Source organism: Pleurodeles waltl, chromosome 4_1, assembly GCF_031143425.1.
Source record: "Pleurodeles waltl isolate 20211129_DDA chromosome 4_1, aPleWal1.hap1.20221129, whole genome shotgun sequence".
Classification (NCBI taxonomy): domain Eukaryota; kingdom Metazoa; phylum Chordata; class Amphibia; order Caudata; family Salamandridae; genus Pleurodeles; species Pleurodeles waltl.
In genome coordinates this window covers 762,575,666-762,719,844 of record NC_090442.1, presented here as the reverse complement: position 1 = coordinate 762,719,844, position 144,179 = coordinate 762,575,666, and the positions used below count along the sequence as shown (strand labels likewise).

Here is a 144,179-nt window from a genome sequence, read left to right as displayed (position 1 = left end):
AGGGTGGGGGTGGAAGATTCCCATTAATCTAAAGGGTCAGGGTCGGGTTAGGCCATTTTGTACAATCTAGAAGCAGGTGTGACAGTGACCTCTGCCTCCTTCACTTCCACCCAGCAACTCCTTTTGGTCATCTTCGAATAGGTGGGCTGGGGCCTGGAGGAAGAATCCAGTAGCTTCCTTAAGTTTAAACGATAGGGTTCACACGTGTGCTGGAGCAGTCCGGTCCCCAGGAAGAATATGTCAGGTGAGCATGGATGTTAATTAAGGGTCGCCAGGGGTTGCAGCTGTGACCCCTTGCTTGCCCCTTGCAATACCTGGCACTGCCTTTGCGACCCCTGGCCTCAGAGGTGGAAAAATCAGTTCCAGGAACACATAGGCAGCTTGTGCTTATGGACTTCTGTTGAAGCTCTAATTTCCCTGATTTTTGTCAGTTTTTTATTGCACTAATAGTAAATAATGCTACATTATTCACTATTAGTGTAATAAAGAATTGAGTACAATTAGCTGGAATAGGACCATCCTTGGCAGCTGAGGTGAGTAAAAACATGCTTTTAAATGAATGTTATGTACGTGCTTGCGGGTGAAAGTGTGACCCACAGTAAGTGCACACATCCCAAAAATGGTGCAAACTCCTATATTTTGTATATAAATATAGAGTTCGTTTTGCACCAAATTTGCATTTTAAAAAATGACGCAAATTCAGTGCAAACAGAGTATAAATATGAAATGCACAGCCTGACCGAGAAACTTCACAGGCCCCAGGATTGTGTCTGCCTATCAGACCAATCCTGGTGCTTTTTTAGTGCCAGGATTGCTGGGGAGCCTCTTCTGGTGTCTCAGTGAGTGCTGAGACACCAGAACAGGAAAGGAGGACGAGCAAGGTGGCAGAAAAGGACGGCGGCGGCGACCAGTGGTAAGTTTTTTATTTTGTAATTTAATTCATCCCCACACCTCCCCTCCCATTGATATCCGCAGCAGCCTCTGATGCTGAACACCCGTGCACCCTCCCCTTGTTGTGCAAATATTGGTGACCCATTCCATTGCTGAACATTCCGTTTTGCAGCAGAACACATTTGGATGTGTTTTAAAACCAGGGACAAACAGTCTGGTTTCCATAATTAATGATTTATTTTCATATTCTGTGTAATTGTCACTAGTGTGCTATCCTCAGGCGAAATAAACGGAACATTGCGGCATTTCACTCTTTCACGCTGCACCTACACTTCTCACCCAGTGCGCAGGCTTTAGGACACAACACCTTGGTGAGTGCCTACAGTTCGAAACACCCAGGAGCTAAAGGCATCTGCAGCAGAATTCCTTATGCTCCCAGCCAATAATACAAATGTCAAGATAGCGCTGGCGATTAATGTATCTGCTGGAGAGATCCGGGTTTTGTTTAGTAGGAGTTTTGACTTCACCTAATGTGGTGTGTAGGGCTAATATGCCTCTTGCAAAGCACAACGCATAACATGCAGCTCACAAACTGGATAGCTCAGTGGGTCACTGATTTTGCCGCAGAGATCCTTTTGTTACTTGCAGCTCATAAGTTACAATCCTTATATAGCACAGTAAGCTATGAGATAGCATTAAAATGCTGCATTCAAACTGCAAGGCATAAGTTTAGAATATTTTAATTTTCTTCTGCTACTTTAGTTAGAATAAAGTAAAAAAAAGTGTTGGTCATGATCCTAATGAATTCTTATTAGTAAAGCTAACCCCAGTCACTGTGTTATGTTTTAAATTGAATGCCTACCTGAATGAATGATATGTGACTGATACACCCTGTAGCCCTCACTTTCTTATGTAACGTTTCCTATATATTGAGTTACACACTTACTTGATTAATTTTCTCTATAATTTGTGCATAATGTAAAGCTCTGACATCCTACATTAGCGCTTTAAAATAAATTAAATACATGTGAGAGAGGGGCTATGGAGTGGTGAAGGGCACTGTTGAAGGGTGTAAGTGAGGAAATGCATGGAGAAGGTGCCCAGGAGGGGGTTGATGTCAACGGAGATTGGTGTATTGGGCGCCTCTAGTACTAAAGCGGGCCCTGAGTACAGGTATTTTTCTGATTAGTCCACACTCACCACTGCTGAGGGCTGAGGCAGACTGCAGTCCACTTAGTTCTAAGTGGACATGGTACCGACTGCACACCCTTTCATATTTAAATGTCTTATTTACTTCTAGGCACTGTAAAAATAATGACAAAACCAAAGCTGTACGTAGCACAGACTTCAGGCCACTAAAATCTTTTGATCGCACTTTTAATATTTCTAGTTTAAGTCTCACTGTTTTTGAAGCAAGACATGAAGGCTGCTTCAGGCGCAATACTATTTCCTCCGTATTCACAGAGGCACCACTGTGTGAACAAAAGGGCTCCATGCTTTAATTCTCTATTATCAGCAGTAGCATAGCCCTAAAGCAAACGTAGGCCCTCTTGCTCAAGTTAGGTGGGGAAAAACATCCACAATTGGAATGTACAGAGACCCCTCACAAATGTAGGCCTTGGTGTCACTGCACCTGCTGCACCTTTGAAGGGCAGGTCACCATATAGGTTGCATCAAAACCGTCCAACAGTGGGAAGAGGGAACTATGACATTTATTGAGTGCTTCCTCTGTATAGGAAGAATGATGAAGACCATAGGTTTACATTACATTGTATTATGCCTTGGGTTGCAGTCGGCCCTTCTTTGGTCTCTATCGTAGTCAACATTTGTCAGTATGGTTCAGATTTGTTCACCTACTGTGTGCCTGAGTTGGTCCTAAATGATGTATGGATTGTAATGATTACTGGGGCTATGGGGTGGCGGGTGGGGAGAAGGACAGGAAGTGGCCTCAATTGGATTTTCATCTCATTACCACTTGGCTCTTTAGACTGTTGAACAGCTGTGTTTTGTCAGCACATTTACCGCCTTCTTATGAGACTTGTTCATGTTCAGGTCTCTTTCTGTCACTCCCTTGGAAGTAGTTTCTGATTATCAAAGTGGGTAAAAATTGTCTGTGATTGTTGGTAATCTATGAGAGACGTTCAACAAGTCTGGCAGGCAAACATAGTTAAGGTCAAGCTGTTTGATTACATTCTGAGCTTATTATTGGCATTATAATTGGTGCCCTCCACTAAAAATAGCATTTTCACAGCCTTGATTACTGACTGAAATGCAAAAATGGGGTGCTTTGAATATCACAAGAAAGGCATTGTGTCTAATGGGTGAAAAATTTGAATATTTCCTATTTGTTCAGGAGTACCTTTGGGGAAAATTGCCTACAGTATCAGAATCAGTAAGAATTTCAGCCTCTCCATGAGACTACATGATGTCCATAGAGACTTTGATTGTCCAAAGCTTTAGGAGGTGGAACTGTTCGAAGTGGTAGACAAATTGGGTGAGAGCTTCTGTGAGCTCAGCAATTTCTACATATCTTGTTTTACATGTCCTGTGTTTGTTTCCTGCAGTCTCTTCACAAAAAATGAATTATTGTCCTCCTTGCAGCCTCTTGGTATCATTGACACCCTGGGGCTCTCTGTTCTGCATTAGGGCTTAAAAGATCTCCGATGCTCTGCTCTGTCATCTTTTCATCCCTTAGATACATTCAAGATGCAAATAGCTAGCATCTCCATATCTTCCCCATGCCCACTAAAAGGCCAAGCTGCACATCATCACTTGGTTAAAAGGAAAGAACAAGTACACCCCACTCCCTTGCAAGTCTGCATCGTCTTCTAGCCAACTGCATCACCTTCAAGGCCGTAATACCCAACACACCAACTTTGCAGAAAATCTCACCATCATAAGAAGACATTGTACTCCAGGCTACGATTTGGTCAGACTAAAGGTGTAAAAATCTAAAGGCCAGAATATAGTCATTCTCACCAAACCTGTTTGGTGCTCTCTGGTGGTATTTATGTATTTTCCACCACAAATAGCCGTGTGTGTACATCAGACAGTGTTTTGTGGAAGTAGTGGTCAGCCTGTAAGGTTCATATTTTTTATTTTTCAAGTTTTATTTGGGTCCTCTGTATTTGATCTCTCTCTTTTGTGCCTCCATTCTATGATTAGCAGCAGCTTCCCTATTTCTGCATGATATCTGCGTTTGGTGCTTGGAATTTTAAAAATGATGTATATTTCCTTTTTCAGAAGAAACAAATTTGCAAGAGCAGATCTATACCTGCTGGTCACTGTTTTATCTTCATATTTATAGCAATCCTGCAGCAAGCAAGACTGCTCATGATTTATTTATATCATATGCATGTATATGTTTGTGCCAGACACTTTCACAAATGGGCTGTGGGTGATTTTCTGATAGCCAATTGGTGCGTGGTGAATAGAGATAAAAAAAATCGGAGCTCAGTATAGCGTAAGTGACTAGTAAGATTCTAAAGTAGATAAGACTTCAGAACGCATTACCTTTTCAGTTTGCACGTTCACTTCATTATATATGTGTGTCCAACATAGGTCCGAAAGGGCATGATTAGGCTATACTTTCAGGAAATCAGAAGAAAAAAGGGATACACATTCAATTTAAGTGCAAGTCATTCACCTTGTCAGTGGTTATCCTGAAATTATGGCATGGAGTCCCCTCACCCTGGAACTTAGTTGGACTCTATGTGCTTGAAATGGTGACTGAATCCACTGTATTTCAATCCAGAAATTGGTAACAGCAAACATTCATTATCTGCAAACAGTGCCAACAGACTTTCTTGGGTCTGAACTTTGAGCTTGGAAATGTGACTTAAACTGGCCTCAGTGGCGCTAATGACTACCTAGCCTCAGCAGCAGACAAGGCTGTCCAGCGCTCTGACATCATGTGTCCTATACACTGCAGTCTCCTTAAACCTAGCACAAAAACCTAGCATGAACTATCTTGGTGTTAAGTCTTTAGTTGATGAATAGGAGATTTCAGGTGGATTACAACCCCCCTTTAAAGCTTGTGCTATGCTCCAGTATTTGGCCACTGGCCGGGATGATCATAAGAGGACTTTGGATAAAACCCACATCAAGAAACTTCATTCAATCACTTACCCCATTTCCATTGTCTAGATGTGGAAGCTGTCAGACCTTAAGCGTTGAGATGCAAACACCAAGTTTTGTTGTTTTATGGACAAACTCCCTTACCTACCTACCAGTTCTATGCAGTGTATACACTGCTTATACAATTCAACTGTCAGATGTAAGCTGTTATGTGGCTACACCTGTGACCAAACTTGCCATCAGCTTCCCATCTTGAGCTGCCAGTCAGGGTCTTTAATCTGTTCCCATGTATGTCAGCAAACTGCAGTTAATCAAGTCTCTGGCTGTCTGATTGTTTTCGTGGTATTATGATTTATTTGCGTTTAAAACAAACAATGTCTCTGGACTGGAGGACTTGTTTAATGATATTCAAATAATAAACAAAGTAGGTGCTTTCTTTAAATTGGTTTGTTGCTGAGGGCCTAGGAAGCAGCATGAAAGGAAGTTTATGACACTCTCTGGATGGGGTAGGGCATCAATAGCAATTTACTAAATGGTTAATTAGCTATAGCTAGGAATATAAGACCTCTTCTGCTTCAGGTCATTTTGTCAAATGCCATGCATGGTCTGTTTACAGGAGGAATCCTACTCTTCAATGGTTATTTGTGTCATCACTGTTTGAAGTTTTCTGGTGGCTATTGTTTGCATCCAGCACGGTCATTGTGAGCGTCGTAGCAGGGCTGCTAGGAATGCATTAAAGCAGACATTATGGACCTAATTATGACTTCAGTGGACTGAAAAGAAGTCCCGCAGTCAGGTTACTGCCAGTGCGGACCCCTTCCCTCGGCCCCTATTACGAGTTTCCCACTAGCCCAGCAGGAAACAGCCCACAACATTGAACCGGCTCATAGTAGAGCCAACGGCAGTGTTGCAGTGCATAGGGTGCACCAGTCCAACCGCCAGGGTCGTAATGAGGCCCTATGTGTGACAAATGTAAACAGTGATCAGAGTCCTAGTCTAAAATGTCACTGTTACATCTGGGGAGGCAGATGCTGCCAGTGTGTTACTCTGATTAATTATTCCAATCAAACCATCATCTTAGGATGGACCTGTTCTTACTTTTAAAGTGTATTTCATTAACATAAAACACATCTAATTCAAGAAAGGGGTAACTGTTTAATGTGTAACTTGCAGCATTTAAATAACGTCTGTAAAGCGCTGTCTGACATATTTGGATCCCATTTTTATAACAAATTTTGCATCAAATATATTGTGTAAAATATACCTTTTGAATTGTTTTTTTCATATTTATCTTGCGGGGGAGAACCCCCTGCACCCCTTTTTTACAATTCAGACATGTCGCTTAGCTTGCTCTGTTATTATACTTAGGTGTACAATTTACACCCACCACTTTTAAAATCCACCAGCCGCCCCTGTCCATATTGTAACATTTTTATCATTGATTTTTTAAGCACATGTAGGAGGGTGATATCCCTCTTATTGGTTCACTTATAACATCTTCGCACACTACCAACAATTCAGTGTTGTTGCCATCTTCATCCTCGTCTGAGTAGTCATTGCGACTGTCACACACCACATATACAACTTTTTCTCCCCCACTTCGACCTTCAGACTTGCACATACGGGAGAAGTGTCCTAATTGTTTCCACTTAAACATTTTGCTTTTGTAGCTGGGCACACATCTACATCTGCAGTGCATTTCATGCTCCCACATTTGTAACACACTTGGGGCCAGATGTAGCAAGAAGGCAAATTGCGAGTTGCAATTTGCGAGTCCTTCCGACTCGCAAATTGCAACTCGCAATTTGCTATGCAGAACGGTGTCTCAGACACCGTCTGCGAGTCGCTATGGGGTCGCAAAGGCCCACCTCATTAATATTAATGAGGTGGGTTGCAATTTGCGACCCCATAGCGATTCAGGGCACTCACGGGGATGGAGGCCTGCTGGGAACAGCAGACCTCCACGTCCATGACTGTTTTTAACCGCTTCACACACCCTCCCTGGTGCGGGTCACGACCAGTGGCCGACACCAGGAAGGGTATCAATAAATCCTCGGGTGCGTCGCACCCGAGGATTTTTTAATTTTTTTAAACCCCCCCCGGGAGACACGGAAGCTTCCGTGTCCCCCCCCGCCCCCCCACCCGCCCCTTTGTGACGTCAGCGCGCCTCGCGGCGCGCTGACGTTGCAAAGGTGTTTTCCCCATCAAAGCAGGAAGCAGCCTTGCGGCCGCTTCCTGCTTTCATGGGGAAAACGGCCTTTCTCACGTTCGGGAAGGCCTCGTAAGAAAGGGGAGTGTCTCCCCTTTCTTACGAGGCCTTCCTGAAAGTGTTTCCTGGCCCCCGGTCGCAGCTGTGCTGCGATCGGGGGCCAGGAAACACTTTCAGGTTTCCTGGCCCCCCGATCGCAGCACAGCTGCGATCGGGGGGCCAGGAAACACTTTGAAAAGGCCTCGTAAGAAAGGGGAGACTCTCCCCTTTCTTACGAGGCCTTCTCAAAGTGTTTCTGGCCCGGGGGCCAGGAAACACCACTAGACGCCAGGGATTTCACTTTGGGGGGGCGGCCCCCTCGGAAAACGGGCCGCCCCCCCCCAGGGGCATAATTAATAAAAAAAAAAAAGGTAGGTGCCCCCAAGGAAACCATACAACAACTAAAAAAAATAGATCTATATATAGATCTATATTTATATATCTATGTAGATAGATATATCTATGTACATGGATATATCTATAGATATATCTATGTACATAGATATATATATATATATAGAGGTAGATCTATATATACCAAAGAGATTTATAAAGTGTGCTACTCACCTGTGAGGGTCTCAAGGCGCTTGGGGGGGGGGGCGGGGGGAGGGAAAGGGGCTGGGAGGTTCACTGTTCGAAAAGCCAGGTTTTGAGGCTCTTCCTGAAAAGAAGTAGGTTTTGGGTCTTGCGAAGGTGGGTTGTGAGGGCGTTCCAGGTTTTGGGTGCAAGGTAGGAGAAGGATCTGCCCCCGGTGGTGGTGTGTTTGATGCGGGGGACAGAGGCGAGAGAGAGGTCAGCTGAGCGGACGTTTCGTGTGGGGGTGTGGAAGGTGACTCTCGTTGAGGTAGGCAGGGCCTGTGTTGTGGAGTGATTTGTGTGCGAGGATGAGGATCTTGAAGGTGATCCTTTTGTCAATGGGGAGCCAGTGGAGGGATTTGAGGTGTGGAGAGATGTGTTCGTGTCGGCGGAGGTCGAGGATGAGTCGTGCTGCTGAGTTCTAGATGCGTGTAGTTTGCGCTTGAGTTTTAGAGTGGTGCCGGCGTAGAGGGCGTTTCCGTAATCAAGCCTGCTGCTGATGTGTGCGTGAGTGACAGTTTTTCTGGTCTCTGTGGGGATCCATTTGAATGTTTTTCAGTATACGGAGTGTGTTGAAGCATGAGGAGGTGAGAGCGTTGATTTGTTGGGTCATCGAGAGGGAGGAGTCTAGGATGATGCTGAGGTTGCGTGCGTGGTTGGCGGGGGTGGGTGCAGGGCCTAGCGTGGTGGGCCACCATGAGGGGTCCCAGGTGTTTTTGTGTGGGCCAAAGAGGATTATTTCGGTTTTGCTTGAGTTGAGTTTCAGGTGATTGGCTGTCATATATATATCACTTTTGTCAATATGTGTGTGGTTTCCCTGGGGGGAAAAGGGTCCGACTTGTCTAGTGGCAGTTTTAGTGCCATAAAGAAGCGCAGAAGGTTTATATGCCTACTGCAAAGAGCAAATCTGTATTTTATGTAAATAGCTGAGTACATTAGCAAAGTCTATGGAGAGATGAAGGGCACTTTTGCTGGGTGGTAATGAGGGAATCCGAGGAGGAGGGAGTGGGAGCACCAATAATGATTGTTGGACTGGGCGCAGGAGGTGCTAAAGACTGTGACGAATGGTATGTGACAAGGTGTTTTTTGAGTGTCTTGAAAGTACGTGCTGATTGAGGGAAGAAGCGCAGGTAAGGTGGCCTCTACTGTTGCACGTATCTCACACACCATCGATTTTGTGACTGTCTACGTAGGCTAGTGTTTTAGAGCAACAGTTTAGCCAATAGCAGAGATGGCATCTTGATGGATGACTGCTGCCTACACTTGGGTTATAGACGACCGCTCTGACATAGGATCAGAGACTGAGACATCAGATACTGAGACAGCATCTGAGGGATAGGACAATGGCGCAGACACTGGGAGTGATTTTTCAGTCAGAGGAGTCCCATTCGATAACTCCTCTTCCAGTACATTATGAGGGAGGTGATGAGGACAGTCCTGCTGTCCCTTCGCAAGCTGTTTGTGCAACTGGGTAATAGTGGGTTAGGCCAACCCAGAGAGCAGGTGAATGCGGCGGCAAGCAGAGAGAGAGTGCTCTCTTGGGAGCTCCCCAATTTAGTTCAGCCCCAAATTCCACCACCCAAATCATATTGTGGAGACATCAAAATTATCCATGGCAAAACAAACTGGTTTTGTAAGGCAGGCACCTGTGTTTTTGGTCCTGGATTCGGCGGCCATATAGAGAGGGGGAGTCCACAGAGGTGTGACTTGTGTGGCTTCCCCAAACTTTTCTTACCCAGAATACCCTGCAAAGCTGAAATGTTGAAAAAAAACTCAATTTTTCTCGCATTTCTGTCACACAAACTACAGGAATATGCTGGGATCCACAATATTCCTACCACCCAGTGACTCCTCACCTGTCCTGATAAAAACACTACCCCACTTGAGTGCCTACACCTAGTGTCTGTGTCAGGAATGGATCACCCCAGGGTCAACAGCTGCCTCACGTAAGGACCAACATTGACCGTTGTGTGATCTATTCCTGTCGCAGGCACCAGGCCTAACCACACAAGTGAGGTATCATTTTTATCGGGAGGCTTGGGGGAACGCTGGGTGGAAGGAAATTTGTGGCTCCTCTCAGATTCCAGAACTTTCTGTCACCGAAATGTGAGGAAAACTTGTTTTTTTAGCCACTTTTTGAGGTTTGCAAAGGATTCTGGGTAACAGAACCTGGTCCGAGCCCCGCAAGTCACCCCTCCTTGGATTCCCCTAGGTCTCTAGTTTTCAAAAATGTACAGGTTTGGTAGGTTTCCCTAGGTGCCGGCTGAGCTAGAGGCCAAAATCTACAGGTAGGCACTTTGCAAAAAACAGCTCTGTTTTCTGTGATGTGTCCACGTTGTGTTTTGGGGCATTTCCTGTCGCGGGCGCTAGGCCTACCCACACAAGTGAGGTATCATTTTTATCGGGAGACTTGGGGGGACGCTGGGTGGAAGGAAATTTGAGGCTCCTCTCCGATTCCAGAACTTTCTGTCACCGAAATGTGAGGAAAACTTGTTTTTTTAGCCACTTTTTGAGGTTTGCAAAGGATTCTGGGTAACAGAACCTGGTCAGAGCCCCGCGAGTCACCCCATCTTGGATTCCCCTAGGTCTCTAGTTTTCAAAAACGTACAGGTTTGGTAGGTTTCCCTAGGTGCCGGCTGAGCTAGAGGCCAAAATCTACAGGTAGGCACTTTGCAAAAAACAGCTCTGTTTTCTGTGATGTGTCCACGTTGTGTTTTGGGGCATTTCCTGTTGCGGGCGCTAGGCCTACCCACACAAGTGAGGTATCATTTTTATCGGGAGACTTGGTGGGACGCTGGGTGGATGGAAATTTGAGGCTCCTCTCAGATTCCAGAACTTTCTGTCACCGAAATGTGAGGAAAACTTGTTTTTTTAGCCACTTTTTGAGGTTTGCAAAGGATTCTGGGTAACAGAACCTGGTCAGAGCCCCGCGAGTCACCCCATCTTGGATTCCCCTAGGTCTCTAGTTTTAAAAAATGTACAGGTTTGGTAGGTTTCCCTAGGTGCCGGCTGAGCTAGAGGCCAAAATCTACAGGTAGGCACTTTGCAAAAAACAGCTCTGTTTTCTGTGATGTGTCCACGTTGTGTTTTGGGGCATTTCCTGTCGCGGGCGCTAGGCCTACCCACACAAGTGAGGTATCATTTTTATCGGGAGACTTGGGGGGACGCTGGGTGGAAGGAAATTTGAGGCTCCTCTCCGATTCCAGAACTTTCTGTCACCGAAATGTGAGGAAAACTTGTTTTTTTAGCCACTTTTTGAGGTTTGCAAAGGATTCTGGGTAACAGAACCTGGTCAGAGCCCCGCGAGTCACCCCATCTTGGATTCCCCTAGGTCTCTAGTTTTCAAAAATGTACAGGTTTGGTAGGTTTCCCTAGGTGCCGGCTGAGCTAGAGGCCAAAATCTACAGGTAGGCACTTTGCAAAAAACAGCTCTGTTTTCTGTGATGTGTCCACGTTGTGTTTTGGGGCATTTCCTGTCGCGGGCGCTAGGCCTACCCACACAAGTGAGGTATCATTTTTATCGGGAGACTTGGGGGGACGCTGGGTGGAAGGAAATTTGAGGCTCCTCTCAGATTCCAGAACTTTCTGTCACCGAAATGTGAGGAAAACTTGTTTTTTTAGCCGCTTTTTGAGGTTTGCAAAGGATTCTGGGTAACAGAACCTGGTCAGAGCCCCGCGAGTCCCCCCATCTTGGATTCCCTTAGGTCTCTAGTTTTCAAAAATGTACAGGTTTGGTAGGTTTCCCTAGGTGCCGGCTGAGCTAGAGGCCAAAATCTACAGGTAGGCACTTTGCAAAAAACAGCTCTGTTTTCTGTGATGTGTCCACGTTGTGTTTTGGGGAATTTCCTGTCGCGGGCGCTAGGCCTACCCACACAAGTGAGGTATCATTTTTATCGGGAGACTTGGGGGGACGCTGGGTGGAAGGAAATTTGAGGCTCCTCTCAGATTCCAGAACTTTCTGTCACCGAAATGTGAGGAAAACTTGTTTTTTTAGCCACTTTTTGAGGTTTGCAAAGGATTCTGGGTAACAGAACCTGGTCAGAGCCCCGCGAGTCACCCCATCTTGGATTCCCCTAGGTCTCTAGTTTTAAAAAATGTACAGGTTTGGTAGGTTTCCCTAAGTGCTGGCTGAGCTAGAGGCCAAAATCTACAGGTAGGCACTTTGCAAAAAACAGCTCTGTTTTCTGTGATGTGTCCACGTTGTGTTTTGGGGCATTTCCTGTCGCGGGCGCTAGGCCTACCCACACAAGTGAGGTATCATTTTTATCGGGAGACTTGGGGGGACACTGGGTGGAAGGAAATTTGAGGCTCCTCTCAGATTCCAGAACTTTCTGTCACCGAAATGTGAGGAAAACTTGTTTTTTTAGCCACTTTTTGAGGTTTGCAAAGGATTCTGGGTAACAGAACCTGGTCAGAGCCCCGCGAATCACCCCATCTTGGATTCCCCTAGGTCTCTAGTTTTCAAAAATGTACAGGTTTGGTAGGTTTCCCTATGTGCCGGCTGAGCTAGAGGCCATAATCTACAGGTAGGCACTTTGCAAAAAAACAGCTCTGTATTTTGTGAAAAAATGGGATGTGTCCACGTTGTGTTTTGGGGCATTTCCTGTCGCGGGCGCTAGGCCTACCCACACAAGTGAGGTATCATTTTTATCGGGAGACTTGGGGGAACATAGAATAGCAAAACAAGTGTTTTTGCCCCTTATCTTTCTCTACATTTTTTCCTTCCAAATATAAGAGAGTGTGTAAAAAAGACGTCTATTTGAGAAATGCCCTGCAATTCACATGCTAGTATGGGCACCTCGGAATTCAAAGATGTGCAAATAACCACTGCTCCTCAAAACCTTATCTTGATCCCATTTTGGAAATGCAAAGGTTTTCTTCATACCTCTTTTTCACTCCTCATATTTCAGCAAATGAATTGCTGTATACCCAGTATAGAATGAAAACCAACTGCAGGGTGCACCTCATTTATTGGCTCTGGGTACCTAGGGTTCTTGATGAACCTATAAGCCCTTTATATCCCCGCAACCAGAAGAGTCCAGCAGACAAAACGGTATATTGCTTTCAGAAATCTGACATCGCAGGAAAAAGTTACAGAGTAAAACATAAAGAAAAATGGCTGTTGTTTTCAGCTCAATTTCAATATTTTTTTATTTCAGCTGTTATTTTCTGTAGGAAAACCTTGTAGGATCTACACAAATGACCCCTTGCTGAATTCAGAATTTTGTCTAGTTTTCAGAAATGTTTAGCTTTCCGGGATCCAGCATTGGTTTCACACCCATTCCTGTCACTAACTGGAAGGAGGTTGAAAGCACCAAAAATAGTAAAAATGGGGTATGTCCCAGTAAAATGCCAAATTTGTGTTGGAAAATGTGGTTTTCTGATTCAAGTCTGCCCGTTCCTGAAAGGTGGGAAGATAGTGATTTCAGCACCAGAAACCCTTTGTTGATGGCATTTTCAGGGAAAAAACCACAAGCCTTCTTTGCCGTTTGCGACTCGCTAAAGCTTTGCTACATCTGGCCCTTGTTTCTCTCTATTTGCACATGCCTAGCCCAATCCCCCAAAGGTTTTCTTCACTTTTTGTACCAAATTCAGTTAGTTACACTCACCCTTCTCCTTGTGTAGATCCTCATTAAGTTCTCTCACATATCTTGAAGTGCTTTCTAAACGTCTCACTGTGTTTATGACTTTTTTGCAAGGAGGGATCTTTTAAATTCAGTTCTCCTAGATCTTAATATAGTTGGTTTGATTTATAAACAGGTCCCTTATATTTTTTATGCAGATCCTTAAATTTACATGTAGCAGCTAATGCTCTATACACAGACACATACTATTCTGCATTTTACCCTGGTAATTGTGATCTAGAAACAACGTATTACTTTCCACTACTTTGCTCATTGTTTGCCATAATTGTCATCCAAGGCCTTCACAGGATCTATGTACTCATTACTAACCACCTCCTCCGAATATGATGCTTTCCCCCATCCCCATCATGGTTTGTTAATGCAGTACGTGTACTTTTAGGCAATGTTTTCAAGAATTTTCTCCCCTCAATGCCTAAACTGTGCTTCAGTAATGCTAACTTACGCATGGCTGCACATGCTTCCCCACCTATAGCTTCAAGATACGTTTCGAAGGATTCTCTTCAGTCTTCCCACACTATGATTACAGGACCTGGATTCTGCAACAAATTATGAGGCGCTACAGTAGAATAGGCATTCGTGACCAGTCCGAGATGCTGGCTGTTGGATGCTCAAATATAAAAGAGTACAGTAATTAGTTCTGTTATAATGTGAAACTGATAGTCCTACTACTTAACAACTTTTTCAAAACAACAGACGAAAATAAACAAAGTTGTCACCATTGTCCAGCCCAATTAAAACAACTGGTTAAAATAGCAAAAGTAGACAACTTTGTCGGCATCCTGCACCAGACAATCCACCTTTATAATGGAACATGGGTAAATCACGTTTTTTTCATTTTTTTGTAATCTTTTGTTACACCTCTAAAATATGATGTGCAACTCTCACTTAACCCCTTGGGTGCGGCGTCGTGCGGGTCACGACCAGTGGCCGACACCAGGGAGGGGGTTAATAAATCCTCGGGTGCGTTGCACCCGAGGATTTTTTTTCTTTTTCGCTCCTCGGGAGACACAGAAGCTTTTCCGTGTCTCCCCCCACCCTCCACCAGCCCCTTTGTGACGTCAGCGCGACGCGAGGTGCGCTGACGCCACTTTGTGGATTTCCCCATCGGAGCAGGAAGCGGCCTTGCGGCTACTTCCTGCTCCAATGGGGAAAACGGCCACAAAGGACCTTCCCCACGTTCGGGAAGGCCTCGTAAGAAAGGGGAGACTCTCCCCTTTCTTAGGAGGCCTTCCTGAAAGTTTTCCTGGCCCCCGATCGCAGCTGTGCTGCGATCGGGGGCCAGGAAACACCACTAGACACCAGGGATTTCACTTGGGGGAGGGGTCGGCCCCTCGGAAAACGTGCCGGCCTTCTCCCCACGGGGGCATATTTTTTTTTTAAAAAGGTAGGTGTCCCCGGGGGGTTGGGGGTGCAATCGCTCGCGATCGCGCCCCCCCCAGGGCTAAATTTTATTTAAAAAAAAAAGAAAAAGAAATGGACAGGGGGTCGCCTATCGATATATCTATGTATATATATATATATATATATCAATCACTTTTGTCAACATGTGTGTGGTTTCCCTGGGGGCTGCGATCGGCCCCCAGGAAAACCAGACCCACATATAAAAGTGATCTATATATATATATATATATATATATATATATATATATATATATATATATAGCAAAAAACACCTCTGTTTTCTGTCAAAAAATTGGATGTGTCCACGTTGTGTTTTGGGGCATTTCCTATCGCGGGCGCTAGGCCTACCCACACAAGTGAGGAATCAATTTTATCGGGAGACTTGGGGGAAAGCTGGGTGGAAGGAAATTTGTGGCTCCTCTCAGATTCCGGAACTTTCTGTCACCGAAATGTGAGGAAAATGTGTTTTTTTAGCCAAATTGTGAGGTTTGCAAAGGATTCTGGGTAACAGAACCTGGTCAGAGCCCCACAAGTCACCCCATCTTGGATTCCCCTAGGTCTCTAGTTTTCAAAAATGAACAAGTTTGGTAGGTTTTCCTAGGTGCCGGCTGAGCTAGAGGCCAAAATCTACAGGTAGGCACTTTGCAAAAAACACCTCTGTTTTCTGTCAAAAAATGGGATGTGTCCACGTTGTGTTTTGGGGCATTTCCTGTTGCGGGCGCTAGGCCTACCCACAATAGTGAGGTACCAATTCTATCGGGAGACTTCGGGGAATGCTGGGTGGAAGGAAATTTGTGGCTCCTCTCAGATTCCAGAACTTTCTGTCACCGAAATGTGAGGACAATGTGTTTTTTTAGCCAAATTGTGAGGTTTGCAAATGATTCTGGGTAACAGAACCTGGTCAGAGCCCCACAAGTCACCCCATCTTGGATTCCCCTAGGTGTCTAGTTTTCAAAAATGCCAAGGTTTGCTAGGTTTCCTTAGGTGCCGGCTGAGCTAGAGGCCCAAATCTACAGCTAGGCACTTTGCAAAAAACACATCAGATTTCAATGTAAAAACGTGATGTGTCCACGTTGCGTTTCCTGTCGCGAGCATTAGGCCTACCCACGCAAGTGAGGTACTATTTTTATCGGGAGACTTGGGGGAACACAGAATAGCAAAACAAGTGTTATTGCCCCTTGTCTTTCTCTACATTTTTTCCTTCCAAATGTAAGACAGTGTGTAATAAAGACGTCTATTTGAGTAATGGCCTGTAATTCACATGCTAGTATGGGCACCCCGGAATTCAGGGATGTACAAATAACCACTGCTTCTCAACACCTTTTCTTATGCCCATTTTTGAAATACAAAGGTTTTCTTGATACCTATTTTTCACTCTTTATATTTCAGCAAATGAATTGCTGTATACCCGGTATAGAATGAAAACCCATTGCAAGGTGCACCTCATTTATTGGCTCTGGGTACCTAGCGATCTTGATGGACCTACAAGCCCTATATATCCTCGCAACCGGAAGAGTCCAGCACACGTAACGGTATATTGCTTTAAAAAATCTGACATTGAAAGAAAAAGTTATAGAGTAAAACGTGGAGATAAATGGCAGTTTTTTTCAGCTCACTTTCAATATTTTTTTATTTCAGCTGTTATTTTCTGTAGGAAAACCTTGTAGGATCTACACAAATGACCCCTTGCTGAATTCGGAATTGTGTCTAATTTTCAGAAATGTTTAGCTTTCCGGGATCTAGCATTGGTTTCACACCCATTCCTTTCACTAACTGGAAGAAGGCTGAAAGCAAAAATAGTAAAAATGGGGTATGTCCCAGTAAAATGCCAAAATTGTGTTGAAAAATGTGGTTTTCTGATCCAAGTCTGCCCGTTCCTGCAAGGTGGGAAGATGGTGATTTTAGCACCAGAAACCCTTTGTTGATGCCATTTTCAGGGAAAAAAACACAAGCCTTCTTCAGCAGCCCTTTTTTCCATTTTTTTTAAAAAAAACTAAATTTTCACTGTATTTTGGCTAATTTCTTGGTCTCCTCCTGGGGAAACCACAAACTCTGCGGACCATTAGAATCCCTGGGATGTTGGAAAAAAGGATGCAAATTTGGCGTGGATAGCTTATGTGGACAAAAAGTTATTAAGGCCTAAGCGCGAACTACCCCAAATAGCCAAAAAAGGGCTCAGCACGGGGGGGGCTAAGAGGTTAATGAGTTTTGAGGCTCGATTATGCCTCATACGAGATTCAAACTGGTTGCAATGCTGCACATATGCTGCCTTTGTATCCTCACCGACAGCGATGTTTTACTCAAATTAAAATGGTGAGTCTTGCAGTTTTCCTATTGCCGAACCAACATGAAATGAAATACATAGCTAAAATGTGGTGCATTAGATGACGCAGTGCATGCTACCAGCAGTGAATGCCTTCAGTTGCGCATATATAACAGTACTGTTATTGGATATTATTTATCTTCTTGGCACCCAGGATGCAGAGCAACACAGAGTTCAGGTTACATTGTGAATGCGGATGGGTTTCTCACCAATCACTAAAAACCCTTAAGGTAATCCATGTCAGCAACACAGTCCCTGTTTACATGTACCATTTCTCTTTGTTTTATATTCTCTTAGAGTATTTGCTTTTCCATTGAGTTTATGAAGTTTATTTCTATGCAACATGACTCTTGTATAGTTCATACTGTGAACTGTGTTGTCTCTAAGTGTGTGGGTTAGTTTAGGTTATGAGTGGGTGTTTGTAACTCAGCCTGCTTAGGAGCTCTGGAGTTGAGGATGAATGCAGTGTGAGTTTCTGACAGAGCCAGTCGGTGGGTGTTGATGATATTTAGACTACATGCTCATCCAGTCCTTGGTCTCTGCTGAGCGGACAGAGCAATTGTATTGTCACAAGTGCTACTTGCAATTACCACTTTATGTGAAAGTGGCTGAAGGATGTGTGGGAGCAGATTTTATAAATCATGGAAACAATTCATTTCACTTTTATAAAGTGCAGAATTAACATGCAGGCCTCATAGAAAAGCAAACGTTTTAAACTGCAGAAAAAAACAGAATGTATAAGGCAGCCATAGTTGCATGTACTTAGTATGAATAGTTGAAACTGCATTTTATTTTTTTACTGAGAACTGACCTAGTTTAAGAAAGTGAAACGTAATGAGTCCTGACCTTCTACTAGGCATGTGTGTCATAAAATGCATTAACTTGAAGAAAACGCTGATATTAACCTTGCTAATGTTTCAGAATTAAACAATAAGTATTATGGAATAATGAATAAGAACAGTGTATATTGCTGAAGTATGTAGAAGCTAAAACATGAAAATGCAAACTCCTGAAGCAAATGAATGGTGTGAAGTAGATGCAAAGTTATACAGTGTGTGGAAAGAATGTGTACCTTTCTAACAGAAATTAACAGTTGATGATAAAATTAACAAGAATAGTTATTTAGAAGATTAGACGTGAGTGTTCTCATAGGCAAATGTATTTTTCTGAATATAGGGTCGAATCATACAACGTGGAAAATAAGGACACTTAGTGATGGCTGTGGTTACTTAAAGTTGCCATCTACAGTACTGAATCACGGAGAAGGGGCGAATGACTGTTCCTTTCTAATTAAGTCATCAGAAGCTGATTGACTGTCTGAAGAAAAAAGAAAAAACATGTTGCAAAAGCTTAAGATAGTACTGTCTATAATAATGTGTGTTCCTAGAGTAGGTCAGGATTAGAAGATGGCTCACCTGCCACTTTCCCTGCCTGGATCTATGCTGCCCAGGCTGAGACTCTGCTGATTTTCTTGAACCTCTCTTTATGGCAAGTTTTCTCTTGATTTATTCTGATATTTGAATTTGAAGCTTTATGCTTTGAACTCTTGATTTTGAACTATTTATGGATTCTGAATGACAGCTCTGGACTGTTGTAATCTCTCTGTGGGCTTTTAACCACACCCACTCTTGCTATTCATTTTTTGTTGTGCTTGTCTTAAATGCTTCATTTTTATTGGTGCATTTTGTGAAATGTCCCTCTTTTGTGTGCTGAGTTCCCTCCCAGGTGATCTCACTAAGTGAACATTTTTGTTGCCCATCACACTACATCACGCTTTCTCCTGTTACAGCGTGTGATGGCCCCTCCCTTGGTTTTGGTTTCCTTTCATCCCAGCCGCAATCCTTTCTAGACATTCACGCAGGGAGCCAATAACTCTCGCTCTCATGCTTATGGCGGTCATTGTACTTTGAACTGACTTGCTTCTGTCAACTGTTTTACTTTTCATTTACAATGTATGTGGCAAGAAAAGTCCAGTTAGGAATTTACAACGCTAAAAGCTCTAACTTGAGCAAACACAAGACAAATGTTTGGTTATATGTCCTATTACTCCAAATACTTTAACCATCCTCATTCTTAGAATAGGGATTCTTTCACTCATGGAATGTGTTTTATGCATTGTTTATGAATTATTGATTGCCTGTTCTACTCACTGATCAACTAATGAGCTACATTGATGAAATTAATAATGACTTAATAAATATGAGCATATAAAGAGACTTATTAATAAACCTTTAAAACTCATACCAAACTCTCATTATTGACTGAGAAAAAAAACGAAAACAATAATGATCAATTAATTTATATACAGTTCCTGGTTAATGCCATCTAACGTCAAAGATCCATTTAGTAAGTCAAATCTTAACTATTACATCCCCCACCCTACCTGCATGCTATCACATACCCCCACCCCGCCCCCACCCCTATCGCTCCAACTCCTCACAAATGTACCAATATCACAAACCACACATCCCAACACCAAGCCCTGCATGCAACAACAAAGCATGGACACCCATCACCAAAGCATGCACACTGCACATAGCCATACACCCCCCTAAACCATCATCACACAAGCTCCCACACAGGAATGCCAGCACTGGGGTACACGTTCACCCACCCATTGCACACCATTCCACACACAGATGCAATAATCATGCCTTTCCACCCCTGCAGGACCCCTACCCAAAGTCACCAGACAGGAGGGTCCAGACATGTCCACTCCAACCACAGAAGAGGCCCACAGTGATGACAGCACCTCTGTCCAACTGGATCTAGATGACCAGCCTGACCATCGGGGGCCTCTGGGCAGTCGGTTCCCCTCACACAGGCACAGGCCACCACAGACCTTCCCCCCTCTGGAAACACCAGCACAGCACCCACCCAGCGGGCCCATACCTCCGTCCCCAGGACACGTCAATCAACTGTGTGTCCACCACTACAGGGAACCCAGGATAACCCACCACCCCAACAACAACAGGGACCTGGTGGCAATGGGCACACGGTCCAGGGGACGGAGGCCCAGGAACAACAGGGGAACTGGGAGGGCTGCTGTGCGACAGGGGCGGACAGGTCAAGGGAACCCACTCTCCACGAAGCCCTCTCCTCCATCATGGGAGCATACCACCACTCCCAGGAGACGATGGCAACGGTACTGGCCAAGTTTCAGGAGACCCAGCGCACGCAGGAGGAACAGTATATGGGCTTCAGGGAGGAACTCAGAACCATCAGCTCCACCCTGGGCATCATCGTAGGGGTGCTGAAGGAACTACTTAACACCAGGAGGGACACTGTGGCACTCCAAGGGGCCTCTGATACTAGCATGGACGATGAACTGCCCACTACCTCCGCTGGCGCTAGTGGACAGAATGCCCCGCCACAGGAATACAACACCAGCACCCCAGCCCCTGCAGAGGGAGAACCACCCCGCAAACGGTCCCTGAGATCCAGGAACAAGACAGAGCACAATGAGACCACCCTGATTGTCATCCCACTGTCCCACTTTGTCACCCTGTCCATAATTAAACTGCCCCAGCTCCACTTCCTATACCCATATGGGCAATGCACCTGTGAGACTAATAGATTGGAATCTGCCATGGACACTCCCCCGCCATCACCCCTCAGCATTTAACTTCCCCCTCCAATATTTTGCATTTAAATAAACACACCTAAACCACAAAATGATCTGGAGTCTGTCTGTGATTTCGAAATAGTGTATTTGCAATTACAGTGACCAAATGTTCTTGAAATAGTAATGTCAGCATACCTATGTCACACAGCTCTAGTCCATGAGGAATCTAAGCAGATGACACACGTTGGGACCCACATCTGTGAAACCGTAAGGGAAAGTGACAACTCAGTGACCATACACTGGGTGAAAATGACAGACAGTAGAGAGGTAGTAGTGTAAAAGTACATGTAGTAGGCAGGAATGTATTCTCACCTGTGTTTCACTGGAATTATTGCTGGATCACTGAGTCTCTGTTCTGCATGTCTTCTTCCTCTGCTTCATCCTCATCACTGTCCACAGGCTCCACAGCTGCCACAACACCGCCATCTGGACCATCCTCCTGCAGAAAAGGCACCTGTCATCACAAAGCCAAGTTGTGAAGCATACAGCAGGCCACAATGATCTGGCACACCTTCTTTGGTGAGTAGAATAGGGATCCACCTGTCATGTGGAGGCAGCTGAACCTGGCCTTCAGGAGGCCGAAGGTCCGCTCGATCACCCTCCTAGTTCGCCCATGGGCCTCATTATAGCGTTCCTCTGCCCTGGTCCTGGGATTCCTCACTGGGGTCAGTAGCCATGACAGGTTGGGGTACCCAGAGTCACCTGCAAATGGCGAGGGACAACTGTTAGACACACACTAACCTGGAGGGATAACCACAGACAACCATTCCCACTGTCTTGCTTCCAGGGTCTCACCTAATAGCCACACACGGTGCCTCTGGAGTTGACCCATCACATAAGGGATGCTGCTATTCCGCAGGATGTAGGCGTCATGCACTGACCCAGGGAACATGGCATTCACATGGGAGATGTACTGGTCGGCCAAACATACCATCTGTAGATTCATGGAATTATAACTCTTCCGGTTTCTATACACCTGTTCACTCCTGTGGGGGGGGGGAACCAAAGCCACATGGGTCCCATCAATGGCACCTATGATGTTGGGGATATCTCCAAGGGCATAGAAGTCACCTTTCACTGTAGGCAAATCCTCCACCTGAGGAAAAACGATGTAGCTCCGCATGTGTTTCAGCAGGTCAGACAACACTCTGGACAATACGTTGGAAAACATAGGCTGGTACATCCCTGATGCCATGGCCACAGTTGTTTGAAATGACCCACTTGCAAGGAAATGGAGCACTGATAGCACCTGCACTTGAGGGGGGATTCCTGTGAGATGGCGGATTGCTGACATCAGGTCTGGCTCCAACTGGGTACACAGTTCCTGGATTGTGGCACGGTCAAACCTGTAGGTGATTATCAAATGTCTTTCCTCCATTGTCGACAGGTCCACCAGCGGTCTGTACACCAGAGGATGCCGCCATCTCCTCACATGTTCCAGCGGACGGTGCCTATGAAGGACAACAGCGAGCACAGAGTCAAACAACTCAGCGGTACATACCCACAGTTTACCCAGAACATCAATCATACACAAAAGGTGGCCTGTATGTGTGTTGAGACTAGGCCTAGGTATGTGTGACGCAGTTGGAAATTAGGCCATGTGGGCCCCTCAAATGGCAGCTGCCTGACCTCTAAAGTGGGACAATGGGATGTGAGGTAACTGCGCTGGCATTGTACACCGTCGCGGTAGGCGGTCGGAGACCGCGGCGCAATGCTGCACTGGTTAACATTGGACCCTATGGGTCCCAGGAGCCATTGACGATGTACGCCGCCGGTGATGGTACGCACCGCCGCGGACGTGACTGCCATTTTATATCTGTTGAATCATTCGATACCTGATCTTCGACAGGAGAGGACCTACACTGCAAGTGCTGCTGTGACCTCGGTCTGGAAGAGACAATAGCTCGTGCGTCTGGGGAAAGGGCCCCTGCCTTCACATCGGAGGAGTTGGAGAAGCTCGTTGATGGGGTCCTACCCCAGTACACACTACTCTACGGTCCTCCAGACAAACAGGTAAGTACACAGGGAGCATGTTGTATGGGCTATGCCTGTTTGGAGAGGGCTGGATGTAAGAAGGAAGGGGGCAGAGGTCTGCGTGCATGAAAGACAGTGGGTGCATGTGCCACATGGCAAGGGTAGGGATGGGGGCCACTCACTTTGAGGGTGCAGTTGGTAAGGACTTCTCTTCTTCCCCTGTACATTTCATGTAGGTCAGCACCCACCAGAAGAAAGTTATTTGGCGTGCCATCGCCAAGGACGTCCGGACTCTGGGGGTCTACCACAGACAGAGGACCCACTGACGGAAAAGATGGGAGGACATTCGCCGCTGGAGCAAGAAGACGGCGGAGGCTCAGCTGGAGATGGCCTCCCAACGTGGGAGGGGTGCCTGTCGAACCATGACCCCCCTGATGTTCAGGATCCTGGCGGTGGCCTACCCGGAGTTGGATGGGCGCTTGAGGGCATCACAGCAGACACAAGGAGGGGTGAGTACACTCTCATTCAGCTGACTTTGCGCGCAGTGGAGTTGTCTGGGTGGGGGAGGAGGGCTGTGGGTTTCCCTAGGCCAGGGCGAGTTCCGTAGGCTAGGCCCCTCTGTAAGGCATGGCCCTGTGGCCCCCACCCCACCTCTATAGAGTGCCAAGTACAGCTATTCATGCCCCTGTGTCATCTATGTGTGCAGATGTCGTCCATAGCCTTGTAGGCCATTTCCCAGGAATTGCACTGTAGAGCCCAAGAGCGCGGCATAGTGCAGGGGGCTTCTGTGTCTGTCTTGTCCGCCAGCGGTAGCGGTAATCCATGCACTCAACATGTATTTATTCTGTTTCCCCCCCTTTTTGTGGTCTCCCTGTTCTTGCATGCATTAGCATCATCAGGCGGAGGAGCAGTGGCACCGGAGCACAAGGGAGCTGCATCCCACATGGCCATGGAGGGCCACACTACGGACTCTGAATTCACCAGTGGGACGGAGGGTGATGGGAGCTCCACGGCGGGGACAGGAGCTGAGACCAGAGACACAGACTCGTCCTCTGATGGGAGCTCCTTTGTGGTGGCCGCAACATCTGTGCCCCCCGCATCAACAGGTACAGCCGCCACCCCCCCTACCAGCACCGCCCTCCCAGCAGCCCCTCAGCCTTTGCCCCGTGCCCGCTCACCCAGGAGGGTGGGCATCACCTTCGCCCCAGGCACCTCAGGCCCTGCCCCAGTCACCCCTGCTGCCCTCAGTGAGGAGGCCATTGACCTCCTCAGGTCCCTCACTGTTGGGCAGTCTACCGTTTTGAATGCCATCCAGAGTGTAGAAAGGCAGTTGCAACAAACTAATGCATTCCTGGAGGGCATTCATTCTGGTCAGGCGGCCATTCACCAAGCCTTTTAAGCTCTGGCCTCAGCACTGATGGCAGCCATTGTCCCTGTGTCTAGCCTCCCCCCTCCAACTTCCTCCACCCAGACCCAATCCCCTGTACCTCTGCCTATCCCAAGCACACCATCAGTCCAGCCTGCCCACACCTCACCACACAAGGGAAGCTCAGGGAAACATAAGCACCACACATCCCACAGGCACTCACGCAAGCGTCAGACACATGCAGACACACCAACATCCACTGCCTCCATTGTGTCCCCCTCCTCGTCATCTCCCTCCTCCCTCCCAGTCTCGCCTACACACACACCTGCATGCACTACCTCTACAGCCACTACGTCCCTCACCAGCACACCCACCAGCACACCCCGCTCACGGGAAGTCAGCACCCCCATTACTATTCACACGTCCCCTGTGTCCTCTCCCAGTGTGTCTGTTACGCCCCCTCGCAAGATACACAAACGCAGCCACACACCGACCCAACAGCCATCCACCTCACAACAGCCTCCAGCGCATGCACCTGCACCCAAAGTCACCAAACGTACACCTCCTACTACCACCACCTCTTCCTCCACTCCCAAACCCCCTCCAGCTACCCGTCCCAGTGTGTCCAAAAAACTTTTCCTGTCCAGCCTTGACCTTTTTCCCTCACCTCCCCGACCCCGTCCATCTCATAGGTCCCGAAGTAGCATCTCAGCCACAACATCTCCGGGACCAGTGGTGCCTGTAGTCACAGGTATGTGGAGTGCACCGGACACCAGGACAGCCAGTGTGGCACGGAGCCACAGCACAGCCAGTCCCCCCCCGTGAAGCATCAGAAGTTGGCCAGTGCCCGGCGGGAGAGGGGGAAGACACCAGCCACCAAAGCCGCTCCCAGAGGTCCCGGTGGGAGTGTGGACTCAGCTGTGACACCTCCCAAGGTGGGGAAGGGCCACAAGAAACCCGGCAAGTCTGGGAAGAGCAGCACGGCGGAGAAGACCGCCATCATCCCCGCTGCCCAGTAGGCCACCGCCAGCCCCAGCCCAGCTTCCCAGTAGGCCACCGCCAGCCCCAGCCCAGCTGCCCAGGAGGGCCCTGCCAGTCCCAGCCCAGCTGCCCAGGAGGCCACCGCCAGCCCCAGCCCAGCTGCCCAGGAGGCCACTGCCAGCCCCATCCCAGCTGCCCAGGAGGGCCCCGCCAGCCCCAGCCCAGCTGCCCAGGAGGGCCCACCAGCCCCATCCCAGCTGCCCAGGAGGGCCCCACCAGCCCCAGCCCAGCTGCCCAGGAGGCCACCGCCAGCCCCATCCCAGCTGCCCAGGAGGGCACCACCAGTACAAGCCCCGCTTTGCCATAAAGGACCGCCAGCACAGGTCCCGCTGGGCCATGAAGGACCGCCAACTCAAGCACCGCTGAACAGGACACCGCCAAATCAAGCACCGCTGAACAGGGCACCGCCAAATCAAGCACCGCTGAACAGGCACCGCCAAATCAAGCACCACTGAACAGGGCACCGCCAAATCAAGCACCGCTGAACAGGGCACCGCCAAATCAAGCACCGCTGAACAGGGCACCGCCAAATCAAGCACCGCTGAACAGGGCACCGCCAACTCAAACACCACTGAACAGGGCACCGCCAACTCAAACACCGCTGAACAGGGCACCGCCAAATCAAGAACCGCTGAACAGGGCACCGCCAAATCAAGCACTGCTAGCCCATGAGTGGCAGGGGCACTGACGCAACTGGGTCCGTCACGGGGTGAGTGATGCACTCTGGGCACCAGTCCCCCTCCAGAACCAGTGGAGAGATCCATCCACTACCTCTGTCCTTCACAGGATGAAGCACTCTGGGCACCAGTCCCCCTCCAGAACCAGTGGAGACATCCATCCACTACCTCTGTCCTTCACAGGATGAATCACTCTGGGCACCACTCCCCCTCCAGAACCAGTGGAGACTGTTATCAACTTGGGAGACTGTGGCTTTGCACTCCCTAGGATTGAACAGTGGGCAAACCACCCACTGGGGAGACTTGAGAGACTGTGGCTTTGCACTCCCCAGGATTGAAAAGTGGGCAAACCACCCACTGGAGAGACTTGAGAGACTGTGGCTTTGCACTCCCCAGGATTGAACAGTGGGCAAACCACCCACTGTATAGACTTGAGAGACTGTGGCTTTGCACTCCCCAGGATTGAACAGTGGGCAAACCCCCCACTGTAGAGACTTGAGAGACTGTGGCTTTGCACTCCCCAGGATTGAACAGTTGGCAAACCATCCAGTGAAGAGACTTGAGAGACTGTGGCTTTGCACTCCCCAGGATTGAACAGTGGGCATTGAGCCCCCTCATGGATCTGGCGTTGTGCACTCATCCGGCTGAGGTGACCCACCTTCCCTTCCCCCTGAGGTGCCTGTTGTATTTCTATCTGATGCCCCTGCAGTGTTCTCTCTGTTTTGATCTGGTATCGAGTGTGGGCCTCGCCCATGTATTTTGGGCCCAGTGGTTCACGGACTATAAATGGTGCAATACCTGGACTTGTATTATTGGTGTATATATTTGTTTATAGTGTATATATATTTTATAGTACTGTATTTTAATAGATTACAATGGTTACAATAATTTCCTTTGGTCTTTGCATTCTTCCAGGGGTTTTGGGGGGTGTAATTATAATATATAGATATGTATTAGTGTGTGTGTTGTAGTGGGTGAGGGTGGGGGTGTTGCGTGTGTGTGTCCCTGTATTTTGCCTCCCCCTCCCCTGTGTCGTAGGTGCAGTACTCACTGTGGTCTTCGCCGCTGGCGTTCGTGCTCCTGGTACAGGAGCAGGAAGACTATCGCAGGTAGAATTTGGAGTTCCGGGTCCATGGTGTCCTCGTTCCTCGTGGAGTGTGTAGAGGTGAGCTTTTTCCCTTCGAAATTCCTGTTTCCGCCGTGTTTTTATCCGCGGTGAATCCGCCCCGGAAAAGGTGGCGGATTGGCCTGTCATAATAGTGTGGGCGGTACATTGTCTTCCGCCTGTCTGTTGGCGGTGACCGCCGCGCTGTTTGTTTGTACCGCTGTGGCGATCGGAGTTTTAAAGTGTCTGTCTTTGTTGCCGGTTTCCGCCACGGTCGTAATTGCAGATTTTTTACCGCTGGCCTGTTGGCGGTCTTACCGCCGCTTTAACACCATCCGCCAGGGTTGTAATGAGGGCAATAGACTTCAAGAAAAAGCACAAATTAATCCAGTGACCTACAAACTGCAGTTGCCCTAGTCACTGCGTATTTATCCAGTGTTCCATACTTCCCTCCTGAAAAAAGCAGTCCAGAAGATACGTTCCCAACCAGCTCCAGTTCTAGTACAGGGGGGAAATGGAATATGAGGTTAAACAGGTGTTGGACTCTAAACTCCGAGGTCGTAACCTGTGGTATCTGATCTCTTGGAAAGGTTACAGGCCTGAAAGTAACTCATGGGTCTCTGCATCTAATGTCCATGCTCCACAACTAGTGAGACGCTTCCATCGTCTTAACCCAGACAAACCAGGCCCTAGAGTGCGTCTGGGAGAGGGGAGTACTGTCAACATCAGGACAGTGCGCGCTCTACGGGCAACAAAAATGCAAAAACTCAGCTTTTATGCAAGAGCATAATTCATGCATTGTGTTTATATGCAGTTTGTTAATCTTTTGCATTGCAGACTTTAACCTTGAAAAACACTATTAATGATGTTTGCAATAACTGTTCAATTGCAAGGTATTGCTGCAGACTTATTGAGTGTGTTAGGGTGTGGTTCCTTTCTAGGACCTTCTAGAAGTTTTCTCTGCAGTATGACTGGGTGTGGTCTGTGGGGTGGGCCAGACTCTATATAAGGGAGCCAGCCCAGCTCCACGTACTCACTATTCAGAGGTCCCGGTACAGAGCAGCAATTACCTGAGCTCCTGTTCCGGAGGCCCACTTTGAAGTTCCAGGCCTGCACAGCATTATCTTGGTGATCCTAGAGCAGGGTGGTAAGACGGTGGTCGGGCTGGGCCCCCGACCCCGCTCTAAAAAGACTCTTGAATTCTTGGGCCTATTCTTGAAAACTTTCAGAGTACGTGAAGCATTGCTTTGATGTTAATCTTGGTGTTTGGATCAGCAAAGGTTTTGCGCAATCGTTTCATGGCATTTGCATACTTTGTTCGAATCGGCTGAGCGTGCGATTCATTTCTTGCATGACAACCCTGGTGTTTGGATCGGCAAAGGTTTGCGCAATCGTTTCATGACATTTGCATACTTTGTTCGAATCGGCTGAGCGTGCGATTCATTTCTTGCATGACAACCCTGGTGCACCGATCGGCAAAGGTTTTGCATGGTCGTTTCATGGTATTTGCATACTTTGTTTGAATCAGCTGTGTGCGCGTTTCCTTTCGTGCATGACAACCTTGGTGTTTGGATCGGCAAAGGCTTGCGGGATCACTTCATGGCATTTACATATCCTGGTTAGAATCGGCAGTGTACACGATTCATTTCTTGCCTGACAACCTTGGTGTTCGGATCGGCAAATACTTGTGCGATAATTTCATGGCATTAACATATTCTGGTTAGAATCGGCTGTGTGCGCGATTCATTCCTTGCATGACAAACTGGTTGCGCGATCATTTCAAGACATTTACATATTCCTGTTAGAATCGGCAGAGTGCACGATTCATTTCCCTAAAATAAAACTTGATTCCCAGATCAGAAACAGTGTGTACAATCAGTTCATGGCTATACAAAAAAAACTCTGAAGTGTAATGTTATTTAATGTGCTGTGATGCTATTAATTGTGTTTGACCATTGACTTTGTGTTTCACCACTGCGCATATTAGTTGCTCAATGTTCACCAGTAGCACATTACATTTTGTATTCAGTTTAGCCGCCTATTGGCTTTGACATGGCATTAGCCATTACAGGCCATATGTATGAAAACTGGGGTTTGCGAATCGCTATTTCCGAGTCGCAAGTGGCCATGTAACAAACTTGCGATTCGGAATTAGCGATTTCTTAAAAATCGCTATTTGTGGTTTGCGAGGCCCATTTACCGAATCGCAAATTGCATTCTCGCAATTTGCGATTTTTTAGCAATTCGGTAAAAAATCGCAAATTGCGAGAAAGTTCGAGAATGCACACCTGGAGGAGCCTGATGACATCACCAGCAGGAAATGAGTCATCCCAGGCAGTTTCAGGTGCCACACCCAAACCAGCATCCTGAGAGAGAGCAGCCCAGCCACATAGAGCAGCAATCAGCAGGAGCAGAAACACCTGAGCCAGGATGGAGACCCCAGGAACATCACAGGAGAAGCAGGAGAGGAAGCGCAAGCTCAGGTTCAGTGAACAGGAGCTGGAGGTACTGACTGAAGAGGTTGTGAGGAGCCATGACCGCCTGTTTGGGAAATCTTCACTCCAGGTTCCTGAGAGCGAAAAAAGAAGGTTATGGCTGGACATCCAGGGAAAAATCTGCGCAATTGGAGTGGCACAGCGCTCCATAGAGGAGATTAAGAAAAGGTGGTACGACCTGCGCTCCCGGGCAAAGGAGAGGGTGGAAAGGAGACTTGCGGAGGCCAGGGGTACAGGTGGTGGACCACCAACAGAAACAGCATCCACACCACTGGAGGACCTGGTGGAATCCACACTCCTCCCTGAAGCTGTGACAGGGGTCATATATATCGACACCTCCTGTCAACCGAGTACCAGCCAAGGTAAGTGCAATGTTGTTTGTGAACCCAGTATGTGTATGCACAAAAGCCCCCTAGGAAGTGCATGTAATGTGAAGTAGTGTGTGAAGTAGTCCAGTCCACATCTTAGAAGCAGCACAACAATGCATTATGGGAGTTGCGGTCCACAAACTAGTACAGACAGTAGCATAACAATGTAATGAAGCATAGTGACACCCAAGGTAACACAACACACACAACACCATGTAGAGCAGTGCCTGATCTTTATTGCCATTTTCAGACAGATAATGTAACATACAGAACTGACATGATGCATATTGTTGTTGCAGGTGGGCCAGGCCCAGCAGCCACACACAGTTCATGTGTAGGGGAGACGGACACCCAGCAGCCCTCTGACACCAACACCAGTGGGTCCCCCCACATCTCCACTGTGGGCCGCAGGCCAAGGGTGCTACCACTGCCAGACTTCAGCGGCGACTCGGATGTGCAGCAGGAGGGGCCAAGCACACCGTCTGCACCAGACAGGCGCAGCCAGATACTGCAGGGCAGGGGTCAGCCAGCACAACGCAAGGGTTCCACAGTGTCCCAGCAGCAACCTCATGAGGCAGGTGAGGGTCCGTCTTTGTTCGGGGGCCTTGAGGCTACTATGTTGCAGCAACAGCGCCTGCAAAACAAGCGCATACTTAGTTTGGACCGCAACCTGCGAGTCCACAATAGACACATGATGGGCCTGCATCGGCAACAGGACACACTGAACAGCAACATCACACAGCTGCATGAGGGACAGGTGCAGGCTTCTGAGGACACTAGGAACCTTACTAGTGCAGTGCCTGACCTCTGCCAGGAGCTGCGCCATGAAAGGGTTAGCCGGCGCAGATAGGAACACCGATTTAGGACAATGTTTGGCAGCTACTGCAGGTCCTCCAACAGGACGGCGAACTCCACAGCACTCATCGCCTGTCGCGCTGTGGCGGCGCAAGTGGAGGCTGCACACACCAGCAGGAACGTGGTCCAGGGCCTTGTGCACATCACTAATGCGATAGAACATGTCATGGGACAGAGATCTGCCACTCCCAGTGAGGTAGCCTTGGGGGACATTGAGGACAGTTCTAGCCTCAGTAGTGTGGCCATACCTGCAGCAGACACCAGATGGCGCAGTACCAGGTGCAGCTCTGCCACTGAAGGAGACATTCAAGGTGCCAGTGAGTTAACTGGGCACCCGAGTGGTGTGCGTGGGAGGAGGAAGTGACTCTTGCCGCAATTACACTGGTGTTGCCACTATGACGTAATAGTGCGTGACTCAGTTCTTTTTTTAATTTTAGTTTTTTACATCACCTGTTTACTTTATTTATCACTCATTCATTACCTGAAGTAAGGTAATACATTTCTATCACTACAGGTACAGTTGTCAGTGGATTTTTGTCATTCATACTCACGTCTGAAATGGTTGTGTGTGATGTCGGCACGCCTTTGCCTTCCCTCTGCTGCACTGGTCCTGTCTGCTGGCTGTAGAGGTGTTATGGGATCGTCATCCTCATCTGATTCAGTGTCACTGATTTCTATAGGTATGCCCCTGGGTGTAGCTATATTGTGCAAGATTGCACAAGTAGCCACTATTCTACATGTGGTCTCTGGACTGTACTGTAGTGCCCCTCCACTTTTGTGGAGGCAACGGAAGCGACTCTTCAGCAGGTCAAATGTGCGCTCCACAACATTGCGGGTTGCCCTGTGTGCTGCATTGTATCTCCGTTCTGCTGGTGTTGCGGGATTGAGGTAGGGCGTCATCATGTAGGTGCGCACTGCGTAGGCACTGTCTCCTGGAAGGGACAGAAGGTGTGATGAGTAACTCAGCCATCTGACATGGGTTTGTCATCTATGTGCCAGTGTACAGAATGACATTACCTAGTAGATATCCTTCACCAAACTCCCCAGCTAGCAGTCTTGTGTGAATGCTGCTGTGGCAAAAGATGTAAGAATCATGTGTGCTCCCTGGGTACCTGGCCACGAGATCAGTTATGATATAGGAGGCATTGCATATCACCTGTATATTCATGGAATGTTGGTATTTACGGTTGCAGAACACATACTCTGTGACTGCTGGTGGACATATTGCCACATGTGTGCCATCTATGGCACCTAGGACGTGGGGGAACTGTGCTATCTGGTAGAAATCAATTTTTGTCTGCTGTATTTCCTGTGGGGTGTGGGGGAATCTGATGTACTGTTGGAGTTTGCTTAGCATGGCGTTGATAAATGCATTGAAAAATCTGGAGAGGGTACTCTGTGACACCCCCCAGCCGCTGCTATGACCCCTTGATAGCTCCCAGAGGCGAGTAGGTGTAGGGAGCATAATACCTGCACATGGGTGGGTATGCTGTGAGTCCTTATTGTTGTGCGCTGCAGTATGGGTTGTAGCTCAGCTATCAGATCAAGTATCATGGCTGAGTTCAACCTATGCCTCTCAAATATTTCCTCCTCTGTCAGGTCAAACAGTGTAATGCGCACTCTGAAAATGCACTCCTGTCTCCTCCTCCCTCTCCTCAAACCTGCCAAGATCCTCATCCTCCTCGCCATGACGTAGAGTGCAGCCATTGTGGAAAAGAGTCTGAGGCATTCTGGGCCTCTTTATATAGGTTGCACCTGGTTACCACCTGGTTTCACTTAGTGGTATTTTGCATGTGGAAAATGCCATTCTGCGAAAAATCGCTAATTGCGATTTTTTGATGCATCTATTTGCGATTCGCATTTTGCGCCTCGCAATTTCCTACAGGAAATACCGAATCGCAAAATGCGACTCGCAAAACCAGGTCGCACCGCAAAAAATCACAAATTCTGCGATTTCTTATTTTTGGTCTGCGAATGCCTTTCATGCATCGCAGACCACATTTTTGCACTCGCAAACGGCAGATTTTTGCGATTCGCATCGTGCAAAAACTTTTCATACATATGGCCCTACATTCTGTATTCAGTTTAGCTGCCTATTGGCTTTGACATGGCATTAGCTGTATTTAGTTTAGCTGCCTATTTACTTTGACATGGCATTAGCCATTACATTTTGTATTCAGTTCAGCTGCCTATTGGCTTTGACATGACATTTGATATTTAGGTTAGCTGCCTATTGGCTTTGACATGACATTAGCCTATTGGCTTTGACATGACATTAGACATTACATTTGATATTTAGGTTAGCTTTTGAGACATTACAGATGTCTGTGTTTTTCCAAGCTGTTTTCTTCACACCAGACCTTAGCTGATAAGAGCACGTAGATTTTGTGTGTACCTCGCAATCCAGTCTGAGAGCGAGTGAGCTCAGGAGAATTGGCCGCTCTCCAAGGTTCTTTGGCTCTCACACTGAGTTTGCTTTTAAGGATGACTCTGGGCTACAGAGAGTTAGATTTGAATCTGCTTGACTTCAGACTGGAACTAGACGTCAGTTGCCCGTCTCCTGTTTGGGTAGAGAATCTCTTTCTCACAATTGACCGGAGTCATCAACTTGCAGACCCCAGAAAGATGAAGCTGAATATAGGCCCTACTTGCCCATACGATGATGAATTTTGACTTTTATGCTTTGCTGTGCAGTTATGCTATAAATGTCTTCACCTGTATTTGCTATGTACATTGCAACTGAGAAGTACTTTGATATATTTTGCTTTCATTGCTGCGTCTACTTTTGAACGTGTGCTTCCAATCTACTAATTTCGTCTCTCAGGAACATGTGGGTGGGGAATTAATAACAATAAATGTCTTCTTTAAACTCAGAAGTGCATTCCAGAGAGGTTCTGTGAGCTCGGTTATGAGATAAGTGGGAAAGCAGAACATGTGCACACATTTCTTTTTGTGAAAAGGACAAAACCAAAATGTGAGGTCCTAGCACATATTAAGTTCCTAGCATAATTCCAATTGTTTTCCAGAGATGGTTTTCAGACAGCCTTTAGTCCTCATGTTACAAAAAAGGCAGTGTTTGTTCTGAAGCTATATTCTAGAAGGTTCTTGTATTTCTAGACATTACGTGACATGTTATGAAAAAACCTTTATGAAACATTGCATTAATCATTCTTAATTTTATTCCAGGTATCCAGAGGTCTTTAGGCCTAGTTAAAATCACTCCTTAGAGTATTCATGGTAACAGTAAGACAATACTAAGAATCATAATCTAGTTACAGTCAATGTGATTTTATTCTGATGTTGTGTTGTTTAACCTTTTGCTTCCTACAGGTCTCCTTCGCAGCTGTTCCCTACCTAATCCCCTTTTCCCCACTTGGACTCTCTTAGACTCTGTGACATTCTAATCCGAGTATTGGACCTGTCTTGTGGTGGACATGTTGGGAACGTGCGCAGACCCCGAGGATCTGGGCAATCTCACAGCTTTGATTTACTGATGAAAAATTGTTGCTCTTTTGGCAGTAGAATGTCACTCATACCCATACTGAAACCACAGAAAGGCCACCCAAAAGCAATCTGAAAACATAGTAGTAATGCATGTAATTTTAGTAAAATCAAAAAATCTTGGATAACGCCAGACATAAATATGTTTTTTATCGGCAGAGAAACTTTATTTCAGTCCACAGCTGTCTGGTTTGTTAAAGACATATTAGGGACTTTCAGAAAGTTGACCTAGGAATCCATTCTGCTCCTTCATTACCTTTGGCTTTGTGGTTTATAACTCACACTTTTCGGGGTTCCATTTGCTGTCTTTATTTGATTTAGGCTCTCCAGGTTCAGTTTGTCCCTCCTGTTACCTAAGCCGTGTTTTCTGTATCCTTCCACAAACTTGCTTTCTGTTAACAGGCCTTTAAATCTTGTCTTATTTTGTCACATTTTCTGTGCATTCAAGGACCGAGGTCAAATGTCAGGTGCTGTCTTTCAAGGGAGCTTGTTTACTTTTCTTTCTCTGACTTCAAAGTGAGAGGATTTATGTGGCAATCTTGCTGGACACTGAGGGATAGGAAAGATTTTTTTATTTGGCACACAACAGTGTTTAAATGAACTGTGTAAGTATTTCAGAATGTATCAGAATTATGAGCGCACAAATGAAGCACACTTTTGTTATTTCTAAGGTGTGTTGGAAATAAATACTTTAATATGATCAAAACTAATCATTCAAGTTGGTGGTGCAATTCCACACATTCTTGTCTGTGCACTGTATAGTTTTATTAGTAAAACTGTGTCTGTGCAAATGTAATGGTCATTTCAATTGAAAATGTGTTGTCTGTAATGGCAGTATTCTACCACACCTTCAATACTTCACTCTGCGCCACTCCACTCTACTCTGCACCACTCCACACTAAGAAATTCTACTCTGCCTAGCTCAACTTTACATCACTCCATGCCATTGCACGCTGCACCACTCCACTCTATACCACTGCACTCTATGCCACTTCACCCTACGCCGCTCTACTCTACTCTGTACCACTGTATTCTATGCCAATGCACTCTTCGCCACTCTACACCATGGCCCTCTTTACCACTGCACTCTACACCACTCCAGTCTAGGCCACACCAATTTACTCTTCACAACTCCGCTCTACGCCACTGTACTCTCTGCCACTCTGCGCCACTACACTCTATGCCAATACACTGTAAGCCAATGCACTTCACTTTGTAACACTCAATTATGTGCCCCTGCACTCTACACCAATCTACTGTATGCCACTCTAATCTACTCTGCACCACTTCATTCTATGCCATAGCACTCTACACCCGATTTATTCTATGCCACTACACTCTATGCCACTCTATGCAACTACACTCCACCCTGCACCACTCCACACTACCCTGAAACAATCTACTGTTAACCACTGCCCTCTACGCGAATGCACTCTACACCACTGCACTCTACTCTGCTTCACTGTACTCTATGCCACTGCTGTCTACGCTACTTGACACCACTGCACTCTGACACTCTACTTTGCAACACGGCACTCTCTGCCACTGCACTCTATACCACTCTACACTACTGCATTCTATGCTACTATACTCTGCACCACTCCATGCTTCCCTACTCTGCACCACTCCATCCCACTGCACTCTATGCCACTTGACTGTTCTCTGCACTCTATGCCACTCCACTCTACTATGTTTAGAGAAGCAATCCAAGCTCTCCCAGACTTTGTAGCAACTGTAGGTCAAAGGGGGTTGGGCAACTGGGGAAATAATAAAAGGGAGAGCCGTTGACCCCGGTGGAAGTTCTCCACAGAAGCATTACTGGTGTCTGTGCGGTCTTTGACAGTGTTCCTTGGCGGCACCCCAGTCACCCTCTACATTGGTGACGAGGATGGGGTAACCACTTGCTGTCGTGCTGTGCCCCATAGCCCAGGGGCCTCGGCGTGCCACTTACCTCGGTGCTCCGCTCCCCGGGTAGCATGTGCTGGCTGTGGCACAGGGGTGTGTGCGCCCAGTGTTTTTCGTTGCCCCTCTGGCCGGTGTGCTGCTGAGAGAAGGTGCCTCCGGTCATCGAGGTGGGCCAGCCGCTGCTGCCGGATCGTGGGAAGGAGGCGACTCTTTGTGGTCGGGCTGACCCAGGGACACGCTGCCAGCTGGTGAGCGGCCCCACCCCGCTGCTGCCCCGATGAGAAGATGTGGCAGCGTCATTCGGGGAATCTCCATCCAGCGCTGGAGACCTGAACGTGGCCACACGCAGTGGCAGGACACAGTTTTAAAAGAAGGCAAGGAAACAAAAGAAAAAAAAAAAGACACGAACACGATGAACCATTATGGAAGGTGGCTAACAAAAGGAGGACTGCAACCAGCAGGTCAAGTATGAGCTGTGGCACACCTCATCCAGGGTGTCCAGTGGGCTAGTGCAAAAAAAAAAAAGAAAGAAGACAAGCCACAGGGGAGGTCTGACATTTTCTCGCCTCTAGGGGAGGGTACTTCTGCAGCATGGACACTGGCCAGCAGGACCACGAAAGGAGTGCATTCGTGGCACCAGCGGTGACAGATAATCATGCTGAGCTCGTCGCAGCAGAACCGGGACCAGCCGCCTCCATCACCCACTGTGGGAGTCCACTCGTCGGTGGCAGCCTTGCCCCCTTCAGCCAGCTGGCCCATCCTGCCACGGCGGCGCCCCGATGGTGCCATTGGCTAGGCCGGCTAGACAATTACTTATGTGCCACAAGAGAGACAGATGGTGCAGTGCGTAGATCCCTGATGTTACACATGGGTGGGCATGAACTATATGAGCTCTTCAGCACCCTCCCAAACACGGGTGTGGCCAATGACTTTGATGCAGCAGTCCCTGCATGAATCTGTACTTTGACCCCCAATTGAACCCGGACTATGAAAGGTTCAAGCTACGCCAAGCATAGCAAACCGACGGTGGAGTTGGTGGATATGTTCTATGCCAGATTGAGGAAATTAGCAACTATCTGTGTTGGCCTGAACCAGCACAAAGAAATCCGTGCACAGATTATTCAGGGATGTTGTTCCAACTTGCTACGGAAACTAATACTATGGCAGCCGGGTATCACGTTGGATGAGATACTGATCCTCGCCCGCTCAATGAGCTCTCAGTCACATGGGCAGATGCGATGGCCGCCGCGAGAGGGCAGGCCTCGGTCACGTCGAGTGCTGTCAAGAACCCTGTGGTGAAGGTGGAGCAAGTAGACGCTCTACAAACACATCCAGTCAGACTGAAATCACCACATGCCCAAAAACAGAGAGAAAGAGAGTGCAGGAGCTGCGGCTACGACCACAAAATGCCTGGCATGTGTCCCACGAGGGGAAAGACCTGCAACAAGCGCGGGAAGGTGAATCACTTTGCCAGAGAGTGTCGAGCCGGCCGGTTTAGACAAAAGACCACACCGGAAAAGACTGCTATGGTGAGACAACTGACACCTGTGGACGGCACAGATGGTGGCGCAGGAAGGTCAGGAAGTGGAAGATATGAAGACGAAGAAGAGGAAGACATTTTTGTCATTTCATTTAGAGGAGGGAGGCAGCAGAACCGACGCCTGCCCCCCATGTGCAACGTGGACATACATGGCACTAGGGCGACCGTGTTGATTGACACTGGGGTGTCGGTCAATGTGATGGACAATATGCTGTGCGACCAGCTGTCTCCGAAACCACCACTAGTGCCCTGCAACACAAAGGTGCCATTGAGGTGGAGGTAGTTAACCAGGGTCATTCGACAACAACCAAGTTTTACGTGGCTAGAGAGAACGGGGTACCCTCCTCGGATGAGACACAGCCGAGGACCTGGAACTTGTCTTCTTTGCACGTCAGGTTCACGACACGCATGCAGAGGACATACTTGATGACTTTCCACAACTATTTGTGGGTCTCGGAAAGCTCAAGGGGAAGCAATACGAGCTACACATTGACCCCGCAGTGGCCCCCACTGTGCTGCGGCATCACTGTGTTCCTTTTCATCTCAGACCGGCAGTAGAGAGAGAGCTGCAAGCTCTGGAGGATCAAGGGGTGATCGAGAAGGTTATGGGGCCTACCCCCTGGGTATCACCATTGGTGATCGCACCGAAACCCAAGCAACCTGGGGCCATCCGCCTATGTGTCGACATGTGGCTGCCGAATGGACGAAATTTTCACATACTTGAACGGTGCCCAATGGTTCTCTAAACTTTACCTAAATTCCGGCTATCACCAGCTGGAATTAGCCCCGGACAGCAGGAACATCACGACCTTCTCCATGCACGTGGGACTCCGGCGTTTTAAACGACTCTATTTTGGCGTGTTGTCGGCTGCTGAAGGTTTCAGAATGCCATTAGAGAGACACTGTCCAGTCTGGAGGGATTGCTGAACTTAAGTGATGACATTCTGATCTTCTCTGAGACGCTGGAAGATCATCACTGCTGATTAAGGGCCACGCTGAAGCGTTTGTCTGGCACAGGTCTTACACTCCACAGAAAGAAATGCGCTTTTTACCAGAACTCTGTTGAGTTTTTCGGTTACATTTTCTCCTGCGAAGGGTTGAGAGTGGACACCTAGAAGGTGAAAGCCGTTCGCAGTGCACCAATTCCGCGAAATGCCACCAATGTCAGGAGATTACTGGGTATGGCGACATACTGTGGCTGTATCATACCCCATTTGACTACAATGGCTGAACCCCTGCGACGGCTAACAAAAGGGGATTCCAAATGGGACTGAAGTCCGGATGCGACCAAGACGTTTCAGCATGTGAAGGGGGCACTGCAGGTTAAGATGACAATGGCCTATTGCCACCCTAGGAAAAGGACTGAGTTGGTTGTGGATACTAGTCCGGTTGGGTTAGGGGCGATGCTACTGCAGGAGCAGCGGGACCAGGAGTGGGCACATGTGGCGTATGCAAGCCGAGCCCTGTCAGAGGTGGAGGCTCGTTATGCACAAATCGAGAGAGAGGCACTGGCAATCCGCTGGGTCTGTCAGCATTTTCTCCAATACCTGTACAGCCAGGGATTCCATGTGATAACGGACCACAAACCCCTTGTGTTGCTGTTTGTGGGATCCACGCGGCTGGCTCCCCCGAGAATTGAATGTTGGGCTGTTTTGCTTCAGCAGTATAGGTCCAAGGTTGCCTACAGGCCGGGAGTAAACAACCCGGCTGATTACTTGTCGCGGCATCTCCCCGTGTATCAATCTGATGAGGGGTCTGAAGATGAAGGAGAAAGAATGGAAAGCTTTGTGAAGATGGTGGTTCAGGGGGCCTGTCCTGTGGTCCTCACACTCGAAGAGATAGCTGAGGCGTCTATGAAAGACCCAGCAATTGGCCGAGTCAAGGATGCTTTGAAGCAGCAAGGGTGGAAGCGTTTTCTAGAAGGCATAAGGTCACTTGAGCAAGACCAACGTGTGGCCATGCAAGGACTCTGGTGAATAAGAGATGAACTGTCACTCGGGAGTGACAGGCTTTTGTTGCGGGCCTGAAAATAGTGCTTCCATGGTGCCTGTGGGACACAGTGGTTGACCTGGCTCACCAAGGACATCAAGGAGCCGCTAAGACTAAAGCTTGCCTAAGGGCCAATGTATGGTTCCCACACAGGGATGCCATGGTAGATACTCTTGTTGCAAGGTTTCACTCCTGTGCCATCACTGCAATTGATCAACCCACCGCCCCTGTGATTACGGAGCAGCCGAGCTCAAGGCCATCGTCAAAGGTCAGTATGGATTTTGGACGTTTTCCTGATGGGAGGCTGACGGTGGTTATGATGGACTCATACACCTGATTCCCTGTGGAGGAGTTAGTGGCATCAACTGCTTTTGAAAATATCAAACCCATCCTGGAGAAAACTTTGCATTGTTTGGCCTGACTGATGAGATTCACACCAATATCAGTCCGCCGTTCCAGGGTCAAGAGTTTAGAGATTACTTGGGCTTCCTGGCAATCCGTCACCGAAAGATCACGCCCTATTGGCCACAAGCCAATGGCAATGTAGAGCCATTCATGTGGACTCTGAATAGAGTGCTTCGGATTGGAGTGGAACAAGGAGAGGATATTGAGTGGTATATGCATAAGTTTTTGCGGGCATATAGGCAGACACCTCACAGCACCACTGGCTGTGCCCCAGCAGTTTTGATGTTTAGACAGCCTCCGAGAGACTGTATTCCAGCTGCGCTACACTGGGAACCGACCGATTTCAATATGGAAGCAGGCCAGCAGAGACAGAGATTGACCAATCAAAAAGCCAGTAAGCGGAGAAGAACTCAGTGTTCGGATCTTCAGGTGGATGATGTTGTGGTGGTGAGAAACCGTCGTCCAAGTGGAAAGTTTCAGACTCCATATAAGTTAGGGTGGTGGAAAGTGATCCGAATAAAAGGGACCATGGTGACTGCCCGAAGCGCCAGAAGAGATGGGCGATCAGCCGGCTCAGGGGTCCGAGCCTGTGTCAACAACAGATGATGTTGTTGTGTAGCCATTTTAAATATAGCTCCATGCCCGTTAGTTTATCACACTAGGCTGCTGTGCACTTTGCCCTAGATATATTTTATTCAGCTTCACACTGTTATTTTACAATAACCAGTTTTTAGGGTTTTGTTTTAATTTCTTCTATCAAACTGTTTAGCTTAGTTCAGCACTGTGTTCTCAATCAATGCATTCTTGATCGCCCTGTGCTTCAGTCAAGGCTACAGTCTGGTACATTGCCGGTAAACGTGGTAGAAGTTTAGTCTCCAACATTCGTAGAAGATACACATCCTTACGTAGGGACATTTTCTTAGAACATCTGCTGTGTTAGTTATAAAAACACTTTCTAGTCCTAGTACACGTCAAAAGGGAGATTCCAGCCAGGGAACCACTACTGTATGCTGAATGCCCCGTTGTAGATGCTGACGCAGATTACAGGCCTTTTTCTCAGGTACTAGGGTTGATGTCCTCCTGGGGAAACCTGAAAGGCAGGCTTAAGAGCTTAACATACTGTGCTCGAAATATAACTTAGAGAGAGAATAGTCCATAGATCCTTGCGGCACTATGAAAGCCTTATTCTTGTGTTTCACTCTCATAGTTACTATTTTAATATTACTGTGTTGTGTAGTTCTGTTTATTGCCGCTCACGCTTTGCTATCCAAAATGCAGTCATTTTATTAAACCAATCTTTAAAACTTATACTGCCTATATCGTCATTTATATATGAGACCGCACTGTGTATGAGAGAACCGGTTGTGACCTGAGTGACCACAACTTCCCTGAGAAGTACCGATATGTCATGCGCTCGGCTGCCCAATTGTCTCTACCTTTTGGGAGAGATGAGGCACTGCTAGTTAGCCGGAGCAAAACCCAGATTTGGAGCGACAAGTGTCATCCATTGTGGGTCAGGCTCAGTCCCCCACCCTGTGGACGATCCTGCTGCTCAAAATGCAGTAGTCTCTTTAGGATAATGAGAGCCTACGCGACATGGCGCCACCAACGTTTGGTCAGGCTCTAATTTTCGGGTCCACCGGAACCTCTCAGTCTCATTTTATATAATGACACCTCAGTTCCCTATACAGAGACGTCCGTGGTACTGAGGATTTCCACCACAGCTGTATAGGTAATCCTATTTCAGCTGGCGGTTGTTCAAGCTTGATCTTTAAAAGGAAAAAAACCCATCTTGGTGTACCTTCTCTGAACTCTTAGTGCTTTTATGATGGCGAATCCCCAGGTTATACAAATAGCTGTTAACATGAGACAACCTCTCACAGCACACTTACTGGCCAGTGGCCTCACGGCCCAGGGAGGTCCAGTCACGTTTGTGGTGGACGCCCACACAGCTTATAGAACAGAGCTTTTTTACTCTTGGGTCACATTTCCAGCAGTTGATGGAAACACAAATACATTTCACACATATACAGTTGCAAACGCACCTGGACAATACAGGGTGTACGCATACTTAGAGATACATTTATCTTATCAATAACATAATAATTGGCTTGATGGCGCCCTACCCCATACAATATTACCAGTTAGGTTAGGTCCACTAAGTAATGACGGTCCTACCTGGCCTTTATTGGCCACAAATACACCACATCCTGCAGTTGCAAATTTAGCGGTAGCTGAGGTTTGACGCTTATATATTGAATTAATAGCAATATACAGACGATTAGTGCAATTTGTGATGCAAACGTTAAATACAAACCCAGCGCGTGCTGCTCCAGCACAACCACATGCAGTAACACCAGGTATAAGTCCGGTGACTGTACATTAAATTATGGGTAAGGTCCCGGCCAAACGAGAGGAGACTCAGTTTTGGCTACCACAAAAAATTAATACGCTGGAAGCAGTATTTCCCCATACGGGACCTCAAGATAAACATAGAATATTAACTATGTGCTTGCCCTTTGGGATGGTCCGTACAGTTGAAAACTGTAATACATGGGGCACGGTATTTGCTGTGCTCTATACAACTGCACACGGTACACCGACACTTGCCAACTTACTGGAAGTGCTTAAACAAATTCAAGATGAATACGGGGCTGCCCTGGCCCTAGATTTGGGAATGCAACTGATGGGCAATTTTGCCACAGTTTCTTCAATAATCCTAAGTAATCTTAAAGGGGAAGCAGTTGTACTTCCAGTGCGCACGCGGCTCTGTGACGTTCCACAACGAGATCAGGAACAAGAGTTGCCTAAAATAATAGCGGAAACATATTCGAGTATCGGTCGAGATAGCCTTGGGGCTAGACCACAAAAACCTCAATTTCAGGGTAAAATTAATAAAGATAATACTAAACAAGAACCTGAGGGCAATAAGAAACGCTGGGATAAAAAGCAACAAACGCCTAAAAAAGAAAGGGGAGAATCTCCACGTACGGAGACCCCACAGAATAGGTATAATCTCAGGAATAGAGATAATATAAAAACGCCTGATAAATATCAATATACTGATACACGCCAATCTCGTTCCTTTCAGGACTCATCGGAAAAAAGAAATGAGAGAGGTGGGCGATCAGAGCAAAGAACAGAGTACGTGAAACCGAGACAGGAATCACAACTCTCTTCTGAGGTTTCTGTTAAAAAGGAAGAGAAACCTGAACAACAAAAACAACAATTTAAAAAGAAAAAAGTGGCAGCAGTATCAGTTCGACATGCCACACAGGCAGAGGGTCCTCTTGAAGAACAAGAACTGGGCTCTAGCATTGCTAGACAGCGCGGCAGAGGTCACAATAGTTCACCGCAATCTTCTAGAGCATCTGGAGGTGAAAGCAATTGATGACTTTATACAAGTAGAAACAGCGGACATGTGTGTCTCCGAGCCTGAAAGGGTATACAAAGTAACACTACAATTAGAAGGAGATATTGAACACGCAGTCTTTTGGGACCGTGTAGTCAAAGTGTATGACATCTTGTTGGCTGAACAAGATTGGCCGCCTGACTTTGTCCGCACCTGCCCATATGGAGAGGAGGTAATTAAACCTTCTTTCTCGCCCCTTGTTCCGGAGGAACTCGCTGAGTCCTATTCTATAGAATGGGCTCTAGCACAGGCACCAGTGTTATATAGAAATCACGTGGGGTGGGATAGGGACTCTCCCTACCATGTTATTCCCATTAAAAGTGAACCTCAGCCACAACCACAGTATCCCATAAAACATGAAGCAAGGGCACCGGTGAGAAAGATACTTACACAATTAGAATACCATGGTGTGATTGAACCCTGTGTCTCACCGATGAACAACCCTTTATTTCCTGTAGCTAAGCCGGACCATTCATACAGAATAGTCTTAGACTACAGACACTTAAACTGACATACACGTGCATATGCTATACAAAATTCACATAGCACTGCGCTAATGAGCAACATAGTGTGGAAAAAATACAAAACAACTTTAGACATCTCGAATGGGTTCTGCTGCCAGAATATAGCACCTGAAACAGGGACTTAACAAGCTTTAGCGCATTAGGCTCACAGAAAAAATTCTGTAATTTGCCTCAGGGGTATAAGAACAGCCCAGGACTGTTTGCGGCTCGTGTGACTGCCATTTTACACGAGATTGACCCTGAAGCATTGTCATATGTAGATGATATATATCTCACGGATGATGAGTTGCTACAACATTTAAGACGAGTAGCCCGCATTGTTGTAGGCTTTGCCAAACTTGGCTACAAATTTAACTTTAAAAAATCAAAAATTGCCTTCCTCAGGGTCCTGTTCCTGGGATATGAGCTGTCGAGTGAAGGGAAGAGCCTGGTGCCACAATTGTTTTTAAAATGGGCGCAATTGCAACCACCGAATACGATTAAAAAACTTCAATCGTTGTTGGGTTTCCTAAATTTTGGCAGAACATACATTCCTGATTATGCAACGCGCATAAAACCTTTATATGAATTAATACGTCTTGATTTTTCAAGTAAATTCTGGACAATTGAACATACACACACTCTTCGAGAATTGCAGACAGACATGTTGGCAGCAAAACATTTACACACAAGGGACAACAAAACACATTTGGTCATCAGGGTAATAGCTGGGGCCATCGGTTTCACCTATGTGACATTTAATGAAGGTGAGACAGTCCCGATTGCATACAAATCACATTTGTATTCAGCAGCTGAATAACACTTTGCACCCACAGAAACAATTATCACTGCTGTACAGGATGGCTGTTATTAAAGAAAGACCTCTTGCCCAAGGGAAACGCATTATCCTTGTGTCTCCGATTCCAGCCCTAGAGTCTGTTACAAAAGCTAGCACTCCGAACGCAAAAGCACTACATCCACGTTGGATACAATGGGCTACGTCTTTAACAGCCACTGATGTAGACTACATTTTTTATCCAAAATTACAAACCCAAGAATTTCTATAATATGAAGTAGAATATCCAGTTCCAGCGAACACCTTGTCTATCGATCAATATCACAGAGTCATGTACACCGATGGCTCTGCGCACCCAGCGATTGGAACTAAACATCAACACTCTGCTGCTTGCGCAGTCGTAAGCGGCTATATGGAGGGGGAGAAATTCTGTCCCCTACATACCTATACACAAACCTTAGGGGATTGTACAGCACAACTGGCTGAGCTAAAAGCTCTACAGATGGCACTAGAACATGTGAATCCAACGCAGCCTACACTGATTGTTTGTGATTCATAATATTGTGTCCAGTACTTTAATGAATATCTGCATTACTGGCGCCAGAATGCGTTCAGAGATTCCAAAGGCAACACCATAAAACACAGGCTCCTGTGGGGGAAGGTAGCAGACCTGAAAGAGATGCTACCAAAAGTCCATGTTGCGCATACACTTGGACACCAGTGCGTTGGAATACACGTCGCTAGAAATTCTTTGGCAGATGAAGCCGCAAAGTCAGCAGTGGCAGTAGCCACTGTACCTGCAGTAACCCGTTTGAGTTCCAAACCAGACTTTGGCTGCCATAAAAGCTATGGTTGATGGTACGCCCTATCCTAAAGGATTCTCTAATAAATATCAATATTATATGGGAAGTATGCCGAACGCTGAAGTCAAAATTCCAGGCGTAGGCGTACGTGACATCCCCAACAAAGATATAAGACCACAATTGATCAAAGCAGCGCATGAGGGGGTGGCATCTGCACATGCTGGTGTGGCGGCTACAATTTCACTCTTGAAGGACCGTTATTGGTGGCCCGGTCTCTACAAAGAGACTAAGCAGTATGTCCTTTGCTGTGACATCTGTCAACAAATTAAAGTTTCCACAGTCAAGCGCCCACCACAGACACCCCTCCTAATTTCCAACAGACCATTACAGTGTGTGTACTTGAACCACTGCGGTCCACTAACTCCTGATAGTGCATACAAATACATATTAGTCGCTGTTGATTCATGCTCCAGATTTGTATGGGTGTGGCCACAAAGCTCTTCTGACGCTCGGACAGTTATTAAAGATTTGCGAGTCTTTATCGGTACATATGCAGTTGCGGCATTCCATTTGGACAGGGGCCCTGCTTTCGCCTCAAGGGCATTCAGGGACACCATGGCTTTGTTGGGGGTCCAACTGCAGTACTCGTCTCCATTTCATCCCGATGAAAATAGTGTAGTGGAGCGATTAAACCACGATTTAAAGCAATCCTTAACAGCCAGAGTCTTAGCTCCGGGTCGTAGTTGGCTAACCCACCTGTATGGAGTTCAGAGAGCACTAAATAACCTGCCTATAAGGTCCCTGGGGGGGTCGTACTTTATAGGAGTGCCTGTTCGGAACTCAAATGTTTGTTCTGGATCTTGATGGTCCTGGCGTGGAGGCAGCAGAAACACCTTTTGACATAAATGACGTGTCACTGTTTTACAGGAATTACAACAGTTCCTTGAAGATAACTCTTCTAACATTGCTGCCTCCACAGGAATTAAGGATGTACCTGTAACATCTACCGGCTGGATTCCCAGGATTGGGGATCTTGTACGTGAGAAGGTCGCAGTGAAAAAAGAATTTGGCCCTTCTTATCGGGCACCAGTCCCTGTACTGGGGATACACAGTACCAGAACTGTTATTCTACTACCGTTGCCAGGTGCCAAAGAAAATCGTTTTGTTTCAATTGACAATGTCAAATTACAGCATGTGGCCGATTCTGCACAGCCGACCAAGAGGAACATCCAGGAGTTCCCAAATCCCTCTCACTACTGGAGAATAAGTACCACTACAAGTTATTTATACTAACACTGATACCTCTCCGAGCTTGGGGAGGGTGGATAATGATGATCCACTAACAACAAGCAATGTAGAAACATTTGATCAAGTCACCTCGACTACAAGCCAGACGGATGGTGCTGTCTACAGTGTGCCACCACAGGAAACACCAACTCCACCATTGACCACGGCTACGCCATTTGCACGAACTGCCTCTGGTTACTTTGCCGACTTTAACGACGGTCTATCGGACTCGTTCGCCCTTTCGACAGATGACCTGTCAGGTGCACGTAAACTAATACATTCGCTTAAAGAAACATATTTCATTTTTCCATGGAACTATGTATGGCTTTTCTTGACTGTCCTAGCCTTTCTGCTTTGAAATTGGTTTTGTTATAACTTTTTTCTTGTTAATACATGGTCATTTCCTTCCCGAAAGATTAGCAGTTGAACAGGTGGAGGAGGTTTTGAAACCACATTTTTCATCACATAAGATTCGAAGAGACTTGTCCTTTGTGAACATTTCCGCAGTACCAATTGCTGATGGGATTGTTTGGGACAAAGTAATGTTTGATATATATGGTCCCACTGAAATTATTCAAATACCGTATTTGTTAAAATTATCTATGAATGATATAGTCATACCAGGCATTGTGTCTGAAGATTGGGATGTGAAAACAGTAGATTCTATGATGACAGAATTGCAATATTATACTGTCTATGAAAACGAAGATGTTTACCAATTTAAAGAAAATTATGGTGATATGTTTTGCTATAATTATTATGGGCACCACTTCATACATAGAGCGAGTAGTCCCAAAACGATATTTAATTACAGGCAATGGGAACATTGTCCAACTTCACCGCAAGGGAGTTCAAAAACTTATACTGAAAAGTTTGCGTATTTTTATGGGCATCGTCAAAGAAATGCTGGGTCATATTATTTTAAAGTAACTCCTACCAAGAATATAGATATGTTATTGACCAACACGAAACTTTAATATTCGGAATCCTTTGTTTCTCGGTTATCAATAGAAGGGTATGAATATTGGTCCAAGTATATTGATTTGAAAAGTGTTTGGGGAACAAAAAATTGGCAGACCAAGGAGACAGAAACATTGTTTAGAGCATGTCTCATCCCTGTTCAAATGATCTTTTTGAATGAAACAGTACAACAAACGAGTTGTTTAGGCTTAGCAACAATCAGAAAATTAAATATGCCCAGTATACCTGCCCCTGCAAAATTTGACAACTGGCAAAAATACACGAATGCAACTATAAATGAGCTCAATGAGTGGCTCCAGAATGGTACGTTTAATGCTTCACTGACACGTCCAGGTGGGTGGTTATTGTGGCCCATAGATACCAACTTGTGTCATCAACGTTTTGTCACCTCCTCGGGGGGTTTAGGACGAATAGGCCGGACCCTCGCTATATATCACCAGAACATGCTGACATAATCACAACATATAGGGCCTGATTACAACTTTGGAGGAGGTGTTAATCCGTCCCAAATGTGACGGATATACCACCAGCCATGTTACGAGTTCCATAGGATATAACGGACTCGTAACACGGCTGGTGGTATATCCGTCACATTTCCTCCAAAGTTGTAATCAGGCCCTTAGTGTAGGAAAATTGTGCCAACAGCGGCTAAAATCATCCTCACTAGATGCGGTTAAGGCACACCTCAATCTCCTGTCTAACAATACTGACTTACAAGATTTTTTGTCAGGCCCCAAGTTACCACGTAGGAAGCATTTCTTGTATGAATTATACAATGAAATAAGGAAACTTTCTCAACAAGAGGCTGCAGCCCGATTAAGGCAAATAGACCAGGAAAATTTGAAAAAGGCATTAGCTGTTGTGGATAATGGGATTCACACCTTGTCCGACGGGATATATACGATTAACAACATTGTTTCTTCTGCTATAGATATTATACGATCTGATATGTCTTCTTTATACCATGGACAGAGTCAGACCAGGTCCATTATGCAGTTGGGCTGGACACTTCAAACATTGAAGGCGGGTCGCGTTCTGTGGCAGCACATCAGTGCCAGGGAAATATTTTTTTCCTTTAATTTAACGCGACAACAACAACTAATGGCTAAAAAAGAAGCTACTTATGTCATGCTGAACATTGAAAAAATAGAAAGTCTGCCTTTTACCGTGGCCGAGATTCCTTCGGCAGAGTGGTTAATACACGGGGTTATTAATCTGCCTATTTCAACATTACAATTCACTTCTTGTTTGAAACACGTTCCGATAGGCAGATATGAAAAGTTGGGAGATGGTTACATCCATGAGGTGTGGGAGCTTCCCTTCTCGTACAAATGCCTCAATGGCATGAAAGAGGTATTTCTTAGCGGTAGTGAATGCGAGACTTCAGTCAGCCATTCGATGATTTGTAAGCAGCTGTCCTTGCAAGGGGCGTGCTATGCCTCGGTTGCAAACTTGGCTTGCTATCTGAAGGGAGTTCCAGTCCCCTTGATTAAACGCACGTTCCAGGTGCTTTCAAACGGCAGCTATGTCCTTCTCAATAGTGAAGACTGTTGTGTCATGCAGGTCGGAATAGTTTACGTTGTTTCGGTCTCTAAGGTCGTTACATGCTGCCGGAATGTGTTGTTTCCCCCCACTAAATTAAGGGAGGTGGCTGATATTTGGCCTCATATTGCTACTTCCAAGGTGAATTTTGACAAGTTGAGTAGACTCAAGGCTTTATTGTTTCAGAAGCATGTGGCCCTTACATTTGCACGCAAGACCTACGCACTTCAAGTGGCAAGGTTTTCGGCAGAAATAACGTCCCTATTGAATTCGAACTTTCCGAGACACTTTGGTGAACTTGTGGGACGTATATTTAATGCGTCCAGCATGGCTGGATTAGCACACTTTTTTAAAACTGTTGGTATTGGTTTTGTTCACACCTTCTCCTCTATATTCGGGTTGATACCTTCAGCTATTCACTCAATTTTCGGAAGTATTTTTGGGGGATTTCCAATAACTTTGGCTTTATTAGCCGGCATTTTGTTGTTGCTGTAGTTTTTCCACAATGGCTGTCCCGCCGCAACGGACGAATGAAGGTGCTCCCATCAGCACAGCTGTGTCGTGAATGCATGATGCAGCAATTTGGAGCAACACTCCTGGAACATTTGGAGTGTGACTGGTCTTTGTCATTCAGACCGGTTTTGGATTGTGTGCAGCCCGTGTTTCGGTGCCGTTGGTGCTCTTTTGAACATGCACTGGAAATTTGTCTTTCACAGCAACGCCCCTCAGTGATTGATGCTGACCTGTTGATGTTCTCATTGAGGGTTCATTACCAGGCATGCACGCTGCGGTTGCGTTTGCTAAAAGAAGCTGATTACGAGCTACCCTTCCTGGAAGGGGTTACCACCTACTCATCAATGGGCACTGCACAGGATGCCGCCTTGGTTGATACTGGGGCTATGGAACACACCTGCTCCTTAGTCGTTTTTGGCGTGTATTTACTGGTTTTGTCATCTGCCGAAGTGGAAGATTTCTTGCTTTCCATGACTTTTTGCTTTGAATTCGGCTCTAAGCGGCATGCTCATTTCTAAATTGTCAAGTAATATGCTTGTGTGGTATCTTAACTTGTCGAAATTAAGTAGGGTTTTAAATATATTTTAGGTTAGGGTATTTTAGCTTTGGCTTGACCCACCTTCTACCGACAAGGGGAGGGTGTGGTGTAGCCATTTTAAGTATAGCTCCATGCACGTTAGTTTATCACACTAGGCCGCTATGCACTTTGCCCTAGATATATTTTATTCAGCTTCACACTGTTATTTTACAATAATTAGTTTTTACGGTGTCGTTTTAATTTCTTCTATCAAACTGTTTAGCTTAGTTCAGCACTGTGTTCTCAAACAATGCATTCTTGATCGCCCTGTGCTTCAGTCAAGGCTACAGTCTGGTACATTGCCGGTAAACGTGGTAGAAGTTTAGTCTCCAACATTCGTAGAAAATACACATTCTTACATAGGGACATTTTCTTAGAACATCTGCTGTGTTAGTTATAAAAACACTTTCTAGTCCTAGTACACATCAAGAGGGAGATTCCAGCCAGGGAACTACTACTGTATGCTGAATGCCCCGTTGCAGATGCTGACGCAGATTACAGGCCTTTGCTCAGGTCTGAGGGTTGATGTCCTCTTAGGGAAACCTGAAAGGCAGGCTTAAGAGCTTAACATGCTGTGCTCGAAATATAACTTAGAGAGAGAATAGTCCATAGATCCTAGCGGCACTATGATAGCCTTATTCTTGTGTTTCACTCTCATTGTTACTATTTTAATATTACTGTGTTATGTGGTTCTGGTTACTGCAGCTCACGCTTTGCTATCCAAAATGCAGTTGTTTTATTAAACCAATCTTTAAAACTTATACTGCCTATATCGTCATTTATATATGAGATCGCACTGTGTATGAGAGAACCGGTTGTGACCTGAGTGACCACGACTTCCCTGAGAAGTACCGATATGTCATGCGCTCGACTGCCCAATTGTCTCTACCATTTGGGAGAGATGAGGCACTGCTAGTTAGCCCGAGAAAAAACCCAGATTTGGAGCGACAAGTGTCATCCATTCTGGGTCAGACACAGTCCCCCACACTGTGGACGATCTTGCTGCTCAAAATCCAGTAGTCTCATTAGGATAATGAGAGCCTACGCGACAATGTGGGTTGCAAGGAGGCCACCGGTCGGAGTGAGAGGTATCATTTGCGACCTAATCCTGCACCCAGCCAGAGACTGAAGGACTGTGCCTGTTGATGTGTTTTTTTTTGTACGTTTTCTGTGAATGAATAATAATGTAGCAGGAGTCTACATGCTTAATTTATTTTCAAGGGTCTACATTTTCCTTTTCTGTTCCTCTTATCTCTCTTTCTTGTTTAGGGGTTTTCTTTCCTCTGTCGTTTGTTTCGTTTGATCACTAAAACCTGGGAAGGATGTAGAGAGCTATCCAGGCTCTCCCAGACTTTGTAGCAACTGTGGGTCAAAGGGGGTTGGGCAACTGGGGAAATAATAAAAGGGAGAGCCGTTGACCCAGGCGGAAGTTCTCCACAGAAGCATTACTGGTGTCTGTGTGGTCCTTTGCGGCACCCTCCCAAGTCAAAAAGGAAGGAAGGAAGGAAGATCATCCTGGAGTGATTCTGAAGTCATCTGATGACTTCAGCTGGGCTATTCCTGTAATTATCTGGGGAAGTCATCCCAATCCTTCCTGAAGTATGCATATAGGGCGAAATATTTAAATGAGATGGCTCTAGAGTCATCACAGAAACTACTCCAGGATGGATTCCTGATTACTTCAGTAAAAAACATGAGAGGATCATTTACTACTGCAGGATGACCCCAGGATGATTTCTGGATTAGGCCGAATTACTCAAGGATGGGTTCCTGATTACTTCAGTGGAAAACATGTGATTATCATTTACTACTGCAGGATGATTTCAGGATTAGGCTGGATTAGTCCAGGGTGATCCTAGGAGTATTCGAGGATGGGGCTGTATTATTATAGAATGATGTTGTGATGACATAACAATGAGGCTGCATTACTCAAGGATGGCGCCAGGATAACTTTAGAATGAGGCCATATGATTACTTAATGATGGAGATGTATTACCCCAAAATAGCATCTGGCTGTATTACTCCAAGATGATTTCAAGATGGGGATGTATTACTCTACGACAGTGGTTCTCAACCTTTTGACTCTGTGGACCCCCTTTTAATCATTACTGGAACTTGGGTAACCCACTGCATTATTGCTGGAATCTGGGGCCCCGCAGATGAGTCATCACTGGAAACCAGCCAAGCATTTACGATTTGAACAGCAAAACAATGCATAGCAAATACAGAAAAAGGCATTTATCAGACAAACACACAAATGATAAAATGTTTTATTCATTCACAAATAAACAAAATCAACATTTTAATAGGAATGTTGGTGCTTTTCCAAATTAATTTAGGTCATCCATCATCCATACAATACTATATTCTATTTGATGCACTTGCAATGCTCCCACAAATAAATCGGAGGATTTACAGTTGTACATTTTGCTTCTTTATTTTAATAAATTTTATTAGTCTGTTAATATTATTTTATTTTTTTAAAGTAGCCCCCCCCACCCTGACCACAGGTTAAGAACCACTGCTCTAAGATGATCATGAATATTAATGGGTAAACCTTGTCTGACATACTGTGGAAGTTAAGAATTCCATATTTTTATTAATTTTATCTGCAAAGCAGATCATGGTTACAAAAAATACAAGTATCTGCTTCGTGGCAGCGGTGACTGGCTACTGGAGAAGTGTGTAGTGAAAGTGGTTTTGTCAAGGGATACGAACATCATAGTGTGGTGAGTGGTGAAGGTTAGTGGCAGAGATCAGATAGTTGTTGGGGTCATTACTCTGTATTTGGGTCATAGTCTAACTGATTGCTGCTGAAAGTGCTGTTGCAACTGCCTAGCGTGAAGTGAATGGAGTGAGTGACTGATGTAGGAAGCGGTGCCAGAAACACGTGTCAGTGGTGTTCTGAAAGGATAAATGGTGTTAGGTGCAACATAATGTGTGTTGTGAGGGGTCGGTGAAAGGGGGATGAAGGAAGGTGCTTTTGCATCTTGTATGTGTTTAGTGTCTCAAACTTGTGTATGTAGATGATGCGGAGTCAATGGTGTAAATCAGTACTGTGAGTGGGTTATCAGTTTTGCTGATGTTGCTGCATAGTATTCAATGTGATTGGTGCTTTGTGAGAATGTCGTGGTGAGATGAGCGATTAGTGTTGTGAGACAGTTATATGAGTAGTGTTATAAGTGAGTGGAATGTGCTGTTAGCACGTGAATGACTGAGATTTTAGCACATGGCTATATAACGTTAGGGTTGAATGCTTTGAACAGGTGATTGTGTGTACAGTTATAATGGAGGGTTGTTGTAGAAGACGGATAAGTGAATTTTGTAAGAAATTAATTTTGCAAGAGGTGGGCGCTGGCAGAAGTGTGGGAACAGTGAGCAGTGTCAAGGGTGAACAAATATTGAGTTAGTAGTGTGCGCAAGTGAAGTCTAATAGCATCAGTGATGGTGAGTGAGGGATCATGAAAGTGGGTTACTTTACGTAAGTACTGTTTCAAGTGAATGTGGGTGAACAGGGGTGTTGTGTAGAATTGTGAGCATGTACTAAGTGAACTGTGGATTGAGTAGGTTAAAAGGCTGTGGTTCTTCACATGACATGGTAAGCACTGCATGGTTAGTTATAGCATTTTGATTGTGTGGTGTGAGTGGTTGCACTTCAGTCTGTGAGGGGTGTTGTAACTACTGGGAATGTGTGTGGATAAATGAGGTAGTGGGTGAGAGGCTATGAATTATGATATGCCGTTTCACACTCTTCTTGCAATGGGCGCTGATAGTTTTGTGTTTTGAAAGTTGACTCATTAGGAGTGAGAAATAAAATTGACTGTGGAGTGTAAGTGGTGGGTGTAAATGATGTGCAAACGATGCAGGGAGTAGGCTGGAAGAGAACCAGGGAGATAGAGGAGTGTGGCAAGAGGATAAGGGCTTGCTACGAAAGGACAATGTATTGCTTTGTGTAGGTATGAGTGATGGAGGTGTTTAGAGCAAGGTGTATACACCAAGGATGTTGCAGGACTGATACACTGCTGATGCAATACTTTTTGGGAAAACAAAAACTGTTTTTCCATCACTGGACTGTACAGTGGTTGCATAGCCAATTTAAAGTAGACTTTAGAACAATAGGTAGGGGGTAGACACTACATGCCTCTGCAACAAATCACCACATGAACTACCTATGTGCATACTTGCAAAACCTAGAACATGGCTCAAAAACATTGGCAAAACCAATAGCTCTTGCAAAGGCAATACCTATTGTTTTTTGCCAATGTTTGCTTAAAAAAGGCAGTCACAGACATGGTAGCCTCCTGACTGCAGAAGGCCACCATCCCAGTGATGGTCTCTAATCGGAGTAAGCCACAATTTGCAACCTCATGAATATTGAAGTAACAGATCAGATTGCGCCCCACTCTGAATCTAAATTTTTAAACCAACTTATTTGTGCATAGATCAGTCCCAATAATTATTTACTGGTCTCAAAAATACTAGCTGAAATTTGCAACCAGTATTCAACGAGCAGCAAATAGTACATCTTATTATCCAATCAGCTACTAAATCAGTGTGTCCAGCCACGGAAGAGTTGGCAACTGTCACCACCTTCTCCTGAGTCCTGAGATAGACACAAAATCTGGCTACTGGGACTGGTGAGTGAACCCATGCAATAGATCCTTTGCAAGGGAGCTTCTTCATGTGTGGTGGAACCTTACAGAGGTTATCATAAGGAAATTCAATAACAATGCATGTCTTAAGGCTACAGAACAAAGTATGGTGGCACTCTGCGGTGTTTGTTCTCACACAAGTCCCAGCTAAGGGTTCCCTTACCACATACTATGTTAATGACAAGGGACTGGTATGTCCAGTAGCCACCTGTTAACTTGCACTCTTTGATAGCCACCAACTCCCAGATTCTTCAGTAACACACTTCAGCTCTCGGTCTTTGAATGTTGCAATAGAAGGATCCATTGATCTGGCAATGTTGCTTCAACTTTGTATTGAAAAGTGTGGAAGGTGGAAAATAGTTTGATAACAGATGGAAACTGGACTTATTTTCCTGCAAATTAACAGAAGACCCTCCAAAAGTTGTCATGACTTCACATATGGATTCATGTCAAACACCCCTTTTTCAACCATCCCCTATGCCTGTTTACCATACCTTTTAGCCATCCCACCATCAATTACTGCTGTCTGAATTCAAAGCCCTTCATCGCAAACTCATTCTTCTGAGATTGGTAAATGGATTAAGATGCAGCAGTGTATTAGTAACAGTATTTAAAAGATGAAGTAGAATTGCATTTTTAAAAATGCCATCGCCTGCTTCCCCGTCACCACCTGAGGTCTTCAGTCACTTTCCTGTGCTAACTCTGGCCCCCATCATCACCCACAGTAATCAAATGTTACTCAATTATAGCACTTGCCTCAACACATAGGGGGTCATTCCGACCCTGGCGGTAAAATCCGCCAGGGCCGGGGACCGCGGATGCACCGCCAACAGGCTGGCGGTGCATCCCTGGGCATTCTGACTGCCGCGGTACAGCCGCGGTCAGAAACGGGAAACCGGCGGTGTACCGCCGGTTTCCCGCTGCCCTGGGGAATCCTCCACGGCAGCGCAGCTTGCTGCGCCGCCATGGGGATTCCGACCCCCATTACCGCCATCCTGTTCCTGGCGGTTTTGGCCGCCAGGAACAGGATGGCGGTAAGGGGTGTCGTGGGGCCCCCCTAACAGGGCCCCACCAAGATTTTCAGTGTCTGCCATGCAGACACTGAAAATCGCGACGGGTGCAACTGCACCCATCGCACCCTTCCCACTCCGCCGGCTCCATTCGGAGCCGGCTTCCTCGTGGGAAAGGGTTTCCCGCTGGGCGGGCGGGCGGCCTTCTGGCGGTCGCCGGCCCGCCCAGCGGGAAACTCAGAATAACCGCAGCGGTCTTTTGACCGCGCAGCGGTATTCTGGAGGTTCCAGCCAGGCCGGCGGCTTCCACCGCCGGCCGGGGTCAGAATGACCCCCATAATGTTATCTGGATCAAGATCCACACTACCATTTTTCATCTCAATCCCACTTTGTGATTTCTTGTTACGTTATTGTGGAACCAAAGCCATTGTTTCAAATTATGTAAACAGACTGCTATTTTAAGGGTTTGAAAACCTACAATCCCTCGAAAAACGGCTCATATATTTGAGGAAAAGGCTTTGGAAAACCTTAATACACAGCCACCTACCCGAAAGTACTCCAACCTGTTGATTTTACTAAATTTCTATGTATATTACACCTACCTATAGTGGCTTTCAGCCAGACTGCTTCATCCATTGCGTCATTAATATTTTTCACCCACTCACTGTAGCACAAAGCACAGGGAGTAGGTGAGCCTACTGCAGCCATTAGCTAATTTCCCTGTGAATGACAGCATTCTTACTTTTCACTATAAGCACATAACCAAAGTAGTTCATTTAAGAGCTAACGACTACCATGGATGGCAAATTGTGCTTTTTGAAACCAAAAATACTTTTGTTTGTAGCCGATTACCTTTTAGATTGATGCGAGACTAGCAGGTTATTTTGCAAAAAACAAGACAAAATGAAAACAATGACAAAGTCAAAGGGATGGCAGTCAGCCTTACTGTTGCTGTTTCATATTTTAGAACATCCAAACCCAGTCAGGAACACTAATTTCACTCAAAAAGTTAGATATACATTAATATTTAATGATCAAAATGAGGGTGATACTAGAAATACTGTCACTAGGTCACAGAGTTAAGGCTAAGCTGAACAGATATAGCAGGTCTCCCACAGGATTTTTGTAAATTTCAGGACAGGGCAAGACCACGTGAGATTCCGCCCGACCTGTCACTTCATGGCCCAGTTGTGACCATTGTAAAGCAATAGCTTTATCCTTTGATCATTGCACTCACAGATCAGGCCTGGATTACAATGTGCAAACACGTTCTCAGGTGAAGGAGTATGGAAGAACTGTGGATATAGAAGAAATTAAACAGAAAGAGATGGAAACCATCAAGTATAGGTGAGAATGAAAGACAGATAAAAAGAGAGGATGAGGAGGGGGAAGAGACTGGAGGGTAAGCCAGAGAAAATGACAAGAGGAGAGCAAACTGGGGAAAGCAGAGACTGGAGTGGAAGAAAGGAACACAATGAGAATGAAAAGAGGGGAAAGGAGAGGGGGTAAGGGAAAGGAAGAAAAGGGGACCTAGAAAGGAGAGCATTAATGGAGACAGAAAGGAGAGTGGAAGGGAAAGATTGAAAAGTGAAAAGCAGTTAGTGAGGGGAGATCAAAAGCAGAGCTTGAAAGGAGAATGGATAGTAGTAAAGGAGTGAGGTGAGAAGCAGAGGAAAAAAAGGAGCTAGTGAGGGAAGAGCGAGAAAGTGTGTATACCGCTGCTTCGTAATACAAACAGTAATAAAATATGTAAAGCTGAAGAATGACAGGGCTGTATCATTCCCAGGCCTTCCTCGCCTAATGTGTAGCTCTGCTTTACAAGGCACGCAATAGTGATTCTTAGGTGATTCCTAGGCTGCTAGGGTTTTCTGTCATCAAAGGACGTTTTCCTGGCATTAGTATAGGTATTCTGATTAAAGTGTCAGTGTTCCCATCAGACTTTTTTGGTGGAGAATTACGACGATGCTTTCAGAGACCAAATCCCACTGCTACGTCTTTTGAAATGAAGTCCTACTTTCAGATAGACTCCCACACAGGCATACTTTTGCATGAACAAAGCATGAAATTTAACTAAGTCTGCAAACTGGTGTTCAGAGGCAAGCTCATTTGCGCCCTTAATAGTGGTGGGAGAGTCACTGACAGCTCGAGGCGGGCTCATGTTAGACGCTTGCTCTGGCTCAGATCAAAATCCTCGCGAAACCTTGAGCCAAAAAGGAGCAGTGCCAGTGTGCCATGGGCCCGAGTGCAAGGAAGGAAGTGCCCCCATCGCTGCTGTTTGAATTGGAAAATACAGCAATAATCAAGGGTCAGTGGGCCCACGGTACCATTGTACCTGCTGCAACAATTAAAGAGACGCCCTTTGTGACAAGGTCCTGATCTGAGTCTTGGCTTGACATCCTGTGTGTACAGCCTACTGTCCCTGTGCTGACAAAAAAAAGTGTACCAGTCTGTGTTGTTGGCCATGATTCCCGCTATATAAAGAAGCCAAAATAGTGGTTTCTGGCAGTCACCAACGCTCTGTTCTCGTATGGCAACAATTAAAGTCAATGTATTACTTTTGATGGGAAAAGATATACCCATCTAGTGGCTGAATTGCTCTGTGTGAAATCATGTAACTAGGATTAATCCCAGTCCCTTAACTGTGACTAAACTGTGATCCTTTGAAAATTTGTGTTATGCATTATCACATACGTCAGAAAGCAGCTTCAAATACTGGATCTGCGCTGCACAAAAACCTCTCTTGTTTGATTTAACTATAATGTTGCCCTATGTATTATAAGAATCGATGCCACATGTAGGGTACACATGTCAACGGACTTGCCTCACCTCACTAACTAGCACTGTTATCGGGGCAGAGGCTGTACTGTCTGTTTCTCAGTCCATGTCACTTCTAATAAATACTCATGAATGCAGCGATATAAAATGATGTTGTAATGGGAAACACTTTTGCATGTTAAATAGATATACTTATCTTGGTTTAAAAACGTTATCACACTGCAGCACAATTGCTGCATGATTTACATACACCTTTTTTCAGTGCTCGGCTCATGCGTGAGTTCTAACAGCCAGCCCCTCCTTTCTCTCAGCCTTGGTTCTCCCTTTGTTAGCTTCCCCGAGTCTAACCCTCAATGGAAGTGCCTCGTTCAAAAGTCCGTGCGGGGCTCCAAACAAAGTCACAGTCTTGCAAGCCCACGGGTTTTGGAGTCCTATTGCCATGTCTTAAAAATACTTGAAAACATGCTTGTTGAAGATCACAACAGAGAGGTGGACCTGAACATAATACACCCTGCGTCCAACTCTCCCAAATAAAACAATACATTCAATGGCTGCATATAAATGGTGGTTTCCGCCTTTCAAACAAAGAGCCGGGCTTGCCAAAAACCCCAGAGGGTGGAAAAGAGGAGGGAAATCACACCTGCCTCTCCCCGGTTTCCACCCCCCTAAAAAATACCGAACAAAATGGAACAATGTCTTCTCCTTCCCATCTCTAGTAATAAGGGCTCTGGATCCACAGACTGGCACAGCTCAACACTTCTGCACTTTCTCTCTCCCCTCACCCTCGGTCCCACTCGAGCTACACTTCCGCTTCCGTTCCGATGCAAAACAAGTAGGTACGAGAAACAGAAAAGGGGCAACAACAAATGTACGGTGCAATAATTACACTGTCGGCCATCAAGCATTGGCAAAGACAACCTGTTCCTAGCTTATACCTACAACATCTTTGCAGATGTGCACACCATCTTTAGTAGCCTTTATTTTTCTTGTTTGTGCTAACTATTGTGAAAGCAGGCGAGACACTTCACAAATTATTATTTGTGTTGAAAGTACAGCAGTTTTATGTAGTGAAAACTTGACCAAAAAACTTAAACGCGCTTTACGTGAGAACAAGATATTTTTACATCTGAGAACCAGGCGTTACAATTTTGGGGGGGAACAAGGAAGTTACGTGATTTACTCAAACGATGTTGAGTAGAGATCGGGATTTGAACCATAAAGTTGATGCAATGCTTCACTTGGAACCATAATCTTTTAATATAACTGCCACACAAATCGTTGTGGATCTGTGTATTCCTTTACTATAACAGCTATACTAGGATTTTTTTAAGAGTACCTAAAATGATTAGTTTTAAAAAAAGATACACAAAAAGTTTGTAAAGTTCTGCTACTTTATTACTTTGTAGAAGTTACATAATTTTGGGATTAGCAATAAATGTAAGGGTCCAATAATTAAAATCAATCTAATAACGTAGTAACGAAAATATATACATGTGTATGTGTGTAAACACAACACAGATATATATATATATATATATATATATATATATATATATATATATATATATATATATATAAGAAAGAAGTGACTCAAACAGATGATCTCACTAAAGAACAAAAATATATTTCTACTACAACGTTGTAGTAGAAATATATTTTTGTTCTTTAGTGAGATCATCTGTTTGAGTCACTTCTTTCTTGGATATTACATTTTCTTGTGGCTCTTTGTATCCTTTGGGATCCAGATTTTTGCCCTGGCTGGCTGTTGTTTTCTTGTGATCCTGCATCTTCCAGTATATATATATATATATATATATATATAAATATATATATATATATATATATACACACACACACCTACTAGGCAGTAGATGGAATTATATGCAAAATAATAATTTACACATATATAAACCATTTTCAAAATGTTTACCCTTAGAGATGCAAAATAAAAGCACTCTCAGTATAGCAAACTGTGATGTAAAATTACTCCCAATGTAGTCACCTCGGTGTAATGGCTCCAGATGTAGTGCACTGCAAAATAACTACTCATTCCTATTTGCATGTATTCGCAAACTTGTGTAATCAGATACTTATCCTCAAATCATCAGGAACAATCTTATTTTGTGAAGTAATCAGAAAGTCATTTTCCAATCATCATCAAATCCTTCAGATCAATCCTACCTAGTGAGGTAATCAGGTAGTCATTTGCAAATCATCCTCAAATCATGAAGCCTAGTTTCTACAGTTTTGCTGATGACTTCAAGAGCTGAATGATGCCTGATGACATGAAAATGACTTCTGGAGTAGTTGGATGATCATCCAATGACTCTGGGATGGCTTCTAAAGTAATCCTGTTTGACCTGGGCCGTCACACTATGTCACTACATTCTATTACACTGAATTGTACGCTGCTGAATTCAATGCCACTGCCCTCCACGCCATTATACTCTGCAACACTCTACGCCATTGCAGTCTACACCAGCCCACTCTACTCCATGCCACTCCAATGTATGCCACTCTATGCGACTGCACAGTATGCCATCCAATACATGACACTCACTGTCACTCTACTTTATAACACTCTACTCCACTCTTTGTCATTCCACTCTATGGCACTTCACGCCACTCTCCTATATGCCAACTAACTTTTAGCCGTTCTGCACAGCAGCCACACTGGTGAACAACATAGTTAAAACACATTGGCTTTGCCAATAGCTCTTGCATGGGCGAGACCTATTGGCTTTGCCAATGCTTGATATTTCAACGAACATTTGTAAATGGGCTTGAGCCGAACCAGGACTAAAACATCCAAAATGCAATTAGTTGTAAAATTAAGTGAAAGCACAGTACGACGACCTTTGTAACAAGGAGCCATCTTAACCTGGTAGCGACATACAACGTGATCGAAAGGTATGAGCATCAGCTTAACTTTCCAAAATTCGAAACGTTTGCTTTTCTATGAAATGCGAGCAAAACCATGTTTCCAGTGTACTATCTTATAAAAAGTCTTTAAGGAGCGTCAGGGAAGGAAATCAGTATGTTTTAAACAAAAAATGTGAGAAAATGAGTTGTTATTAACGTGACTCGTTGAGTGGAACTGTGTCCAATTTCTCCTTCTTCGTATTTGGAACGTATTTCAGACCGAATACGATTCCCGCCTACTTCCGTAGCTACTTTAGACGTTGATTCCTTATTACACGCCTCACCATTCTAAAATGGCATCTGTGCTACCTTTCAGTACTTTCCATTTCTTGCACTTCCGCCTTTTCCAAAATGGTCGAGTCCTGACTTCCGCTTTGCCAAGATGGCAGCTCCCATGTGTTAGGCTCGCGTGTAGTGTATGGGTGAGGGATTAGATTATTGGGTATTCTTTTTCTCTTCACCATGGCTGGCCTGACTTTGTTTGTGCGTGGCTTGCCAGATTCTGCTAGCGGCGAAAAGCTTGAACAGCTATTCAGTGAGGTGGGGCCGGTCAAACAGTGCTTCGTAGTGCGCGAGAAAGGTATGTCCTGACTGACGATGGTAGTAGTGGGGATGTCCGGAAAAGTGGGGGGACGGAGTAAGCAGAGCTAGGCTTGAGTACCGAAAAATAATCCATAGTATAATCAGTCTAGTGACTTTACGTGAACATTGCCATTGCATGCTTGCCAACTTTCGATCACGTAGATAAGACAATGTTTTATTTTTCGATTCCACAAATACCATAATCGTAGTATCACTGGAGCTAATATCACATTGAGGGTCTCGTCGCATTACAACATGAGATCAAGCTCAACCTGTGCAGTGGAACAGATCTCAGTAACTATTGCTGCAGCTGAGAGGTGTGTATTTCACATCACACTGCGGCTCAGATATTTTTCATACGTCCTTTGCTGTTAGAGGAAGCGAGTTTGATCTCTAACCAGCTAAAACTGTACCCATTAGCAGTGCTGCGGAAAAATGATTTGCCACCTGACTGAATTATTACGGTTCACAAACACGTAACCCCTAACTTGCACGACTGTATATTTTGTAGTCGAAGTTGAGGTACAAATGTTGCTATAGTACTTTGCAGGTGGCTGTTACGTGATTGTTATTGCTCGTTTTGTATTTTTAGCTTGCATGTTTATTGTGACGCATTTATTATGAAAACAGTGGTTTTACCCAGACACAGGAAATGTTTACTGTAAGCAGTAAATCAAATGTTGGAGCATAATGTTTGTAGTAAAACGAAGAGCAAATGAGTTATGTAAATAAGAACAAAGGTTTAGAAAAAATTTACATTTGCCTTTGTTAAAAAATAATTTCTGCCTCTAGACCAGGCGCGGCTCCTACGTATGAGCGGAGGAGCGTCGTGCAAATCCTTTTACATGTTTATTATCCTTTCCATGTAAAAGGGGCAGGGCATTAAGGGTGGCGAGCTGAGGGGAGTGCACTGTGCACTCCCCTCAGAGCGTATGTGTGTTTGGCCGGCCGTCTCGCGCTGCCTCGTGCCTGGGAGTGCCCGGGCTGGGCGCTCCCAGCCAATCCTGATGCTGCTGGCGCAGGGCAGGCTGGGAGCCTGTCTCTGCAGCAGCGACGGGAGAGGAGCAAAGCAGGTAAGTGTTATTTTTTTAAATTATTTTTTAATTAATTTTCTCCTGCGCCCTCCACGCACCCCTGCCCCTCCCTGAGCCGCTCCTGCTGTAGATGTCCTCAAATTTTCAGGCTTCTGCTATCAAGGTGGAACCAGTTTAGAAAATTAGGGAAACTTTATCTAAATCAAACAAGACAAAATTCCAACATACACAAGTCAAAATACGAATTATCAAAAGAATAAGAGTCTTAGTCCGTAGAAAACAATGGAAATGTTGATTTTACACAAAGTACCTGGTTTGCATCAAAAATAAATCTGCATGGGCGAGTGTGCTTTTGAAAAGTCAGCGATGCGTTGATTCCTTACTCGCCAGTGAGGACGTGCGTTGTTTCTTCTCTGGTTGGGTAGGTGATGCGTCGTTTTTCTCCCTCACAAGAGAGCGATGTGTCGATTTCCAGATAGGGCACCTCGGCTCCACACCGGTTCACAATGACTTTTATGCCCAGGGACGATGCATGAGAAATACGGTCACACATTGTTAGAAAACCGCGCTGCATGGGGTTGCGTCGTTATCAGCAGCTACAAGCGAGTGTTGCGTCTTTTCTCCAGCCGGGATCCGTCAACTTCCCAGCCACGGGGCAGGTGGAGCGTTGATTTAAGCTGCGAAGCGGGTGGCACGTCATTTATCAGCTGCTTTGCAGTTGATGGTGAAAATTTCCCCTCACAGCATTATGTGCGTGGATTTCAGCTCTTGTTCTTCCAACTTCACCTTTCAAGGGCGCCCTGGGACTGGATAGGGCACCACTTGGCAGGGTAGGAGTCTCAGCAGAGAGTCCAGGTGCTGGCAGAGGAAGTCTTTGATGTCCTTGAGACTTCAAAACAGGAGGCAAGCTCAGTTCAAGCCATTGGAGATTCTTCTCAAGCAGGAATGTACAACAAAGTCCAGGCTTTGTCCCCTTTCACAAACAGAAGCAGCAACTGCAGGATAGCCCAACAAAGCACAGGCAGGGGGAGCACTTCTCATCTCTTCAGCTCTTCTCCTTGGCAGAGGTTCCTCTTGGTTCCAGAATTGATATAAAGTCTGGGGTTTTGGATCCAATACTTATACCCCTTTCTGCTTTTAAAGCAGGCAAACTTCAAAGGTAAGTCTCTGTTGTTTACAGCATCCTGTCTTGGCCAGGCCCCAGACACACACCAGGTGGCTGGAGACTGCATTGTGTGAGGGTTGGCACAGTCCTTTTCAGGTGTAAGTGACCACGTCACCCTTCATTCCTGCTCAGGTGACTCATCAGGATATGAAGGCTACACCCCAACTCCCTTTGTGTCACTGTCTAGAGGAGAATCACAAACAGCCCAACTGTCAGTCTGACCCGGACAGGGAATCCACAGACAGACAGACTCACAGAATGGTTAAAGCAAGAAAGTGCCTACTTTCTAAAAGTGCCATTTCCAAACTAACAATCTAAAAGCCAACTTCACTAACATATGTATTTTTATATTGTGAGTTCAGAGACCACACTCTCCATATTTCTCTCTGCTCTCAAAGGGAAACTGCACTTTAAGGATATTTAAAGGCAGCCCCCATGTTACCTATGAGAACGTTATGCCTTGCAACAGTGGAAACTAAATTTAGCAGTATTTCACTGTTGGGACATGTAAAAACGCACCCTGCCCTTGGGGCTACCTAGGGCCTACCTTAGGGGTGCCTTAGATGCATGAAAAGGAAAGGTTTAAACCTGGCAAGTGGGTACACTTTTTTTCAGTTGTTGTAAAATGTATTGCAGTAGTAGTAAATGTTCCATCTTGAGTGGTCACAGGGTACCTGCATCAGGTCATAGTGTGTACTTTTGTGTACGTCTTTGTCCCTTGGAGTAGAGATATGCTTTATTCAGGATTGTGTGCCTTAAAGATGGTTACCCATAATTTATTGTTTTTTTTAGTCCAGTTATGTGTAGCTGTGAGGATTGCTATGATTTTTAGATGCAAGGCAAATTGTGTGGTCTAATATTTTTTTCTTAATGTATTTTAGTGTTTTTGTGAAGATCATAGTATAAATATGTGTAATTGTGTGTGCTGCATGCAATGTATTTTTTTTTGTAACAAACTTTATTGGTTTTACGTGGATAACTGCCTCCGGTTATGCTACACAGTAGGATTTCTTCAAGGACTTCACATTCCAAATTCAGCATAACAGGTGCTCAGATTTATTCCCATTGTAACACAGATCTCCCCCCTCCCACTGCCTTGACTGGGCTGCTCATAACATAATTAAATTCTCGACTTTCGGCTTAACTGTTGTTATGCAGAGTATCTTTTAAGTGTCAGTACATAATATCATATAATCCATTCTAGTTCAGCAGTTCGACTCCTAGAGACCCTTGTTCTGGGCGATGTAACAAAGTATCTCCAGTAACTTTCTAAGGGGGTCCTTCTGATGCCTCGGAAGGCGATGGCTCTGGGTGCTTCATACTGTCTGTCAACGTCTCCCAAACTCTGGCAATGTCAAGCGAACCTCGACCCTGCTGTGCTTCCCAGAGCAGCACTGCACCCTCATAGCCCACCCATTGTTCCAATTCTCTTCACCAGCCTGCCTCCTTAGGATTGCCCCTTGTCTTCTAGTTTCGTGTAATTTCCCGCTTTGCTAATATGAAGGCTAGGTCTTCAAAACAACTTGTAGCTTTAGCTTTGGCAGTGTGAGGAAACCAATGCAATAAACAATGTCCCGTGGTGCAGCGGACCTTACTTTCCACCACCTTAGAGAAGAGTGCACCAGTGATCTTATTCCAGTACGCGGTGAGTGATGGGCAATACCAAAACATGCATGAATTCAGTCCTCTTTTGCCCACATCTCAGGCATTTCGCAGTGGCTGTGTGAAAATGTAAATTTGAACGTCCTGGGGTAAGATATGCCCTATGCAAGACATAAAAGTTTATCCTCTTAAAGCTGACATTTTTCTGTGTTTTAGGGATCCCCCTCAAATATAGTCTCCCAGTCCTTCTCGGGGATCTGGTTCCTAAGATCTTCCTCCCAGCGAGTTCGGAGGGTATTGAGTGGGCACAAGGTGTCCTCTCTGGTCACCCGATATAGGCAAGTAACCACTTTGAACGTGCCTGATGATGTTAGGAGATAGGGACAGCATTTATGTGTGGGAGATTCAGATAGGCACACCCTCCAATGTTTACGCACCGCTGCTGTGACCCACCGTGTAGCTGGAAGGGGCCTCGGGCGGGGCATATCTCGAATTAAATGGGAGGAGTGCTTCCTCACTTAACTTAGTCATTCCTTCTTATTTCTACTTTACTACTCCTCGTCCATCCCCTCCATGAGGTAGGATCTCCAGCGATGTTATAAGGAAATCAGGCAAGTACAGTACTTTCACATGCGTTTTCCTCCAACAAGTCCAGCAGCGGCACAATACTCTAAATTCCATAGTGTCATCCTCAGTGGGGCATCTGAGTTGTATAAGGATTTTCAGCAACCACCCATGATCGTGGACAAAGGGGCCTGGCCCACCACCTTCCCCAGTATTAGCCTGCCCGCTACTCACTGGGTCAGCTACTGAATCTGCTCCAATAGGTAATGCCTTTCAAAGTCAGAGAATGCGAGGCCTTTGTCTTCCACAAGTCGCTGCAGTGTTGTCAGGGCTACTCACCTATAGCCTGTTCCCCAAGTGATTGCATTAAGAAGGGAATCAAGTTCTGTAAATATCGCTTGAGGAATCCAGACCTTCAACACGGTAAAGAAAAATAATCGTTGAGTAGTGCAACCATTTTCAACAAAGCCACCCGGCCTGCCACGGAGAGAGGGAGCGTGGGCCAGAAGTCCATAGTTGTCTTGAGACAACATTACCCTCAAGTTTGTCAAATTGGTCATGGAATATCTGCACCCCTAGGTACTGTAAGCAACGGGGCTCTCACTGTAAAAGAGCCAAGTCATGGGGAGGGTCACGGTGTCCACTGTGGGGCATAAACACAACTTTTTCCAGTTCACTTGTAACCCTGCGAGTGCTCCATATTTCTCCAGCAACCTACGTGCTCTCTCAAATGCCACAGGCTTGTTCCTCAAAAAGATCAGATCACCGTCTGCATATAACACCATATAATGGATGTGGCCTATGATCTCTATCCCCTCGTAAATATTCCCAGTTTGTGTGTGGCATGCCAGTGGCACCATTACCACAGTGAACAGCAGGGGTGACAAAGGGCGCCCTTATCGAGTTCTCCAGCCCGCCTGATAGCTGTTGGATATGGTGACTTCTGCCCGGACTCTTGGCTGTTGGGTTTGTATATAATAGCTTAGCCCACTTCACAAACCCTTGACTCAATCCAAAATGCTTCATAAATGCATACAGGAACGCCCACTTCAAGCTATCAATATCCTTCTCTATATCTACTGCAACAACTTCTGCTGCTTCTTGGTCATAAGTGTCCACCACTAGGAATATATGGAGCTTCCGTATATTAATTGCTGTGTTACAGCTTGTTATGAATCCATCTTAGTAGCCAGAATTCGCCTAAGTATTTTATAATCTATATTTAACATTGACAACAGGCAATAAGCTTTTTTAAATATTTTTTTTAGCATGGGCAGGTTTGCCAGGTTTGTGCAGTGGCACTACCAGGGCTTTGCGGGTGGATGATGGCATCAGTCCCGTCTCGCAAGCCTAATTATACAGGTTGACTACTTTAGGGGCTAGGACATTGCCAAATGTGGCATAGAACTCCACCGTAAATCCATCGGTACCCAGTGTTTTGCCAGTGTCATACCCTTTATGGCCTGCCTGACCTCTTGTAGTGTGATCTCGCTCTGTGATCCCTTCTCCAATCGCCTCTGCCACTGCATGGGATAAGGTTTGGAGTGTTAGTGGTACCTGAAAAACATCAGCGGGACAGTGTGTAGTGCTTCTATATAGATCTGAATAATGGGTATAGAACTTGCGCTTAGAAGGCAAACAAAAGACGTATTTTTTTTAGGTCAAAGTCACTGTATAATAATGCCCATTAAAGAAAAAATAACATTGGAGTATTTTTATTAGAAGAAACAGGTTTGCAAAAACAGAATATATTCATATGCTTAACAAAAGAATTGAAGTAATAAGTGATTTTTCAAGAAAAGGATTTGATGCTTATAAATCCGATAATGATCAAATCTGTTGTAAACAACCTTTGTGGGCCACATTTAGATTACATCGCTGATCTCTAAAGTAACGACCAACACGTGTTTCATGACTAAAGTTGCTACATCAGGACCGTAAGCATAATCACCAAGAAGTAGTGAAGGCATAAATATAATTTGAAGAATGGAGCCAATAATTGATACGCAACATTGGAGCGGTATTTAATGAAGCTAATTAGGCGTGTAATTATTAAGACCCACATCTTCTGCCAATCATAATTGTAAGTCACAACTACAGAGTATGTATTCAAGGTGAAGATCGATCAAATTCTATTTGAGATGATAACCTGCACGTTCAAATTACATGAGTGAAAACGTCAGCTTGTCAACAAACCTTAAGACCGCGGTCTGTCTCAGTCTCCACTACCACTGAGCCCTCTTAGTGGCATTTGCCAGCCAAGCCAGCAGTGATCCCATAGGGACTTGTTCCTTGTGCGCCTTAGTCGTGTAGGCATTATGATCACAGCACCACAAATCTTCTACCTGCATGGCAACTGCTTCCTTGGCCTCCGGAAGTTCTGGATGGGCTTCCGGAGCATCCTGGTTTGTGCCGTTCAGCATGTCTCAGCTGACCCTACCTCCACCAGCATTGTGCGGTGTTCCCCTATGGCTGCTGCAGTGCACTTCCCCCGAACCACTACTTTAAAGGAATCCCACTCCCCCTGTGGGGACGAACTTGTGCTAGTATTTTCTTCAAAGCATTGTTGTATGCTTTCTCCCACAAGGCCCGAAAGGTCTGATCTTCCAGGTACTCTAGTTCTAGTTTCCATGTCTTTATAGTGGGTAAAGTCCTACCTGATCCCAGAGTGAGTGAAACCGGGTTATGATCTGACGCAGTTCTACAAAGATATTCATCAATGTGTACTCAGTTGTGTACATCTAGGATACAGAGAAACGTGACCAGTCATGTGTAAGTCGTGTAATGATGAGAAAAAAGATAAGTCTTGTTCGTGTGGGTGATGCAAACACCAGGAGTCCATTCATTCCCATTCCGTCTTCCAGTCGGGGAACACTTGGGCCACTATAATAGTGGTAGAGTCTTACAGTGGGGGGTGAGACGATCCAGCGTAAGGTCTGCTACACAGTTATAGTCCCCTCCCATAAGTAGTGATCCTGTTAAGTAAGGGGTCAAAGCCGTTGAGAGGGCCGAAAACAAATAACTCTAGGTCTGTGTTTGGTGCATCTAGGTTGGCCAGCTACCACCACAAATCTGCCAAAAGAATCAATAAGTGTTCCTGTGCATGGAAGGGAACCCCTGGAGCAATCCACACTAATGCTTTCCTTGGGTATTGCCAAGTAGGATGTATAGTATGCCTGCCACTTCAATTTATGCTCTAATGCTGCCCCTTCTTTTGCTATTAAGTGTTTTTCCTGGAGGAGGGCTATTTTCCCCCCTCCCTCTGCCTCCTTTTTGATATTTTGTATCTTTTGGTCATGGTGTGAATCGAATTAAGTTCTAGGATAAAACCTTGTAGATCACAGAGGTCACCATATGTTGCAGTGAGGGATGAACTGTTGACTCCACTCGTTGCCTCAGTCACCCTCATAAGTGGCTGTCAAGCTCTGAGGCGACTGTTAATTTGTCAAGGGGCACAGCTTCGACTATTCCCAGTAACATTCGAACATCAAACCACCCAACTCCCATTTCCCAGGTAAACTGCTCCCATCCAAACTCACAGGTGTACCCACAAAAACACTACAAGAAAAGGAGGGGGGGGAGCAACCTAGAACCCCGGTCCTTGGTATCCCGCCCCCACTCATCAGGTAATCAATAAATTGTATTAGAGGCTGTGCCCGAAGCAGTGCAGTGTGTCCACAGTTTACATCTTATACTCTCCAGTTACATCTGGCCCGCCAACCAAATAAAAAGCCCCAACCATACATCTCTGTGTCTGATTCAGGTTGATTCATCTGCAATGCCTAACATCACCACTGGCATCCCGATATCTGAATCGCCAGAGGAGCGTGAGTTTTGTTCCGGCTCTGAATCTCGGATCTCGTCACTGTCCATCGACACAGCTAGACTTGTTTTCTCACCACTCAGTGCTGCTCCCACCTCCACTGTTTGCTGCTTCTCTCGCTGAATCTCTTCCTCTGAAGGAGCCAGTCTCTGAGGGCCCCTTTCCTTGCATTTCTTTCTCTACCTCCTGGGTAAGTGCTTGAGAGACCCCTGACTGGGTCGTGCTGTTGTATGGTGATCAATCCATTCCCATACTTCCTGGGGAGGATTGGTGGGGGGAAGGGGAGCAGAAGAATTGCACTCCATCAAGTGTCACAACACCCAGCTAAGCTGGGAATAACATGGCATCTGCAATGCCCATCTGACAGAGACGTAATTTTGTGTCAAGGAATGTTGAGGGTTTTCAGCACCTCCTTTGTGAAGTCAAGAAAAATCATGACTTGACTGTTCTTCACCTTGATGTTGCCCTTCTTTCTGGCTTGCTCCAGTATATAGTCCCTGTCTCTGTAGTAAAGGAGTCAGGCCACTCTCGGTCTTGGAGGTGTGCCCGGCAGCCAGGGCCACGCTGGAACTCTGTGCTCTTTCCAAGCCATAGAAGAAAGACAGCCCCTCCGGGGCTATTTCTTCTCTCAACCACATCTTCAGGTATTCCAGCATATTGTTTCCGTGCGATTTCTCCAAAATAAATATTACTTGAATATTATTCTCCGTGATCGAATTTGTGTGTCTTCCGCCTGTTGCTTTAACATGTGAACATTTCCTTCCATAAGTGTAAGTCATTCATGGAGTACCAGTAAATCCAGGGGAATCTCTGCTAGCGTTCTTTTTTTGTACTGACCCTCTTGGCCAGCCAATGGTGGTTGTTTTTGAGAATGCCCAGGTCTGCTCCTAATGTTTCTATTTTCGTCTCAAGGGCTTCTCTGGTAGCAGTAATGGCTTGTAAGATATCTTGCAGTGTTGGGCTTGTGGGTGGCGTTTTCAGCATGGGAGCCAGGTCATCCTCCAGCAGTAAACTCCTGCAGCTAGGTCTTTCTTCCTTGTTGCATTGCCCATGGTGGCTGTTAAATGGGGAAAAAGGAAGCACTGCCAGCCAATAGTTTAGTGTGGTGTATAGTAGCCCACCTTAGGGGGTGGTACTAGATTGGAGGTGGCACGCCTACCTGACTAGGTTGTCCAGGTGCCAAGTGGGCGCTTGACAGGGTGGGTTGCTTCCTCACCTGTGAGGGAAGTCAGATTTGCATTTCAAAGATGACAGCCCTTTAGGCTTGCCTCCTTAGGAAGGATAATGAGTCATCCTGTTGTAGGGGGTGTTACACCCACTTCCCGGACAGGGTTTTGTTCTGGGCCTCCTGAGAGAGAAGGCTCTCACCGTAGGGGCCAAGAACCATGTCTCAAGGGGGCAGGCTGGCAGAAACCAGTCAGCAAGCACACAAGAGGCTAGTAGGGTTTCAGAGGGCACCTCTAAATTGCCCTCTGGTTGTATGTATTGGTAAATCCAACACTGACACCAGTGTGGGTTCACCAATATGAGATGTTTGATACTAAACATCCCTATCTTCAGTGAAGCCGTCCGGCAGCTGGGGAACTCATATTGACCAGTGTCAGAAAATCGACAGACATAGCAGGGGTGTATCTGCTTGTGCATATATGTCCTCACATGTAATTTAAAGCAACCTGCCTTAAGGCTTTCAGGTGTGCTAGATGGGTGACTTACATATATTGCATGCAGTGTTAGGTGACATGGCACACACGCTGTGTGCCATGTCGTATTTCCACTTTTGTCTGCACCAAGGCATGCATCCTGCAATGGCATCTGTCGTGCTTGGTGAGGGGTCCCTTAGGGTGGCAAAATTCGTTCTGCAGCCCTTAGAGACCCTCTTAAGCACCTCAGGTCCTAGGTACCAGGGGTGCAATTTACAAGGTACTTAGAGAGTGCTAAAGGTTTGCCTATTGTATGGTTTTGAGGGAAAGAACACTGGCAGTGGGGACCTGGTTGGCAGGGACCCAGTGCACGTCAGTCGAAGCTGCATTAAATACCAGGCAAAACTTTTGTGGGGGGTGGGTAGTGCAACAAAAACCCAGTTCCCTGCACTAGCCCCCGCCTCAGCCCACAGGCCGGGAGACTCAGCCAAACCTAGGAAAGTCTTCATAGTCTGTCGGGAAAGGAGAATAAGGGGAGAGGATGGATTTATGCAGGGCCTGCTCTGCTTTTCATCCTTCGGTCTAGGTCATTCCCTCTGGGGAACTTACCTACTTCAACAGTGATATGCCCCAATTCAAAATGCCCTTTGTCTGCTTCTTTAGTGTCTTCACCCATTCTTTTTGTCGTGTGGTCAGAGGTGTCCACCTTTGCTAACCCTATCTTAGCTGGGGCAGCCCCCAGCTCACTCAAAGCTTGACTAACCCCACCATGACCAACAGAGGTCAGGGGGCCTAACTTGCTGTTTGACATAGGGTCAGACCACCACGCCAGGGGCAGTGCAGCCAGAAAGGCTAACGCCCAGCAAAAGTCCCTGACAACTCTCAGTGCCCAGACCACAACTTTATCTCTTCACTTACAGGTGAAGGTACTAACGTACAGGTTTCACTGGGTTCAGGTTGCCTGTCTGCTGTTTTAGAGAGGGGGTTACTACATCCTGTAGCAAGCACCCTCCTTTCACTCCCTTCTGTAAGCTGAGTAGCCAACATCTTGTGCTTAACAGTTGCCTGACTAGCCAGGACTTCTTGTGGGTCAGGTAGGGCTACACCAGTGGCAACTGTGGGGTTCTTCCCTACTGGAGCAGAATCTCCTTGGCTTACTGGATCGTTGGCTAAAAGTTGCCCAACTTTCCTACGCTTTGCCTTTTTCTTCTTCTTCTGGGGCTTACTTGCACTGACTGCAGGGGCCGCTCTTATAGAGTCCTTGGGTAAGGACTGGCACTGGACCACTACCTCACTTTGGCTCAGACCAATCTGTGGGTGGTCATTTTCAAGGAGACAGTCAAGAGGGAAATCTGTACTGACTACCGGCCTTCTCCAAGTGTGGAACCCAATTACTTCCAGGAGTACTAAAGCCCCGGGCCTAACAGTAACCTCCCTTGGGCTAGCCCTTACTCTGGCAGCCTTGTCTGGGATATACTGGTTTCAGAGTACCAGCCTTTCATGCATAATGTGTGACAGGCACAGGTATCTCTCAGGGCAGTGGCTGGGATTCGAGTCACCAGTAGGTGGTGGAAGTATTTACTCGTCTCTGGAATCTCCAACTCAACTGTTGGGCCCACTTTCCAGGTAAAGGCTATGAGGACCTCCTCATCTGAGGAGTCATCCTCTAAGGCTATACTGGCAACCCATAGGGGCACATTAGTGGGTTTGTTTTTAGGACAGGCAGTGTCCTTGGTTCTGTGCCTGTTTGCTTACAGTTAAATATCAAGCCTTTGTGGCATTCCAACTTTTACCCTTCTACCCCCTTTGTTTGGTGAGGTGTCTCGGGCCCATCTTCCTGTGCAGAATGTTGGGAGCCTGCAGGGGACTCCTTACTTTTGTCTTTACCTCCTGAGTTCTTGGGAAGAGGTGGGGCCTTTCTAGCCTCTTTCTTTTGGTGACCCTCTCCATGTCTAGTGTTGGACACTCAGGGTTTCACCCAGTAATCCGCCGCCTTCCCCAACTCCTAGGGAGAGACTGACCCCCAAGTCCACGAGGTACTGATGCAACTTTTCTGAAGTACAGTTAATTAATAGATGTTCCTTCATAAGCAAATTATAAAGCCCATCCTAATCATGCGCCTTACTTACCTTAAACCAACCACCTAATACTTTTACTGAAAAATCTACAAAATCTATCCAGGACTGTGGGTTTTCTGAGTCTTCCTGAACCTGATTCCATAGTCTTTAGTGGTGAGTCCAAAGCCCTCAACCAGGTTATCCTTTATGAGGTCATAGGACTCAGCATCTGCCTTTCCAAGTGTCGGGACTCTATCACGGCACAAAAGTGTGAGCCCCAATACTTCTGGTTGACCTTGCTGGCTCTACAGGCTCTCTCAAATACTGTGAACCCTTTGGAGATATCATCAGCTTCTGAGTATTTTGGGACAATCCATTTGGGGATTTTAAGCTCACTAGTTTCTTCCCTTGTTCTGATTTCTCTGACACCAGAGCTAGGCTCTAAGCCCAACTCGATTCTTTCTACTTTTTTTTAGGAGTTTAGCTTCTAATTCTATCCTCCTAGCTAGTTTTCGGAGTTCAGCATCTCCACTATCTCGGTCCCCTAGGGTACTGTCAGAAGTGCTTCCAGTGGTGGTATTATCAGAGGGAGTGCTGATGGAATCATGGTTCTCCTCAGCCTCCTCCTCTTCCCAAATGGGTGCTTCTCTTTCTGCCTATGCCCTAACAATTTCTGCTAGTTTCTGCTGCAGATGGGCTTATGTGGGTTTAGAACCCCTTGTGTTGGGGTACCTTAAGGGGTTGATAGGTTGCCAGGTTGAGTTCCTGGGAAGGCCCTTGCTCAGACATGGTGTTTAAAGTAGTTGGGAACTACTTTTCTAAAAGAACTAAGTACTTTTCTAAAAGAACTAACTTACTTTACTATTTAAAATTCTGAACAGTTTTGCAAAGAGTCTTAACGAAGGCCCTACAGCTATTTTGAAACAATTCAGAAAAATTGAAAACTGGGAAAAAAATATTTTTACTACCCAGAGAGGGTGTGAGCCCTGGTCAATCAGCAACCACAATCCTAGTCAGGATAATGTACAAGCAATCCCCAAATTAACCTGTGCTAAACCCTCTGGTAGCTTGGCACAGCGTAGTCGGGCTTAACCTGGAGGCAATGTGTACAGTTTTTGTGCAACACTTCAAATAGTAAAACCGGGAAATACCACACCAAAAAGGATCCCACACCAAGTTTGAAAAATAGAACTTGTTTATTAAATAAATCAAAACCAAAATAAAGAAAGATCTATTAAGCAAAACTTGAGTTATGCATTTTTACAAATGACACTGTAAAATAGTGCTTACAAGCAAGAAGCACCAACCAGGGTGATCTGGTTGCACCGGATAGGGACAATGTCAAAAGTTCAGACCACCTGAAATAGAACACGGGCCGGATACAGGGACTCAGTTAGGCCAGTTGAACTGAAGTACCTTAAATCTGTGTTGTGGAGCGATACGTAGGTTCCGAATCACGTAGAAGAGGGGATGTATTACTTTTCTTCACACAGCAGTGGTGGTGCTTTGATTCCGATATACTGTGAGGCTGCACTGTGAGTTCCTGATGCATTGAGGATACGTTGGGCAGTCAAGGAGATGTGTTGGTTCTGATGCAGAGTTGCGTCATAGTCCTTGAGGTTGTCGTTTGCGGGGTTGCGAGAAGAATTTCAGTCTCATTTCCAAAGATGATGCCCTGGTTTTGAGATGTGGGGTACTGCGACTGTGTAATTCTGTATGCGCGGGTTCCGACCCACCCAGTAGAAGGGATGTCGTTTCTGCGCTATCAACTGGAGTAAAGCCCTTCAGGGTCACTTCCATGTATCCAGGACTGGAGGGGCACCACTTGGCAGGGCAGACTCGCAGATGGCAGAGTTCAGGTGCAGGAGCAGGGTTACTGGAAGTCTTTTCTCTAACTGTGACTTCAGATCAGGAGGCCAGCCAACTAGCCCTTGGAGTCACTCTGGTTTCTTGAATGGAGAGATGCAGGCCCAGACCTTCTCACTCCCAAGCAAGAGGGCAGAAGGCACAGGTCAGCAAAATCTCAGATGTTTCCATGTGTTACAAAGACTGGAGCGGAGTGAAGGTAAAAAAACTGAGTGACTTCTGGATACTACAGGTGAAGAGTAAACTATGTATCTCTGGGTTCATTCCTTATTATTTTGCATCTTCCCCTGTCTTTAGTCTGTACTAAATAGGAGAGTGGATACAGGATGAATAAAAGAAATATAGGGCCTGATTACAACTTTGGCGGAAGAGGTTAATCCGTCCCAAATGTGACGGATATCCTTCCTGCCGTATTACGAGTTCCATAGGATATAATGGGCTTGTATTACAGCGGGTGGGATGTCCGTCACATTTGGGGCGGATTAACCCCCTCCGCCAAAGCTATAATCAGGCCCATACTCCTTTAAGATGTCTTTTCAACTTAAGTTTGATTTTTTTAGCTGAATAGTTTAGAAAGTATTCATGTTTATAAAGATGGCAGTCTGAGTTATTGGGGGGGAGGTGAGTCTGTTTGCATTTTCCATGTAGTGGTGATTAATTTTACGTGGCAAAAGAGCAGAATATCAATGAGTTGGAGTTGATGTTTAGATGGGTGATTATCAGATGTTATTGAGAGAGAATTATTAATGTACCAATCAAAGCAGAATAGCATGAGCTGCAGTGACTTGTCCTCCACATGGTCAAATTGACATATTCCAATGGTACATTTAACTCACATATAGGTCCCTAGTATATAGTACAGAATGTACAGAGGTCCTGTAAGTCAAACGTCACTAGTGCATCTGCTGCACCTATGACAGTGTAAAACCTGTCTTCATGCCTACCATTGTAGCCTGAATGTGGCAGTTTAAACACTGCAATTCAACCTGTCAAAATAAACACATATGATAGGTCAAAACCTCCCTTTTCAAATGAGTAAGTCACTCTTATGTAGGATATGTAGAAATGTAAAGAAAGTCGCAAATGTGCACCCATGGTATATGTCTTTGAATTAGTGGCTGGTGAAAATCCTTAAAACATGCAAGTTTGTAGGCTTGCCCAGTCTCAAATGTATTCTAGCCCTGGAACTATTGCTTACTGCTTCCTCTATCCCCAGTATGTAAATCTGCGGAAAGGTTGCAAAATAAGGAAATTGCTATAGTAGGGCTTGAAATTGCTAATATGCAAGCCCTACTATAGTATTAGCCCTGGCATCATCAGAGAGGCTATTATTGGAGCTCTTAGGTAAAGCAATTCCTGCCATAATCTGTTGCTGCACATGACACCAAAGGGACGAGTAGATTTTTTTTTTTTTTTTTTTAATAGGACAAGTAAATTAAGAAGCAACCTGTCCCATGGACCAGTTATTAAATTCCACACCCCTGAAGGGGCATATTTGATTTATTAATAAGTCCCTTAAAAAGTGGTATGCCATATACCCATGGCCTGAAAATTAAATGTTACTTGTGAGCCTGCAGCATTGATTGTGCCACCCACTTCAGTAGCCCTTATTCATGTCTCATGCTTGCTATTGCAGAGCCTGTGTGTTTAGTTTCACTGCCACTTCAAATTATCATATAAAACCTGTTGCCAAGCCTTAAACTCCACTTTTTTGCATATGTCGTCCATAAGGTAGGCCGTAGGTAGCCCATAGGGATGGGTGCCATATAAGTAATGGCAGAACAAGTCTTTCATGTCCTTGTAGTGAAAAACTCTGTGAGGCCTACTCCTCTCATAGGCCAGCATTGGGAATCCCCCAATATACTTTTAAGGTGTAATTCCTGATCAGAAAGGAGTATCTACATCATGTTTCATAACATTGAAATAGTAATGATAAATCTTGTTTACCAATAAAGCCAGGTTCAACACTACTGTTTTAGAAATGCCACTTTTAAAAAGTGGGCATTTCTCTGCTCTGTGTGCCTTGCAGCCTGGCTCTAATACATGTCTGGGCCAGGTGACAACTACACTTTGTGCATTCCATTTGGACAGCCACAAACACAGGAAGGTTGGGTGTGACAAAGGACTCTTCTGCATTCTGATGGGCCTTCCTGGGCTGGAAGGATAGAGGGGAGCTAACACTGGCACTTCAATAAGGGAAGTGCCTCTCCCCACACAAAGGACTGAATACCCCCTACGGATAGGCCCAAACCAGGACTGGGATGAAAGGGGGACCAGTTCACTAAAAGGAGCTGCTTTTAAGTCATCCCCACTTCAAAAGCACATTTGGGTATAAGTACTGGGGCTCTGACCTAGCAAATCAGTGCACGTCTGGAATTGAGAAGAACTCTGCTGGAGTAAAGATTGCTGTGCTGTAAAAATTGCTGCTTTGTCTTGACTGACTGTTCCAGGGAACTGCTTCTCTACTTTGCTGTGCTGCCCTGATGATCTCTGCCCTGTTTAGGACAAGGACTCAACCCATCTTGCTGAGCCAGAGTGACTCCAAGGGCTTGCTGGCTTCACCCTGTTCTTCTTCAGTCTCCGGGACATCAAAGACTACCTGCAACTCTCCTGGTGTTGTTGGACTCGGCCATGTGTGAGTCCCACCCTTGCCTGAGGTGCCTCCTCCATTCCTGGGCCTCAGAAGTGGGTTCTGCAGCTGATTTCTACAAAAGCTGACACATTTCCGTGAGTGTGTGGGAAATTCTTCCCTACCTCTCCTTCAACACAGAGGCTGTTAGACAGCAGAATCACAGCCTTCTCTGCCCGATTACGACGAGGCTGTTCGTGGCTCAACAACGGCGCATCGCATTCCGTTTAGCGGAGCATGATGACCACGCAGTGACCGGACTGCATGGAAAATATGGTCGTATCGTGCCTTCGACATCGGCACTTTCTTCCATCAACGGTACTATTTCAGCTGACCCTACATGAGTTCTGTAGCTGGCCTGTCCTCCTGGGCTGTCGGCGTGTACTTTGGATTTGGACCAGTCCCTTGCAACCTCACATAGCCTTTTGACCACTATTGACTTGTAAGCACTATTTCTGATTTAATATTTAAAAATTTGTATCTCAACTTCTACTGATTAGAGTTTTCTCGGTTTGGTCTTGTTTTACTCATATAAATATTCTTTATGTTTCTAAACCTGTGTGGGGTCTTTTGTGGTGTTTTTCATTGTATTAATTTGTGTGTATGTTGCACAAATACTTTACACATTGCCTCTTAAGTTAAGCCTGCCTGCTCTGTGCGAAGCTACCAGAGAGTGAGCTGGTCCTTACTTGGACTGGGTGTATACCACTGCCAACTAGAGACTCAATTTCTAACCAGGACTCGCAAATTTTTTTATGAAATAACTATTTTTAATAGTTATTAAAAATCCAATTCAATGTTGAAATCGGATTTCTAGTAAATATTACAGTAAAGTAATTTAAAGAAATTTGCAGTTTACCTACCTGAAGATCTTTGAGGCTATATCTATATTTAATTTCCCAATTGCTAGCCGGTATATACCATTTGGATAGGTGTTAAAGGGTTGTTAAATGCTCCCAGGACCAAATAATCACTGACCTAAATTGGCAGATAGGATTCCTCTGAACCTCCCAGAATATGCAGGATGGGGACTGAGGACATCCCTTTTGACATTACATGGTCAAAGCCTGCTTGACAGGTCTGCTGGATTTACATATAACACTGGGCGTGTGCTTGCAAGGAAGGGAAACATGAAACTAAAAATATCCAAAGGGTTTAGGGAATTTTTACCACATTTGTAAAGGCATTCCCTAGTGTTAATCAAACCCACTAGCTCGTTCAAGGCATAAGTATGGCATCTCCAGGCACCTACTTCAGAAGGAGACTGAACTTGTGTCCTGCAGTCTTGAGCCCTGGAGGACTGTACCTGCTCTCTTTCTTGTAGCCAGGACAAAGACGTAGACTCCAAGGGTCATAAGACTGACCTGCTGTTCAAGTTACAGGGATACAACCAGCTACAAGAGGTCTTTCCTGCACTGGGCCTGTTTTACACTCTTTGAGTCTCTAAGTGCCCCCTTGAGGTCCTGAAGGGCTTCAGAAGTGTACTCCTTTGTTTGGAATCTTTGACCAGACCAGACCTGCATTCCATCGCACTCTGCATCAAACTGCGCCAAGGTCCTGGACTGCAGCAACCAATATAATTGGCACTTTGTGTCTTGGCGATATTCCTACTTAAAATTTAAAAAATTCATTTCACTGTTTCCATGTACTGGTTATTTGTAATTTTGGTGTAATTTTGTTTATTAAATTTTACTCTTTTTAATTAGGTTTCAGTTCTTTAATAACGTCAGAATTCAAAACAGTAGTGTTTTTGTACTGCATACATTGTTTGCACATTGCCTTAAGTTAAGCCTGTCTGTTCTGTGCCATAGCTACCAGTCGGTTGAACCAAGGATAATTTAGTGACTCAGGATCCATCCTAACAAGGGTTGTGAATATTCCTTTCGATGGGTTATAGTAATTCCATTTCTTACACGTTCACCATAGAGTAAGGTGAACGCCACATCCTATGAATGTACTGCTAGTTTGTTCTCATTATTGACTGGATGCTTTGGCTGGATGCTCTGCAGCAGGAATACCTTAACTTTAAAAGTCTGAGCTTAATCCTTGTATTGACAGTGTCCACCTGTTAGTTTTGAGGCACCATTTCATGTTCCTGAGTGGGATGCTCCAATGGAGCCCTTAGAAGTAAGGCTTGTAAGAGACACGTTAATCTTCGTCCACCCACTTTGTCTCAAGGGAAGTGCAGAATTACTTTTGTTTTTTTATAGCCATTTTGCAAAAATGTTCTGTTGTCCTCTAAGTTGCACATAATGTCAGACTTTACCTTAGGTTCTGGGGAGCAGATCTGGTTTACATAGCAGTTTCATTCAAAGTACTTTACTTCACGTCCTCCGTAATGGATACAGTTAAAGCATTGGTTGTACTGCACTCTGTAGCTTCCTTGACTCGTGAAGTGTCAAGCTCCTAGTTTACAGGAGGGGGTGTGAAAATGCATATCCAATATAGTTTAACACGCGTATTACCAAGGTTAATGGTTTTCATGTCAAACCTATTAACTTTTCAGAATCAATATCTGTTTTATTACCTAAAGTTAGGCAGTTGAAACAATAAGCACTTCAACCTAACCATTTCAGAGTTATAGCTCCAAACATTTTGTACACAAAAGGGGCCACCGAACCGGAGAAGCAGGCTTCTCATCAGGCTTGCTTTTCCCCATAGTTGCCACTTTCCTATTGGCAGGGCTTCATCTGGACTCAGCAACATGTCCTAACAAGAACCAGGTAACTTGAAATGTAACATGATGTGAGGTGTTTGTATTTTGACATTCACTCAGAATTTACAATCAGGCGTAAATAAGAATTCAACACAGGAACACATGTGGAGATATGAGATTGTAAGAAGGTTATGTTTTTGTTACTTGCATAGATAGATAGTTCAGCTTACAGCCATGAGTGTAATCTTGGAAGGTTGTCTTCCCTTCTTTTAGTGCCTGACCACAGGTTTTGGTTTCCCCACTGCAAGAACTTCAGGGCCAGTGTTGTTCTAGGCAACCAGGACAAACAGTTACATTCCTATACTATGTAGTGGTGACTATGGGATGTTATGGACTAGGACTATCAAAATGTATTAAAATTTTATTACTGGATACCAAAATGCCTTTTTGCTTCTTTTTTTTTATTTTTTTAATACCTATGTCAGTCTAAATAGCCAACCTCGTTGACCTGGTTTGCTTACTAGATCCTTGAAAGCAGGTTCAGGGTTTTGATACTGAAATAATTGTGACTTAGTTGGATTTTGTAGGTGAACACAGCCAAGCTTCATGCATGTTTATAGCAAAGATTTAAAATGTTGGAGCGAAAACAAAACATCTGCAGGGATGCCATCAATCGATTGATCAATCAATTATGGATTTGTAGAGCGTGGCTAATCACCCATAGGGTCTCAAGGTGCTGAATGTGGGTGTGCTGCTCAGTCGTAGAGCCAGGTCTTAAGGTCCTTTTTAGTGATGCAGTCTGCCTGAGCTTGAGAGGAAGTGCATTCCATGTCCGGGCTGCCAGGTTGGAGAAGGATCTTCCTCCTGCTGTACTTTTCCGGATCTTGGGGACGGCTGCAAGGGTGAGCAGGGAGTAACGGAGACGTCTGTTTGGTACATAGGGGAAGCAGTGGTTGAGGTATGCCGGTCCTATGTTGTGCAGTGCCTTGAAGGTGTGAATCAGGAGTTTGTATGTGATGCGCTTGTTGACTGGGAGAAAGTGTAGGTCTCTGAGGTGGGAAGAGATGCGGCTGTGTCGGGAGATGTCCTGGGTGAGTCTGGCTGCTGCATTCTGCACTCTTTGTAGTCTTGATTGAAGTTCCTTGGTGATGCCAGCAAAGAGTACATTGCCTTAGTCCAGTTTGCTGGTGATAAGTGCATGGGTGACTCTTCCTCGTGTCTGGGGGAATCCATTTGAAAATCTTCTGCAGCAGTCGGAGGGTGTGGAAGCATGATGAAGAGACGACGTTAACTTGGCTGGTCATTGATAGAGAGGAGTCAAGAATGATGCCCAGGTTGCGCGCATGGTCAGTGGGGGCATTACCAAAGCTGTGGGCCACCAGGGATCATTTCAGGCAGAAGGGGCAGAGCCGATCATGAGGATCTGTGTCTTGTCTGAGTTGAACTTGAGGCAGCTGGCCTCCATCCAGGCGGCGGCTGCTCTCATCCTGTTGTGGAAATTCCTCTTGGCTTGAGCAGAGTCCTCGGACAGGGAGCGTGTCAGTTGGTTGTCATTGGCATAGGATACTATGTTTAGCTCATGTTGTTTGGTGATCTTGACATGTGGGAACATGTAGATGTTGAAAAGTGTCGGGCTGAGTGAGGATCCTTGGGCACTCCGCAGTAAGTGTCTTTGGGTTCTGATGTGAATGGCGGTAGTCTGACACTCTGTGTTCTTCCGGTGAAGAAGGACCTGATCCAGTTCAGGGCTTTGTCTCGGATGCCGGTGTTGTGCAGCCTGTCGCAGAGGGTGAAGTGGGAGACTGTGTCAGATGGGGCAGAGAGGTTGAGGGGTGGGGATGAGTGTGGCTATGTCTCTGTGGTCCAGTATGCTGTGTATGTCGTCGGTGGCTGCTAAGAGTGCGGTTTCGGTGATGTGGTTGCTTCTGAATCTGAACTGGGATGGGTCTCAATTTGGTGTGTCTCGAGTAATTTGGTGAGTTGCTGGTTGACTGCTTTCTCCGTAACCTTGGCTGGGAAAAGGGAACAGAGAGATGGGTCTGTTGTTCTTCAGCTCCCTAGGGTCGGCGGTGGGTTTCTTGAGTAGCGTGCTGATTTCGGCGTGCTTCCAGTCTGGGAGGTCTCAAAGGATAGGTTGATGGTTCGGCAGAGCTCCAGTGGCGCTGGCCAGGCTGAGGATGTGATGAGGGCATGGATCCGAGAGTGCTCCAGAGTGGATGGAGTTCATCAGTCTTTGGGTGTCCTCTATGGTTATAGGGGTCCAGGAGTTCAGTATCTGGTGAGGTGCTAGGTCCATAACGGTGAGCGGTCCTGGCGGGATTTGGTTCTTGAAGCCTTCGTAGATGTCCTGGATCTTACAGTGAAAGAAGGTGACGAGGTTGTTGCAGAGGTCTTGGGAGGGAGGAATGGATGAGGTGTCTGCCCTGGGTTTGTGAACTGGCGTTGAGGCGTGCTTGAAAGGTGGCTTTTTTGGTAGATTTGCTCACCCTCCGTTTACGTTCCAGTTGTCTACAGGAGCGCTTGGATTGTTTTTTGCTCTGTCGATTCCCGGCTGTTTTCCTTAGAGGGGCTACGGTGTCAGCGCAGTTTAAGAGACAGTGGTATAGGTTGCTTGCAGCTTAAATTGCGTCCGCTGCGAGGGAGTGGTTGAGATTGTTGGTGAGCTGTGCTTCTGTGACTTTGCCACAGCGTCTGCCAGGGAGACTAGGTAGGGTGGGGTGGTGGTGTGAGGTGTCCTTTGTGTAGGTATAAGTGGATGCACTTGTTGGTTAAATGGGGATCGGATGTGGGGGATATTGATGTTTTCCCCTGCTGAGAAAATGGGGTCTAGAATGTGTCCGGCTCTGTGGGTGGGGACGTTGATGAGTTGTTTGAGGCAGAGAGTTGTGTGGTTGTCCAGGAGGTTTGAGGTGTTGGGGTCATCGTTAGTATCGAGGTGGAAGTTGGTCGCTGAGTAAGATGTAGTAGGAGGAGGTGAGTGCTTGGGGGGGCGACGAGGTCGGCGATGTCTTCGCAGAACTGGGGTCGGGGGCCGGGTGGCCAGTAGATGAGGGTGCCACTTAGGGAGCTGTTTGGGTTGGTCTGGATCTGGGGATGTAGGTGCTCGTGAGTTTACTGGGACTGCGACTCGATGGTGGTAGTCAGGCGGAGGTTTTTCTTGTAGATTATCGCAGTGCCGCCACCAGGCTGGTGGGCTCTATCCTTGTGGATGATTTTGTGGTTGTCCAGGATAGCCGTGGAGATGTCTGGGGCAGCGTTTGGGATGAACCAAGTCTCTGAAGAAAGCAGCGTCTGGGGCTGTTGAGTCAAGGAGGTCCCAGACTTTTACTGCATGCTTGACAAGGGAGCACATGTTGAGTATGCACTTGAGGTGGCTGTCAGAGGTTGGTGCGGAATCATGGGGTGGTACTTGGAGGGTGCTGGAGCAGGCGCAACAAGAAAAAGGTCCATGGGTGTTCCTGGGGTCGGCTTGGTGTCGGGCTGATGATCTTCCTGAATTGAGGGCACGTAGAGTGTTGGCATTGAACTGGCGGAAGGGGTTAGAACCAGGGTACGTGGCACTGGGTGCGGTCCAAGTGTGGACGGGTGCAGACGGGCTTGCCTTTGGTGCACCTTCGGCGCGCCAGCGCCCGCCATTAAGAAAGGAAGGGACGCAGGGGTCCAGTCAGCTTGGAGGCGGGAGGGCGGGGAAAGTGCTTCGTGGGAGGGAGGTTGTGGCAGGGCCGCAGGGTCAGCAGTGGCGCGGGGAAAACTCAAGAGGGAGAATAAGAGAAAGAGAGAGAAAAAGGCACAAGTGAAAACTAGAAGGCAGGAATAAAGAGAGACAGAAAATACTTACCCGCAGATGGCCACTAGGCCACCACGGATGAGGCTCAAGCAGGAGCCTGGGGGTGGAGGTGGGCGTTGAACCGAGAGTCAAGCAGGCTCTCAGTTTGTCCCAAGCAGAGGCAGCAGCAGCCAGAGGAGCTGCACTGCGGAGGGAAACAGGTGCTGACCAGTAGGTCAGAGGAGTCGCTCTATCATAGCTCTGTGGCCACCATTTGGAAGGGACGCGGGGGGTCCGGTCAGGCGGGAGAGTGGGAAAAGCGATTCACAGAGAATGTGGGGGGCACGGGGTAGCAGCGATATTGGGAAAACGTAAGAGGGAGAAAAAGAGGTAGAAAAAGAAAAATAAGTGAAAAATAAAAGTAAAGGCAGGATTAACTAGAGACAGAAGATACTTGCAGATGGCCACTAGGCCACCAGGGATGAGGTGCAGGCAGGAGCCAGCGGGTGGAGGTGGGCCTTTAACTGAGAGTCAGGTAGGCTCTCTGTTCGTCCCATGCAGAGGCAGCAGCTGGAGGAGCTGCACTGGGGAGGGCAACAGACGCTGATCGGAAGGTCAGAGGAGTAACCTTCTTACAACATTGCGGGCGCCGTTATGAGGGGGAGGGAGGCGGGGGTATGGTCAGCTGGGAGGGCGGGAAAGCGATTTGCGGGGGGTGCTGGGCAACAGCGGCACAGGGAAAACGCAAGAGGGAGAAAAAGAGAAAGAAAAGAAACAGAAGTGAAAAATGGAAATAAAGGCAGAAGTAAAAGGCAGGAGTAAAAAAAGAGAGAATATATTTACCCGCAGATGGCCACTAGGCCACTACGGATGAGGTGCAGGCAGGAACCTGCCAGTGGAGGTGGGCCTCAAACTGAGAGTCAGGTAGGCTCTCTGTTCGTTCCATGAAGAGGCAACAGTGGCAGCAGCTGGGAGGGGGGCAACAGATGCTGACCTGGAGGTCAGAGTCGCCACCATCAATTCCTTGGCTGGGCTGGGATTGATGTTGGTGAGTTCAACCAACATGTCTCAAACTCAGCAGTTTTTTCCCAGGGCTTGGGTGCAACATAGGTGGGCAGGAGTCTATGATTTACAAGAGGGTGTTTCAGAATTACTGCAGTGGGTTGATCATGACTTAACTTCGGTATTTTATACATCCCAGGCTGGCATGTAGGGATGTATTGGTTGACAATGGCTGGTAATTTTATCCAGAATACTTTAGGCATATGTATTTTTATATAGTGCAACGGTTCTTAACCTGTGCTCTGGGCACACTTCGGGGGTGGGGGGATGTTCGCGACACCTACTCCGGTGCTCTGCGACTGCTTAGAAAATGAAATAATAGATGATTGCAGTGTATTGAATTTAATTAGCAAAATGTAAAAATGAAAATGTTAAAATTGTCCTTTTTAATGTGAAGAAATTTGAAATTGGAGGCTAAAAATTAAGTTGGTATCCTCAGATCTATTTGTAGGAGCATAGCAAGTGCATTGAATATAGCGATGCAAGTGTATCGAATGTGGAATATAGTATAGATGATGAGTGGCCTGAATTGAATTTAGAAATGCTCCAATCTTCCCATTAAATATACAGTTTTGATGTATTTATTTTGTTTGCTTGTGAATTCATCCCTTCACTGCCAGCCCTTTCACCCCTCCTGTGCCAAGCCTGTTTTTTGGCTATTTGGGGTAGTTCGCGCTTAGGCCCCCCATAACTTTTCATTCACATAAGCTATCCACGCCTAATTTGCGTCCTTCTTTCCAACAGCCTGAGGGTTCTAAAGGTACCAAGAGTTTGTGGGCTCCCCTGGAGGAGACCATAAAATTAGCCAAAATATAGCCAAAATCTGTTTTTGTTTTTTTTGTTTTTTTTTGTAGCGAAAAATTGAGAAAAAAAGTGCTGCAGAAGAAAGCAACTGGTTCTTTCCTGCAAATGGCATCAACAAAGGGTTTGCGGCATTAAAACCACCATCTTCCCAGCTTTCAGTAATAGGTAGACTTGAACCAGAAAAACAAATCTTTCAGCACAGTTTTGGCATTTTACTGGGACATATCATCTTTTTACTACTTTTTTGTGCTTACAGCCTCCTCCCAGTTACTGCCAGAAATGAGTGTGAAACCAATGGGGCAGCTAAACATTTCAGAAAAGTAGACACAATCCTGAATTCAGCAAGGGCTCATTTGTTTAGATCCTTCAGGGTTTTCTTTAAGAAATTAACAGTTGAAATAAAAAAGAAATTGAAATTGAGTTGAAAAAAAAACTACCCATTTTTGTCTACGTTTTCTTCTGTAGCGTTTCCCACCTATGGCATATTTTTTAATGCAATATTCCATTACGTCTGCTGGACCCTTCTGATTGCGGATGCAGATTGTTGGTTCCTGGAGGGCTCAGTCGCAGTTCCATTGACTAGAAGTCAAAGTAGAGTTTGCAGAGGAGTCCTGTTGGAATCTTGCAAGCCGAATCTGAAGACCCACCAAAAAGAGAGGCCCTAAATAGCCCTGAAAGGGGGATTGGTCACCTAGCCAGGTGACCACCTATCAGGAGGGGGCTCTGTCTCCTCTGACCTGGCCACTCAGGTGCTCCCAGAGGTCCCTGCCAACCTTGGATTCAAGATGGCTGCACCCAGGGACTCTCTGAAGGAGCTCTCGGCACCACCCCTGGGGTGGTGATAGACAGGGGAGTGGTCACTCCCCTTTCCATTATCCAGTTTCGCATCAGAGCAGGGGCTTGTCCCTAAACTGCTTTAGACTGGTTTATGCACGGAGGGCACCAAATATGCCCTTCAAAGCATACCAGTGGCTTGGGGAGGCTACCCCTCCCAAGCCATGTAACACCTATTTGCAGAGGTAGAGGGTGTTACCCCCCCCCCCTCCCAAAAGAAATCCTTTGTTCTGCCTTACTGGGCTTGAGCTGGTCAAGCAGTAGGATGGTAGAAACCTATCTGAGGTGTGGCAGCAGCACGGGCTGCCCGGAAAACCGCAGGAGGCTGGTAGGAGCAATACTGGGGGTCCGCTAAGGAGCCCCCAGAGTGCACGGAGTCATACTTCCAATACTAGCAACAGTATTGGGGTATGATTCTGACGTGTTTGATAGCAAACATGCCTAGGTTCGGAGTTAACATTATGTAGCTGGACATGGATAGTGACCTATGTCCAGTACACGCGTAAAATGGCGTCCCCGCACTCACGAAGTCTAGGAAAATGGAGCTGGTGTTCGTTGGGGCACCTCTAGTGCAGGGGTTCCCTCACACACAGGTACTTGCACCCTGCCCTCTGGGCTGGGAGGGCCTGTCATAGGGGTGACTTAGTGACCTGGTGCAGTGACCTGTAGTGAAAAAGGGTGCATGCACCGTTTCACACAGGCTGCAGTAGCAGGCCTGCAGATATACTTTGCATGGTCTCCCCATGGGTGGCATAATACATGCTGCAGCCCATGGGGGATCCCCTGGTACCCCAGTGCCCTGTGTACTAGGGACTTACATGGGGGCACCAGTATGCCAAATAGGTGAAAGTGAAGGGAGAGAGTATAATCACTGTGGTGCTGGTTAGCAGGATCCCAGTGAACATAGTCAAACACGCTGACAACAGGCAGAAAATGGGGATAACCATGCCAAGAAAGAGGGTACTTTCCTACAGAGGGCACCTGCATTTTTGGTCCTGGACTCGGCAGCCATCTAGGGAAACCTACTAAGCCCAGACATTTCTGAAAACTAGAAATCTGAGGGAGTCCAGTGAGGTGTGACTTGTGTGGATCCCCCAGGATCACCGCATTGGCACACATTTCCTACCACCTAGTGTTCCCCTCGGTCTCCTGATAAAAATGATACCTAACGTGTAGGTGGTCCGAGTGCCTGTGACAGGGAATGGCCAAAAGTATGTAGAAATTGAGGGGGAACCAAAGCGGGTCCAAAAGGGCAGGTTTTTTTCAACCGTTTTTTAGGCTAAAAAGTGGAGCAGAATTTTTATTGGTATAGATGCAACAATGTTGCATCAATACCGGGGGGAAAAAAAAAAAGTTGTGGATTCCAGATGGCTCAATCAGAAAAATATAGGGAAATGCGTGATTTCAATCAAAGTTGGTGGTTTCAAGTGAATTGTGGGTAAGAAAATGGCATGGTGGTGCCTGTGAAGCACACCACCCTGGACTCGCCCAGAAGTTTAGTTTTCATATATATCTAGGTCTGGTAGGTTTTTCTAGGTGGCAGCGTAACAAAGTCCAAAAAGTGCAGCCGCTCACCATTCCAAGTGGGACGATATTGGGAGTTAGCCCAGCTCTTTTGGCCCATATGCAAAAGAGTCAAATGTCCTCTTGCTTGCCATTGGGATGAGTTGCTTTAGTTTGTAGGGGGTGCTGAAAGACTCTTAACCCCATCAGTTGGGGTGGGGGCATAATATGCCCCAAGTGGTTCGCAGCCGTCACCCCTCTATTTCTTTTTTAAAATTCCCTGGCATCTAATGGCTTTTGGGGGAAGGGACGGGGTTCGTAGGTAAAGGCGGGGTTAGCCACTTAACAAAATGTTTATTTCGGCCTTCCTACCTATAGGTTTGAACGCTGCAAGAGACAGGGTACATATGTAGGCTTGAGGCCGTATTTTCCATGTCAGCCTAGCGAATAGCACAATAGGTGCTGCAGTACACAGGTAACATTTACCTTTCTTTGGTTTTGGGATATTTTCTTACAGCATATACTGTGGCATTACTGGAAAGTTAATTATGCAAAAGGGGTATTAGCTAATTATACCATGTTTAGAGGTCAAAGCACACGCACTGGGGAATGGACACTAGAGCCTCCAACACACAGTTAAAAAACTAGCAGCATCAGTCCACTAAAAAAGAGATGTGCCTATGCAAGAGGAGGCCCTTTCTCACATTGATGCTTTTGTGTTCTCGCACCTGATGATGGACTGTATGCTTGTTGTTCACTTTGAAATGTACATTATTTTAGAAGTTCTTGAGCCCCTATTTACTGAGTTTCTTACACCACTATATCAACCATAGGCAGTGAGACATGTCGCGGATTTGGATATGTGACTTTCTCCATGTTGGATGATGCCCAGCGTGCCTTGAAAGCAGTCCAAGCATATGATGGTAACCGGATCCACGTCAGTGTGGCCAAGAAAAAACAACGCGACAAGGAAAAGAAGAAAGGTAAGTGGGGGAAAATGAACTTTTAATGTCTTAAAATGGTGTTAAAATCAGATAGGCCTTTTGCATTCAGAGGTTGAAGTAGTTTTTTAAAATTATTTTTGTAGAGCACACTATTAATCAATGGGTTTCCTTGTGATAGTGTGAAAGTCAGCTGAAAGGTGGGAAAGAGTCCTAACTGGTGATGCACTTGTTTAATAATGAAGACATATTCTCCATTTTTCATTAGCTACGTTTTAAGTTGTTTCCTGAAAAGAATATGAGATGCAATGATTCTTACCACATTATGGTGGTGATTTCATTATTATAGAAGAAGATGGGAGAAGAATCTCCCATTCAAATTATGTAAATGTTTGGGTATTTTCAGAAAGCTACATGAGCTTGATCCTAATAATCAACCGCTCAAAAGATTGTCATTTTGCATGAACAAAGAATGGGTTAATCTAGTTTTTATCATTGTGTCCAATGGAAGAGAGCTTGGAGATTATTCTGTTCAAGAGCCTCACAATTTGGCCATATAATAATTATACGAGATTCCCCCAGAAAATGTTTCACTCCAGAAATCTAATACCTCAAACACTAAATGCAGGTCACCCAAACCTCTGTATCTAGGACCCATCGAAAAGCTCAATCCACACCAAGATGGGATTCATTCTATTCACCAAGAGTAGCAAGTAATAACGAGTTCAAAGCGGGCTCAACAGCATGAACCACAACAGATTGGAACCTCAACCTTTATCCATTGCCTAGTCACTCAAATGGACTCTGAACACCAACTTCACATTCTAGGGTCACATATACAAGAAGCCAAGACGGTTTGGTACAATTTCTCTCTACTAAAGAAAGTAAAACCATTTCCATAAGCCCTCCAAGACTTCATATTAGCTTCCTCCATAATGGCATCACCTTGATGGATCACCAATGGCTCCCTTTTGCCAGCCCATGCCATCTTCAAAACCAGCTGCATACAAAGCCATCATGATTGGCACCCCACCTATCTTGCTGACCAGCCCACACCTTTGTTGGCTTTTGGCTCACCAGCAGCAAGGACACATCAGACTGGAGATGAAGAAGTGCAAAAAAGAAAAAGCAAGGCAAAAGGCTTCGCCATTTCTGAACTCAGAATCTTAAAAAATATCCTTGTATCCATCAGGACTGTCCCAACCATACTATAATTTAGAGAAGAGCTGAAGTTACACTTAACAGTATTACTGGGCAAGTAACCGTCTTCCTTCACTATCAGAACCCAGATTACCTTCCAGTCTTTTAATTTATTGTTGACCTTGTACAGTGCATGGCTGCATTTTGCCTAGGATCAGGCTATAAATACATCACCTACTTATATATACACATACTTCTAGTCTCGGATATTTTAATAAGGGACTCACAGCCACAATTTGAATTAAGATAACGATGATTCAGCTTGCTTTGCTTGATCAATGAAGGATATCTATGAGGGCAACCTATGAAAACCTGGCAATGGATTTTTGGCATGGGGGGGGGGTCTTCTAAGTGCTGTGTGTGTAAGAGAGATCCTCTGCTTTGATAGGTACATAATTATTGCTTTTTGTGAGTCTTTAGTGAGAATTATACTCTTGTAACTATGAATTCCTTATGCCAGTTTCTTATGATATGTAAATATTCTCCCTTCGGTTCTCAGTGCTATATTTTGGCACAATCACATGATAGAGAACTTTAGAACACTTGAGAGGTATGAGCTCTGTTCCTAATTGTGCACATCTAACACATATTAGTCTGTTTTGAGGTTTTCCTGAATTGGGAAGTGATTACATGTGTATCTTGAATCCTAAAGTACGTACATCCCTAGCCCAAAACAGGCTCCATTTGTTTAATCCTGTGTTGATACTATGACGGTCAACAGTGTCTGAACTTGATGTTGATAAACCAGCAGTGGGAATTGTAATGGTTCTCCGATTAAAACAACAGTCTCTACAGAGTGAGTTATTGATGGATGTAAGGAGAGTTCCTTTTTAGTTTTCACCAGCACAGTGCTCGCGCTGTGGGGAATTCTTTTGTCTTTGGAAAAAAGAAAATCTGGAAAGGACTTAAAGCCCTGCCCACAGGCTTACACAACCCACCCACAGCTTTACTATTACTTACCATTGGTTGGCTTCTCTGGCACTCTCCTTTCCTTGCTTCTTATTGGTCAGCAGGAATGCTTATGTCTCCAGGTTGTACTTCCTCTCCTCTCCTTCGGGCTTTGGCGGGTCTCTGGAGCTTGGACGAAGTACTCCTTCCAGTTGGCGATCAGTGGCTGGCCCAAGTGTCTTTCCACATGCTGCGGGCTTCTGAGGCACTTCTGTTTTATGTATTTTCTTCCCAGCTGTCGGGGCACCTGCAATTTGTCATTTGTCCTCGTTAAATGGTTCTGCACAGTGCTTAACTTTGTTTATATAAGTTTTGATTCGATATTAGGGAATTTTGCACACATAAGGACATAATGTAAATAACTCCTACTTATTTCAGCAGTGTAACATTGATAAAAAGACATTTCCTTTTGCATACAGTATGGAACTTACTTCATTAAAACAAAATATTCCCTAGGTGACATACTGTTTGCACTACTGATTCAAAAAGCAAGCTTGATGGCAAGTACAAATCCACCAGCTGCTGCATACCATGTGTGGTGCTGTTTAGGGCCTTATATAGGTTTTATTTGCCAGAACCCGTGGCTGTGCACGCTCTGTAGCAGATCCTTTGCTAAGATTTCCCTTGTACTTTAAGAGGAAGTTGGCAGGTTTTGAGCAAAGCCAATGAGTTTTGCGCCTCCAAAATCTATTGGTTTTGTTAATGTTTTTTAAGACACAGCAGCGCGAGCTGCTGTGTATCTTGTCATAAAGTTTAGAAAAAAATAACGGTATAACGCGCCCATCGTTGATTGTGTTGATCACGTCATAGCGCTTTTTTAACTATAATAACACATGCTGCACAACAGCTAGTACTGCAAAACCAATAGATTTCACAGAGGCGAAACCTAATGGCTTTGCCAATGCTTGTTCTCCAAGAATGCAGGTTTTGAGCTGTTGAAATTGTCTTAGGAAAATTCCCAATTTTAATGGCTGTATCTTTTGGTCAGTCTGCTTCACAGATAACTGCTTAATTTCATTTTGATGCATCTATTTTTAGACTATATTCAATAAGTCTTAAATTGAATGTGTAATCTGATTTTTATTTTTTGGTTTGTTAAACGTCCTGTCAGCCTACAAGAATATCACTCAGAATTGCTCCAAAGGCTCATAAAATAGCATTGCCCTCAACATTTCCTTAAACAAGTCCTACAGTTCCCATTAATGCCTATCTTTGTTGTAAATATTAAGTAAGGCTCTTTAACACACGCAATTTGTATGTTATCGAATGTAGTGCAAAATAACACATATCTTGGTTAGTAGAGTCTGTTCAAAATGACCTTTATATGATTATTGTATTGCTTGATGTACTTTGCATAGTTATTCTTTTAAATAATCATGTCAGCAGCTGAATCTTCGTGATCAAGTGTCTTTCTTTATTTTCCCTTTGGCATTTGTAGAATTATTCATTTCCTACATCTCCTTTTTTAGAACCTCAGGAGGCGGTGGTGAAAGTGATAAAAACCCCGGGTGTAAAGACTGCCGATAAGAAGGCCCGGCTCATTATTCGAAACCTCAGCTTTAAAGTAAGTTTTGCACACTCACCTTGTCCTGTGGGCAGTTGCCCCCTACTGATCCAGCTGTTGTAATTTTGGACCAGGCCCAATCTCGGTCCTAGAGGCCAAGGTCTAACTGTCCTCTGTGCATGAGGAGAAAGATTTAGAGTAATGTCCTGGATTGTCCATATTTATGAAGAGCTAATGGGTAAGTTTGTAGATGTTACTTGTAGAATCTTCATCTAGTTAAGTAGCAAGAAACCATATTTTATTATCCGGCGGTTGTCAAATAAGCAACCAGTACATGGAGCTACAGACCTTAACTTAAAACTAGTGCTGTACACAATGTCTGTTCTCTGACAGTGTGTTTGTTTCTTCCTTAGTGCTCTGAAGAAGATCTCAAGGAGATTTTTGGCAAGTTTGGAGCTGTGCTGGAGGTGAATATCCCCAAGAAACAAGGTAATGTGTGAATGGTGTCATTATTTGACTTCTCTAGAACCACATTTTAAATGATTCTTAGAGTTGTGGTCAGTTCATCATATCCACTGAAATCCCACTGTTAAAATGTTGGGGGCTCAAAGTTCGAATTTATGTGGTCTTAGAGAACTTTGTTGTAGATCACTCTAATTTCAGATAGTTCTGTGAGTCAGAATATAACTGTATTCGATAGAGCTACATGGGGAGTTAGTGTATTATTTAGGGAATCTGTAGATTAATATTGAAGTTCTGTGGCAGACCTATTAACAGGTATTTTTATTCTGTATTACTAGGAATTAATATATCAGGAACAACTGCAAATCACTGCTGCGGAGCACTGGGGGGTGAGAGGGGTTTGGGTTGAGGGGAGTGCACCATCCTAAAGTATCGAAATGCTGCAGGTCAGGCTTGAGGGACATTGACAGAGTTGTGTTATATGTGTTTCTGTAAAATTATTTAAAGTGATCCTGCAGGGTTAGTGTTGATGTGCATTGTCTGTTGGAGTGCAGAAAAACAAGCATAGGTGGAGCTGCCTGGCATATATCTCTGGAGTTTCTGGTAATCTCTTAGCTGGTAGTGCGGTTTCTTAAAGTTTGGAAGTGCTTTTTTTATTTGTTATTTATTTTTTATCTGTTATCCTTGAATGATAGGGATCAGACATCCGAAAGGCTCCTCAAGAACTTTACTTTATCACTCCCTATTTATCTGTGTTTTCAGACTCTCCTTTTTCAGTATATTGATTTTAAATTGAGGGGAAGTTGTCTTTTCTCAACTCTTTGTCCCATTTCCACAGATGGGAAGATGCGTGGCTTTGCCTTTGTCCAGTTCAAGAACATGCTGGAGGCAGGAAAAGCTTTGAAAGGAATGAACATGAAGGATATTAAAGGTGAGTATGCCAGCCTTTCCAAGTTCAAGACAAAGACTCTTGCTTGTTTGTCATTAGCTTGTTCCCTAATCTTTGCAGTGGCAAATTATGCAGTGGGATGCTTTCGGAGACCTGATGAACAGAAGAGCACAAAGTTGGAGAAAAAAGTAGAATGAGGTGGAAAGGACACACTTGGATAATTTTCATGGTACAGCATAGTCAAGATAATGTGATAACAGATACTTGCTGCCTGATCAATGTAATCTCATTTTGTGGAAAACCATTCTTATTTTACATCTGTCCCCTTTATTTGCTTATGACTAATTTTACGAAAGGAGACATACAGAAGCTCGCCCTCATTAAATGCAAGCAGTGGTGCTAGTGCATGAGGCAGTTAAGGTGACCAGATCTTGAGTTGTGGGCACCCATTCGCTGTAGAATGATACAATTGTACGAATGATGAGTGTATTGTTTTTATGAATTAGCAGGTCCTCGTAATTGCAGGTTCAGCATTCTAGGATATTTTTTGTAAGTAAAAGCCTGCTTTGCTGCTTTACTGGAGTTAGTTCAAATGTTTTTAAGTCCCAACACAATATGGATGACTTGGACTGGGGTCAGTTTTGATCCATGGCCCACAGAATAAATCAGTGTGCTGCCTGTCTGTGGGCTGTGCTGTTTGGCTGTGTTTATCGTTTGCAAATATTGCTGTACTTTCTTTTTTATCGCACAGATTACATTTGGAAAGCCAACAGAACACACTACTGTTGACCATTTTGTTAAACCTGAACTTTGAGCAAAGGATTTGCTCAACAGATTCAGTAAGGATTTTTAATAACCGAATTTAATTTTGTGGAGATATCAGATATTCTGTATTGTTTTGCAATAAGCCAAGGTGTGCTAACTATAAACCCACATTGTCAAGCAAGATATGGAAATTTGTGTAGTAGAGTTTGGGTGTTGACTGATACAAGTAATGCTTGGGATTATCCAAGAGTCTGGAAGCCAATTGAAGGCAAAAATAAATAGTATAGCTATCAGAAAGAGCAAAGTGGAGTGTATTTTAATTATTGTGATTGGAAGTATTGCATGTACTGGATGGTTCACACGGTTTGGACCATTCTGTCATTAGACTGCTGGAGGTTTTTTAATTTGTTATATCAGGCTTTTAATCACTTCCAGGGAGGACAGTAGCTGTGGACTGGGCGGTGGCCAAAGATAAATACAAAGCAACTGAAGCAGCACCCACAACAGGTGAGGACCTATTACAGGGATGCCTACATTTTCCTTGCAGCCCTTTAGCTTGACGTGCAGCTGTTTATTACTTCATCCAGGACCTTCATGCAAAGGTTGCCTCTTTTCCTTGCCAAAGCTGACTCTCGTGCCTCCTCACTCACAACTGTCTCTTGTGGTTGCCACATTGTAGATGACACGCTCCTTTCTGTAAAAGTACTGTTGCTCTTAAAGAATGTCCTTGCATTTCCTAACTTGCATGATGCCACTCTATCTGCGGTCCTCTAAGCCTCTTGTGATGTGATATATCTATATTATGCCCCCGTTGGATGCTTACCATTATTAGCAAAGAGTTGCTAAACTCAAATGTTTTTGTGGTTCACAGGTGGCCAGGAGAAGACAAATCTTGAATCCAAACCACCTGGCAACACCTCTGATGAGCCCAGTGATGATGATGATGATGATGATGATGAGGAGGAGGAGGAGGAGGAGGAGGAGGAGGAGGAAAAGGAAGAGGAGGATGACAATGCTGTTTCGTCTGATGGGGAAGTAGAAACAGTGGTGGCAAAATTACCAACTAAATCCAGTGGAGAGTGAGTATTCTCTTCTCATATGAAGAAAGGGGATTTGTGTTTGAAAACGTACTTTGTCACCTATACAGATCTGAAGTTACTTATTTGCAAAGCTCATTGTGAACTGGTTGGGTGTCATGCCTCAATTTACAGGTGCAGGGGTGTCCACACACCGTGCCCTTGGATCCTCTTGGCATGGGTACTGGTACTGAGTACAGTCAGAAGGCAGGCTATGCTCAGTACCTTTGCCTGCATTGCTTTATCAGATACCAATGCCTGAAGGTGACATTGTGGTCATGGGTATCAAGCTCAGAACATGGTCTTTGGTAATACCTGGCTCAAAATATAGGGCATCCTGATAAATCCACGGGCAAGAGAGAATTAATTAACAATGAGCATCCAAAGAAACATTTTAAGTGTGACCTTCATTCTAAATGTTGATGCTTTTAGCCTGTCTTATTATACAAATTATATCACAAAAGGAAATGAATTCCAAACGTTCATCATATTCCTCTTATTAACCGTTTTATCTGAAGACCAACTCTATGAATTGCAGGTTGTTTCTTTATTGGCAGCTGGCACTCATATGTAATTTTCTGAGTCACAGCACACCTATATTATTTCTGGCTCTGATAGCTCTTGACAACATTGTTAATTGCACCGGAGATTCAATTAAAACTCAGTGAAACTTATGTACAGCAAGCTTACAATAAGTAGTCCAGAATAGATCCAAATATTAATATTTGACAACTGTTTTCTGATGATATGCAGAAGTATGTTTCATTAATTGTGAGCGAACATTCGAAAAATAGTTTCGGGAGTCAAGTAAGTTATTTCTAGAGCAAGTATGGTTAGCCTGTAATTTACTGTTAAGCATTTGGTTTACAGACACTGTGGCCAGTGAAGGGCCATGGGTACTGTGGATGCTCTCATCTAATGTCATGTTATCATGTGCTCAATACGGTAGAAACTCATTTGGTAGCTATGCTTGTGTAGCTAACGATGATAAATCATTTTCAGTGATGTTGAGGATTTGTATCTCGACCAGAACATCCCTGTGACTGAATTTGTTTCTAGGGAATTTGTTTTTTCATCACTTTGGTTAGTGTGTCATTCTCACTGAGGACCAGGATGCCTCTTTTACACTTTTGTTGTAATATGCTCATTAATGCACTGATATCTAGAGGAAGTGTTGGTTTGGAAAATAGTGCAGCAGTCTATTGACAACCGTTGTTGCTAGGGTGGCAGGGTGGGATCAACGTGGTCACTTCTTTAAATGTGGCTGCTGGGTTAACAGGCCAAGTGTTTGTATATTGGTCTGGATACCTAGGGCAGGTCAGATTGTGATGAAAAGGATTCATTTGCCACTAATGAAAACAGGCGTAACCATATTGTTGAACCCAACACTGAGCATCATCTTCACTCCTTTAGCACTTGACCTTCCTGCTCATTGAGTCGAGCAGTCAACGGCTTACTCAGGAAGGTGTTGTAGTATTAAGGGACTCAAAACCCAAACTGTCTAACTGTAATAAAAAGTCCAGACTGTGCTTTAAAAAAAAAAGGAAAAGTACTTTATTTCTACATGCACAAAACAATACTGTACATATGATTCAGAAAGGCACACTTTAAGGAGCACAGCCTCTGCTGTTTCCTTTCAGAGTTATCATGGGGATTTACAGTGTTCTGTTTGGACCCTCTCTCTTTGCCCCCCCTCTTAATGGAGTCCCATTAAGAGCAATCCAGTTCTTTGAATGGATACTCCCCCAATCTCCCTCATTACCATGACATGGTCAATTCCCCCTCCCCATCCCCCCAGTTTAGTTAAGTTTAAGGCCCGCAAGTCAAATGATGAAAGCTCCACTCCTTCAAGCTGTACATCTTGAATTACACAGTACCCTTGGTCTCTTTCTCTGGCGTGGAACTGGTCTTCACTTCCATCGATGGCGTAGGCTTGGCCTACATTTCCCGTGATGGATTGTAGGCTTGTAGTTCATGGTTGTGTGCTTCATACATGGCTCACCGAGTGGCACTGTCAACTAGTTGCCCCAAGCTGGCCAGTGGCTTACAGTGTGCAGTTCTGGTGCCAACCGTTCAAGTGAGCACCAGCGAGGCACCGGCTCTATTCAAGATGTTTGCTCACAGTCAGGCAGTCCTTGGCTTTGTGATTTCTTCTTCTTGCTCACACACAAGCCTGTCTACCCAAAGCAAATCTAGGAGCCTACTTCAGGTGCGGACCTGATCTTTGGCATGAGGTGTTGTCTTCATGGGACAGTGTTTTTTTAACACAGCTTAGTTTGTTGTGACTATTGGATGCATTGAGTTGTTCAACACCACACACTTCTAGGTGCTTATTCACCAAAAAGGTGCCATCACAGCGTACTTCGAATAATCTTTGGGAAGATCCTGTGGACATGGAGACTTTCAGAACAAAACACAGTGGGGCAGGGACAGTTGGGACTCTCAGACCTCATTCTTCTGCATGAGTGATGCAGTTGCTTCTGAGCTGTAATGGCAGCTTCAGTTTGTCCTGCCTAAGGTCTTTAGTGTTCGTATGGATATCATCTTCCTTGTGTAAGAACACTTTCCATGTCCCTCCTGAGCAGTCGGTCTACTTCCTCCTTGAAGCAGTGTTCATGCAGCCTCCCCAGGCAGGCTTGCAAAATGTCCCTATTTTGCTAGTTCCCTAAATTACCAAGAGAAGTTGGCAATAGGTGAGGCAACCTTGAAGCACAGGAGATTTTCTTGGTCCCCACTGCTGTGGGGCACCTGGTTTCTTCTAGAGAACTCCTGGTACACTAGTATAAATATGGGGCAGAAACCTATCTAAAGTGCAGACAGAGAAGGTGTGTATTCCAGCAATTACTTCTTAGACCAATTTTCAGAATTTCTACCCTTTTGCTTAATCCACTCCAACTGTTCCTACTAGGGTTATAACAATGTGTGAGTGGGACGATAGGGCACACCTATCGTCTTCAAGCTGGAGAACCACACAACAATGCAAGGTAGGGGATGTTACTCCACTTTACTAACTTTCAACATAGTTGGGGTTACCCCTCCATAGAAAAGTGTATCAGGAAATGATAAGGGTAAACTCTGGAGCTTCAGAGGGGCCCTCTTTCTCCTTTACTTAACACATCTCAGTCTGACCCACTAAAAATGGTACTTTGAATGTTCTTGGGGGAGCCTTTAAATTCATATCTGGTGCCTAGGGTCTGACTCAAATTATCCATCCTGGATACCACTCGAATCTAGCAAACACCAAATAGATTTCAGTTTGGCTATGGATACCTGAGTCACACACATGCTACATACACACATCCTCTCTAAACTAAACTAAACACATAGTTGATATCCTTGTCCCACATAGATGGACGTAGGGACCTGGTTGTGGGGGCTGGCAGACCAATTTAAAAACACGGTAGAGGCCACAAAAGTGTCTCCAGTGATTATCATGTGTGCTTCAGTATGGGGTCAAAAAGCTACAGCTTGCAATCATGAATTGGAGGCAGGGGTGCATGCTCTTCAGAGCCATGCAGGTGACCTTTCTTCATCCCAACATTAGGTGTTTTTAGATGGCGCTAACATGGTGCCCTCTGACTGTCTCAGACCACTTGAGGGAGTCTCTAACACCACGCCGTACAGTGGCTATTGAGACCCAACAACCATAGGGAAAATTTGGCATATTGTGCTTTATTCGCTGTAGGTTTTAGTATTATTTTACTTCCAAAAACCATTACACGCGATGCACTCCACATGTGGTCTTTATTGCTTAAAGGTGTTTACACAGCATGAACATGACTGCAAATGTAACAGAACGCTGTACATAGATACCAAAAGAGAGTATTAAGAATTGGTATATTCAGCTGCTTAGTGGCTAGAGAAAAACGCAGGTAATCCTATTAAACTTGGTTTGGCATGCTACCTTTTCATTCATCAGAAGTCTCCAAATGTGAACCCTCTCTAGCAAGCAAGCTCTAATCAAAATTTGCTCCGTTTCAGCTGCACTGTTACTCTGCACGTGCCAGAGTAAGTCCAGGAGCAACTGTTGGGTTACTGCATTGTAAAGCAAGACCCTGTGTCTTAGTCTGTCTGACATCCTTTAACATTCTCCCTGACATTTTCACTTTTGTATTTGGCAGAGAGCAATGGTTCAGAGAAAGAAAACTTGAAAGGTTTACTAGTGGGCGAGCTCTAGTTTTCTGTAGATCTATATTCATACAATGCAGACCCCCACATAGGCAGTCTGATTTCAGAGATATGTTGGATGCTCTTTATCATTAGGTGCTTGGGAAGAAGTGTGTGCACATTTAAAAAGCGTTACTTGGGTAAGTGGTGGATCTCTCTGCTGGGGTTGTTGAGTGTGATACAAGGCTTGATTTATGTATGCTCATGGGATTCTTGGTTGCAATGTTAAAAGCAGTGAACAAACATGTAAGGAAATGCCTCTTTTGTATGGTCACTCCCAAGTGTTTTGACTGCTGCTGTGTGTGTTTTTCTTTTTTTTTTTTTTTTTTTTTTTTTTAGTCAGATTGCAATGAGGCCAGCTAACTAGACCTCAGTTCCAGTGCCCTGACCCTAAAGTGTATGTCGAATTAGCTGCACCCATTGGGATATGGCTAACTTACCTGTCAGACCCTAGTAGATGGTGCTCTGGTACCCAGGGCATGTAAGTTAGAGGGGTGCTCCAAGGCTTGCAGCACTGGTTGTGCTACCCTGGAGTAAAATGAGTCCCCTAGCCCCCACTGCAAACGGTTGAGCAGTTGTACACTGCTAGCTTGACTTTGCCTTTGACAGCAATGACAAAGGCAGTACTTCCCCATAACATGTATGTAAGTTACCCCTCTGGCAGGTGTACAAAGTCCTAAAGGCATAGTGCCTCATATGACACAGGCAGGACAAATACTTTACATGATGTGACAGTAAAACACTCAAAACTACAATTTTTACTGTGGAAAGACCTTCGTCACCCAGTTGGCTAGTACATAATTACGTGCTAACTCCGGAAGGGTGCAACCAAAGTGGGCACTCCCAAGTTATCAAACAACTCGATACATTAAGCCCAACTTTTATCTGATGTTTAAATTAATGGAATTTGTTGCAGTGTGCAGCTTTAGGAAGCTTCCAGTTTTTGTTGCCTTTAAAACTCCTCTGGCTTCCCAGGCACAAATGGAGCCTGCTCCTCGAGACAGCTTTCTTCCCTCCTGAAGAAGACATGCCATTGACTCGCAGGAAGGAGAACAATGAGGGATTGCAGGACAAGGTGTCTCCTGCAGGAAGCCACTTGGGTGTTAAAAAGTGAAGCTGCCTTTGAAGGGCACGTGAGGAACACGAGGGAATTATGGGGGGCTGCCCCATTGTTGAGTTAGATAGGCTGGCACAGAGAGCAGAGAGGGAAAACCTGTTGCTAAACTGGTTTCTCCAGGGGCGTGTAGCCCTAATGTAGCCACACCCTGAGGGTGGGCCAGGGAGTTCTGAACACCAACAGTGGGGTCTCGCCATCTTGGGAGTGAGCAGAATGATGCATCCTGGGGTATCCAGATGTCACACGCCACAGGGAGAGGTCACTGATGGGATGGAACCTGGTGGCCAATTGGCAACCAATTGCATCCTGCTGAGGGCACTCTCCAAGCATAAAGAGGGCACTGCTGGTACCCAGACCTTAGATCTTGATCGACTTGGAAGAAGGACCAAAGAAGGACTGCTCTGCTGCACTGAGGCACCAGCAATGAGAGGCTGTACCAGCGAGGACTGCACCTGCTGTACGTGGTGGCTAGTGAAGAGAGGGACTGTGCCTTCTGTGTGCTGCTCAAGGAGAAAGAGTCTCCAGAGCCCAGGCAAGCGAAGAGAACTCCAAGGGCTAGCAGCACGGGGACACGACAGCTGAAAAAGCCTGCTGTGGCAAATTGGTATCCTAAAGTCTTCAAGCCGCTCCCACCACCACTGTGCAGCACAGAGGACCAAGATCTGATGCAAAGATTTGCACCTGAGTTCGCTGAGCCCAGGTGTGCTGCCAGAGGGTTGCTGGGGCCCTCAAAAGGTGAGTTATTGATAAGGATTGGCCTTTGACCCCCAACAACGGGCGACTGGTAGTCCAGTGACGAATGTACTTCAGCCAAATTAGAGGGCACTTTGTGGGACGTTGAACCTGTAATCAGGACACCCTCACCAGCTTCATGGACTGAGAAATCTCTGCTGGAAGACCCCACTCTCCTCCTTTGACCGTGTCATATCCACAGCATGCTTGGAGCTTCTTCAGCATCATTCAACCCTTGCATCACGCCCACTCCATAGGAATTCATTACAACCCAGATAAAGTGCCTGGAACTGCTGAAGGACTAACTTTTCTGCGAAGGTAACTGTTCTTGAGGACATTGCTGGTCTCCCTGACCAGATCCGTGCTGGACTTGGTCGCCCCAAGTACTTGTAACAGACCGCATTCACGCTTACCTAAGTTTTCCTTGAAAAGGTTTCTAAGTCTTCAGTTTGTTGACTTGTGCAAGGCTTGTTCATGGTTGAGTATGATTGCTTTGATTTATCAATGCTTGTAAAATCTATATCTCCGGAACCCTCCAGTGTATATCTTCGCTCTAGTGTCTAAATTCTTATGAAAATACAACCTATTTTAATAAATGATTATTGGATTACTTGAATGTTATTGATTTCTTCAATTGTTTTGGTGGTGTTGAAGTATTTTACACTTGTTACTCTGTGTAAGCCTTGCTGCTCGGTGCCACAGCTACACAGGATTGAGCCGAGGGTTTGACAAATGAAACCCAGGGTCCCTAAAGAGGTTGGTGTGTATTACACAGTGAGGTTCCACAGCCACACTGTATTCTACACCCTATTTCCTCACAAAGAGCCTAGGGTATTGCAGGCTCTTAAGATTCCTGAATGCGATAATTGGAAGTCATAGGATTGCTGTCCTTATTGCATACCCATGTGGCTACTGTGACCATGGCTATGGTGGATCATGCGCTTGCTGTGTGCTTTTCATTTAGTTATTGAAGCAAGTTGAAGATTATCGGACTGTACTACTCTTCATGGTGGAAGAGAGAATAAGAAACAATCCTCGAATTGAGGGTATCCAAGACATAGAGTAATGATCCAGGGATTACTGTAAAAGCATCAGCTGATTTATAATGTGTGTATCTTAAAATTGATGCCTGTGCTCCATGTGATTACCTATAAAGGTCATTGGGGGATCATGGGATTGCTAATGAGTGTATTTTCTCACATAGTATTTTTGATGTCTTCGAATTAGCAAAACAGCTGCTATTGCTTGTCCGGAAAGCAGTGAAGATGATGAGGAGGATGGCGAACCTAGGAAATCAGATGACAGTGATGAAGACGACGAAGGACTGGAAGAATTTGATGGGAGTTCTTCGGACGAGGAGGAGAAGAAAGGTGGCTCTCTCAAACATGGCGATTAATGATTTTGCAGGGACAGCTTATTCTTAAGGTTGCTTGTCTAATGCTTGTGCAAATGTAGGCATGGCTAAAGCATCTGACAGTGAAAGGAAGGAGACCACTATGGCGTGGTTTAAAAAAATGTCCAGTTCTTACTAAGTGCATTTAGCTTAAATAAAAAAACATCCAAGTGGCAGCATTAAAAAGAAGGTGCAGGAGTCAATCCAACTAATCGCTTGCCTATTCTGGATGCGGGTGTACTGGCTTAGGTTCGACCGAATTGGTGGGAATTGTGTTAAATTTCTGCACTCCAGTTGCTCTTTTAGATCACAAATGTCAGGACCTATCCCATAGCGTCTAAATACCTGCTTTATGCTCTAGTGCCAGAGCAATCTTTTCTCTTATTTTTGGTCTGTTGCAAATTGTACCTATTTCTAAGCAACATAAAAGGCATGTAACCATGTCTACCAAAGGTTATCTTGGTTTATCTCCATGTACTACCACACCAAAAAACTTCACGCTGGAAATGTTTCACACTCAACACTTAAAGTACCCTCTCCGCTTCAGTTCTACATGTCCTCTTCATGATCCAAGTCACCTGTCCCAGGTCCCAAATTGACACGCACCTGGCAGTGTGTCTTTCAGCACGTCGCTTAGACATTTACATTAATTTGTCTCTCCCTTTCTTCTTAAATCCATATTTATTGGTACATTTGGTGCACTCTATTCTGCACTTAAACTCCTTGGACTGTGGTCTGTGAAACACTGAGCTGTGCAGGTTTCTATAATTAGTCCAGAACGGTAAGGTGATGTGCATTTGGGTAGGCAAGTATTGGTGCTCACCCTATAAAAGTAACAATCGAATTACACTATATAATTTAATTTTAAAAATATTAAACAGGCATTTTAGTTAGATAATATTTCGGTTGCAATGATATCTTTCTGTGTATAAATGTAATGACTCAAGGGACGTGGAACAGCTAAACATCTGCTCTTTATAACTAACACTTTAAAGGCCCCATTAGCCATCGTTCTCTGTTCTGCAATCTCCTACAGCTTTTTTACCCACCCTACTAGTGCAGTTCGGTGTGGAGATTTATTCTTGTCACAACCTCCAGTAGCCGATATATTTCCATGGTAAAATTAAACATAATTTTGGTGCCTAGTTAGGGTATGATTTACACACATGGCACTTGGGGCTGATGGAATATGCTAAGAGGCCCCACGTGTGCGTGAGATCCAAATCACAGCAGTGCGTCCTCTATCAGGCATTGACTACAGATGTATTTTTTGTGTTTTGTGGTACCTATTAGACTTGACAGGTGCTGGCGTCTCTTTATATATGAGGCAGAGGGTTTTGGCACCATTAGTGTTTATGTATAATAATTATCTGATATGATTAAAGGGCTTGCTGCACTGTCGGATGACATAAGTCTGTAGGTTAGCTGTGCTACGCTCCTGGCACAAGGCCAAACTATTGTCCTAGCAACACATCACTGCACAACTAGAATCTGAATAATTGTGTCCACGGCGGCCATTGCTGCAGTTGCCCAGTGGATCAAAGAATAGACCGACATAGCCATTGAGAATAGAGTACATTTAGAACTCTGTGGTAGACAAAAGCTATGGTGCTGTCCAAGTGATGTGCAGTTTGGTAATCTCGTGCCATAAACACTAATCTCACTATATCGTAGGTAAAAAGAAGCCCAAGAAGAAAAAAAAAGATTTGCCATCTGATGTTGGAGAGGGCAGAACGCTTTTTGTCCGGTGAGTTTATACCACAAGAAATGCTTTTTGCCTCCTTGTTTATGTAGTCTCTGCCCTGGTGGAGATCACTTACCTCGACTGTGAAACTCATCCCTACACCGTCTGTTTTCAATGCTTTCGCGTTATAACGCATGTTAATTTCCTTACTTGCCACAAACCGCTGGTCTCGTAGCTTTCTTTCTGTCCATCTTATGATGCAACTCGGAAACGAGAGGGGGTTTGTCCCAGGGTTCTATTACAGTGGAATGGCGGTGGTTCCTCTTACAAAAGCTTTTTTCACTCCCCTTGCATTCTATCTCCAGAAATCTGTCATTTGATACTGAAGAAGACACACTTGGGGAGTTACTGGAACGCTTTGGGCATCTGAAGTACGTACGAATTGTCCTTCACCCAGAAACCGAGCACTCCAAAGGTAAGATCTGGAAATATGCAGCACAGCCTTTTAAGGGGAAGCGATGGGGCATTGTAAGTCTGAGAGAGGCATGGATGGTCTGATAGAATTTTTTGTTTTAGACTTGGGCTGATACAAGTGTGTGCCTCAAATGTGGCTTTCCATCTAGGTACAGCTAGATCACTGTAAGAGCTTATGGCTGGTGTAAGGTGTGGATCAGTCACATCACTTCCGAGTGTAAAGGTCCCCCCTTTCTTCCCTGCCAACCTTCCTCAGTGAAGTAATACACCTGATCCCAGCAGTAACTACTGAATTGCTCTTACCAAACAGAATGTAGAGTCGGCTTAATAAATGCCAAATCCTTTTGGAAATTTTACAAATAAATGGTCTCTTGAATCATCAGTGGAATTGACTATTTTTCGAGCATCTCAATAAGAGCATGATTCAAGACAAATGCTTCAGGATTGTCTGCAGCTTGTGCACTTTGTTAATGTGGCATGTGCCATTTTCATTGTTGGTTCTGCTAGAAGGACGCCCTATCCTGACTAAGTCCATTGCTATTGAGTTTGCTTCTCCTGGAACAGCCTGCATACGTTTTATTGTAGGTTTTTCAGTGGTTGGCATAACAGATCATCATGTTAACTGCCGTTCAGCAGTTGTTGCTTCATTTCCCGTTAAAAAGAGTAATTGCACGGGGTCGCCAGGTTGCTAGTGAGCACTAATAAATTTCAAGTGCCAGAAGGCTGGCGGAAAACTGCATCAGTGGTCAAAGTAATTAGGCTGGGACCCCGGTCTGTCTCCAGTACGTGTGATATAATATGGAGACTTTGGTTTAATATTTCAAACAAATTTATGTTGGGCACGAAATTCAAACACAAGTGGTCAGTTGTTCTGGTCGCTATATAAGGAGGAAGGGAACGTGAAAGCAAACAACTGAAGCTCATCACCTGTAACTGTTCCCCTTTATTACTCTCCCCTAGCCTTAGTGTTATTGGTGCTACACGTTTCCCATCAGTTTCATCTTCCCTCCACTTCTCACGCTTTTGCAAACTGTTCCTCTCTCTGGCTGTAATTTTACCACACGCCCCCTTCTGTACCTAGTTTTATAACTTCAGCTCTGTCCACAGCTAGTCCGACTCCTGATTTCTTTTACATACCCTTGTGCCTCCTGTCAGGTTAGTGCAATTAGCTGCCAAAGACTTGTCAGAGCCACCCAGGGTGTTGTTCAGTGATCCACAGCGCTGTGATGGCACGCCCGCTGAAAAAGCTACTTATTGCTAATAATCAGAACATTTTGGCTTTTAAAATGATCTTATTCTATTTTTTCAACTAATGTAGGACCTGCAAGCCCTTTTTGTTCTTCTTTTTAAATGAATGTTGATTTTGGAGCAGGTGTTTTTTTTAACTAAAACTCTTAAGCCGTTTTTTTAATCGAAATAAATGTTAACAAATTAGTGTTCATTTAAAGTCCTAAATCTGATTTGTGACATTTGTCACGGAGTGCTTCAAGCAGTGAATTTATAACCAGCAAGATTGTTGTCTGGTGATGTCATTTCCTGCAGTTGGACATAATGCAACTGGTGCAGTTTCAGGGTGAATCTGTAGCTGCCAACAACCATTTCACTGTATGTACAATGAAGTTTCAAAAATAACTTTCTGGGAATCAACAACTTTTTAAATGTGTTGGCGTATTTTTGTCCTATGTAGGCTGCTGTACTCCAAGAAGATAATATGCCCTCCTCCTTGCGGTTTAAGGTCATGCTCAGGATTTACTGAGCTATTAAAGAATATTATCATATTGTGTTCCTCCAATGATAGATATGTGGATATATAGTGGTCACTTTGTTCTAGTGACCTGTCCATATCTATTATTTGTGCAGTACACCCTTGTCCAGGTAACCCCCTTCTACTTACAAATAAGTAGGAACTCCCATAAGTGACAATAGCTTCTGTAATACTCTACGCCAAGGGTAGATTAAAGGTGAACATGTTTGGGTCTCTGATTGTCCAGAGTGGTGGAGTAGTAACAGTCCCCGGTCAACCTTAAAGCATCTAGTTGCATCAAATGTTTTTTTAGTGATTACAATTTTCTCAAGAACCAGTACTATTCACCCCCCCAATAAAAGATACCTTTCTGTGAAGACAGGCGCTTATTTTGCATCTTCCACAGCAGCACCAGTTTACTGGTTTACAGGCTGTTTTCAATTGGGCTGCTGCTGTGATCTGTTGCTGTGGTGTGCTGTAACAGAAAGAAAAAAAATGTTAATAGGTGAAGAAAATCGGAACCCTTTTTGCTGAGAACTTGAAAATTCTTGGTGGCCCATACACCATGGTTGACCCTTTTCGCCCACACAACCTAAATGAGCCATCTTCCTCAATAAAGACAGTCTGTGAATTGTGGGAGGAGCCCATTGTCACTCTTAAATCAATGTTCTCTTTGCATGATTGGCTTCTATTGCATTCCGGACTTCTTTACTCAGCAAAGCCATGCTTTACTGCATTTCCGCCTATTTGCTGAAAGCGGTAACTTTTTTTCTCTCTTTCTCTTTCTTCATTTATCTCTTCTGCTGTCCCCCACGTATCTTTTTTGTCCTCACAGGTATTCCAATTAATAAAGTGCTTTTCTGATTGATTGTGTGTTAGCCGGGATTTGAATCTTTAGGTTGTACTGTGCATCTCCGTTGTCCAAAGAATGTGTTCGTAAACTGTTGTTATATGCTTAGCAGTTTGATACATATTTAGGAATTTCCTGCTTTTCAAACATAAGAGTGATGAATTCTAGATTTAGGTTTGAGATGTCTCTTGAGAAGATTCCGTAGCCCTACACTCTTTCTTTGTGGTAATTCAAAGAATCACAGTGCGGAAATTTCCAACATTTGTGTTTGTTTTACCTTCACGTTAGCCAATCCATGTACACTCACTGATGGTCCTAATTCCCAGTGCCTCTGATATCACTCACTATGTAGGAAAGGACACACAGCTGCAGTGGTGATTATTATATTGTTAGGTTTTCTGTAATGTATTTTCCTCTTCTCCTTAGGAATTCATTTTACAAATAGGTTAATTGAAACTATCCTATCATTATCAGGCTAGATGTGTATGCATGTATGCAAAATGCAGGAAGCTGTCTGTCTGTGTAGTGTACTGAAAGAATGGGGATACTATGAAGATAGTCCAGGCAACCCTTTTTGGTTTACAGGAGTTAAATCAATATTACCAAATGCTGTCACTTGTGGCAGTGTGGGTGAGCAGTTTAGGCTTATCAGAGGGTAGTGCAAAGTATTTGTTGAGTCTGTAAATGAGACACACACTCAAGAAGTAACTCGAAACGAATGTTTAGAAAAATGCAAACACTTATATAAAGTCTCAATACCAAAAAAATCTTCAAAAGAAGGTAAGTCTGTTGCAGATGTAATGCGCTTTTATGTGGTAAGGTACTTTAACTGCATTTGGGTCTTTGCAGATGGATCTAGGGGGATGCCTTTAGGATGAAGGGTGGTAGGGGTACAAAGTCACAAGAAATACCAGCAGTTCAGGTTTACCTGCCCTGCGGGATGAGGGTGCAGAGGTGCTGGACGGGTCGGGCGCCTTGTGCACTGCACAGTTGGCGAAGAGGGGAGCCACCTGATAACAGGATTCAGAGGGGGACTTAGGGACACACAGACGGTTGTCAGGGATCTGGGTTTTGGAGCTCGGGTGCAGAGGGTTTGGACAGCGGGTGCTGCTGCATTAAAAGCGCCCACAATTCTCGGTTGGACCTGCAAGAGGGGGACAAAGCAGGACAGCTGGGCCACTCTTTGTACTGGCCTCTGCGATGCTGACATCCCTAGTCAGTGGGCCAGTCTTTATGGTGTTTGAGTCTGGATTAGACTCAAACTTTGATTGCTGCAAGGGGTCCGGTACCGTGGGTATTGGTGCAGGAGGGCTCCAGTGGGTCCTGGCGTCTTCTCACTTGGTAGGAACATGGACCTGACCTCCCGGAGCACGGTGACCTCCTCCTGGGCAGCTGCTACACTGGTGAACCCAAATGGTCAGCAGAACGGTAAACCGGACTTTGCGGTTGGTGCTTACAGTCTGCAGGGAAGTGGTTCCTCCACTTCTAGGGAGATGCTGACGGCTTGGCAACGTGTTGGAGGCCCTCCAAGGCTTTTGGAGGATGAATAGCTGCAGGAAGAGTCAGGTTGTCGCAATTGTTTGGACTGGGGCAGGTAGGCAGGGTTTTGTGCCAAAGTCTACCAGCAGTCAGCAGTTCTCACTTATTCATCTCTTTTTTGTCCTCTTCTTTCTTTAGACCGTCATATCTGTTCTTCTGGTGTCAGGAGGCCACATAAATACTCAATTTAGGGGCGTTTAGCAGAGTGTAGGATAGTAGCCAATTGACTAATTACTCCTGGGGTGACTGTAGGGAGTGGGCATAATCCTGTCCCAGAATTCCTAATTCCACCAAAAGCAAGATGGTGGAACCCTTCTTTCGTGGAGAACTTAGGCAGACCACCTTAGAGGGGTGACTAGCTTGGCAGTAGGACATGCCTATTTGCATAGTTATTTTCCCACCTGTCCTGGTGCCAAATGGGCCTCTGGGCAGATAGTGCCATCTCCCAGGTCTGGGGGAAGAAGCTGAGATCACATATCAAGGAGGCAGGTGTTTAGAAGTCCCTGGGCTTGGTATGCAGATTTACTAGCCTTCCCCCAGATCAGGAATTGTTTCTGACCTCAGAGTGTGGGATTTTGTCTCCAGGGGGTCAGAAACTTGTCTGTGGTGGCACGCTAGTTGATACCAGTCAGCCAGCACACTAGAGGTCTAGTAGTTTTTCAGGGGGCACCTCTAAGGTACCCTCTGGGTACTTGTCACAAAAAATCCAATATTGGTATGAGTATGCATTTATTAAGATGAGGTATTTGATACCAAACACCATAGGTTTTCAGTGAAATCATTATGTAGCTGGGTAATTTGTAAGGACCAGTGCCCAGTACGTACCTAAAAATGGCTTCTCTGTCAGTCAGTCAATCGGAGATTTGTAGAGCACAGCTAATCACCCATAGGGTCTCAAAGCCCTGTTAATATCTAGTAATAGAACTATCCCTCACATATACCTTGGGGCTTCAAGGCCTGCTGAAGAGTTGACTTTACATATATTATATGTAGTGACTTTTTGGCGTGGCACACAGTGTGCCATGTCGCGTTTTCATTCATGGTTTGCCCCATGACATGCAGCCTGCAGGTGCAGTCTGCATATAATTTGTATGGGGGGTCCTTTAAGGTGGCATAATACACGCTACAGCCCTTAGGGATTCTCTTTAGTGCCCATGCCCTAGATACCAAGGGTACCATTTACTGGGGACTTACAGGGGTGCTAAAGAGCCGTCCAGTTGCGTTGAAATTGGGTATTTTGTTTTTAGAGGAAAGAACACTGGCACTGGAGGCTTGTTAGCAGACTTCAGTGCACTGTCAGTCAAAAACCACCATCTAGCAGTTCAAAATATCTGACTGAGCAGTGGGCATTCGGTGCTATAAACAGAAGTTAAGTCACCCTTTTGGGGAATCCTCACCTCATCAGTACTGTGACTCTAGGCCCTGGTTATTAAAATTAACTTGAAAAAATGAAAAAAGTGCAGCATCATACCATGCCAGCTCCTCTATTTAAAAAAAAATAAAAAAGTGTAAATGGAGGTTCGATGGCATCTGTCGCTGTAGATACACATGGTCTGCATTAGCTCGCCATCTGGTGTTGGGTCGGAGTGTTACAAGTTGTTTTTCTTCGAAGAAGTGTTTTCGAGTCACTGGACCGAGTGGCTCCTCCTTCTGTGCTCATTGCGCATGGGCGTCGACTCCATCTTCGATTGTTTTCTTTCCGCCATCGGGTTCGGACGTGTTCCTGTCGCTCCGAGTTTCGGAACGGAAAGATAGCTGAAAACGGAAGATTTTCGACGGTATCGTTGCGATCCGGTTCGAGATAAACACATACGACAACGCATTGAACATCGAAGCGCTTCGGTGCCCTTCGGGGTAGATTTCGGCACACCGTCGGGGCCTAGTCGGCCCGACCGCGTGGAGAACAACGCCGATGGAACGGACCCCGTTTCGATTCTGCCCTGAATGCCACAACAAATATCCTTATACGGACCAACACTCGGTCTGTAACCTGTGCCTGTCACCCGAGCATAGCGAAGAATCCTGTGAGGCCTGTCGGGCGTTCCGGTCCCGAAAAACTCTGCGCGACCGTCGAGCGAGAAGACTGCAGATGGCGTCCACGCCAAAAGAGCATCGACAGTTCGAGACAGAAGAGGAACAGGAGGAATCCTTTTCCATCCAGGATTCAGACTCCGACGAACTCGACCATCCAAAAACAGTGAGTAAGACGTCGAGATCAGAAATTAAAAAAGGCAAAAAGGCCCAGGGGACGCCACTGCCAACCGGCCATGGCTCAACCCAAATTCACGGTGACCAACAATCGGCACCGAAAAAGGCCCATTCAGTGTCGAGATCGTCCGACTCCGGTCGAGACACCGGCACGCAGCCTCCTCTGGACCGAGAGAGTGCTAAAGAGAAGCATCGACACCGAGAGTTCGGTGTCCACACGGATCGACGCCGAGACAGTGGCGCCGAAGATCATAGAGGCCAAGATTTTTCGGCACAAAAGAAGAGGAAGGTTACCTCGGAGCCGAAAAAACAAACAACAGGGTTTTCGGAGCCGAAAAAAGCACCAACAGACCCAGTTTCAGGCTCCTATACTGAAGAACTTTCTATGTCTTCACAAATGAAAAGACACAGATTCGAACAGGAACTGCAATCCACTGAAGTGGATCACACGCAGAAGCGTATCTTTATTCAGCAGGGGACAGGGAAGATCAGTACCCTTCCACCTGTCAAAAGAAAGAGAACACTTCAATTTGTAGCACGAGAGGCTCCTCAGCAACAAACAGCAAAGACGGTAACACCTCCTCCCTCGCCTCCACCTGTAACTCCGGCTTCACCAACTTACACCCCGTCACATTCGCCAGCTCACACCGCCATGAGCCACGACGACCAAGATCAAGACGCGTGGGACTTGTACGATGCACCAGTGTCTGATAACAGCCCAGACACATACCCAACTAGGCCATCACCACCTGAGGACAGCACAGCCTATTCACAAGTGGTGGCTAGAGCAGCTCAGTTCCATAATGTGGAACTACACTCTGAACAAGTAGAGGATGACTTTTTATTTAACACCCTCTCCTCCACCCACAGCTCCTACCAAAGCCTGCCTATGCTCCCAGGCATGCTTCGCCATGCAAAGGAGATCTTCAAAGAGCCAGTCAAAAGCAGGGCAGTAACGCCTAGAGTGGATAAAAAATATAAGGCGCCTCCTACGGACCCTGTATTCATCACCTCTCAGCTGCCACCAGATTCTGTGGTGGTAGGGGCTGCCAGAAAACGGGCAAATTCACACACTTCTGGGGATGCACCTCCCCCAGATAAAGAAAGCAGAAAGTTTGATGCAGCCGGGAAGAGGGTCGCTGTCCAGGCAGCAAACCAGTGGCGCATCGCAAACTCACAAGCGCTGCTAGCGCGATACGACAGAGCCCACTGGGATGAGATGCAGCATCTCATTGAACATCTCCCAAAAGATCTACAAAAAAGAGCAAAACAGGTTGTTGAAGAAGGTCAAAACATTTCCAACAATCAAATACGCTCCTCTATGGATGCAGCAGACACAGCCGCAAGGACCATTAATACGTCGGTTACCATCCGTAGGCACGCATGGCTCAGAACGTCTGGATTCAAGCCGGAAATTCAGCAGGCAGTACTTAACATGCCAGTAAACGAAAAAATGCTGTTCGGTCCGGAGGTCGACACAGCCATAGAAAAGCTCAAAAAGGACACTGACACTGCCAAGGCCATGGGCGCACTCTACTCCCCGCAGAGCAGAGGATCTTATACCACCTTCCGCAAAACACCTTTTAGAGGAGGGTTTCGGGGTCAGGCCACACAAGCCAGTACCTCACAGTCCGCACCGTCCACCTACCAGGGACAGTACAGGGGAGGCTTTCGGGGCCAGTATAGAGGAGGGCAATTCCCTAGGAATAGAGGAAGATTTCAAAGCCCCAAAACCACTACCAACAAGCAGTGACTCACACGTCACTCACCCCCCCCCACACAACACCAGTGGGGGGAAGGATAGGTCAATATTACGAAGCATGGGAGGAAATAACTACAGACACATGGGTCCTAGCAATTATCCAACATGGTTATTGCATAGAATTCCTGCAATTCCCTCCAGACATACCACCAAAATCACAAAATTTATCAAAACACCATTCACAGCTTCTAGAGATAGAAGTTCAAGCACTACTGCAAAAAGATGCAATAGAATTAGTACCAAGCACACAAATAAACACAGGAGTTTATTCACTGTACTTCTTGATACCAAAAAAGGACAAAACACTGAGACCAATTCTGGACCTCAGAGTAGTAAACACATTCATCAAATCAGACCACTTTCACATGGTCACACTACAAGAAGTGTTACCATTGCTCAAAAAACACAACTACATGACAACCCTAGACCTCAAAGACGCATATTTCCATATACCAATACATCAATCACACAGAAAATATCTAAGGTTTGTATTCAAAGGAATACATTACCAATTCAAAGTATTGCCTTTCGGTTTAACAACCGCTCCAAGGGTATTCACAAAATGCCTAGCAGTAGTCGCTGCACACATCAGAAGGCAGCAAATACATGTATTCCCGTATCTGGACGACTGGCTAATCAAAACCAGTTCGCTCACACAATGCTCAAACCACACAAATCAAGTCATACAAACCCTCTACAAACTAGGGTTCACCGTCAACTTTGCAAAATCCAACATTCAGCCAAGCAAAGTACAGCAATATCTAGGAGCCATAATAGACACGACAAAAGGAGTAGCAACGCCAACTCCACAAAGAATTCACAATTTCAACAGAGTCATTCAACACATGTCTCCAAATCAAACAATACAAGCAAGAACAATACTACAGCTCCTAGGCATGATGTCCTCATGCATAGCCATTGTCCCAAACGCAAGACTGCACATGAGGCCCTTACAACAATGCCTAGCCTCACAGTGGTCTCAAGCACAGGGTCACCTTCTAGATCTGGTGTTAATAGACCGCCAAACTTACCTCTCGCTTCTATGGTGGAACAGTATAAATTTAAACAAAGGGCGGCCTTTCCAAGACCCAGTGCCACAGTACGTAATAACAACAGATGCTTCCATGACAGGGTGGGGAGCACATCTCAATCAACACACCGTAAGAGGACAATGGAACATACATCAAACAAAACTGCATATAAATCATCTAGAATTATTAGCAGTTTTTCAAGCACTAAAAGCTTTCCAACCAATCATAACCCACAAATACATCCTTGTCAAAACAGACAATATGACAACGATGTATTATCTAAACAAACAAGGAGGGACACATTCAACGCAGTTAAGCTTATTAGCTCAAAACATATGGAAGTGGGCAATCCACCATCAAATTCGCCTCATAGCACAGTTTATTCCAGGGATCCAGAATCAACTGGCAGACAATCTCTCTCGAGATCACCAACAAGTCCACGAATGGGAAATCCACCCACAAATTCTGAACACCTACTTCACACTCTGGGGAACACCTCAGATAGACTTATTTGCAACAAAAGAGAACGCAAAATGCCAAAACTTCGCGTCCAGATACCCACACAAGCAATCCCAAGGCAATGCCCTATGGATGAACTGGTCAGGAATATTTGCTTACGCTTTTCCTCCTCTCCCTCTCCTCCCTTATCTAGTGAACAAATTGAGTCAAAACAAACTCAAACTCATTTTAATAGCACCAACGTGGGCAAGACAACCCTGGTACACAACACTGCTAGATCTTTCTGTAGTACCCCACATCAAACTGCCGAACAAACCAGATCTGTTAACGCAACACAACCAACAGATCAGACACCCAGATCCAGCATCGCTGAATCTAGCAATCTGGCTCCTGAAATCCTAGAATTCGGACACTTACAACTTAGCCAAGAGTGTATGGAGGTCATAAAGCAGGCCAGAAGGCCATCCACTAGACACTGCTACGCAAGTAAGTGGAAAAGATTTGTTTGTTACTGCCATCATAATCAGATACAACCACTAGACGCAACTCCAAAACATATAATAAATTACTTGCTCCATTTACAAAAAGCAAGGCTAGCCTTCTCTTCTATTAAAATACACCTTGCAGCAATATCTGCATACCTGCAGACTACCTATTCAACTTCCTTGTATAGGATACCAGTCATCAAAGCATTCATAGAAGGTCTTAAAAGAATTATACCACCAAGAACACCACCTGTTCCTTCATGGAACCTAAACGTGGTCCTAACAAGACTCATGGGCCCACCTTTCGAACCCATGCACTCTTGCGGAATACAATTCCTAACCTGGAAAGTTGCCTTTCTCATCGCCATTACATCTCTGAGAAGAGTAAGTGAAATTCAAGCGTTCACAACACAGGAACCTTTTATACAAATACATAAAAATAAGGTCGTCCTACGACCTAATCCAAAATTTTTACCAAAAGTTATTTCACCGTTCCATCTAAATCAAACGGTAGAACTACCTGTTTTTTTCCCACAGCCAGATTCTGTGGCTGAAAGAGCACTACATACATTAGATGTCAAAAGAGCATTAATGTACTACATTGACAGAACAAAGAACATCAGAAAGACTAAACAGCTATTTATTGCATTCCAAAAACCTCATGCAGGTAACCCAATATCAAAACAAGGTATAGCCAGATGGATTGTTAAATGCATCCAAATCTGCTACCTTAAAGCAAAAAGACAACTGCCCATTACTCCCAGGGCACATTCAACCAGGAAAAAAGGTGCTTCAATGGCCTTTTTAGGAAACATCCCAATGCATGAAATATGTAAGGCAGCCACATGGTCTACGCCTCACACATTCACCAAACACTACTGTATAGATGTGCTATCCGCACAACAAGCCGCAGTAGGTCAAGCTGTATTAAGAACTCTATTTCAGACTACTTCCACTCCTACAGGCTAATCCACCGCTTATGAGGAAATAACTGCTTACTAGTCTATGCAGACCATGTGTATCTACAGCGACAGATGCCATCGAACTGAAAATGTCACTTACCCAGTGTACATCTGTTCGTGGCATCAGTCGCTGAGATTCACATGGGCCCACCCACCTCCCCGGAAGCCTGTAGCAGTTCAGAAGTTACCTTCAATTTTGTACATGTGTATATATATTATTTAAACCTTTAATAGGTACATACTTACACATTTCATTGCGCGGGCACTATTACTATAGTACAACTCCTACCTCACCCTCTGCGGGGAAAACAATCGAAGATGGAGTCGACGCCCATGCGCAATGAGCACAGAAGGAGGAGCCACTCGGTCCAGTGACTCGAAAACACTTCTTCGAAGAAAAACAACTTGTAACACTCCGACCCAACACCAGATGGCGAGCTAATGCAGACCATGTGAATCTCAGCGACTGATGCCACGAACAGATGTACACTGGGTAAGTGACATTTTCATTTTTCTTATTTGTCCTACTTCTTGGTAAATATATAGATATTACTTTCCATGTGTACAAGCCAGCTCTCTAGTGAGCACACATGCTTCTGCATGTGTCTACCTTTAAGTACGAAGACATTGCTTGGAACGCCTGTTGCCAGACTTAAGAGCCTCTTTGGCCCTGCTGTGAATTAGAATTGGAGACCTCAGCTGGATATCTTCTCTCTTTCAGGTTGCGCCTTTGCCCAGTTTGTGGATAAAGAATCTGCTCAGAAATGCATGGAGGCAGCACGTGATGAATCACTGGTAAAGTACAGAGATACTGAAACAATTTTTGCCAATCTTTCTTGATGTGCAAGAGGATATGCAGCTTCCTTTCATGTTAGCCCGTTACTGCCTGATTTGATCTAAAGATATCTCTTAAAGTGCTCTTCTATTTCTTGTTTTGCCCTTGTTCAAGCAAGGATCGTGTTGGGCACCCTAGTTATAATCTGTATGATAAACTTGTAGTTGCTGATCAGTATAATGTACAACAGTTTTGCGCTTGTCCATTTGAGCTTTGCCTCTTGGCCTTCTCTTTTAATTGACTGGCATTTCTGCTTCCGATGTTTGCTTTTAAAGCACTGCTTTTTTTCGTGTGGATTAAGCACTCCATGAGAGTGTATATTTTCCAGCTGTGTACTTCTTTCCCCCTGCACTTTGTCAGTGTGTTCCTCCCCATTGATTCATCACGCCATCTACGTTGCTTCTCCCACATCACCCTTCTTCTCTCTCCCATTTGTTGTTTCCTGTCCACTTCAGCCCTTCCTGTTGCTTTCTCCCAACCCCTTGTTGCTTCCACTTTGGCCCTGCCGTCGCTGCTTTCGCTTCCCATGTTGCAGCGTTGTCCCCCAGCTCGCTCCCTTTGCCCGCTTTAAACAAAACAAAAAAGCCAAAGAATCTTTCCTGCACATTTTCTCTTTTTTAGTTACTGATCCAACTCCATTCATTTATTGAAAAGATTATAAAAAACACCAGTGTAATTTTGTAGACGCACACATGGGTGGTGTGCATGCCTACAAAAGGACACACTGCATCAGAGACTACTCAGCATCGCATGGCTAAAAAACATTGACTGCACCAATATGTCCAAAAGGCATAATGGTGCACTCTGTTTATGAAATGTGAATGTTTCTTTCATATGCTACAGCAGTGAATTATTAGGCTTGTGGGCTCTATCTCATATGGTGGATGAGGATGGCTGCTTTTGGGCAATGTGATATTTGAGTACCTGGAAGGTGGTGCTACCCATGATGGACATCTCTGCCCATTGTTGTGGACCCCCAGAGGAATGTTAGTTGTTTACTTTTCCTACTATGAGACACTCTTGGCTCTTTGAGACTGTTGTTCTGAAGGGTGCTCCATTTAGGACATGACATTTTCAACCCATCTTCATTCCAGGGAGGAGGGTTGAAGCTCGATGGACGGAAGCTCACGATCGATTTGGCGGTCACTCGTGAAGAAGCTAAGAAACTGCAAGACAAGAAGGCCAAAAAGTCAACTGGGACAAGGAACTTGTACCTGGCTAGAGAAGGAAGTAAGCGACTTGTTATATGGTGAAAGGATATAATAACAGTGTCAGAGTGAGCCTTTGTGAACTTACTAAACTTCAGCACGCTCGCTCGGTAGCAAACTGGGTTCTAGAAACTCATCTGCCTCATCAAAATGCTCAGTGACACTTCGTTAAAATGTATTAGTTATTTTGTGTCTGTCTTTTGCTGGGCTAGTGCCTGTTCATGGTGTTGAACATGTTTTGTTTCTTCTGCCATCTTACTTCATACAGTCAGGATATTTCTCCAGCAAGTCGATGAGTTTGAGCACCTGCATTTCGGTGGAAAGAGAAGGGTTAGCACTGTCAGGGAGCTTCCAAACCGTCTGCTTGGCTTCTGCTCAGCTGTCCTTTTTCTCACCTGGAGGGATTAGATGCTCTAATGTTTAACTTGTGGTCCGAATGTGAAATATTTTGAAAAGCTTGAACGTGAATCCAAAAGGATATCTATTAAACAGTGTGACCAACAACTCAGTTAATATTTTAAAATGTCACTGTTTGTTTTTCAACACATTGTATCTTTATCACAGAATTACCTGATCTAGTAAAAAAAAAAAACCCTGTTAACGATTTTGCCCCTGACAACACTGCTGTAAAGGGCGAATTGCCCCTTACAGCACTGCTCCATTCACCCTCCCTTTAATACAGACTTGAAACCTACAAAATACTTACAGGAGGATTCATATAATCCCACTCAAAAATGCAGCAAAAAGCATTAAACCCTCGGGACCTACTTTCACTCTGCAGCATGTTGATGAGACTGCTCGTCTCCGTGTCCGCAGTTGTTGCTTATCTTCCTCATTATCCATCCAGTTCGTTTACTCTGTCTCTTTTTCAATACTTTTTCATGAAATAGACTTTCAATAAATAAGTTGATAAATTTGATGGGATTAATCCAGTAAATACAAACAGCTTTTTGTACAATTTGAGCAGAAGTCAAATAGTCAACATGGTAAGGGGAGGCGGGTTCAGACAGTCCTAGTCTTGATCATTTTATCTTATGTGACTCTCGCATAATTCGCTCGTAAATCACGGTCTTCCCTAAAAAGTTTTAACCAGTTAAATTAAAGTTTAACTGGATTTACCTTTTAAACGTCTTTTACTACGCACTATTTTGCTGCTGTCCTCCCTTGGATGTATGGTGAAGACCACTGTGTTTGATGAAGAAGTGCAGCATGAGCAGTGAATAGATGTGTTGGTGTTTTTGAGAGAAAGCTTTGTACCCGATTGCGATGAGCAGTATAGTACAGTTGGATTCTTCTCTCTTAGTGTTCATAAGATCCATTTTGGCAGTTTTTGGCATACGTAAATCTAGTGTTGAATGTTAGCTTTGTAACCTTTTTCGCTCTCTTTTTCTTACCTGCAGTGATTCGTGCTGGGACAAAAGCTGCAGAAGGACTGAGTGCTGCTGACCTTGACAAAAGAGCACGAGTAAGTGTAGAGCTCACACTACACTGCGGTGTTGGACTATATTCACTATTGTAGATCTAGGGACCAGGCATTTGGTTTAAAAATGGTGCAATGAGTTGAGGTTGAAGAACACAGTTTTTCATGATTTTGTTTATTTTTCTGTAATGCTGATGTGCTTAAAACGCATTGGTACACTTTACAAGTAACAATGGAAGCTTACCAGAGTGGTACAGTCGGGTTTATTGGATTGACAGGAATACAATAACAGATTTAAATAATGGATTGTAGGAACAAAGACAGTGGTATACATGCAAGGCTAGCTGAGAAGTTGGAGTAGGTGCACTTCCGGAAGACAAGAAGGTCTGGTTGTGACCTGAGCAGAAACAGGATGGTGTTACACAGCTAGTTGTGGGTCTAGTGATGTATTGTTTTATGGCTGAAGATCGGTTCAGATTTGGGGCTTCAGTTGAAGTGTATTTTCTTCGAATTCTCCTCTGTCCTCCTGAAGAAGGCAGTACTGATTCATGTTAAGAGTGGTTCAAAGGCACAGAACTGTATAAGTTTGACAACAGATTTTAAACTTTGGTGTGCTCATGATTGGAAGTTAATGTTCTTTAACACTAAAATATGTGGTTGAATTTAATCTTTGTACCTATTAGTAAGTGAATTGACAGACTGCCTTAAGCGTGGTGCACTATGTTTAAAGCACACCGGCTAAAATTGTGGTGCCAAAGGCCATTTAAGAAATGGCAAGTACATGAGCTGCCACTTTCAGCTGATTGGGTGTTAAAAGGTGTTTATTTTATACATTTTTTTAAGTGAGAAGAGGAAGATGTGGATTGAGCAATGTTCATGATGTTTGGAATTAAAGTGTTAACAATGGTGAATTAGAAATATTTCACAAATAAGTAGAGAGATGGGTAGTAATAATATTTGAGTTCATTCAGAAGAACAGTGTCAAGTTTGGTTTGACAAGGAGTATAAATTAAGTTTTTTTTTTATGGGGATTGTCTGACATCCACTGCTCCGTTTCGTTAACAAGCATTTGAGAGTGAAGATATTGTTGATGTACAAGGTCTTTAAATACAACTGTGTTTTAATAAACATATTGATGTATTGTGGCACCAAAGCCCATCACTGTTTTGCAATGAGTTTGTGATAGAGATGCAATAATGTTGGTGCTAGTTAAGAGTTCGGAGGGGGATCTGCATTTTTATTTTTTCAATAGATGAAGTCTGGTTCCTGATCATAACCATTTGCCTTCTTTGGGAAAAATCTATAAGGAACCAACTGAGAAACTGGTTGCGTAACCCCATTCTACATGCTAACAATTATAGAAGCATGTGTTACTCAACATCGTCAAATGTTATGGAAAGCTCTATAAATATAAGTAATCAGGAATCACTCTTGACTGTTGTGATAAATATCATCAAGCAACTTCAAGGTTAGCTGCCTGTGCTGAATTAAGATCTGAATCCTAACTAGTAATGTGTAAGGAGATGATCAGGTTTCTTTCTATGGCTCCTTACTGATGGCCCACTCCTCCTGTGAACCAGCCAAAATTGCATGCTGGTATCATCTTCACTAGGCACCTTATGATTTATTTGATCCACACATCTATAAACCCTGAACCTTGGAAAATAAAAATCTCACTTTACTGAGTTTTGACTGGGGCCTACACGCTACTGAACATTTTTCTGCGTAAGTCTTGAAAAATGAAACTCAAAGGAAATTCCTTTGTCCTAGAATGTCACTGCAGGATGTTGTCTGGGCCAACTGTGTGGAACTGTGCTGAACAGATGCCTAGCTTTATCAGTTTACAGATGAAATTCAAAACAGAATATTAGGTCTGCAAAATGTGAAGTTGCAAATTCCCATTATTTATACAAACATCTCAGCAGATGTCCCACTCACAAACGCTGACCCTTTCCTGCCATCTATTTTTATAAAGATCTTTTGTCAGGACAGCACATTTACATCACACGACAGTCTTATGCGAAGCCCACAGCACAAAATCTCTAGGAAATATAATCCTTAGTTCAAGAAAACCTACTTCTTCTCAGTGCTTTCTGCTAAAGATGTGTATAACCTTTGTATGATGCCCAGCTAAAAGAACTACCACATTATGGACAGGAAAAAGGATTTTCCTGTTAGAAAAACCCTCACCCACCAGGGTTACCCCTTGGTGGCATGCTTCATTATTGTGTTTCTTCCTGTTCCGCTACAGAATGGGCGTGCTACAACCAACGGGATACGTGGGAGCACAGATGTAGTCTTGTCAATGTGAATCACAGGAGGGATAAGAGTGGTAGCGTCTTGGGTGAATTAAAAATTCCTGTCTCCTTGTAATTCCAATGATTTAATAGATCTCTTGGAGGCGGAATGATTAACAAGGGGCTGCAGAAGTGGGGGATGTAATGTTCCTGAACTCTTGAGGGTTTTTCTAACAGGAAAATCCTTTTTCCTCTTCATACTGTGGTAGTTCTTTTAGCAGGGCCTCATTTGTAATGTTATATAGGCTATAAGGAGGAGGACAGACCCAGCCCCTCAACCTCCTTCTCCCTCTTTGTTTTTGTGATTCATACAACCACCATGTTCCCTCACTACATTTGGAATCCCAGTACCACACCTACATATTAGAGCATTCAAAATACTCCATACTACTACTCTGAAGTATGCTTGAAAATTTCTAACCATATAATGAATAAAACATGGGAGAACTTTCTTCCTTTGTGTGATTGTCTTTTTGCCTCTGCTCTTCTACTTGTGCTAGGAACTTTTCACAAGACTTCTCCTTTTTTTTTTACTCCTTCAGTTTGAAGATCTGAAGCGTCAAAAGCTAAAGGATCAGAACATCTTTGTCTCCAAAACGAGGCTGTGCGTGCACAACATTCCCAAGTCGGTGGATGATAAACGCTTAAGGGCACTGTTTTTGAAAGCGGCTGGTGGTGGGAAAAATGTGCGGCTTAAGGAGGTAGGATGCATGTGCTAAGTTTATCTTGTGGTTTGGTTGATCAAAAGTGTTAATTCTGTTTTGTTACCTGTCTCATTTTCCACACTCATTTTTGTGGATATGTTAAGTCAAAGCACTACAATCCAAGTTTATATCTGGGATCTAAGCTGCAAGGTACAGAGCTGTTAGTGTTGTCTTCATAAAATTGGGTTTGAAGTCAAACTTAATACACTATTTTTTTTACAGTGCTCCCTTTCAAGCAGCAATTATGCAGGAGCCCTACCTGAAGTGCTGTGATAACAATGGTGAAACCAGTGACATTACAGCAGTAAAGATCTTGAGGGTCACTTTGAGTTTAGAGACTTAGTACTCAGAATATTACTGTATACAGCGCAAGCCTCACATCAGACTCACACTTACACTGTCAGCAGATTCTCATCAAGAGGCACCGCAGAACTCCTGCATTGTAGGCTAAATTTACGTAACTGGAAAGATGTGAAAACAAATCTATCTGGATGAACTGTACATCGGGCACACATTAATAAACAGCTGCATTTTTCTCCTAAATAACTGAATGAAATCCAAAGTTCCCGAAGCAAATCAATGACTCACCGTAATTACTGTCTGTGGTTGATTAGTGATCTTCAGTTCTGTATCATCTGTCCTCTGATAGTTATAAACATAGTATGTAAACGCCATGTGCAATATTCTAGAACACATTTCAATAGGTGGCATTCTTATTTAAAAAAAATCCCCTTGAAAACAAAACATGTCTTTTGAAGGCAATATTTTCAGTTTGAAAAAAAAAATGAATTAGACCTAAAATTTAGCTCTATTTGAATAAAAACGCCCTGTTAGTTTTTCTCCAAAAAAGAGATGAATAGTGCAATAGACATCACCTGATTATACAAATATATTGACACATTAAGTTGGGTGTTTTTAAAAAAAAATGCACAGACTTGTTTCTCAAGCCATTCTTTTTCTTTCTTCGCTTCATGTAGCAAGGATTCTTGAAACAACTGAACTTGTTTTAGTTGGAGTTTCCGTTTTAGTCAGATTAGCTTTTGTGGTGATATGTTTAGTTTCACCTGATGCCTAAGGCTACCTTGTTTCAAATTCACGTTTTTGAGGTAGTGCATTTATTTCATTCACTTTGACCTTAGCCATATCTCGTAGTGGTGGGACTCTGTTACCACAGCCAGTAGCACTTCCTCGGCTGCAGGCATGGCATTGGAAAGACGTCTTATGTTCCCTAAAAGGAACGGTCTCGGAAGGAGTGTTGTCCTAGACAAATCTCTTAATTCACGCAAACAGCTTTCTAGTTCAGTGTGGAGGTGATTTCATAGGACACCACTGACCAACATTTGACCTGCACTGTCTTGGACTTTGGAATGTACTCCTCTCCGTTCCTTTAATCCTTCTTGTTGACAATGTCTTTACCTGATAGTATAGTTAACCTTTCATGGTGCCACAAATAGAGGTGTTAGGAAGCTGAAAATAAATTTGTATTCTGCAGGTCCTGATATCGATGGCCTTAAGCCTTTAGAGATAAGCCCAGTGGCAAAGCCTCTATAACCTGAGATGCAACGATGGAGGGTTTTCTTCCTCCAGGAGAGGAACAAAGTAGAGTCAAGACAAAAAAATTGAAATGCTGTGCCTTGGCCTGTATTTTGAGTGATTATTCACTGCTTGACTCGCCAATTGCCTGTACTGTCAGCCAGGGATTTCACATTACTTAATTTCCTGCCCAGACAAAGAGAGCAGGTATATTAATTTTTCTTCATAAAAGGATATGCTAGCCAGCAGCTACAAACTCCAAAAAACCAGTTCCAGCACTGCTTCTCCAACACTAACATGTACTCTGGAACTCAATCATGCTATTTGCAGATATCCTAACTAGGGACCCTAGAGATGATTGTTGTGAAATGCTGAAGAAATTTCACAGAGGGCTTAGCTTTACTGTACACAGCATCCATTGCTATAGTGGAGTCTTGAGGTGTTCTTTTTTTTGTTAATAACTGAATGCTGAATGAAAAAGTCAAAGCTAGCCTTTGTGTGAGAGTCTTGCATCCTTATGAAGATATCCAAAAGATGGTTTCAGATATAGTACAGAGTTGTTGAAACCTCAAATTCTGGAGTTTGTTTCCCAGCTTTTCAACCAGGAAGTTGGAAACTACTTCTGTGTCAGCCGTCACAGGCCGTGCATACATTAATCAAGAAGATAGACCTTGAGGGAGTTCCTAAGGACAAAATAAACTGAGCACTACACACCCACTACTGCTTGGTAGAAAGAACCACAAACGGAATTCAGAATGCTGCAGCTAAATTACAGTACTTTATTCCTCGTGGGTCACATGACACTCATGCCTGCTTACTAATTTTCAAGATGCAGTGGCAAATTTGTTTTAACATTTACCACCCTCCATTATTGATACTCTTACTGTGTAGTCCTGCAATTTACTTTAAACTGTGCCTCATGCATTTGTGTGTGCATGGCTGCAGTATTAGCAGCCTTTGTGATTCTAATTTAATCTTTGCAGGTTTTGTTTAAGGCGTTTCGATTCATAATTATAAAGTTGGGTCCTCTAAAAGCCAATTCCAAACCAATAAAATGGGTGGAAATTGAATAATACACACATAAAAATATAAAACCTAAAACACCCCATGGGTCCTTTTATTTGTGCATTTAGGCAGTTACTGAGATTTGTAAGGCCAATGTGAGCAATCATCTTGATGAAGGAACACTGGAAGATTTAGTGTTCTGGAACTTGTGGCTGGTAGAACTCTGTGAAGAACACTGAATGCAATACCTACCCAAGCCATTGATTTCCCTTCTGTGGGATTTTTACTTATAGTAATGTCTTAGCACCACAGCTCCTAGGTTGGTGAGGTACATCATTTGTCCGGGATCAAATAGGGACACTCTGGTAGTCATGACACTGTGTATGCTGTTCTTAGCTCAGGCACTTTTGACAAGTTCTGGGTGAGTCCTCATACTTGTCTTAGTGCAGCTAGCATGGTTCATAATCTTGCTACTGTATCTTTCATTTCTTGCAGTGTCGGGTGATGCGTGACCTTAAAGGTGTTGCTGGGAATTCCAAAGGGCAGTCCTTGGGCTACGCATTTGTGGAGTTCCAGGACCATGAGCATGCCCTGGCAGCTCTTCGACATGTCAATAACAATCCAGAGCTGTTTGGACCACAGAAGGTGAGGCATGTGGTATATGCATATAGATGTTGGGTAAGTGAAGGCCTTCTTACGATTTGGGTGTTGGAAGGTGGACGACTAGCAGGTGCAGGGAGGTACCTACAGCTAGTAATAAAGCTGCACTCACACATAAGTTCTCAGTAACTTAATCCTTGCTCAAGTCTTGGTAGCTTGGCTCCCGAGCAGTCAAGCTTAACTTAGGAGGCAGGTTTGTAAAGCACTTTATATTTACAAAACAGTAAATAAAGACAAAACACACAATAAAAATCCAACACCAATTTAGAAAAATAGAAAATATTTTTATCTTTCAAATCACACCAAAACAACAAGAATCCAATGTTTGGAACCGCAGATTTGAATTTTTAAAGATTAAATAAAAAAATGTGCTTCCTAGTGCTTAAAAGCAAAAGGCGCCAAAAGAAGCCGCTTCATCACGTCTGACCGGGTCAATGTTTGAGGCAGACTGTGATGGAGCCCAAGTCAGATACAGTGAGGAGTAGGCCTTGGTCAAAATGTTTCCTTTAGACTTAAAGCCTGATTTAGATATTGGTGGAGGGGTTATTCCTTCCCAATAGTGAAGGATATCCCGTCTGCCGACATTGAAATCCCATTGGCTATAATGGGATTTAGACTTGGGCGGATGGGATAGCTGGTCCTTTGTGATGGAGTAACCCCATCCCCCCCTCTGCCAATACCTAAAGCATGCCTTTTAGTCTTTTTTTTTTTTTTTTGGAGCTTGTTCTCTTGTTTCAAGCGGGTCTCCTAGTCAGGGCGGCTTGTGGTTTGACGAGGACGATGGCAGCTGGACTCGATGCCTTGCTTAGCTTCTGGAAGTCTTGTTGATGGCTAGAAGCTCCGGAGCTTCAGCAGGGCGAACCTGAAATTCATGTCTGGTTGCGGTTCCACGTCGCTGTCCTGGCTCTAAACGACAGGCCAGTCACCTTATGGAGCTTTAATCCAAAAATGCTCCAAACATCTCGATCCTCCTCCAGAAGGTCCTTCTGGGATCTTAAAGTGTTGGACTACAATTCCCACAGTGCCTGGTCAAATCCTTAAAAGTCTACTGGACGCTGGTCAGCTGGACTCTTATTGAAGGATGTGAAGCAAGGGACTCTTGGTAGCTCCTTTGTACCTATTGCTTACAGGGAGTCCACTCCTGAAGTGTTAGAAGTGAGGCAAAGCCCCTTTTGTGGTGAAGCCCAGGGTGTGCAGCAGGTGCAGTCCTTCAGAGTGCTGTCCTTCCTGATGCAGACCAGGAGTTCAGCAGGGCAGTCCTTCTTATGATTTCTTCCTGCAAGGACCTGAGTTGCTGGGCAGCTCTTCCACTTTTATCCAGGTTTCTGGATTGACGTGCAGGGGTCACCCATGTTCTATGGGGTGCAGGGTACCACCTTCTGTAATGACCACTTCCTTCACAGTGTGGCATATTTCAATCTCAGAAAGCATTGTTTCTCAAAAATTCAAGATGTAGAAAATCATTCCTTGAGGTTCAGGTCTGGCTAAGCCCACCCACAGGTGTGGCTAACTTTTCCCTACACTCCCCTTCCAGCTCCTCTCCTAATCTAATTACAGGGGATCGCATCTGGCTGGAGGTGTTGGTAATGGGGAAGGTCTGGTTTCTATCCCAAGTGTCTTTCTCTACTTTGAAGACTAGTTTGACCACCTAGGCCCCCTTCTTGCCCTGGCATCTGCCGCTGCAGTTCTCCTCCCACCAGATGGTTCCTTCGCCTCAGCCCAGGCCAGTTCACACCTTATTAAGGTAGCTTTCCCCAGGCTGTTAAAGGCAGACCAATCAGGAAAGAGTTCTACAGAGCTCATTTTAGTTAACTTTAGGAAAGAGTTTTAAAACTCTTTCCCTGCATTAGTTATAATAAATCTAATTTTGGCAAGTAGTTGGATTTATTCTAACTATTAATTTAATTCATTGAATGATCCTTGTAGCTCACTCCTATCAAAATATAGATTTTATTAATTTTCACTCCTATCAAAAGATATTCTTTATTAGTTTTAAATAAAGCCTTGGTATGTAAGCCTATGGAGACAATGCACTCCAATAGAGAAACAAAACAGCAGTTTTTCCCCTCACCAGGGCTTATAAAACAAATATTATAATGCCACTGCCTATAATTATACAGCACCCTACCCTTGGAGCACTTATGGTAGATTTATGGGTGACTTATATATTAAAATAAGGTTGTTTAAGACTTTTGAAGTACTTTTAATTCCAAAGTCGAATTTGCTCATAGTTTTATTTTAAAAGCAGCCTGCAAGGCAGGGCTGTTTTTTAAAATGACAGCAGGCATCACAGCAGTGCACACTTCAGTGCATTAAATTTACTGGTCCTCTAAACCCACATGCCCTACCAATTACTAGGGACTTACAGGTAGGTTGTCAGTACCAGTTGTAATTATACCTAATTACCATATACCTTTTCACACAGAGCACTGGACCTGGTTAGAAGAGCACAATCAGAAAACACCAGTATCAGTCAAAAATGGGGCAAAAAGTGATGGGTCATCTGCAAAAAGCCTAGTTTTCTCACATTGGGTTTATGTTGGTTTTAAATTTTGCTATAATTTTCCGAATTATTGTCAATTTTGAAATAGTCTGACTAGTATCACTCTTTGCAAATAACATTGCTTGCCTACTACTATATAGTACTTCTGTTATCCGGTCGTCCAGTAGAGCAAAGATTCTGCTTAGATTTGTTTCTCATTTGTTATGTTTATGTACCCTGGTTCTTGCTGGCAGAACACCTCACTCAGTGCGGTTTTATGTGCATTCTGCCATTTCATTTACACTGTGGGAAAAGGTAAATATTTTTTACTATCTAACATGCCTGTGCAAGGCTCTCTTTGTTCGTGACTTCTATGAGTTGACAATTAACTGCTGTCTTTTCTTGTTTTGTTTTTACTGCAGCGGCCCATAGTGGAGTTTTCCCTGGAAGATCTGCGAAAATTGAAGATCAAAGAGATGAGAACCCAACGCAGCCTGGTATGGTCGTTTTCTGGATGTCCAAGGTTTTTCTTTCCTTCCAAGTTTTTAATGGGGAATTGTTACGCTGAAGTCCTTCCTATGCACTTGTTTCCAATGTACCTTTTAATTGACCTGTTCATGCAGGTGTGGGTGCTTTTTTCACTCCTTTCGCCTTGTTTCCGAGTTCCTATGTTTTGCTGCATTCTTCTCTCATTTCCGTGACCATGTATCATTTTGATGGGAAATGAAAGTGTCTTGACCGTTTACTCAACACGAGGGCATGGAAAGCAAGAAGCATTCTTTCTTTGTCCCTCAATGGTTTCTGCACATCTCAAGCTTCCAAAGTCTTCTGACTGAATGTGAAGGCTTGTCTCGGAGGCTCCTTTGCAACCTAAGCTGTACCAAGGCCTTGTCTTTCCCTTTGGGTAAAATGTTTTTTTTTTAAACTGTTTCTGTGCAGCCCTGTTGTGGCTTGAGGTACTGTTCCCCTGTGTGAAGTACTGCAGACTGAGTGGATGTTTGCTCTCTATGTCTAACCATCACAATGTCACTGATTCACCTGAGGCATTGATCCCTGTGCATTTTTCCCATTTAAGGTAGTGAGGTGCTGCTTTATGAAAGATCTGTATAAGTAATGAAGGGCCCAATGCCAGCCTTAGAAAGAGCTTCCCATCAAACTAACTGTTAGGCTGTCCCCTTCCCAGTAAATGATGACTTTGACGCAAGAGAAATCAAAACTACTTTTGGAGCAAAGAGGGGTTTTGATATTTTAAGTGAAAATACAAGGTACCGGGGCATTGGGTCTGCTAAGCTCCAGGTATCGCCCTCAGAAGAATTCATTGTAAGAGGCCGAAGGGGTTCATTCCCTTTCTATGTTATCCTTGTGCCAGCTCTTCAGGTTAATTTCCTCTAGGTAAGTTTGCTCTAGTGAGGTCCTAATGTTACTTTGGTACTGGTTTTTCCGAAGGTAGAATCCTTGAAACCTGTCTCTCCCTTGGACTCCCAAAATTCGAAAGACGTAAGGATTCCTAAGTTATAAATATCTGGTATACAGAACGATCCCAGAAAGCTTAGGGCGTATTTCTTTGAGACACTGAACTTTTAAGAGTTCCGCCATGTTTTACTTTCTAAGCATCGTATTAAGCCAGCTTTTTTCTCTCTGTCTTGTGTAGGTAGGTGAATTCTAGCTCCATATATTCTTTCATGTTTTTGGGAGATGTTAGAGGTGCTCTTTTGAACTTATTTCAAGGTTTGACACTACATTTGTTTGTTCTTGTTTATCACTTAGTCTTTTTGTTCTGCCGTTATTTCAGAACCCTTCGCTTAGGGGGTTGGAAATCGTGGTGCTTCACTTGTTTCTTGGTTAGTGCTTCTCAGCCTTTGTCTGCTGTTTGACCACTCACTATATATCAGTGCTGTGATTGTGTGTTGGTGACCAAGTGGGTTCTCCAAGAAATGGAGCCCTGGGTCCTGGAATTACCTGTTACTGCTACATTGCCTGAAGGCAGATAGACTAACACAGTGGCTAAGTCCTCTGTTGCGAGGCTTCAGTGTTGATAGAAGATTTCTTCTCTAGAGGAAGGTTGGGGCTACCTCGAATTAACGATGAATGCATGGCCCACATTTATGAATGCTAATCCTAAACACCTGCTGAGTGACTCAATAAAGTAGGTATATTCTCTTGCTCTTGTCTCATCTCAAAAATCCTTTCAATAAGATTCATTTCTGAGACTGCATCCTTGATGTCATGGGTGTTGAATCTAGAATGCAAGAGTCCATTTGCTAGCCAACAGTGGCCAATCTGGTACAGGGTCATTGAACGTCAGACCTCTATAGAGGGGATGGTTGAGGGTCATTGTCGCCTGATTTCCAAGATTCTTTATGAAATTGTTTCTTTTGTCCAATGTCGTGTTAGAATGTGATTTGCTGCATGAAAAAAAAACTTGTTACTCTAAGACCTTTGCCTTTGAGGGCTGTCATAACCAAGCATTAAAAATTATCCTATTGTATTTAGAAAATATCAATTAAGAGACCCTTTCCTGCCAGGCCTACCATTGGGCTTGCATCAGGGCTAATACTCTGTCTCTCAATCGCTCTGAATAGGATGAGTGGGCATGCACATGTTGAGGTGTCAAAGATTGTTAACAGTGCGGATGCTGTAGCTAGACGTCATAAACTGTTTCAGGAAGAATCCACAAATTATGAGTTACCCAAACTAGGAGATATGCCAGTTGTGATTTTGATTGGCCTCTGTGGATGCATCCTATTATTTTTGTGCAGGGGATGCCATGGATAGCGTCCTCTGGTCTTCATCTAGAGATGGCACAGCTAAGACTTGATGGGCCTCTGCTTTGCCTTTTATGTTAGTGACTATGTCACGGTTTAAATTTGCCTTCTAAAAAGATAAAGGTTTGTCTTCATGTTCAAAGGCCTTTTTGAGTGACATGAATAAGACACTTTAGTTGAGGATTAGACAGCAGACATACTTGTGAACAGTTTTCCTAATTTGAAACATGAAGATGCTCTTAACATTGGAATGTTAACACAAGTATTTAAAACGTCAAGAAATAGATGCTGCATCTGTCTCCTGCTCTTCTTCTTCTTTTTTTATTTTATTTTTTTTAATAAAAATAAAACCTGCTGTGGCACAGTTTTCAGTTCTTTCAAAAGGTGGCATAGGATAACAAGTTCATCCTTGAGAGCTGGTCTGTAGGGATTCACAAAGATGCAATTTTATGCAATTTTCCTGATGATTTATAGCAAACATTGCAACTGTGTGAAGTATGTGTGAAAATTGTGACTTACTCAACCGTTTGTCGCAAAAGATAAACTTGTGTAGAACAGAATCTTCATACATTTTCCATCTTGCCTGGATTTGATTAAATGAAATTTATCTTGCAGTGCGAATGGTGAAAACCGGGAACTTTTTGAATTATGTAATATCTCACATGTCCTACTTCCGTGTGCTGTGCATAATACGAGCAACCAATTTTAGTATTTACTTTCTTTAGTATTTGCTTCTGCAACACTGGCTGCTTTTGAGGGGCCATGCATTTTTCACATTGCAGAAAGCACATTACAGAAACCTTACGTTGTTCAGCATGAGTGGGAGCATCACTGTTCCTTGCAGTGAAAGCAGGCGCATTGATAGATTGCCTGTACTCAGGAGGAGGGCTAAGAACCAAAGCTGAATGGCATGTATGTACCTTGTGTCATTATCTATATTCGGAGACATATGGCCAAACTAATGTACCTGTACATGCGTGGTAGAACATGCAACAGAAGTCAAGATAAACCAGTACCTGCAAACTCTTGTGCCTAGACTCTGAGTAGCACTTCCTCCATCCATGTATGTTGGAACTGCTCTGGACAACTCTTCCCCTCTCCAAAGTTAATGCCTCACCTTTCCCTTTTGGCTATTCTAACCGATGAGCAAGATGCTATTTTATAGCTCCTTTCCTAAATCATTCTAGACAATGAAGAATACATTGCTGGAATCCTTGTTTTGAAACTTTAGGCTAACAATTGCGAGGATTGATTCTCACTCCAAGTTGGGAATGTGTTTTCCTGAATGTGGTGCTGGGAAGAACAGAGCCTAAATTGGTATATCAGATCATTGAGGAGGTGCTTTTAGCTTGCACCAAAATCATGGCATTTGCTCCATCAAACTAAGCAATTTGGGAAGTCCTTGTAACTTAGTAATATTTAAATGTGTCCAGGTGTCACAGGGTTTCTTCCACAATTACAGTTGCATGTTGTTCATGTTATTATTTTGTTGCAGGAAAAGCTGAAGCAGAAGCAACTAGCTAAAAAGAGTGAAAAAGAATCAGGCGTCCCCATGAAAGCAAGCAAGCTAAATGTTGACGGTGCCAAAGGTGGTGTAAAGAGACTGGTCAGTGGTTCAAAACAAAAGGAGGGAGGTCCAACGGGTCAAACAAGTGGTCCACTAGGACAAAAAGGAATTCCAAAAACGCAGGTGCAGTCTGCAAATGATTCGGTGGGACCAGTGAAGACCCAGACTCTCCCACAAAAAGTGGGAAAGGGGAAGGACCAGGTGGAACTGCCTAAAACCCAGGCACCTACACCTATTACTGGAGCATTGCAGCACAGGGCATGGTCAGGATTCCAGACAAAAGAGGAGGTGGAGCATGAGGAGATGGCAGATGGGAAGAAACGGCGGAAGGTTCAAGTTCTTCCTTCTCACAGGGGGCCTAAAATCAGGTATGTGGACTAGAGATAAATCTGTATTTTGTACCATGTCAGCTTGATGCCTTGAAAACAAGTGGTTAGACCAGTATATCTGGTCCGCTGGACTGTCAGCATATTCAGTTACTTTAATGTTTTCCACAGCTGTCCAATCCAGCCATTCCATGGAGGGCCGATGAATGGTCCCAGAAGAGTTTGTGTGTACTTCAAGTAGCGCCTTATAGAGGATTGTTTTCATAGCACTCTAGAGGTTGTGCGGTTTGGGTGGATCTCGTTTGGGCTGTAGAGACATTCTAGACTTGGGGCCCCTATACTTTTAAGATTTTAGCTACATGTTTGTTGCACTTAAAGGACCACCCTTGTTAACGCCAGGCTGGAGAGGTGTCAGAAATGTATTGTGGATCCAATTTCCACCTATTATCGGCCAGTGCCTCTGTGTATCATTTGTGGCAGTTAAACTAATTCCAGTCATTATTATTTGTTCCACCCACTTTTAACATGACTGTGCAGTGTGTTTTGATAAAAGAGCTATATAATTAAAAAGTAAAAAATTAGCCAGTTTCATTATTACCATTAGACTGCTCTCTTTCGTCTGTCTTCACTTTTTGAGGCAATGTAAGGAGGACAAGTATGGCTCGGCAAAGTGTTGATCACTGGGAGCACATCTGTTTAAGACAGTCTGGCAGCTTGGGGTCCATTTGCCTTTACTTCTTTGATCCACCAGGGCTTCTGTTCCTACTGGGACTTCGAGAAGCGGTACCTGACTTATGATTTTTACATTGAGTGATGCATCCTACCTCCCGCTAACATACATGTCTTCACCTTCTGCTTACTTAGAGCCGGGTATTATAAGACGTCGTAACTGTTGTTGCTATGAACCCGACATTGATGCTTTCCACTGTCACTGTTTGCATGAAGAAATATTAGCCAGGTAGATAATTCTGAAACCTCTTCCTTTAAAGCATAAAAAATAGAGCATCTCGTACAAATGGTGAGCTTTGTGAGAAAAGGAATTCAGAGCAGTTGTTTTGTATATCAAGCTGGGGTCCACAACTGTTTACAATTTTCTGTCCAGGAAACGGGACCAGGGAAAGATCCAGCCACCTCCACCGAAAAAACTGAAGCCACAACACAGCCAGAGAAGGGTGGAGAAGACGCCCATTAAACAGGTAAGTTACACTTTTTGCTTGTGAAGAGGGGTGCTTAAAGCGCATAGTGGGAGCCATCGCTCTCCGCTTTTGTTTACTGCATATTACCTGGCACACAAGGTCATAGAATCCAGGTACACTTGTAAAGTGTCATGTATTTGACAGGCTAGAGTTGTTTTTTTCAGGGCTCTCAAGATACATGGATAATTTTTGTTTGCTGGCCTAACAAATTTCTGTTGCCTAATGGCCAAACCTCAATAGCAGCGTGATTTGTCTTCTGTGATATTTATATAAGGTTATCGTTTCACAGTTAGATTTTTTATGATGGCTACATCCTGTCTGGCACGTGGAGTCTACACTGTCCTCTACTATGAATTGAGGCATAGACCATAAATGCATTCACTTATTTAACAAAGGTATTTATACAGCTTTGACCTTTCTGGTTTCCATCTTGTCTGTCATAATCATGTGCAGTACCACCCGCTGGATGAAGTGGCATCCCAACTTACTCGTCTATCTAGTTCCTCTTTAGTCTTTTTCCTTAGAAGTGATGCATCTACAGTTAGCTGTAAAGGATTCCCTACTAAACTATTGGCTCTGGAGATGCTAATTCATAAAAGGGTGAAAATGCTTTGCTTGCTGGCATTTTTGGAGGGGCAGGGTGAAGGGGTATGGTTGGTTGGTGTTTTAGATTGGCATCCATAGGCCTCATTCTAAAGATTCCAGCGTCATTAAAACCCTCATAAACAAATTGTTGAAAGAAACGATTTTACAATCAATTTACATTTTAAAAAGGTATAACTAACGTGTAAACTAATATTGATTAAATGAGCATTCCTCTAAAAAATAAAGAACAAAATAATAAAGGGTTCAGGGTTAAAAAATGGTTAGGAGAAGGGTCCGGAATATGCATAAATGTTTTGTTTCTCTTACAGGCATCTGCAAAGAAGAAGAAACCAACCCTGAATAAGGCAGAGACACGATTCAACCAGTTGGTGGAGCAGTATAAGAAGAAAATATTGGGTAACCCTAAGGCTGCCCCAATGGGCGCAAGAAGCAAGTGGTTTGACGATTGAAGGCATCTGGACAGGTCTTGAGAGCGTCTGTTCCTACTGCAGACTGAGCCCTATCTGGGGTGAGACCGTGAAGACAAACTTCGAGGACTGTTAGCTCTCAGTTGTGTATGGTCTTTCACCCAAGAGCGACTACATTTAGTAAACTCTAACGTTCTATCTTCATGGGCTTTGTTTGGAAATGCTCAGACCATCTCCGATAAATTTACTGCTTATGTGAGACAGTAAACCAACTTCCAGTTTAATCTGGCGTGGCACAGACTAGAGAGAGGGAGATTGATAAGGTGTTCGTATATGTATGGAGACCAGGCGAGGTATTAACTTCCAGGGTACTGGTGTGTAAATAGCAAATCCTGCAAAATCGAGGAAGCGTCATTCCTTCTTTCTACCATCATGCGAAACGGTGACCCCGGCATGCAACACCTTATTAATATGTTAATCACTTACATCTCGCCACAGATGTTCAGCCTTTTCTGGAAGCCTTTTTGGATCCCTTATTGCCATTTGTATTGGAGGTCCTCTTCTGCTGCACTTTTTACTTCTACTCCCATGTCTGAAAGTCTATCTTCCCAGTGCCATTTTGGCATCTCCTTATGACAGTAGCCCTTTCTGTTTAGGATCCAACTCCTCCTCACTTGCCTTTTCGCTCACCTTCCCACTTGAACTGTACAGTTTGTTTTAAAGAATACATTTTACTTCCTATGTTTTTGAAGAAACAATTAATCTTGCTGTTTAACAAATATAAATATTTTGTAAATGAAAATTATGAAATAAAGCAAGATCATATTTATATATTTTTGTTTTTACTGATTGACATGGCTCATCTTTGGTCAACTGAATACTGCACTACCTTTTACCATTCTGAAAATAACTTGAGAAAGCTCTGGCATGTTGTACAGTTCCTCTTTGGGGTTGAATTGAGGGTTTCTCCTCTTTGGAATGCAGATAAGGTTTCTCGATTCCACAAATAAACAAATATCTAGTCTGTAGTTAGGGCAGAGTATTAGCCTCCCTACTCAGTAGGTGCATTGTTTTTTTTATTCTCGCAGGGAAGAATTATTTAATAAACTGTTCAGGTTTGCTGCAGATGTGGACAGACCCCTAAAAGGCTTTTAAGCTTTGGAGGCATGATGAGTGTTTATTTGCATGGCCATTAATTTCTTCCCGCCATGTAAATCAATCACATTCAAAGAAAGTATTCTAAATTCAGGCTACATGCTCATTCAGGTGTCAGACCGTTGGGTACTTTCCTCATAAACAGTAGGCTGGATAGAACACAAGTCCCAACCACCTATTTTTTCAAAACTTCCTAAGACAGTACTCCCAGATTAATGTACTTGTCTTATTGCTTGGTGTCCATTTCCCCCATAGGTGTTCCAGTACAGCAGACGTGCAAAGAAAAAACAAGACACCAGACCTTCTCCATCTATACACCCTGGAGCTGAACGTCCGTGGATCCATTAAAATGGCCCAGACCTGTTCCAGTTTGGGGAAATAAATTAAGAGACACCTTTTTCAAGAACACTACATGTCAATGCGTTAACGGCCCATTTCTGCTCCCAGCACCCATCTACTTCTCCAATAACTCGTTGACTGTATCTGTGCTTTTACGATGTACATCGCTCTTCTACCTCATTGCTATCCACATCCTACAGATTTCACATACGTACTGTAGGAAGCTGGCTGTCTATGTAGTGTACCAATGTAGGTGTACACTGTGCAGATAGTACAAGAGACCCTTATTGGTTGATAGAAGTTTAAAGTAATAATCCTATATGCATTCTATTGTGGTAGTGTGGGTGAGCAGCTTAGGCTTATCAGAGGGTAGTGCTGAGCATTTGTTGAAAACACAGAGTGAATAAAGGAGACACACTCAAGAAGAAACTCGATATAGGAAGCTTACTTTTTATATATCAAAATGAGATGTATTGTGCAAAGAGTCCAGGGGTTCCCTTACTAGTGTAGAGGGGCTCACTGTAACAATCCAAAGGTGCCTTTTTAGGGGATGGTGTGGTTGAGCAGCCTTAGGCTTATCAGAGAGAAGTGTTAAACATCTACAAATACACACAGAGTCAATAAATGAGACACATGACTCGATAAGAAGATCCACACCAATTAAAAAAAATAACAAGTATCTTGATATGTTTAGGAACCAGAATCAATATGATCAGGTAAGTACGTTTTGCAAGAAAAATCTTTACAGCTTTGAAAAGTCGACACTTAGTGCAATTTTTGGGAGCTGCAATGTTATCCTACAGAGTGAAAACAAATGCAGCAAACCGGTATAGTGCAGTGACTTACGGGACCAGTTTCCTGGACTTAAGTTAGAAATTGGGCAGGGGTTAGGACCACACCAACTGGTCACACTGGGCAGCACTGGGACAGCCGGGTGCAGAGGTGTAGTACAGCGTCCGGTGCCCAAAGTAAGTCAATGGGGATCAGTCCAGTTGAAAAGAGGCTACAGGCTTGAACAGGGAGTCTAGTCGAGGAGAGCCTACAGGTGAGTTCAGGTCTTGAGATGCTCAGGAAGGTGGAGACACGTTGGGTCCTCTTCTCCATGAGCGACTGGTTCAGAGGTGTCCTGAGGCAACAGGTTTTCTCCACTGGGGGCACTCGCGGTTGAGGGGGCCTGCAGGCAGCGTCGGGGAGTCCACAATGGGCAAGTCCAAGGTGGACTCTCTCTGTGGAGGGCCACGTTGACACCATTGGTCCACTTCAAGTCGGGCCAGGCGGCACAGGTGAGGTGGTGCTTTCCGGTGTCGGGTTTTTGCAGTCCGGAGTCCTCTCTGGTCTCTTGGTGTGCCTGGAAGATGCAGGGAAGCAGCTCCGCTACTCCGCTGAAAATCCTGGGTCTTTGTTGAAGGCACACAGTCCTCCCAGGTTTTTGGAGGCACAACAGCTTGCAGGACGAGTCTGCTTCGGCGCAAATCTGAGGGAACAGTAGACAGACTGGCAGTGATGGGCCAAGTCAGGTGCTTCTTCCTCAGTCTTTGCTTTTACGGCTCGAGTGTCCTTTTTCTTTGTAGGCAAGCAGGAATCTGATTTCCTGGTGCCAGGGGCTCCCCTAAATACTGAATTTAGGAGTGTTTAAGGGAGTGTAGGGTACTAGCCAATAGGCTACTTTACCCTGTGGTCACAACACCCCCTATATGACCACGTCCTGTGGGAAGTGGGCATAACTCAGTCCCAGAGTTCCTAATTCTATCATCACCAAGATGGCAGATTTCTAAATGTTATGTCCATATCAGGCAGCTCACCTTAGGGCTGAGACTGACCTGAGGGGTGGACATACCTCCCTAAATACTACATTTTCCTCCTGTCCCGTGCCAAATGGGCCCTATGGAAGGGGGGTCGGCATCTCTCCTTTGAGTGAAGCCAGATCTGTATATCAAGGGCAGTGGACTTCTTTGAAACCCCCTACCTTGGAATGCAGATTCGCAGGTCATCCTGTTGGGTTTGGTATGTAAACACCTTCCCAGAGCAGGCTTTGTTTCTTACTGCCTGAGAGAAAAGGCTCCCACCTTAGGGGCTCAAAATCATGTCTGGTGGTGGAAGGCTGGCTAAAACTAGTCAGTCCGCACGTTGGTAGGTTTTCAGTGGTCACCCCTAGGTGCTCTCTGGGTGCATGTATTAATAAATCCATCACTGGCATCAGTGAAGGTTCACTAATATGAAATGTTTGATACTAAACATCCCTATTTTCAGTGAAGCCATCATGTAGCTGGGGAACTCATATTGACCAGTGCCCAGCACATGTACTTAAAATGGCTTCCCTGTTCGTTCACTCACTAAGTCTAAGAATCGATAAACACATATAATATAATGCACCCTGCCTTAGGGCTGTAAGTCCTGCTGTAGGGCTGACTTACATATATTGCACACAGTATTAGGGGACAGGGCACACAGGCTGTGTGCTATGTCGTGTAGTAACTTTTAGCTGCACCAAGTCGCACAGCCTTCAGTGGCAGTCTGCTTGTGTTAGGTGAGGGGTCTCTGAGGGTGCACAATACATTCTGCTGCACTTGAGGACCCACTTTGGTCTCCAAGCCCTATGTACCAAGGGTACCATTTACTATGGACCTACAGGGGAGCCAAAGGAATTGCCAATGGGGAAAGAATTGTACAGTTTTATGGAAAGAAACCTGGCACTGGGGACGTGGATAGCAGGAACACGTTGCGCTTTCAGTCAAGATTTCATGTACTTTATTTCGGCCAAGGGCCATAAAAGTAATATAAGGTTATTTAAAAAACAAGCACAATACAATGTCAAAAATAGTGTACAGAAGCCATGCCTGTGATATTCTTAGCAGGATCCACTCTTTGTCCAAAAGCACAAACAGATGACCAAACACTTGACCATAGGCAAAAACCTAATATGATCCACCATGCCCTAAAGAACAAATTATGCATGTCATACTGTAATAAGTATATTTACAGGCCTTAGAACCAAAATAATATATTCAAGAGAGCAGGTACTCATGTGTGAAACGTTATAGGTGCGCGCAGCCTACAATTTGAATCAAAAGACATGGAAATTAGTCCAGTGCTGTCCAGATAATTAGCAACGGAGAAAACAATGACAGGAGACGTATCCACTCTGCATAATCTCATTGCTACACCTAAAAGGCAGCACAGAGGGACAATCTAAAGCTTTTGCTTCTCATAGTACCTTGGACAGAAAAATAGAAAGTAGGCATCGGTTTCTTCAGCATTCTTACAAACAAGATAGGTTTTACTACCGCCTTGCTGGCCGTTCCTTTTAACGGTCTGAGTAGCAAGCGGTAAATAACCTAACCTGAACCTTACATAAACAGCTTTTGTGTATGGGGGCTCAGTGTCATTCATATAATTTTCAAAGTATGAGGTAGGCTTGAACTCTATGAAACAGTCAGTTGGCCCAAGCCTGCCTGTTTGGACAATTTAGCCTCCTCAAGCTCCCAGTAGACGGCCTTCAGTTTCTTCTTTGCAGAAGATGAGATTGCTTCAGGGGACCGCCAGTACTCATGCAAGTTCATAGAGTATAAGGACTGTTTTACATAGTCCAGCCAGGGTAGCCGGACTCTTCGCTGTGATCTATCTAAAACATCTCTTAAACTAATCCTATATTCACCTAGCTGCAGTGTTGACCAAATCCGTTTCCTGTACAAGGTGGGTTTCTGGTGGAAGGGGGTGGGTTGGCGAGGGGAGGGGGGGGGGGCAACTGGTGTACTTTAGGGCAATTTAAGGGCTACTCTTAGCAATTTATTCTCAGCCACCTCCAGGGCTTTTTGGATTGATTTGTACCCAGAGTTCTGTTCTGTATACTGCGGCAGCAACTCCTTTTGGCCCTCCAAATCTCAAGAAGGGGGGAGATTGGGTTAGACAGTCTCATTTGCAAATTTTAAGATGGCAACAGCCCTGTGTTTCAATATAAGGGTACTTTTTGATTGTCTAGATTTCCCATGAGTAATCAAAATCTAGCACCTTCTCCATCTCCTCCCCTTCCAACGTTAATGATCCTCTGAAACCTCTATGAGGCTGGATGGCCATAAATGTTGTCTTACTTGCATTAATTACCAGTCTGTGGTCCAGGCAGAATCTACTTAAAGTTACTCAGTAAAGATTCTTGGCCCTTGGGGTTTTCAACACTAATGAAGTATTGTCCGCAAATAGTAAAGCAAATATTTAGTTCCCTCAAGTCGTTAACTCAACCCAAAAGGTAGTCAGTGCAGTCATTTATGAACAGCAGGAAGAAAGTGGGGGCAAGAACACAACCTTCCTTGACTCCTTTGGCCTGACTCCTTAGGCAACCTTGAAAGGGTCAGTGCTGTACCCCATCTAACTTGTGTAAAACTGTCCTGATGTAGCCTATCAAGGAGTGGGCGGGGGAGCCCTAAGTCAGCCAATGTACACCATAACCTGTCCCTAGGGACCATGCCGAATGTCTCTTTAAGGTCAACAAAAGTGGTGTAGAGGCTACCCCTTTTTATATCTACTTCTTTCCACCTTATTAGTTGAAATATAAAGGCTTGGTTGACTGTACAAAGTTTGAGACGAAAACCCACCTGAAACTGTTCAAATTTTATTTCCATCGACTCAGGTGAGAAGCTGACAAAATAAAAGCTAACAAAAGATTTTTTGACTTGAATCAATTAAACTGATTAGGCGATAAATAGCTGAATCAGACTTCACACCTTTCTTATGTATGGGGGTAAGCTCTGCCCCTTCCCCGGAGGTTGGAATCTCGCCTCCTTCTAAGATGGCATTGAAGGTAAAGGTGAAGTGCCCAGATTACCGGTTCAGACTTTAAAAGATCCACCTATATTCATTCTAACCCAGGCACCATTCCTGCCTTCTGAGATCTAAGAGCCACTTCAGCCACTGTAAATGCCCAACCTTCATTAAAGGTTTCTGATTTAGAGGGAATCTTGGAAGATGCAGAGGTTTGCTGAAAACCAGGAATTTCAGTGTATGCAGCGGTCAAAGGGCTGCAATCCTATAAAGTCTCAAAGTGGTTGACCCAATCTTGTGGAAGAATGTGAGAGTCTGACTTCATCCTATTTGTTTTGGCACCATGAGCTGTTACGTGCCAGAAGGCTACCTGGTCCCCTTGGGCGTATTGCAGGCAATCTGTCACTCCAAATAGCTGTTTCCCATGCAGATTTTGCTATTTTTATGTCTAGTTTGTAGTTTGCTCTGGCTGACATTATGACCTGCGGCAACCCTCTTCAAAGAGCTCCATGATTATGACTGAGCCTTCCTCTGGGTTAGCCATATAGCAGAAAATGAAGACTAGCTCTTCATATAGTAAGGCATTCAAAGACTCATTGACCATAATGCTCTCTCACTTAATTCTCCTCCAGTTATTACTGACCGAAGGGACACCTCAAAGTAATTAGAGAGTCAATCACCCCCCCCAAATCCACGTCGTCAGTGGTTATGTTCTTAAGAGCAGGAATATGGGCAAACAACCACAACAAATTCCCTCTGTTGAGAGTGTCCATTGGGCCCTTGGGAGTGTATCAAGGAATGAAGAGGAGTATCAATTGAGCTCTCCTCTTCATCGCACTTGAGGAGGTTGGAGACACGCTGGTCCTCAGACTGAACTGGTGAGGGACCAGAGCAGATAGTTGAATGCTGTGCTGGAGAACTATTACCTGAAGAGCTATAGGGCTTACTTCTCTTATGCTTACCAAAGTGTGCTTTCCGACAGGTTGAAACTAATTGGAGCCCAAAGTTTTCAGTGTGCCTGGAGGGCCTCTGTCTTCCATGTGCTGATGGGGCAGGTGTAGTCCATCAAGTTGATGGAGGCTCTCTTCCGGGCACTTGATCAATTATAGATCAGTATATTAGTGAATCATTTTGTTTGTCCCTAGAATTGGGGCCTGGCA

The 144,179-nt window shown here is 44.7% G+C and overlaps 1 protein-coding gene across 1 annotated transcript; it reads left to right on the top strand.

Annotated features, from left to right (window-relative positions):
- Positions 1–62,137: 62,137 nt before the first annotated feature.
- Positions 62,138–137,599, top strand: RBM28 (RNA binding motif protein 28). Its single transcript, XM_069229378.1, has 19 exons — positions 62,138–62,360; positions 90,201–90,350; positions 93,926–94,020; positions 94,374–94,449; positions 95,261–95,353; positions 96,512–96,583; positions 96,948–97,155; positions 104,396–104,538; positions 106,236–106,308; positions 106,611–106,720; positions 118,481–118,554; positions 119,689–119,824; positions 121,203–121,267; positions 124,062–124,220; positions 127,257–127,406; positions 130,326–130,400; positions 134,164–134,603; positions 135,664–135,757; positions 136,672–137,599. The coding sequence occupies exons 1-19, from the start codon at positions 62,243–62,245 to the stop codon at positions 136,810–136,812; spliced, it is 2,472 nt and encodes an 823-aa protein (XP_069085479.1). The 5' UTR covers positions 62,138–62,242; the 3' UTR covers positions 136,813–137,599.
- Positions 137,600–144,179: the final 6,580 nt, after the last annotated feature.

Bases quoted from the DNA above. Each gene is read 5' to 3' on its own strand.
- RBM28 (XM_069229378.1), top strand. From the start codon at position 62,243: ATGGCTGGCCTGACTTTGTTTGTGCGTGGCTTGCCAGATTCTGCTAGC. The intron at 62,361-90,200 runs GTATGTCCTGAC...TATCAACCATAG, and splicing joins CTTCGTAGTGCGCGAGAAAG to GCAGTGAGACATGTCGCGGA. The intron at 90,351-93,925 runs GTAAGTGGGGGA...CTCCTTTTTTAG, and splicing joins CGACAAGGAAAAGAAGAAAG to AACCTCAGGAGGCGGTGGTG.